Raw genomic sequence first — 131,877 nt, forward strand, 5'->3', positions numbered from 1 at the left:
CCTACTGGTCATGTGGACTCCAGCCTTATCTCTTCTATTGGGTATTTACAGTTAGCCTGTAGTCCCAGCTCCTTGGGAGGCTGAGGTAGGAGGATCACTTGAACTCGGGAGGCAGAGCTTGCAGTGAGTCAAGATCGTGCCACTGCACTCCAGCCTGGGTGACAGAGCGAGACTCTGTCTCAAAAAAAAAAAAAAAAAGTCTTAGGAAAAAAAGACTTTCCTCTAGGCCAGGCATGGTGGTTCACACCTGTAATCCCAGCACTTCGGGAGGCCAAGGTAGGTGGATCATCTGAGGGCAGGAGTTCAAGACCAGCCTGGCCAACATGGTGAAACCTCATTTCTACTAAAAGTACAAAAATTAACTGGGTGTGATGGCATGTGTCTGTCGTCCCAGCTACTTAGGAGACTGAGGCAGGAGGATCACTTGAACCTGGGAGGCGGAGGTTACCGTGATCCAAGATCACGCCACTGCGCTCCAGTCTGGGCAACAGAGTAAGACTCTGTCTCAAAAAAACAAAACAAAACAAAAGTTTTAGGAAAAAAAGACTTTCCTTTAGGATTTGTATTCCAGCAATTAGTACCATCCCTGGCAATATGAGGCAAGTGGCAGGCAGACCACAGATGACTTTCCAGTTTTGCTATTTGGTGGCTGTGTGACACTAAAAAGCCTCCTTAACCTCTCTTAGCCTCAGCTCCTTCTCTGTAAAGGCAGAATTCTTGCCCTGCCTCTCAGGTATTTGTGAGAATTCGGAGGGTAATGCACATCAGAGAAGGGGATGGTTTGTGGTAAATACTGTTTTCCTTCCCAGACCCATATTAAAGGCTCAGAGAATAGTCGTTGGGTGGAGGGGAAACACATCAGGAAAACACCTTTCAAAACCACTGGGTACGGCCCTTTCTCTGCTCAGCGTTAGTTCTTTCCTCTTCAATAAGTGGCACCATGGCCAGGCACAACAGCTCACGCCTGTTATCCCAGCACTTTGGGAGGCCAAGGCAGGGGGATCACTTGAGCCCAGGAGTTTGAGACCAGCCTGGACAATATGGTGAGACCCAATCTCTACAAAAAAATAAAACTTAGCTGAGCATGGTGGCACATGCCTGTAGTCCCAGCTATAGGAGAGGCTGAGGCAGGAGGATCACTTGAGCCCAGGAAGCAGTGAGCTGTGATCGTGCCATTGCACTCCAGCCTGGGTGACAGATTGAGACCCTGACTCAAAAATAAATACATAAATAAATAAATAAAGCCAGGCACAGTGCTCATACCTCCAATTCCAGCACTTTGGGAGGCCGAGGCGGGCAGATCACTTGAGGTCAGGAGTTTGAGATCAGCCTGGCCAACAGGGCCAGACCCTGTCTCTACTAAAAATACAACAGTTAGCCTGGCATGGTGGCTCATGCCTGTAATCCCAGTTACTCAGAGGCTGAGGCAGGAGAATTGCTTGAATCCAAGAGGCGGAGGTTACAGTGAGCCAAGATTGTGCCACTGCACTCCAGCCTGGGCAATAGAGTGAGACTCTGCCTCATAAATAAATAAATCGGCAGCAGACAGCAGGGAACTGATTCATTCTGGAGAGAGCCCTGAGGCTCGTGTCCTGCCCAGCACCTTGTAGAGACCTCAGCTTCCTACCCTGAACTCACCTCTTGCTGTCCCCAAACTTACAGAAAAGGACGTTGCCTCTTTGCCAGATGCAACCAGCTGGCTGTCCTCCAGCGCCCTCCAGCGTGTTCTTGGGGAGTCCGCTTCCGTGGGCCCACTCGTCCACTGTCAAAAGCCCTTGGCCGGGAGGGCTTGGTGGCTCACGCCTGTAATCCCAGCACTTTGGGAGGCTGAGGTGGGCAGATCACAAGGTTAGGAGTTTGGGACCAGCTTGGCCAATATGGTGAAACCCCGTGTCTACTAAAAATACAAAAATTGGCTGGGCATGGTGGTGGGTGCCTGTAGTCCAAGCTACTTGGGAGGCTGAGGCAGGAGAATCGCTTGAACCCGGGAGGTAGAGGTTGCAGTGAGCCAAGATCACATCACTGTACTCCAGCCTGGGAGACAGAGGGAGACTCCGTGTAAAAAAAAAAAAAAAAAAAAAAGCCCTTGTCCAGAAGCCCCTGCAAAGCAAAAGTCTGAGACTCCATCTGCCTTGGTCCTTGGGAGAAGGTGAAATCAGACAAACTGGTTACACCTGAGGCACCTCATTATGCCTCAGTTTTCTCCTCTGTAAAAAGAATTCTTTTTTTGTTTGTTTGTTTGTTTGTTTTAAGACGGAGTTTCGCTCTAGTTGCCCAGGCTGGATGGAGTGCAATGGCACGATCTCAGCTTACTGCAACCTCTGCCTCCCAGATTCAAGTGATTCTCCTGCCTCGGCCTCCCTAGTAGCTGGGATTACAGGCACCCGTCACCATGCCCAGCTAATTTTTTGTATTTTTAGTAGAGACAGGGTTATGCTATGTTGGCCAGGCTGGTCTAGAATTCCTGACCTCAAGCAATCCACCCGCCTCAGCCTCCCAAAGTGCTGGGATTACACACGTGAGCCACCTCGCCCAGCTTAAAACGGACTTTTAAATACTATTCACTTTATAGGGTTGTGATGAGGCTCTCCTGAGAGGTTTGAGGATGTATGAGGCATATTTGGTACAGTGCCTTGCGTATAGTAATTGTTCTGTAAGTGCTCACTATTCTGGTTGTTAGCTGTCATTTAAAATCTCTCCAGCCCTAAATAATCCTCACTGAGCAGTTCAGAAGTTGCCAGGGCTCAAGCTCAAGTCTGATTTGCTAGGGCTACTGGGTAACAGACACAATCCTTCATGCAGTTTCTTTTTTTTTCTTTCTTCCTTTCTTTTTCTTGGGTGTTTGTTTGTTTGTTTGTTTGTTTTTGCTTTTGCTTTTTTGAGACGCAGTCTCCCACTGTTGCCCAGGCTGAAGTATAGTGGCACGATCTTGGCTCACTGCAACCTCTGCCTCCCGGATTCAAGTGATTCTCATGCCTCAGCCTCCTGATTAGCCAGGGTTACAGGCCCACACCACCACGCACGGCTAATTTTTGTATTTTTAGTAGAAATGGGGTTTTGCCATGTAGACCAGGCTGGTCTTGAATTCCCGACCTCAAGTGATACACCCACCTTGGCCTCCAAAAGTGCTGGGATTACAGGCATGAGCCACCGTGCCCGGCCCCTTCATGCAGTTTCTCTCACTCCTTTCAGAATCGAGGAGTCTGCTATTCCATCGACATCTAACCCACTCCTCTAAACCAGCCTGCACTCCCAGCTGGAGAACTACAATCCAATCAGGGATTAAATCTAAATTCCTCCCATCTGATCACTGGGATCCCTACCCATCCAACTCTCCCCCTCCTCCAGAAATGTTACCAATCCCCTAAAGCCTCCAATCACCTGTTGAACCACCAGCCAAGTGCTTACTAATCCCCGTCTCCCAAGCTCAGACACTCCCTGTAATTGATGGACACGCAGCACTGGGAGCTTTCACATTAAGCTCTTACTTTGAAACTTTGAATAAGAAAAAGAGCTGAAAAAAGCAGATCTCCCAATCTTGGTGAAATTGTAGGTAAAACTCCAAGTAGAATACCCCAAATAAATTGCATAAGTAATGATAATATCTCATAATATGTTTATTATATGCATATATATTAGATATATTTGGAATATATAGGTATTATGTATTCTAAACTTCTATCATCTATCTATCTATCTCCATCTGTCTATCTGTAGTCACCCCAAAGGCTAAAAGAAAGTTTTCCACACTCAAGAGTGAAATGGGGCTGGGTTCAGTGGCTCATGCCTGTAATCCCAACACTTTGGGAGGCTGAGGCAGAAGGATTGCTTGAGGCCAGAAGTTCAAGACCAAGACCAGCCTAGACAACATAAGGAGACCCTGTTTCTGCAAAAAATATAAAAATTAGCCAGCTATGGTGGTGCACACCTGTGGTCCCAGCTACTTGGGGGGCTGAGGTGGGAGGATTGCTGAGGACAAGAGGTGGAGGCTGTAGTAAACCATGATTGCTCCACTGCACTCCAGCCTGGGTAACAAACTGAGATCCTGTCTTAAAAAAAAAAAAAAAAAAAAAAGAGAGAGTGAAACGGAACAAATTATACATCCTTTGCATGACAAGAAAGAGCTAGGAGAATAACATTGTGCAGGGGCCTGGTTTCTCTGGAGGAGCTGTTGAAATCTGCTCTGTGATCAGAAAGGGACATGATTGCAGGTGGAGGCTGGAAAAAGGCTCTTTGAGCAACTGTTTAGATTTTGGGTTAAACCATTTTGCACAACTTGAAAAATAGTATGCTCTAAAAAAAACTGTTTATCCAACATCTATCTATCTATCTATCTATCTATCTATCTATCTATCTATCTATCTATCTATCTATCTGAAATGAGTTGCCCCCTTAAACTCCTGCTTTGTAAACTAACACTGACTGAGAGCTTACTTGGTGAGCTGGGTATTCAAATCACCTTTAAAGCACCTCTAGGAGTTAGATACTAGTTTCATCCTCATTGTGCTGAGTTGGAAAGTGAGGCACAGAGCAGTTAAGCAACTTGCTGGAGGTCACACAGCTATTAGGTGTCAGAGCTGGATTGAAATTCACATCTGATTCCAGAGCCAGCGCTATTTACCACTAAGCTCTACTGCCTCCCTGTGGCGGCTTTCCAGGCAGGAGGGAGTCTTCAGCAGCTTTCACAAATACTGTACCTCCCTCGCCCACAACACACGGAACTCAGTCTCCCCCTGTTGCTTTTCATAGCAAATCCTATGCCCTGTGTTCATACGTTTGACATGCATAAAATCTTGACCCACCATGAGAAAAAAAAATTTTGTTGATGTGTGTGTTTATTTTAACCAATAACTTCCACTTTCTGTCTTTCTAAACCATTAGAAGGAAAAACATTTGTTCTCACCCTTCCTATGTTTTTGTTTGTTTGTTTGTTGAGACGGAGTTTCGCTCTTGTTGCCCAGGCTGGAGTGCAACGGCACAATCTTGGCTCACTGCAACCTCTGCCTCCCGGGTTCAAGCGATTCTCCTGCCTCAGCCTCCCAAGTAGCTGAGATTACAGGCATGCGCCACCGCGCCCAGCTAATTTTATATTTTTAGTAGAGAGGAGTTTTTCCATGTTGGTCAGGCTGGTCTCGAACTCCTGACCTTCGGGTGATCTGCCCACCTCAGCCTCCCAAAGTGCTGGGATTACAGGCCTGAGCCACCACACCTGGCCCTCACCCTTCCTATGTAAAACCAAAAGCATTCACTCACTGTCCGTCCACAGCACAGGTTGGAAGCCACTTAGGAGCCCTGGGGGTTGAATCTAGTGAAGAGAATCTGACAATGCTTGGTGCACTTTGGGGTGAATTCATTTTGACACCTCGCTCTGAAGTTTTAGAAATACCATTGTTCTTCATATTGGTGTTTTAGATAGAGGAGGCACGTTAGTTTTCTTTTTCTTTTTTCTTTTTTTTTTTTTTTTTTTTTGAGACAGTCTCACTGTATCACCCAGGCTGGAGTCCAGAGGTGCCATCTCAGCTCACTGCAGCCTTGACCTCCCTGGTTCAAGTAATCCTCCCACCTTAGCCTCCCAAGTAACTGGGACTACGGGTGCACACCACCACGCCTGGCTAATTTTTGTAGAGATGGGGTTTTGTCATGTTGCCCAGGCTGGTCTTGAACACCTAGACTCAAGCAATCCTCCTGCTTTGGCCTCCCAAAGAGCTGGGATTATAGGAATGAGCCACTGCACCTGGCCAAAATGTTCCATGTCTTTATCTGGATGGTGGTTACCTGGGTGTCCATGCAGGTAAAAATGCACTGAGTGGCCGGGCACAGTGGCTCACTCCTATAATCCCAGCACTTTGGGAGGCTGAGGCAGGAGGGCCACTTGAGTCCAGGAGTTTGAGACCAGCGTGAGTAATATGACCAAACCCCATCTCTACTGAAAATACAAAAATTAGCTGGGCATTGTGACTTGGGCCTGTAATCCCAGATACTCAGGAGGCTGAGGCACGAGAATCACTTGAAGCCGGGAGGCGGAGGTTGCAGTGAGCCAAGATTGCACCACTGAACTCCAGCCTGGATGTCAGAGTGAGACCCTGTCTACAAACCAAAAAGCATTGAGTGGCACACTCCATATTAGAGCACTTCACACTCATTACTGAATACAAATTGCACCTTAAGGTCAGGTGCAGTGGCTCACGCCTGTAATCTCAACACTTTGGGAAACCGAGGCAGGCAGATCACCTGAGGTCAGGAGTTCGAGACCAGCCTGGCCAACATGGCAAAATCGCGTCTCTACTAAAAATGCAAAAATTAGCCAGGCATGGTGGCAGGCACCTGTACTCCCAACTACTTGGGAGGCTGAGGCAGGAGAATCCCTTGAACCTGGGAGGTGGAGGTTGCAGTGTGCTGATACTGTGCCACTGCACTCCAACGTGCTTTTTGAGAGAGCGAGACTCGTCTCAAAAAAAAAATTAAATAAGTTGTATTAATTAAATAAAATAAAGACAATAAAAAGGGAGGAATCTAGGAGAATAAGTTATTTCAAGGGCAAACAAGTTTCATAACACACACACACACACACACACACACACACACACACCCTGTGGTTGTTGTGAGGACTGGTGTGGGACGACAGAGGAAGAGAAGGCAGGGAGACCAGAGCTGAAGGTTATTGCATGTTGTCCATGTTTTAATCTCTTAGGCAGGAAAGGGCAAAGACATGCCCTTTTCATTGTCACCAGCTTTACTTTTACCTTTTAAAAGTAAATTGTTGGCTGGGGGCAGTGGCTCACGCCTGCCCAGCACTTTGGAAGGCTGAGGCAGGTGGATCACCTGAGGTCAGGAGTTCAAGACCAGCCTGGCCAACATGGTGAAACCCCATCTCTACTAAAAATACAAAAATCAGCCAGGCCTGGTGGCACACACCTGTCAGCTACTCAGGAGGCTGAGGCACAAGAGAATCACTTGAACCCGGGAGGCAGAGGTTGCAATGAGCTGAGATTGCACCACTGCATGCCAGAGCCTGGGCAACAGAGCGAGACTTTGTCTCAACAACAACAAAAAAGTAAATGGGATCAGAGTGCAGTGACTCACACCTGTAATCCCAACACTTTGGGAGGCCGAGACTGGAGAATTGCTTGAGAAGTCTTCCTGGCTGAAGTGAAAGTTTCCCAGGCTTTCTCACGAGAGAATGTCTTTTAAGTTTACAAAAGGAAAGGCTAAAATTAAATTCCCTGGTATCTTTCTATCTTGCTGAAGCCTGGGGTCTCCCTGGCAGCTGGGCCTGGAGGAGGCAGGAAGTAAATAGCTGTTCTCTGAATGGGCTCTTCCGAGAAACGGGAATGCCTCACTGTATTCACTGCAAGAAACATAGGACCTCAAAGCTCTGGGGCCCAACCGGGAACTACACAAGTGGTTTCTTTTCCAGAAAGCCCACTCATAAGACGCAGAGGCGTCTAATTACCCAAGAACATATGGCACAGTGAGAGTCGAGTCTTCACCACCCAGAAGCTCAGGACAATGTCATCACTCACAGAGGCATCGATCAGGACAATGTCATCACTCAAACAGAGGCATCGATGGGAGGGCTGAGCTCAGGAACCCACGAGAGGCTCAGGGTGCTGCCATGAGCTTAGATCCTAGACTTGAGTGGGCTAAAAGGTCACCAGGCTAAGATTTAGGGCTAACACAGAGGAGACAAGCCAATGCTGAGTCACTTTGAAGCTTGAAATCAGGGTTTTTAACCCCCACGCTATTGACATTTTAGACCAGAAAATTACTTATTGTGGGGGTTGTTCTGTGCATTATGGGGTATTCAGCAGCATCCCTGATCGCTATCCACTAGATAACCATAGCATCCCCCTCCCCTCGAGGTGACAACCAAAAATATCTCCAGGCCAGGCACAGTGACTCACGCCTGTAATCCCAGCACTTTGAGAGGCCGAGGTGGGTGGATCACCTGAGGTCAGGAGTTCAAGACCAGCCTGGCCAACATGGCGAAACCCCATCTCTACTAAAATTACAAAAATTAGCCAGACGTGGTGGCAGGCGCCTGTAATCCCAGCTACTCGGGAGGCTGAGGCAGGAGAATCACTTGAACCCATGAGGTGGAGGTTGCAGTGAGCTGAGACCATGCCATTGCACTCTAGCCTGGGCAACAAGAGCGAATCTCCATCTCAGAAAAAAAAAAAAAAAAGTCCCCAGATTTTTGTGAAATGTCATCTTGGGGGGCAGTATCTCCCTGGATTGAGAACCACTGCTTTAGATAAAAGCAAAGTCTTACGCCGGGTGCAGTGGCTCACGCCTGTAATCCCAGCACTTTGGGAGGCCGAGGTGGGTGGATCATTTGAGGTCAGGAGTTCGAGACCAGCCAGACCAACATGGTGAAACCCTGACTCCACTAAAAATACAAAATTAGCTGGGTGTGGTGGCACGCGACTGTAATCCCAGCGACTTGGGAGGCTGAGGCAGGAGAATCACTTGAACCTGGGAGGCGGAGGTTGCAGTGAGCCTAGATCGCGCCATTGTACCCAGCCTGGGCAACAAAAGTGAATCTCCATCTCAAAAAAAAAAAAAAGAAGAAGCAAAATCTTAGACTTGTCCATTTTGGGGCCATTGCCTGAAATCTTGGACAAAAGCCTAAATGACCCAGTTAAAATACCAGTATCTGAGCCCCACTGTTAGGCTGAAGCAAACCGAGGAGGCAATTAATTACGTGTTGCCTAACTTGCTTCTCCCTTGTAGTTTCAATTGCATTAGGCAGCCAGCTTCCCTTCCTCTCCACGGTTTGAATTGTTGCTGTGCCGGGCAAAAACTGCGGCTGGTCCACCCCAGAGCTGGCCTCATTTCAATAACAGCCGGGAGGACTGGCATGGGGCTTTCCAAGCTTAATTAGCTCATGTTTGTAAAGTTCCTTAGGAAGCTCAGGCCAGTATGCTATGGGAAGTCCAAGTTACTAGGATTCTCGCCACACTTAAAAAAAGAACATTCCCGCATAAAAAGGCTGGTAGAGCCAGAAAAGAGCGCCTCAGAGTATGTGTGTGAATAGCGAAGGGTCCTTGTGAACCACATTTGAGACCGTAAAGAAAGAGAGTAATGCATTCCAACTTTCAGGCCCTCCTCCTATTCTCTAGAGCAGGAAATTATGTAAAGTATTTCCTGAACAGCTGAAGTATGTTAGAAACCTGCTAGCATCCTCCACAGTATCTCCAGGAAATGGACACCGAAGAATTTCTTTGCAGCAAGAAACTATTTGAGCTCTACTGGCTGTTTCTACCTGAATGAGTTGGATACTCTCAGCCTGGGAGTGGAGAATACAATCTTCTTAGATCATGTTTATGTCAAACTCAGCATCCTACAGCAAGAACACACATGGGAAAATAATTCCCCTTGTGTATGCACATATATATGAAGAATTTTCTTCGTGTGTGTGTGTGTGTGTATATAGTATATATGCACATATACACATATATTAGTATACATCAAGAGAGACGGAGACAGAATGAAGAACTTTCTTTGTTAGGTAATTTAGCAATGTCAGTAATAGCTTGCTAGTTAGTTATTCCCACTCAGTCTTCGGGTGGGGCAAGAATGAAGTCAGCCTCTTCTGTTTTAGGCAGAATTCTAGAACATGCAACAAAAGGAAACTGCTTGGCCCCATCCCACCTCTAGAGATTTGTCCTCTCCAAGGCCTGCCTATAAATCTCCCAGGGTGGGGATCCAGGAGCATGGTGCCCCGGCAAGCCAAGCTTGAACCTCCCAAGCAAATCAGCGTCGGAATGTTGGTGGGGTCACAGGATCAAGAGCCATCTGGGAGCCAGCTGTGACTTGGGCTGATTCCCATGGTTTCCTATGAGAAGGGCGAGTGTGATCACTACAGCAGAAATACCAAAGAAAAATGGCAATTGTTACCTCCCGAGCAAAGAACAAGGCCTAGAGCAGAGCCGGTTCCTACAGAGAATGACAGATCGGAACATGCTGGCGAAGGCCAGGCAAGTTCTGTGCTTCCTAACCAGTTAGAAGCCCTTCCTCCCGCGGCGGCCGAGCTGGGATCCAGAGCTTGGGAAGTGTGGGACCTGCCTCTCTGAGACCTGGCTGTCAGCAGGAGGATGAGGAGCCAAACACGTCCCATTGTTACCACCCACCCTCTGGGGCTTGCAGGGAAACTGCACTCCTGGCCGAACGAGAAATATAAACCCTTGCCATCTTCTCTTTCCAGGGACAAAGGCACCACAGATTTTTAGTGTTTCATCGTGCTTTTGGAACGAATGTCAACCAAATGCCATCTTTTAGGGACAGCAGCTAAAACGCCTGTTCAACTGGAGTTCGTCAAATGTCCGTTACATTCAGTGATCTGAGGTCTTAAATTACTTAGGCTCAGGGAGTGATATTAGAAAAAAAAAAAGTGGCTGGGTGCAGTGGCTCATGCCTATAATCGCAGCACTTTGGGAGGCTGCGGTGGGCAGATCACAAGGTCAGGAGTTCGAGGCCAGCCTGGCCAACATGGTGAAACCCTGTCTCTAAAAATACAAAAATTACCTGGACACGGTGGTGCATGCCTGTAATCTCAGCTACTCAGGAGGCTGAGGCAGGAGAATCACTTGAACCCAGGAGGTGGAGGTTCCAATGAGCTGAGATCATGCCATTGCACTCCAGCCTGGGCAACAAGAGCAAGACTCTGCCAAAAAAAAAAAAAAAAAAAAAAGAGAGAGAATAAGCACATTTACAAATGTGTAGAAAATAGGCCGGGCACGGTGACTCACATCTGTAATCCCAGCACTTTGGGAGGCCGAGGTAGGTGGATCACCTGAGGTCAGGAGTTTGAGACCAGCCTGGCCAACATGGTGAAACTCCGTCTCCTACTAAAAATACAAAAATTAGCCGGGCGCGGTGGCTCAAGCCTGTAATCCCAGCACTTTGGGAGGTCGAGACGGGCGGATCACGAGACTAGCCTGGCTAACACGGTGAAACCCCGTCTCTACTAAAAAATACAAAAAAAAATTAGCCGGGCGTGGTGGCGGGCGCCTGTAGTCCCAGCTACTCGGGAGGCTGAGGCAGGGGAATGGCTGGAACCCGGGAGGCGGAGCTTGCAGTGAGCCGAGATCCGGCCACTGCACTCCAGCCTGGGCGACAGAGCGAGACTCCGTCTCAAAAAAAAAAAAAAAAAAAAAAAAAATACAAAAATTAGCTGGGCATGGTGGCAGGCACCTGTGATCCCAGCTACTCGGGAGGCTGAGGTGGGAGAATTGCTTGAACCTGGGAGACAGAGGTTGCAGTGAGCCAATATTTCGCCACTGCACTCCAGTCTGGGCAACAGAGTGAGACTTCGTCTCAAAAGAAGCCAAAAAGGAGAGAGGAGAGGAGAGGGCAGGGGAGGGGAGGGGAGGGGAGGGGAGGAAAGAAAAGAGAAGAAAAGAAGAGAAAAGAAAAAAGAAAAGAAAAGAAAGAAAAGGAACTACACCTGAAGCTTGTAATATTTTGAAGGTAGCTCTACCTTTGAGAACCTAATTTTCCCCAGGCTATGATTCCCTTTCTTTGAAAATTACCCACATGTATTTAACAGTAAACTTTGCATACAGTTTCAGATGTTCAGGAGCCCCATAACCTACCTTGGATCTCAGGTTACACAGGTTAAGAATTTTTATTCAGGCCGGGCGCAGTGGCTCATGCCTGTAATCCCAGCACTTTGGGAGGCCGAGGTGGGCGGATCACGAGATCGGGAGATCGAGGCCATCCTGGCTAACACGGTGAAACCCCGTCTCAACTAAAAATGCAAAAAAATTAGCTGGGCGTGTTGGCAGGCGCCTGTAGTCCCAGCTACTCGGGAGGCTGAGGCAGGAGAATGGCGTGAACCCGGGAGGCGGAGCTTGCAGTGAGCCGAGATCACGCCACGGCACTCCAGCCTGGGCTACAGAGCAAGAGTCCATCTCAAAAAAAAAAAAAAAAAAAAAAAAAAAAAAGAATTCTTATTCATGCCAAAATATACAATCCAATGGTAGAATTTTAGGTTATTATTTTAATTATTTTAGGTTATTATTTTAATCTTTGTGGTATTCTGTTTTTCAAATTTTCTAAAATTAGTAGTATTTCTGTAACTAGGAAAATACATTTTAAAGAGTTACCCAGAAGAAAAGAAAGAAAAAAGGAAGAAAGAGAAAGGAAGGAAGGAAGGAGAGAGGGAGGGAGGGGGAAGAGAGAGAGAGAGAAAAAAAAAAGAGTGAGAGAGAGAAAGAGGGAAGGAAGGAAGGAAGGAAGGAAAGGAAAGTGAAAGAAAAGAAAAGAAAGAAAGAAGGAAGGAAGGAAGGAAGGAAGGAAGGAAGGAAGGAAGGAAGGAAGGAAGGAAAAGACAGAAAGGAAGGAAAATGAATTAGCTTTATGTTTCCTAAGTTAATCTTTGCTGAGTGGCTGAGACGTTGGTTGAAAGGATGGGCAAGAACAGAGTAGGGTGACAGTCATTGGTCACCTCCAACTTTTGTCTAAGCCAAAGGGTTGAAAAAGACCATCTTGGCTGGGCTCGGTGGCTCACGCCTGTAATCCCAGCACTTTGGGAGGCCCAGGTGGGTGGATCACCTGAGGTCAGGAGTTCAAGACCAGCCTGACCAACATGGAGAAACCTGGTCTCTACTAAAAATACAAAATTATCCAGGTGTGGTGGTACACGCCTGTAATCCCAGCTACTCGGGAGGTTGAGGCAGGAGAATCTCCTGAACCTGGGAGGTGGAGGTTGCAATGAGCTGAGATCATGCCATTGCACTCCAGCCTGGGCAACAAGAGTGAAACTCCGTCTCAAAAAAATAAAAAAAAAGAAAGAAAAAGACCATCTCATTTCTACATGTTTTTCTGCATTTCTCCTGTATTTCAATAGTTTTGCTTTTAAAATATATATTTTTTTGCAGCCACAATCAGGAGATGCCTTCCAGATGTCATACCTTGACCTTTAATTTTAATTTTGAATTGATTCAAAGTTTTCTTATTCATCCAGTCTTTCCTCATATTCCCTTGTTTTTATGGATAAGCTTCCAATATTTCTACCTAAACTTGTTCAAGTTCTAAACATGAGTTTCTTAATAGTAGAATATATGGCTTTGTGGTTGCTGTCTCAACAGTCAAGTGTTTGATCATTTGAGAAACTTCATTAACACTAGTATTAGGGGCCTATCAGGTATTGATACTGACAAGCTTCCATCACCAAGTTGGACTTGGGTGGTTCAGTCCTGTTTTCATGGACAATGAGAAGTTAGGTGAGGAGGTGCTCCAATTATTCTGTCCAATAGAATTAAGAGAAAGGGAACCAGTGGGCACAGGAAGACAGCTGGACCTCTCACTGGGATACTGCAAAGGCTAACAGCCAGTCTAGGAACTTAGTCACAGTGGGCCCTCCTTGAACCAGTTCCACTGTTCAGAGAGCTATGCCAAGCCCCTAAAAGACCTGAAGGCTGACAAAACATCTGACTTTTGGGTAGAATCCTATCATTAAGTTTATAAACAATCCAGTATGGTGATCTCATGTTGATTTGTATCTGATTGATAAGGGGGAAAAAAGGGAAGAGTATAATAAACTTAGCCTAGAAGGTAAAATAAATCAAAACAAGGGTTGGTCTGTGTAAGAACAAACAGAAATCTTTGGTGTTAAAAGGTTGGAGGCAGCCGGGTGCAGTGGCTCATGCCTGTAAATCCCAGAACTTTGGGAAGCTGAGGCAGGAGGATAGCTTGAGGCCAGGAATTTGAGACCAGCCTGGTCAACATAGCGAGACTTTGCTTCTTCAGTTATTATGGCTATTCCCAACAACAAAAAATTTGGAATAGCTGTAATACTTATCTGGGATATTCCTATTATATAGGAATTAGTGTCTATACTTTTCTTATGCCAGGCACTTAGCTGTCCCACCAAAAGGTCTTTCACTGACATAATAAAGAGGCAAGATTTGAATTCAGACAGATCTGGCTCTTAAATACTAGTCCATTTCACTGCACCATGCTACCTCCCACAACTAGGATGGGAAAAGACATTTACAATTGTGAAAAGCCTGGAATGCACGAACTGATCAGTTTAAGAGGGTTCGATGCATACACCTCCTACACAATGTTATGAAACTGTCCCAAATATTTAGGAGGAACTGAGCGTTTACAGACACTAGAATTAGCTTTCAAACTAGGCCAACAACATGTTGTTTAACATACAAGTGCTCAAAATTAAATTGTACTTCTGCCCTCAGAAAACCCTAGTTGATAGCTTGGGTGTTTCTTATCATCTTTATTAGCTGGGGTTATGAAACTTAAATGGGTGATGTTGCTGAAACACTTTTCTCTAACACTTTCCCATGGGGAGTTAGAGGGAGGCTGCATGATTTGGCCAGGTTTTGTTCATCACAAATTAGGTCAACAGCCCAATCCCAAAAGAAAGCACCATTAATGAAATGACATGTTTCAAGGGCTTTCCAAAATCAGTCCACCGGGTTTTGGCAAGCTCCAGCAAGGGTGGAGAGGGGTAAGGGGCAGCCAGGCCTTAATGGCCTTCTGAACTTGGGTCCTGTATCTGACAAGGTTTCCAATGGCTCATATGAACAAAACTGACTTTGCTGTTACTGCTGTTATGCAATTAAAGAGGCCAAATGCTGAAATAAAAATCTTACTTAACAAGGAGGATTTACAATAACAAAAAATTATCCTGAGCTTTTTCTTCAGTGATGATGTAGCCACAGAAAGATTGAGGATGAGAGAAAAAAAAAATCAACATTAGGAAACACAATGTTGCTTTCCTTTATTGCCAAAATGCAATATAGCAATGAAAGAATCAATACTTCGTGAAATGTTTCACACTGATGTCCAATCTTTTAATGTTACCCTTTTATTTCAACAAGCAAAATAAGTGTTAGCAGTTTTTACTTTGATAACTGCCAAATGATATCAGGAATATTACCTTTCCTCTCTTGCTTACAACAAAAACAAATACAAAAATGAAAGTTATAGGTAAAGACATATATAATTTATCAAAGGTTTTTTTTTTTTTTTTTTTTTTTGAGATGGAATCTTGCTCTTGTCATCCAGACTGGAGTGCAGTGGTGCAATCTTGGCTCACTGCAACATCCACCTCCTGCCCCCACGCCCAGTTAATTTTTTGTATTTTTAGTAGAGACAGGGTTTTGCCATGTTGGGCAGGCTGGTCTTGAACTCCTGACCTCAGATGATCTGCCTGCCTCAGCCTCCCAAAGTGCTGGGATTAAAAGCGTGAGCCACCATGCCCAGCCTATCAAAGTCTTTTTTTTTTTCTTTTTTTTCCTTTTTTTTGTTTAATTTATTGAAGACCACCTCCCTACAATTTCCAGAGAGAAAATACAAAACAAGAAACAGACTTGATTTCAAATACATAACCAGGTGCTGGAGTTTAAAGCATTGCTGATAACATTGTTACAGAAGAATGACAGCTTACTCCAGGGCACTTCAGTATTCCTGAGGAGTAAACATGATTTCTCCTGTCCTCCCACTGGGATGTTCTCAAGTGAAGTCACTGCTCCTGCTTGTTGACATATTTTCCATGTAGAAGATATGGAGCCTGGAAATCATGCTGACAGTTGGAGTAAGCCATTCCTAATCCCGTGCCAGAACTGAAGGCTAATGGCCACATTCTTCTTTTAAAGAAGGTAAGTGAGAAAACAATTCCTAATCCAAAATCAGTACCTATCTTCACCACCGCATCTGCCAGGCACCAGTCCCACTTCCTGCCAACCACCCATGCCTCCAGCTTTCCTCTCCACCGGCCCCGCGCTCTGTAACACTATCAAAGTCTTAAATGACGTTTCAAACTGCTAGATGGCCGGGCACGGTGGCTCACACCTGTAATCCCAGCACTTTGGGAGGCCAAGCCGGGTGGATCACTTGAGGTCAGGAGTTTGAGACCAGCCTGGCCAACATGGCAAAACCCCATCTCTAATAAAAATACAAAAGTTAGCCTGGTGTGGTGGCAGGAACTTGTAATCCTGGCTACTTGGGAGGCTGAGGCAGGAGAATCGCTTAACCTGGGAGATGGAGGTTGCTGTGAGCCAAGATCACGCCACTGCACTCCAGCCTGGGCGACAAGAGTGAAACTCTGTCTTGAAAAGAAAGAAAGAAAGAAAGAAAGAAACCCCATCTCTACTAAAAATTCAAAAATTGGTGGGCGCGGTGGCTCACACCTCTAATCCCAGCACTTTGGGAGGCTGAGGACAGCGGATCACGAGATCAAGAGATCAAGACCATCCTGGCTAACATGGTGAAACCCTATCTCTACTAAAAATACAAAATATTAGCTGGGCATGGTGGCGAGTGCCTGTAGTCCCAGCTACTCGGGAGGCTGAGGCAGGAGAATGGCGTGAACCCGGGAGGTGGAGATTACAGTGAGCCAAGATCGCGCCACTGCACTCCAGCGTGGGAGACAGAGCGAGACTCCGTCTCAAAAGAAAAAAAAAAATTACTCAAGTGTGGTAGTGGGAGCCTGTAGTCCCAGCTACTCTGGAGGCTGAGGCAGGAGAATCGCTTGAGCCCGGGAGGCTGAGGTTGCGGTGAGCCAAGATCACGCCACTGAACTCCATCCAGCCTGGGCAACAAGAGCGAGACTCCATCTCAAAGAAAAAAAAAAAAGAAAAAAAGAAAAAATAAAGAGATTTCAAACTACTAGGAAACTAAAAATGTTGGTACATTAATAAATCACTGGCAATTTAGACATTAACACTACAAGAGGGAGAAGTTGGTGGCTACATAATGTTTTTATCGTGACTTTTACAAATCAAGCTGGTTATAAAGTCATTCTGTCATTCTCAAAGATATTAAGTTACCCACATATAAATTAAATACAAATCTCCCAATGCCTCTATGGATCTAACGACTCCAAGGAAACTAGCATGTTAAGCATTTTATCTAAAATATGAAAAAAAACTTTTTTGGAAACCAGCTATCTCCTGCTCATTACCTCACTATTGAGTCATGCCTCCTTTAACAAATCCAGACCTTACACTTTCTATCCTGTCTTTTACACCAGTCCCTCTGAAGCCATTAAAACTCTCCCATGTTAAAGCAAAAATCTAGGATGTCCAGGTTTACTTCCCCATCACCTTTTCTCAAGCTGAAGACTTTTGGATTCAGTATCCAAGAAGGGACTCGGGGAGAGGAAGAGAGGAGCAAGTAAGTAGGAAAGGAAGGGCCGTCTGTACTGTTAATGTCTCTTCCCCCTTCCCTTTATGGCAGCCTTTGTACAGGAAAAGCTGAGAAAGTAATCCACGGTTCCAAACAAAATGCTCTATGCTTATGAGGACCATGTGTAACACAGGGGTTTAGTGCTCCATTTTATTTTTGTTGTTTTTTTGTGTGTTTTTGTTTTGTTTTTGAGACAGGGTCTCATTCTGTCTCCCAGGTTGGAGTGAAATGGCACGATCTCAGCTCACTGCAACCTCCGCCACCCAGGTTCAAGCGATTCTTCTGCCTCGGCCTTCCAAGTAGATTACAGGCACCCACCACCGCATCCCACTAATTTTTGTTTTGTGTTTTTTTTTTTTTTTTTTAAGTAGAGACAGGGTTTCACCATGTTGGCCAGGCTGGTCTCAAACTCCTGACCTCTAGTGATCTGCCTGCCTCAACCTCCCAAAGTGCATCATAGTCGTGAGCCACCGCACCCGGCCTAGTGTCCCATTTTAGCAACTTGGCTGTAGGAGGTGCTTCAAATAAGTATTAGCCAGTGCTCTATACCTAAACAAGGTAAGGATTAAACATCATTCCATGGAAGGATTTTAAAACACAACTGTTACCTGCAAAAGGCAAAATATATTTATATGCATGTTGATGAACTAGGGGAAGAAAATCCTTGTGTTTGTAGCCAAGAAGGTAAATGGAGACTTGTTGCAGTATATTACTACTGACTTGGAAAGATGTCTTGGCTGAGCATAGGGGCTCACGCCTGTAATGCCAGCACTTTGGGAGGCCAAGGCAGTGGATCATGAGGCCAAGAGATCGAGACCATCCTGGCCAACATGGTGAAGCCCCGTCTCTACTAAAAATACAAAAATAAGCTGGGTGTGGTGGCACACACCTATAATCCCAGCTATTCGGGAGGCTGAGGCAGGAGAATTGCTTGAACCCAGGAGGTGGAGGTTGCAGTGAGCATTTCACTTTTCCTAAGACTTATGTGGTACTACTGTAGGTAACACTTTGCGGTTTCCACTCAGAATCCATTGCCTGTTCCAGTGACAGCACATTCCTTAAGAGTGGTGGCTATCAGCTGGATGTGGTGGCTCACACCTATAATTCCAGCACTTTGGGAGGCCGAGGTGGGTGATCATGAGGTCAGGAGTTCAAGAGCAGCCTGGCCAAGACGGTGAAACCCCATCTCTACTAAAAACACAAAAATGAGCCGGGCATGGTGGTGGGTGCTCGTAATCCCAGCTACTCAGGAGGCTGAGGAAGAGAATCGCTTAAACCTGGGAGGCAAAGGTTGCAATGAGCCAAGATCGTGCCACTGCACTCCAGCCTGGGCGACAGAGCAAGACTCCATCTCAAAAAGAATAGTGTCTATCAACCTATACTGTACAGGAGCCCTTGGGAATTGCATTTTTTAAAAAGACCCAAGGTGGACCCTCACAGCCCTCATCAACTAAACAGAACTGGGTACTTTCCCAGGTGAGGCCCGTGTGCAGCCATGATTGACCTTGGAATCCCATTCAGCCTTGAAGTTTGGGAGGAATGAATTCTGCTTGTAGCTCCAGGAGAGATTTATGATTAAATTTAAGGTGTTTAGCCCATCTCCCTGGCCAAGGAGACTTAAGGAGACACTGGCTGAGGGTTTCTGGAAAATGTTACTCATTCTTCTGTAAAAACTGCAGCCAGGACTACTCTGGTTCATCACACCAGTTTGGATGGGTTACCTTTCACCAGCGACATTGAAGGCTCCAAATTAGAAAGCCACACACAGGCATGGTGAAGTAAAGAAAAGGGTGGACTTTAATGTTTATTTACAGGATGCTGCAAGATATGAAATTCCACATAGAAATAAGAAACCTAGTCAGAGGACAAGCTTCATACAGTATGTACAGTTGGAACTGTTCAAGTATAGTTTCAGTGTAAAAAGTGCTACAATAACAAACCACAATTTAAAAAGAGTTCTTAGTAGAGAAACAATAAGACAAAATACCAAACGCGGTACACAACAAATGTATGCCTCAGCTACGTGATCTAAAAGGTAAAGGTCCCAGGAGCCCCATCCTGAACTTGGAAGGTGTAGCCTTCAGAGGTAGTTTCCGGCACAACGTTTTGATCTTCCTCTTCCTGGAAATATACTAAAAAATAAATATAAAAAGAATATAATTATTCCAAGCAGCAGCCTATCTAGAAGTCTGTATTCAATCTCTAGGTCTTGATCTGCATATTATACCTTTAATCCTGTATGATATTCTAGTATTTGACATAGGGGAGGGAGGGTCTCTGAAACTTTGCCAATTCATGAGTGCCTGGGGAGTTGCGGGGACCGGGGATAAGGAATGCTACTACAGTGACAGAAACAGGCCGAGATTTTTTTCTTCCCCAACTGTCACTTTTCAATAGGAAAAGACTGTATTAGGCCCAGAGCATGGCGGTGGGTTTGGCCTACTTCTCTATCACCTTCTACAATGACACCCACTAACTTACCCTCCAGATAGTCTAAGATGCCCAAGGCTGTCCACTTGAAACTAATCTGGTGACTTTTAAAATCTCACCTCAATGCCAAGACCAAGGTTCGAGGGCTTATTGAGATCATCTGCAATGCAGCAGGGTACGAGAACATTCCCATCCGGCACCATGAAGACAACTTCCTGAGGCAGTTGGCTCAGAAGGTCCCCCACAAGCTGAATAACCCTAAGTTCAATGATCCACACATCAAGGCCAACCTGCTCCTGCAGGCTCGCCTGTCCCACATGCAGCTGAGTGCTGAGTTGCAGTCAGATACGGAGGAAATCCTTAGTAAGGCAATCCGGCTTATCCAGGCCTGCGTGGATGTCCTCTCCTGCAATGGGTGGCTCAGCTCTGCTGTGGCAGCTATGCAACTGGCCCAGAGGGTCACTCAAGCCATGTGGTCCCAGGACTCATACCTGAAGCAGCTGCCACACTTCACCTCTGAGCATATCAAACGTTGCACAGACAAGGGAGTGGAGAGTGTTTTCGACATCCTGGAGACGGAGGATGAAGAATGGAACGCATTGCTTCAGCTGACTGACAACCAGATTACAGATGTGGCTCGCTTTTGTAACCGCTACCCTAATATCGAACTATCTTATGAGGTGGTAGATAAGGACAGCATCCGCAGTGGCAGGCCAGTGGTGGTGCTGGTGCAGCTGCAGCGAGAGGAGGAAGTCACAGGCCCTGTCACTGTGCCTCTCTTCCCGCAGAAACGTGAAGAGGGCTGGTGGGTGGTGACTGGAGATGCCACGTCCAGTAGCCTCATCTCCATCAAGAGGCTGACGCTGCAGCAGAAGGCCAAGGTGAAGTTGGACTTTGTGGCCCCAGCCACTGGTGCCCACAACTACACTCTGTATTTCATGAGTGACACTTACATGGGATGTGACCAGGAGTACAAATTCAGTGTGGATGTGACAGAAGCCGAGACGGACAGTGATTCAGACTGAGTCCTGAGGCATTTACTCTTGGGTAAAGGAGAGTTGAGCCTGAATTAGGAATGTGTACATTGTAGGGATCCTGGTGGTTATGGGGACCAGGTCTGTGGGCCCGACGTCTGGCCAGCCAGGGCTAGAGCTGTCCCCGCCCACCTCCACTTCCTTTTCCCTTGTTCACACTCTGGATCCAGTGACAGCAGGGGTCATGGGTCAAGCATAAATCATATATAGCATTTTCAGGCATGTTACTGGTAGTTCCTTTTGAGTCTGACATTCTAATAAAAATAATTTGTAGAAACCAAAAAATAAAAAATAAAAAGATTTTATTACTATCAAGCCAAACATCAGAGGGGCAAATAAATACATTACATCCTATGTACACTGATAATTTTACTATATTTAACAAAGATATGAGGCTCATTTTTAAAATTATGAGTGAAAAAAAGGGCTTGACTTTAGATGTTTCCAAGTTATTATTAATATTACCATCCATTACTCACCTCTACAGAAAAATACTTCTCAATTAAGCTTAACGAAGCCTTATACACAGACTCATTTTCATGGTTTTGCAGAGCTTCAATTTTGTCTAAGCCGCCGCATTCTTCAATCATTATACTAAGTTTCTCAGTTTCACCTAGTTTCTCAGCAGCCTAAAAAAAAAATTCCAAGTTTACTGGTGTATACTCTGAATGTTTTAATGAAGAAAACATTGAAAATTTTGAATATTGATATGTCAGGCAGAAATAAGCACCTTAACAGTTCCTTCATCAAGCATGTCATAGTTTTATGTCCATTTTATATTTTGTTGAAACTCAATGTGATTGGATCTATACCTGCTTTTAGCACTACTTCAACTGGAGCCAAAGATCTTACAATCAATAGCTCTCAACCTTTTCTATGTATCAAAATCACATGGGCAACTTTTAAAACACACTACATTCCAGTTCAACTGGTCTGCTATGGGAAGAGGGGCTTATTGTTCTGTAAAAAATCCTTTATCATCACAAGGTGTAGTCAAGATGTCTAAGGGCAAAGATGGCGTATGGAGTGCTAAACTAAATGTCTGACCAGAATGTGTGTTGGTATTAAGGATTTATTGGGCATATGGAATGGTATGTAGGTTAGTTTTTCTTTAAATTTTCAACTTTTAAGAGACACATAAATATCTATAGATGAAATAGCAGATTTACTTGAAAATAACTTAGGGGATTAGATGAGGGGAAGAGGAAATACTGGCCACATATTGACAAATTATTTATACGCAGTGACAGATATGCCAGCATCCATTATTGTAGGCTCAATTTTTTTTTTTTTTTTTTTTTCCGGAGACAGAGTTTCACTCTTGTTGCCCAGGTTGGAGTGCAATGGCACAATCTTGGCTCACTGCAACTTCCGCCTCCCAGGTTCAAGCGATTCTCCTGCCTCAGCTCCTGAGCAGCTGGAATTACAGGTGCCCGCCACCACATCTGGTTCAGTTTTTGTATTTTTAGTAGAGACGGGGTCTCACTATGTTGGCCAGGCTGGTCCTGAACTCCTGACCTCATGATCCACCTGCCTCGGCCTCCCAAAGTGCTGGGATTACAGGCATGAGCCAGCATGCCCAGCCTATAGGCTCAACTTCTATATATAAAAATCTCTAGAATCCAAAGTTGATGAGAAGGGCTTACCTACCACCAATCACTATGACAAAGTGCCATATGCTGGTATGCTTGGATCAATTAGGGGTGGAACCAGAAGAAAAATATAATTAAGTCATTCAGAATTTTTTTTTTTTTTTGAGACAGTTTCACTCTTTCGCCCAGACTGGGGTGAAGTGACGCAATCTTGGCTCACTGCAACCTCCGCCCCCCGCCCAGGGTTTAAGCAATTCTCCTGCCTCAGCCTCCCGAGTAGCTGGAATTATAGGCACCCGCCACCACGCCTGGCTAATTTTTGTATCTTTAGTAGAGACAGGGTTTCGCCATGTTGACCAGGCTGGTCTCGAACTCCTGACCTCAGGTGATCCACCCTCCTCGGCCTCCCAAAGTGCTGGGATTACAGGCATGAGCCACTGCACCAAGTCATTCAAATTTAATTTCACCAAAATTCAGTAGAAAATTGGGACATTAAATCAACCAAGTGAACAGGTGTGATGAGTTCACATAAGCACCCGACTTTGATTCAGGTCCCATCATCCACTTGTCATCTCTTTTATATCTTTGATAATGCCTGCCACATTTTTAATCAAAGGTGTGGCCCACCTAAACAGGTTTTCTGAATCTTTGGCTTACTAGTGAGTAAACTTACAACAGCTGCCCTCCCCCAGGTCTAAATAGTAAACTGATTATTATCAAGTTCAAATTCAAACAAAGCCACCTTGATAGGACTTACCTGAAAGATATTTGAAATGGCATCCAGGATAACAGAATAATCTTGGTATCTTTTGCAGTTAAGAGGTTCATCAACGGTTCTATTATGCCACAGTGAACGAGGTACACAATCTGCTCAACTGTTCTACCACTAGTATAGTTGGTCATGGCCCATATAGCCTCCTTTTGTGTCTTAAAATCTGCCTATTCAACATAAGGAAATGGTTTGATTTCAGAACAGTTGCACAAATAAGATTCCAAGAGTACTTTTTCACAAAAACAGTGACTGAAAGGACCAAGGTTCTATCCAACCTTAAGTGAAAGGGGTTCCTGGATATTTTTCAGCAAAGGACTCCAAGTAGAACCCAAGATTCTTGCACGTGAAGAAGCTTATCAAGCACAGTTTTCTATAAATACTAAAAAATGACTTGATTAAATCCTAAGACTTCATTACCTTAGAGAGAACACTGACAAGGAATGGGACTAATCCATGATTCACAACTTGCTGTATCTGGTCCTGACGGCCAGCTGTGATGTTTGACATTGTCCATGTAGCTTCCTTCTGAATGTTAGTTTTGGGGTTGGTGAGCAGGCTGGGAAAGACAGCGAGTGCTCCTGCATCAGTCACAACCTGAGTCTGTTCATCTGTACCAGTGACAATATTCCCTATGGCTCTTAAGGTAGGAGTCTGAAAAGGAAAAATTGTTGATGCTGGTTACCTTATTTTTTTCTCAGCACTTCAGAAATTCTGTACCCAGGCTGGAGTGCAATGGCATAATCTCGGCTTACTGCAGCCTCCGCCTCCCGGGTTCAAGCAATTCTCCTGCCTTGGGATTAAAGTGCATGCCACCACGTCCAGTTAATTTCTTTGTATTTTTAGTAGAGATGGGGTTTCACCATGTTGGCCAGGCTGGTCTCGAACTCCTGACCTCAGCTGATCCACCCGCCTCGGTCTCCCAAAGTGCTGGGATTATACGGGATTATACAGGCGTGAGCCACCGCGCCCAGCCTTGACCATGCTTCTTATAATTACGTCCTAATCTACAAGTAAATAACTTACCACAATTGGCAATTCAGAAGCTCCTAGAAGCTTCACAAGTTGGGGCACAATTCCTGTTTTCATGACCATGTCAATTCGTTCATTCGGACCGTCAGTAAGGTAGGAAATAGCCCAGCAGGTATCTGCTAATACTTCTGGATCATCATGATGCAGGAGCCGAACTAAGGTAGGAAGAATCTGCTCAACAGCATCTATCGGGGCTGCAGGATTCTTGTTGCGGCAAAGATTTGAAAGTGTCCAGGTAAGATTACGTAAGGAGCCACGCTAGGGGAAAAAAATAGGCAATGAGAGGTTCTGTCTTTTGAGAAGATGGGGGAAATTAGAATGAAGAAGTGAGTAACTTTATTCATGTTAGTAACTTACTGCTAAAGATGACATATCAGGAACCGCAAGCAGAGCCAACAGTGGGTCAACTGCACCATACTTAATAACCAAGTCTCGGAACACTGAGCCGTCACCTGAAAAAAAAGGCAAGATTAATTTTATTATTTTGTCCAACACCATCAACGTTCAGTGACTGATGCACCAGCAAAAACTCCCAAGCGTACTTAGATGCCCCTCTGCTGCCTTTGTAAAGACGACACTTTCATTCCTAATAACGACTTGAAAGCAAGCTCAAAACTTGACAGTCATTATTGCTTATAATAAGGCCTTTCTTCCAACTCATTACGCTCAGATACATTCAGTCAAAAGAACTTCAAGTCCAAGTACCTGCAATGTTTCCTAGAGCCCAGACGGCTTGTTCACTGATGTGAGCATGGGGAGATGCCAACAGAGAGATGAACGCTGGGATGGCACCTCCATCTACCACAGCCTTGGTCTGTTCTGATGTCCCAGAAGCAATGTTAGTGAGTGCCCAAGCAGACTCAAACTGAATGGGACTACAATCAGAATCAGTTCTGCCCAAGAAGGACACAAATTTTGGAATCAAACCAGCCCGGATTATGTTGTCTATGGAGGGTTGCTTTCCTCTAGAAAGTAGTTTCCTAAAGGGGAACAAAAAGAAAAAAGTTGAAAGTTATTAACAAAAGGAGCTTGTCTAAAAACCAATTTAAAATGTAATTCAAGAGTTTAGAACTTCAGACAACCTTTTAAGTAAATCACTAAATGCTGAGACATTCTGGAACCTGAGAGAAGCTGAACAGATTACTCGTACGGTACTATGTATGTGGTATAATTAACTATCATTTTTCCAAAAATTAATGTTGATTACCCTCCTCTGCAGCCCTGCAGAAATCTTCTACAGATCTTGTCACTTTTTAAAAAAACTTTTGACATTCTGACAGGGTTATACTCTCATTAGTAATTGAATTTGTTCTCCCTGATAGTTGTGGTTAAGCACTTTTTGTTTTTTTGAGGCAGGATCTCACTCCACCCAGGCTAGAGTGCAGTGCCACGATCACAGCTCACTGCAGCCTCGACCTCCTGGGCTCAAGTGATCCTCCCACCTCAGCCTCCTTAGTAGCTGGGCTACAAGTGTGTACCACCACACCTGGGTAATTTTTTTTCATTTTTCATAGAGACGGGGTCTCACCAGGTTGCCCAGGCTGGTCTCAAACTCCTGGGCTCAAGTAACCCACCCTTTGGCCTCCCAAAGTGCTGGGATTATAGGCAGGAGTCACCGCGCCCAGCCTAGAACTTTTTAATCATTTACCATTGAAATTTGTTCTGTCAAGCTATAGAAATTATTAATCCTTTCTATTATATCATAACTGTGTATGACAGAAGGCAAAGGTCAAATTATACTTATCTCCTAAATGGATCTATCATTCTAAATGGATGTCTCAATCCCACTTACTATTTATTTCTTCCTTTCCCTGCCAGTGACTTGAAACATTACTTTGATAAAAACTTTATGGGTGGGTGCAATGGCACACACCTGTAATCCCAGCACTTCAGGAGGCTGAGGTGAGAGGATTGCTTGAACCCAGGCATTTGGGACCAGCCTGGGCAAAACAGCAAAGCTCCCCTCTCAAAAAAATTAATAAATAAGAAACTATTTGGCTTATGGCTGGCTAACCTAATCTTTCCTTACACTATCTGTCTGTCTATTCCTGCCTACCCCCAAAAAAATCTAAAAACACTAATTTATTAGGTTACCCATGCTATCGCAGACAGACTTACCTGGCAGTTTGAGTAGCTTGGAGTTGATTTTCCACATTGTTGCTATTTACGCCTTTGACAATGTCATCAACAGACCAATTTACAGTGCCCTAGAAGAAAAATGAAATTTTGCACCTTATCATTAAGATTAAATACAAACAATAAAATCCACACTTACCACTGTGAAGGCAAGTGTAAACATTGTTGGTCTTATAGCCAGCTACTAAAAATTTAGCCCTACATTTAATTTTGCCTGTTAAATATTCATTATTTTATATGTAGAACAGTTTCCAAACTCAGTGTCAGGACTCACTAGAGTCTCAAGTTATGGAATATACAAGTGTTTTGTTGCTAAAAAAGGCAGCTTTGAACAATTTTAAAAATGAACTAGAAGGCCAGGCACGGTGGCTCACATGAACCTATAATCCTAGCACTTTGGGAGTCTCAGGAGGGAGGATGGGTTGAGCTCAGGAGTTCGAGACCAGCCTGAGCAACATAATGAGACCTCCCCACCCTACAAAAAATTAAAAAAAAAAAATATCCAGGCACGGTAGTGTGCGCCTGTCACCATGCAAGACCTTGTCTCAAAAAAAAAAAAAAAAAAAAAAAAAAAATCAGAGCAGACTGAAGATTATTCCTACATTAATCTCAATCACTTGCATTCAGATATACTTTGAGAGAGAAAGACACGAAGTTATAAGCAACATTCTGAGGATTTTCATATCTAATTTTATAATCTATGTATGCCCACGGTTGAGTGTTGTTGCAAATATAAATGTGTTATGTGTGTCCAGGCTCAGTGGCTCACGCCTGTAATCCCAGCACTTTGGGAGGCCGAGGCGGTAGATCACCTGAGGTCAGGCGTTCGAGACCAGACTGGGAAACATGGTGAATCCCCATCTCTACTACAAATGCAAAAATTAGCCAGGCGTGGTGGCGGGCCCCTGTAATCCCAGCTTCTCAGGAGAAGGTGGCAGGAGAATCGCTTGAATCCAGGAGGCGGAGGCTGCAGTGAGCTGAGATCACGTCACTGCACTCCAGCCTGGGCAGCAGAGCAAGACCCATCCCCTGCACCCTATAAAAAAAATGTTTTATGTTGTGAATCACAGTAGAAAGGAGGTTTGAGAACCAGTGCTACCCATAATTTAAAAAGACAGTACCCCTGTCTCTCCAGGAGCTTGATGCCTCACAGAGGAAATGTGACAAGCAAACAGCGTAAAACAAGTGGTAAACAGATGGGCTACACAGCATTTACTCCCCATTTTGGGTGCAGAACCAGGGCGCTAGAGAATCCTGGGAAAGGAGTGTCTTTCCTGCTAGGCTAAGGAGTGCTATAAGGAGGAGATGAGCTTTGAGCATTACTCACCTCTATTAGTGTTAGTATCCTAGAAATAGAACATAGGTAGTATTCAATTAAAAAAAAAAAAAGATAAATGTGGAGTGCTGAAGGGCTAAAGGAAGCATAATGTGGCTGTGCGCAGTGGTTCATGCCTGTAATCCCAGCATTTTGGGAGGCCGAGGCGGGCAGATCACCTGAGGTCAGGAGCTTGACACCAGCCTGGCCAACATGGCGAAACCCCGTCTCTACTAAAAAAAAAAAGAAAATTAGTTGGGCATGGTGGTGCGTGCCTATAATCCCAGCTAATCGGGAGGTTGAGGCACGAGTATTACTTGAATCCAGGAGGCAGCGGTTACAGTGAGCCAAGATGGCACCATTGCGCTCCAGCCTCAATGACAGAGTGAGGCTTTGTCTCAAAAAAAAGAAAAAAAAAAAAAAAAAAGGAAGCATATTGAGCATATTGTGAGAAAAAGAAGTAGGAAAGTGCCCAGTTATCTTTGAAAGATGAAAGATAAATTTGAAAATCTAAGATAGGTCTACTTTGTGGAAGGCCTTCATGGAGTATGGATGATGATGATGATATTATTATTATTATTATTATTATTATTATTATTATTATTTAGACAGAGTTTTGCGCTTGTTGCCCAGGCTGGAGTGCAGTGGTGCAATCTTGGCTCACTGCAACCTCCGCCTCCCAGGTTCAAGCGATTCTCCTGTCTCAGCTTCCCAAGTAGCTGAGATTACAGGCGCCCACCACCAAGCCCAGCTAATTTTTTTGTATCTTTAGTAGAGACAGGGTTTCACCATGTTGGCCAGGCTGGTCTCGAACTCCTGACCTCAGATGATCCACCCACCTTGGCCTCCCAAAATGCTGGGATTACAGGTGTGAGCCACCGTGCCTGGCCAGAGTATGGATTTTTATTTTTAGAGACAGGGCACAGAAAGAAGGAAATGATAAATTAGGAGGCTACTGTAAATATTTCAGGAGGAAAGTCCTGAACAAAGCTGGTGACAAATAAAAAAAAAAAAAAAAAAAATAGAGACTAACAAAAATAGCAGAAATAAACCAGAAATGGGCTGGACGTGGTGGCTCACACCTGTAATTTCAGCACTTCAGGAGGCCCAGGTGGGCGGATAACAAGGTCAGGAGTTCGAGACCAGCCTGGCCAACATGGTGAAACCCTGTCTCTACTAAAAATACAAAAATTAGCCAAGTGTGGTGGTGCATGCCTGTAATCCCAGCTACTTGGGAGGCTGAGGCAGGAGAGTTGCTTGAAACTAGGAGGTGGAGGCTACAGTGAGCCGAGATTGTGCCACTGCACTCCAGCCTGGGCAACAGAGCAAGACTCTATGTAGGAAAAAGAAAAAAGAAATAAACCGGAAACTGGTTGGCTCTGGACACACTGGTCAGGTCAAGATACCCAGCTAGCAGCTAGAAATGCAGGGAAGTCTGAAGGAAGGTCAGAGCTAAAGGAAGATCCTAAATCAGCTTCAGTGGATTATGGAAGGCAGGAAAGAAGACAATTACTAATTGCAAACAGAGAAAAAGATCTTCACAGATAGTTAAAACCATAAGACTAGAAATGTTAAGTTTACTTGAATTTCTAAGAAAAGTTCCTACTGATTTCCTGGATTTCATGTAACTCATACACTAAAATACATGTTTTACCTGGTTGTTGCGGTTTTCCTGCAGCGGAGAAGTAGCATCATCAGGAAATGAGCTTACGTTTCTCCTCTTCAGCATCTGGTCATCCTTCTTAGCTTTCCTCAGCTCCACATTGACCTCTATTGTGTGACGCCTCATTTCCTTGAGAAAAGATAACATGCTGTTTCACCTATCACATCAGTTTTTGTTGCTAAGTGAGGGTATTTTTAAAAAGATCCCTAAGTTTTCACCCCTTTCCAAATGTCCTCCCATTTAAACACCACCACAGGAAAGCAACAGAAGGTACTCACTGTACTGTCTTTTCCCTTGTTCTTGAATCTGTGAAGACGGGCAGCTGGTGTATTAGCATTCTCGTTGGTGAACATGGTTATGAGACAAAGGGAGAAAGCTAAAAGATGGGCGAGGAGAAAAATATTTCCTTTATCGTTTTCCTTTGTCAATAATAGTACCAAATAAGAATTGAATTATCAAGCATCTACTGAATCCACACCTGTATACTAGAGGGGGGATCATCATGCTTTCAGCACTATGAAATAGCTTTACCCAAAGGGGAACTGTCCCCCTTCCCTCTGAAGCGCTGAGACTTCCTGGAGAGGGCTGTCCATCAGAAATAGAATGCAAGCTATATAAATAGAAATTTCCTAGTAGTCATTTTTTGTTTTGTTTTGTTTTGAGACAGAGTCTCACTCTATCTCCCAGGCTGGAGTGCAGTGGCATGATCTCGGCTCACTGCAACCTCTGCCTCCCAGGTTCAAGTGATTCTCCTGCCTCAGCCTCCCAAGTAGCTGGGACTATAGGCGTGTGCCACCATATCCGGCTAAGTTTTGTATTTTTAGTAGAGATGGGAGTTCGCCATGTTGGCCAGGTGGGTCTCAAACTCCTGACCTCAGGTGATCCACCCACCTCGGCCTCCCAAAGTGCTGGGATTATAGGTATGAGCCACCACACCCAGCCAAAAAAAATTCAAAATTAAAAAAAAAACAATAAATCATAATGAACTAAGACAAAAATACCTTCTTGGCATCTAATGAGATGATCAAAAGGTTTCCTTTCTTTGACTTTTTGCTTTTTGAGACAGTGTCTTGCTCTGTTGCCCAGACTGGAGTGCAGTGGTGCGATCTCAGCTCATTGCAACCTCTGCCTCCCAGGTTCAAGCGATTCTCCTGTCTCAGCATCCTAGTAGCTGGGACTACAGGCATGCACCACTGTGCCCCACTAATTTTTGTATTTTTAGTAGAAATGGGGTTTCACCATGTTGGCCAAGCTGGTCTTAAACTCCTGGGCTCAAGTGATCCACTCACCTTGGCCACCCAAAGTGCTGGGATTACAGGCATGAGCCACCAGCTCCAGCCTTTCTTTGACTTCTTAAAATAGTAGGGTATTAGTAATCTCCTGGAGATTGGTGTCTAAGGTGAAGCCAATTTAGCATGGTTTCTTATTCTTTAAATTTACTCCTGAATATATCTGCATACCAATGTTTTGAGATTTCTTATAGACATGCCTATTTGCTATTAATTATTATAATAAATATTAATAAAGGAGACAGGGCCATAATTTTCTATTTGTCTATTTCTATTTATCAAGTTTTCTAACAGCTTCACACTAAGAGAAACAATAATCTGTAAAATTTCCTCCTTTTTCTATTCTGGTAGAAAAATTTAGAAAGAACTATCTGGTTCCTGAAACTTAAGAAAAACCTTATGAACTCATCTGGTCCTGCCATCACCTTAATGACAGGTGCAGTGATAAACAACCAGAAATCCTTCTCCTGCCTGAGTGTGGCTTCTGCCCTACTAAGGACTGAGATCACTGTGGCGTCCTTCCCAACCCTTCCCCCACCCAAAGGGAGCTCGGTGGGCCCCTTTCTGTAGCGGTGGGGATGGAAGGTGGGGCACGATCAGGTGGGGACTTCTATTCCACCATCTTGGTCCACGCCTTCTAGGTGGACCCCTTTCTTTGTGGATGTAGGAAACCTGAATACTATATTAGTGGACCCTGTGAAGGCTTTAAAATTCCAAGTTCTAGTAAAAGAGAATCAGAAACATTGGTTAGTATACCTCTCTTTTTTATTCTTGATATTGGTTATTTGTGCTGTATTATTTTTCCCCCCTTGATAATCTTATCAGAGGCTTGTAAAACATAATGGGATCTAAGGTATGTTTCTTTTCTATTTCATCACGTTTTCTCATCTTTAATATTTTCTTTCTTTAGGTTGGTTCCTTGAGATGTACCCCTAGCTAATTAATTTGCAGTTTTTCTTTTCTAACATAAGCCTTAACGGCTAGCAACTTCTCCTAGGAAGTCTAATTGCATCTCACAAATTTCAATATATGTAGTACTTTCATGAACATCCAGATCAAAATGTTTTCTGGTTCTCATTATGATTTACATTTGAGCACTTATTTATTTAGAAGTATATTTCTTACATTTCAAGCATATAGCCCTTGCATTTCTTTAAAATTTTACAAATGTCTATATCCCTAAACAATACTGTAACATTGTATCATCACACACACTTTTAAACTCTACACACATGTATGTAGTATATACATTTTTCGTTATGTGTTTTTAGTGATGGAACTGTTTTCTCTTTTTAAAAATTTTTATTTTATTTTAGATTCAAGGAGTCTATGTGCACTGGGGAGAACTGGGTTTCTAGTTACTCATTACCCGTATAGTAAACACTGTACGCAATAGGTAATTTTTCAACCCTTGTACCTCTCCCACCCTCTCCAAATGTTTTCATTCTATTGTAAACTTTTGAGATTCAATCTCGACACTTGTTGCTCTAGTGTGTTTTTCACTGCTACATAATAGTCCATTATGAAATAACACAATTTAAACGTGCCTGATTATGAGTACTTAGGAATTATTTCCAAATTTCACCATTATGAAATAATATTATAAGGAACACTCTGCTACAATGTCTTCTCATGTACACAGGGTAAAAGTTTCTCTACAGTATCAGGAAGGAGTCAAATTGCATTTTTAACTTTGTTTTTGTCAAACCATCCTCTAAAATGTTATAGCAACCATTGCACTAATTGCTCTGTTATCAGAAATGTATCATGACTATAATCCCAACACTTTGGTAGGCTGAGGCAGGCAGGTCGCTCGAGCCTAGAGTTCGAGAACAGCCTGGGCAACATAATGAGACCCTGTGTCTACAAAGAATACAAAAATTAGCTAGGCATAGTGGAATGCATTTGTAGTCTCAACTATTTGGGAGGCTGAGGTAAGAGGACAACCTTAGCCCAGGGAGGTCAGGGCTGCAGTGAGCTGTGATGGTACCACTGCACTCCAGCCTGGGTGACAGACAAAAAATTAGCCGGACATAGTGGTGGGCACCTATAATCCTAGCTACTTCGGAGGCTGAGGCAGGAGAATCATTTGAACTCAAGAGGTGGAGGTTGCAGTGAGCTGAGATTGTGCCACTGCACACCAGCCCGGGCAACAGTGCAAGACACTGTCTAAAAAAAAAAAAAAAAAAAAAAAAAGAACTAATAATATTCATTCATGTTTTACAACTTATCTAAGAAGAAAATGAGGCCAAAAGTAAAGTCTTTAATATGGCCTCTTAAATACATTAGCTTTCATTATTAATATGCTAATATTTCAAAAGGGAGTCCAATATTCCTCATTTACAAGGCTCAGAATTCACTTACCTGGTATGTCCTAAAGATTTCTGCCATATTGGTAGCATCACAACTGGTTTAACGGCACACTCTAAAATGGCTAAAACCAATGCAAATTCTCTGGGTTTGCTACACATCTGAACTGCCTTGATCCAATTTGCCTTATATTTCAGAAGAAATGAAAGAAATTATTTCACTACATTGACCTTAAATTAAAAGCACAGTAGTTGTAACTTTGGCCTCCATCTGATTCCAGGGATAAAGACTCTGACTCCTAATCCTCCAAATAGTGGTGTTGGTTCAGTAAGTTAGAAGTACACTTACACCTCTAACGTCCTGTCTGCTGACCACATTGACTTCATTCAACTCATTGGTAATGACGTTTTCAAGTGCACATCTACAACAATCATTTTATAAACATTTAGTATATCTACAGCAATAAATTAACCTCAGTTTCCTTTACCTATGTGATGCCCAATTGGGATGAAGAAAGGATGAAGGGATGTTGTTTTCTAATTGGGTGATAGTCAGTCTCAGAGTAGATATAGTAAGAACTTTGAACCCATGGACAGAACCGTTCCATTTGAACTCTCCTGCTGGAGTCAGACAGAATTTATGTGCAAGATGCCTTTTCTTATCATGATCTTCTCTGTGCTGGTGCTCATTCAAAGCAAATGAATTGGTGGAGTATTGATTGTGGTAGACGCGATACTTCCCTTCTTGACCCAATTTAAGATAATTGTTGATATTTCCTTTCGTGACCACTTCCTTTTTGATGCTCAACCGTGAAATTTCTCCTTGAGAGTTAACTACCAGTACCTGACCAAAAACATAAAAAGACTGCATTGTTTATGTCAATCAAAGATGTAAATTTCATCTGATCAACTGTCTTTCAATAACTAAAATTAATCACTCAAAGTAAGTTAAGATAAATAGAACTTTTGAAGTCTAAAAGCTAAGTAGAAGTCTATAAGCTAAGTTAAAAGCTAAAGCTAATTGTTTACAATTAAACAACCAAGATATGCCTGCAGAAAGAAAACTAACACATATTAAGTACCTATTACATGTTAGATACTATTATTCACTGCTTTCATGTATTAATACTTCAAATATACACATGAAACCATACATATAAATTACTCACCTACCATTTTCTCAAGTTTTTCAAGTTTATACTTAAGGGAAAAAGAAGGGGATCGGATGTACTCTCCCCGCAAAAACATATTCCTAAAAACACCCTTTCAGGTCCTCTTATCATTCCAGGTATAGTGTAAGACCCCATGGATACCTCAAAATAGTATTTTCAAACAGTTGGTCCCAACTCTTTAGTGACTACAAAATAAATACTGGATCTTATTCAGCTTTTTAAAAAATAAAATGTAATGCAGTTAGGCAGTGGCTCATGCCTGTAATCCCAGCACTTGGGGAGGCCGAGGCAGGCAGATCATGAGGTCAGTAGATTGAGACCACTCTGGCCAACACGATAAGACCTCATCTCAACTAAAAATACAAAAAAATTAGCTGGGCATGGTGGCGTGTGACTGTAGTCCCAGCTACTTGGGAGGCTGAGGCAGGAGAATTGCTTGAATGAGGGAGGCGGAGGTTGTAGTGAATCGAGATCGTACCACTGCACTCCAGCCTGGGCAACAGAGCCAGACTCCGTCTCAAAAAAAAAAAAAAAATGTAATGCAGTAGGCTAACACAGAAAATATCAGAATGCTTCCCACATAATAAGGTAAAACAGTATTTCAGAAAGCTTTCGAATATGTGTACTGGGCTGCTATGAAAAAATGTGTATGTGACTGAGGGTCAGAGTCAAAAAGAAGTATGAAAGGCACTGCTTTTAAGCAATTGCTGTGATGTTAAGAACATCATTTATTCTTGCATATCTACCCTGCAAATAATTCTCGAATGTCGGAGACACAGTTGGGGCCATGTCCTGTCACCATGGCTAGCTGAAGGACAGAGATACCGAGTCCTAGCTCTGATCCCATTGTTCATGATCAGAGCTGGGATGCCATGCTGTCCTATCCACAGTACTCTGCTATCAGTGGATAAGCCTCATCCTTTAGCTGCAGGTTCACCTGAAGTGATCATAGCTAGAACTGAGCAGTGAATCACCTACAGTTATTTAATAAACCATAAAACCCAAAATAGCCTACTCATATGTGTAAAGAAGGCTTTAATTCTTTAGAATTATATGTAGAATAAAACTGATCATGTAGTAAGAAAGTGTATTAGCCATTTAGAGCATTTTTATGCCTTGACTAAAATTTGGGTTTGCAACTATACTTATAAAGCCTAATGCTTTTAATCTTGTTACCTACTACAGCTTTGGAAATAGAGAAAATACAATTCAAAAATAGGTCTACAAATTTCTACAAATTTCCAGCCCCTATTTATCACATGTTCTCCAGGACAGAAACTGGGTCTCCCTTTACCCATCCCGGCCTGGCCCAGAGCTGCACATCCAGGGCCAGGATCAGGGGACCCAGGGGTGACCCCACAGGGTCCTGGGCCTCAAGCCTCAGTAGGCTTTGGGGAGCCGTGCCTAGTTCAGCCCTCTGAGATTCTGATGGAAGTGGTTTGGACCGGGGCCTGGGGAAGGTGTTTAATTTTAAAGCTCCTTGGGTGATTTGACTGCAGCCCAGGTGAGGTGTCAAGGCTCAGTGTAATCTTTTTTTTTTTTGGTATGAAGTCTCACTCTGTCACCCAGGCTAGAGTGCAGTGGCTCAGTCTCAGCTCACTGCAATCTCCACCTCCAAGGCTCAAGTGATTCTCCTGCCTCAGCCGCCTGAGTAGCTGTGATTACAGGTGCCTGCCACCATACCCAGCTAATTTTTGTATTTTTAGTAGAGACGGGGTTTCATTGTGTTGGCCAGGCTGGTCTCAGACTCCCAACCTCAAGTGATCTGCCCGCCTTGGCCTCCCAAAATGCTGGGACTACAGGCATGAGCAGCCCGGCTGGCTCAGTGTAATCTTACTGCAAGGATGTCGGGGGAGATTCCAAACGTAATGGTTTTAGGTGAGACCTTTTTCTTGGGGCAGAAGCTTCCATTGATTCAAAGGGAAAAAGAGTGGAGCTGGAGTCCAGAGACTTGGGCTGTTGTCTAGGCTCTACTTCAGCTTCTCGCCGAGCAGCCGCTTGAATTTCTGGGCCTCAGTTTCTTCATCTGTAGAACAGAGCTGTCAACCCTACCCCGTCACAGGGCTGCTTCTGTGAACTGAGTGGGCCCTGGGTTTCCACACCCATGGGGATGGGGAAGAAGCAGGCCTGCACTTCTGCTTTTCTGATTTTGGGTTTCAATTGGGTGCCCTCGGCTCTGGACTCCGTCCCCAGCCTCTGGGTGACCTCATGCGGCTGCCTGCATGGCCTGCTCCTCCAGGGCGGGGTGGGAGCTGGGGTGGGGCCTCCTCAGGGCTCACACGGCCTGTGCTCTAAGTAATGTTGGCAGAGACCCAGCAGGGCCACTGGGGCCAGGAGGGATCAGAAATGGTCCACAAGGGGCCAAGCGTGTTGGCTCATACCTGTAATCCCGGCACTTTAGGAAGCTGAGGCAGGAGGATCACTTGAGGTCAGGAGTTTCAGACCAGTCTGGCCAACACAGTGAAACCCCGTCTCTAATAAAAATACAAAAATTAGCTGGGCGTGGTGGCATGCGCCTGTAGTCCCAGCTACTCGGGAGGCTGAGGCAGGAGAATCGCTTGAACCTGGGAGGCAGAGGTCACAGTGAGCCAAGATCGCACCACTGCACTCCAGCCTGGGCGACAGAGTGAGACTCCGTCCCCCATAAAAAAAAAAAAAAAAAAAGAAATGGTCCATAAAGGAACCTCCCAACCAGCGAAGGCTGTAGGGATTAGCCAGGTTAGGAAGGTAGGAAAATGAGACCAAGGAGTGGTCACCTTCTGCCCACTCCCTCAAACATATCTGTGTTTACACCCACTATTCCTTCCCCCTCCCCCGGGGGAAGACACAGGGGCCTGCTGTCCAAGCCAACCTCCCCAGCCCAGGCCTGAAGGACCCCATAGCTGCCTCCCACTTGCTTAGAAGTGGCCTCACCTCAAATCTCCAACCCTTCCCTTCTGACTACTTTTGTCCCTTTCTCATTTCAACAAACTAAAGGCCTCTCCATCTATTTATTTATTTATTTATTTATTTATTTATTTATTTAGACAGGGTCTTGCTCTGTCACCCAGGCTGGAGGGCAGTGGCATGATCATGGTTCACTACAGCTTTGACTTCTTGGACTCAAGCAATTCTTCTGCCTCACCTCCCAAGTAGCTGGCACTACAGGCCCACACCACCACGCCCAGCTAATTTTTTTTTTTTTTTTTTTTTTTCTGTAGAGACAGGGTACTTCTATGTTGGCCAGGCTGGTCTCGAACTCCTGGGCTCAAGAAATTCTCCCACTTCAGTCTCCCAAAGTGCTGGGATTACAGGCAAGAGCCACTGCACCCAGTTGGTCTCTCCATCTTAAAAAGAAAATGTTGGCCAGGTGCGGTGGCTCACTCCTGTAATCCCAACACTTTGGGAGGCTGAGGCAGGTGGATCGCTTGAGGTCAGGAGTTCGAGGCCAGCCTGGCCAACATGGTGAAACCCCGTCTCTACTAATTTTATATATATAATTTCTAATTGGATGATAGTCAGTCTCAAGACTGTGCTCTCAGCTACTTGGGAGCACGAGGTGGGAGGACTGCTTGAGCCCAGGAGGTTGAGGCTACAGTGAGCCGTGATTGCACCACTGCACTCCAGCCTGGGTGACAGAGCGAGACCCTGTCTCAAAAAAGAAAAGAAGAAAAAGTTGTTCATTATTTCTCACCTGGAAACAGACTTGCCCTTCCAGCTCCCCTGCCCCTGACATGTTACGGATGAAGTAGTTCATCTCCCTTTCAGACACAGCTCTGGAGCTGGGATTCTGGGAATAAGGCCACTTAAACATGCCGTTTCCCTTCTGCTCCCAACTGCGACCTGCTACTGCCTGAGTCAAGCAGAGGCTGGGGCAGTGGGTGGGTGGGACCTGGCTGGCACAGGTGAAAGGCTGTGTCTGAGGTGGAGGCTCCCAGGGGAACCCTGGGGCGGGCTGGCCCATCATGGGACCCCGGGGAGGAGGCAGTATGGCTCTTGTATCCTTGTGCCCAGGAGCTGAGGGGGCCAAACAGGTGGGCCAGGTAGTCTCTACCCATAAGGCCAGGGCACCAAGGAGACAGGGAGAATTTCTGCTGGTGTTTTGACATCATGGATGTCCCATGCCCACAGGCTCCCTGGCAGAGACCACCATCCCTTCTCCACTCTAGGGCTACCCCTCCAAGTGGGGTACTCCTGCTTGGAGGGGTGTACCCCAAGTACACCTCGAGTGTACACCTCGAGTGGGGTACTCGAGTATATTTTATAAACTCGACCCCGGCTCTGGTGAGCAAAGACATATAAACTCACTCTGACAGCTCAGCAGGGGGAACAGACAGTACCACCAAACCAGCTGCCGTCACCAGACCCCAGCACAGCCGGGACCCAGGACGCACTAAACCAGCCACCGCCACCAGACCCCAGCACAGCCGGGACCCAGGACGCCCCAAAGATGCCATCACGGATGATGGGGAAAGACAAACTTGTCAGTGAAAGGCCACAGGACAACTGGCTGCCCATCAAGAGATAAACAAATAAATAAATAAGGGAGGGTCCACATCTCACTCTGTCCATCCACAATAACCCTCAAAGGATTAAAGATTTAAATTTTTTTTAAATGAAGTCAAAAATAATCGAAAAAGAAAACAAAATCCAATATGCTGTATATATATATATATAAACCTATATATTTTATATATATGTCTCTTTATATATATAAAAGACTTCAATATGCTGTATGTACATATTAAAGTATATATTATATATAATATGCTGTGTGTGCATATATATAAAAGACTTCAATATGTTGTATGCGTGTGTATATATACATATATATATAAAGACTTTGTAACAAAGACTCAAAATATAAAAGCCATAAAATAAACAAGTGATACATTTGACTACATAAATGTGTTTTAAGAAAACTTGCGTGACAAAATAATGTTATTAGCAGAGTCAAAAGACAAGCTCAGGGTGGTTGAGGGAATTACGACTCATGTAATAATAGACAAAGGGCAGTTTCCCTAGTATAGAAAAAGCAACTAGAACTCAATAAGAAAAAACCTAACAACCCAATACGCAAACAGGCAAAGGATATAAACGGATCATTCACAGAAAGAAAAAAAAAAGTGGGGGAGACAAACAGCCCTTAAATATACGAAAAGATACTCTTACTGGAAAGAAAAATGCAAATTTAAAGTACCTTAAGTTAATACATATTATGGTCAGATTGGCAGAAAACAAAAGGTTGGCAACAGTCAGTTGGCAAGGCTGTGGGGAAGAAGCACCCTCATCTGTGTTGGCGAGGGCAAATTGGTATATGCCTCATGGGATATACCCATCACATATCCATTATTTACCTTTTGACCCCACAATCCCACTGTTGGAATTTTTCTTTTTTTTTTTTTTTTTTTTTTTTTTTTTTTTTTTTTTTGAGACGGAGTCTCGCTCTGTCGCCCAGGCTGGAGTGCAGTGGCCGGATCTCAGCTCACTGCAAGCTCCGCCTCCCGGGTTCACGCCATTCTCCTGTCTCAGCCTCCTGAGTAGCTGGGACTACAGGCGCCCGCCACCTCGCCCGGCTAGTTTTTTTTTTTGTATTTTTTTAGTAGAGACGGGGTTTCACCGTGTTAGCCAGGATGGTCTCGATCTCCTGACCTAGTGATCCGCCCGTCTCGGCCTCCCAAAGTGCTGGGATTACAGGCTTGAGCCACCGCGCCTTTCTAACATCTACCTGTACATATATAAAAGAGTATATAAAAGAGTATTCATTATGGCATTGTTGTAATAGCAAAAAATAGGAAACATTCCACGTGCCAGTCAACAGGAGACTGGTAAAATGGATAATTTGTAGTTGTAGGGAAAAAAGCATCGCCTCTCTAGGCACAATCTCTAAGATACATTGTCAAAGGAATAAACAAAACAAAAAGGAACCAAGGTTTTTTTTTTAAATCTTGTTTTACACACAGGACAGTGTGTACAAGGTACCACATTTGCTTAAGAGAGAGAGAGAAGATTAAGTAATCAGATAGGTAGTTATACTCGTTTGTACTCAGAAACTCTGGAAGAATGAAGAAAGAATGAATGAAAGGGGTGGCTTTTGAGTTGATGGAGAACAGAGCAGGGAAACAGGGTACATGTGAGATTTTTACTATAGACTTTAAAATATTGCTTTGATTTTTTAAAAAAAATCTGTAAATATGTTACCTAGTAAAATAAATTCAAGGCTATTGGTAAAATAGAGGGGCTGGAGAATGCAATTACAACGTGAACACAAACTCTTAAGGAGACTCGAATCAAGCAGAGTTTTTAAAAAGGACTGATTTTTAGAACTTAAAATATGTACTTGTATTAGTTGAAGGGGAATAAATTCACTCTTGAGATTCAAATTTGCAGCCTGGAAGGTCAAAAGGAAGTATCAAACCTCTGAGCAAAAGTGCACCAAGACTGAAATAAAAAGGCCAAAGATAAACTGCGAGGGACCCAGTCAGGAGCACTCACATGCAAAGGAAAGAAAAGTTAAAGAAACAATAATCAAGCAACAGGCCAGGTGCAGTGGCTCACGCCTGTAATCCCAGAACTTTGGGAGGCTGAGGCAGGCGGATCGCTTGAGCCCAGAAATTTAAGATCAACCTGGGCAACATGGTGAAACTTTGTCTCTCCAAAAAGTACAAAAAAAGCTAGCTGGGCGTGGTGGTGTGCGCCTGGACTCCCAGCTTCTCAGGAGGCTGAGGTGGGAGGATCACTTGAACCCAGGAGGCGGAGGCTGCAGTGAGCTGTGATTGTGCCACAGCACTCCAGCCTGGGTAGCAGAATAAGACCCTGTCTCAATAAACAAACAAACAATAATCAAATCAAGCAACAAATAGATGTTCCTAAGCGGAAAAAGGACCAGAGTCTACAGAGTGACAGGTTCTGTGAGCTGTGAGGGTGCTGGGAAAAGAATCCCCATCGAGGCATGTGCTAAAGAACATGTGTTTGATTAGGAACCCCAGAGAAGGGACAGCTGCCAATAATGAAATGGAAAGTGTAACAGGGGAGGAAAAAGGAAATCAATAACCAGATCAGAGGGAAAAAACTGCAAGGTAAACCAATAAATGTAAAATGAGCCAAAGGTAATCAAATCAAGTACAGGAGATCAATTGTTAAATGAAAAGTGAACAGATAGAATTCTCCCACTAAAAAACAAAGAGTCAGCTTGGGTTTAAAAACACAGCGATAGGCTGGGCGCAGTGGCTCACACCTGTAATCCCAGTACTTTGGGAGGGTGAGGCAGGTGGATCGCTTGAGGTCAGGAGTTTGAAACCAGCCTGACCAATGTGGTGAAACCCTGTCTCTACTAAAAATACAAAAATTAGTTGGGCGTGGTGTTGTGTGCCTGTAATCCCAGTTAATCAGGAGGTTGAGGCAGGAGAATCACTTGAACCTGGGAGGCGGAGGTTGCAGTGAGCCAAGATCGCACCACTGCACACCAGCCTGAGTGACAGAGCAAGTCTCTGTCTCAACAAACAAACAAAAAAACATGAAAATAACAAAAATACAGTGGTGACAGGCAACATGAAGAAACCCCATCTCTACAAAAAATACCAAAAAAAAGAATTAGCTGGGCATGGTGGCATGCGGGCCTGTGGTCCCAGGTTCTCGGGGTCCTGAGGCAGGAGAATTGCCTGAGCCAGGGAGGTTGAGGCTGCAGGGAGCCATGATCACACCACTGCACTCCAGCTGGGGCAACAGAGGCAGACCCTGTCTCAAACAAAACAAAACAGTGATGTGACTTATACAAGAAATTAGTAGTTTCAAAAAATGATAATGGTAGAAAATAAAAGAATGCTAAGCAAGTGCAAAAAAAAAGTAAAATAAGGAGTGGTCATATTAACAACAGAAGGGCGAAATTTAAGGCTAAGCACTGTAATAGGATAAAGAAGGACACTGCATAATGATAGAAAAGCACAATATGTACCAACAGAACACTCGAAATCTGCATGCTCCTGACAGCACCGTAGTTAAATATAAAAAGCAAAAACTAGGAAAAGCACCAGAAGAGCTTTATAGAGAAAATTTGAGTGGAAGGTTTAACAAAACACATCTCTATCAGAATTAGAGTAAAAGACCCCTGCCCCCAAGCAAAGGATACGAAGGAAATGAAAGTTTGAATAATATAATCAATAAACTTGATTTGATGCAGATAGTACCTTATATCCCTTAAATAGAAAATATGCATTTTTCCAGCCAGGCGTGGTGGCTCACACCTGTAATCCCAGCACTTTGGGAGGCTGAGGCGGGTGGATCACTTGAGGTCAGGAGTTCCAGACCAGCCTGGCCAACGTGTCAAAATCCCCTCTGTACTAAAAATACAAAAATTAGCTGGGCGTGGTGGCGCACACCTGTAATCCCAGCTACTCCGGAGGCTGAGGCAGGAGAATCGTTTGAACCCAGAAGGTGGAAGTTGCGGTGAGCCGAGACTGCACCACTGCACTCCAGCCTGGGTGACAGAGCGAGACTCCATCTCAAAAAAATAAATAAATAAATAAAAATAAAAATAAGAAAATATACATTTTTCTTATATGTCTCTGAAAAACTTAGAAAAATCATTTACTTGGTCACAAAGAAATTCATAATAAATTTTAAAAGTGGAGATTTTACACATCTGGAGAAAATGAATGCTTTCCTAGTAAAATATAAAATGGCCAAAATTAACTAGAAGGTGAGTAGAAACTTAAATAAACTAATCACCACTGATGAGAAAAAAAATCTGCCACTGAAAAAGGCACCAGGTCCAGAGGGTTTCATGACAGGGAACAGTAGAAGCCTTTTGAATTCATCTTTGCCAACACCTTCCTCCTCCAGGAAGCACTCCTGGATTTCACTCTTGCCAACAAGATTCTGGGAGGATGGCTCCTTCAACATATCCTGCACAGCTCTTTGCAGATGCATCATGTCATGTCATATCATATCATATCTTATCATATCTGCCATACCATAAGTGCCATGCCATACTATATCATAATTGGATCTGCTGTTCAATTTCTCCTGAACAGTAAGCTACCTGAGGGCAGGAACCATCCTTTATTTTTCATTGCTCCCTAGTGCCCAGTACAGCAGCTGACATTCACTGACTAGGTGAATATGGTAATTGAAAAAGCAGAAGGCACAATCATCATTACGCTGTGATGTCTCTATGGGAACTGCCCAAGACACACACATAAGAAGGCAGAAAAAATGGAAAGAAACCAACATGCTAACAGTCATTCAATTGAGATGTCCTCCTATTATTCAAATATTTGTAATGGAGTTAAGCTATTTTTATAGGGAGGGAATAGTAATTTACACATTTAACTCAGCCAACAAGGAGAAAGGAAGGCGGAGGTTGGGAGGATTCTACAGGCAGGCCCTTCTGCTACCTCTGCTTCCTCTCTCTGGCCCAGCCCCTAGACAGACACGGAGGCCTGGACAGGGGCCCCTGTCCCACGCCCTTCATGCCTCACAGGGGACCCCCAGCTAGAAGAAGGCGAGGAGGCAGGGTGGGCACCCATAGGAGCCTCAGCTGGGTCCTGTGGGCCTCATCTAGCCCAGGCAACAGCTCTGGAAGTTCCCTCAACACCAGAATCCTTCTGCAATCTGGAAACAGAGCTTCCCAAATTTTAGCAAGAGCACCTGTGTCCCAGTGCCCCAGAGCCCCAGAGCCCTAGTCCTGGCAGCCCTGTTTCCCCCTCAATATGAACTGACAGCCGCTGACCTCTCACTCCCCGGCACAGATCCAGTTCCGAATCTCCCTAACATTCAGGCATGGAGCCCTGGCCACATTCCTGGTCATCAGCTACCCCCTGGTCATGATCATGGACCTTCCCATTCCCCAGGGCCTGGTACTGACCACCCATCCAGGCTGGCATTCAGCATGATGCCCACTCCTCCCTGTACTGGACACAGTCAGCTCTAAGAAGGGCAGAGAAAATAGGTCTCTGGAGCTAAGCTATGAGGAGGCAAAGGCCTAAGAATGATATAATGGACTTTGGGGATTTGGGGGTGCGGGAAGGGTGGGAGGGGGGTGAGGGAGAAAAGACTACACATTGGGTACGGTGCACACCACTTGGGTGACAGGTACACCAAAATCTCAGAAATCGCCACTAAAGAACTTATTCATGTAACCAAACACCACCTGCTCCCCACAACTATTAAAATAAACATTAAAAAAAATAGGTCTAGAGTGAGATCAACTGCTGAGGCCTGGGAAGGAAGTGAGGGGGCAGGTGGGGCCCATCTCAAGCCCTTGGGGCTGAAGGGAGCCAGGGACTAAGAGGTGAGAATCAGGCGCAGGCTTCAGGGAGACCCCAGAGACTATGTGGCCTACAGGGGAGTTGGGGGTGGCAGGGAGATCTCTGGGGGGACAGTATTGTGGGGTGAGGGTGGGAGGGGGACCCAAGAACCTGCTGTCTCCTACGTCAGGTCCTAGGCAGGCAGAGGGGCTCTGGGACAGCCCGGGGCTGCAGGTGAGCCACTGGGAGGGAACTGGGTCAGGTGCAAAGAAACCGGCAGAGCCACCCCAGGGCGGCTGTCCCAGCTGGGGGTTGGGGGTGGGGGTTGTTGGAGGAGGGAGTACAGGCAAGGGGCTAGCTGGAGTCCCCTCAACTTGGGTCAGCTTCCTGCTGTTACCAAAGCCCCTTGCCAAAGGCCCCCTGGCTGGCCCTGAGTGGGGACAGGTAGGTCTGTCCCAAGGCCAGTTCCTTTCTCTCAATCACAGCGGCCTCGGGCTGCCCTCAGAGTTTGTCCTGCCCTCAGAGGAAGCGGGTGCTGGCCCTGGATCCAGACAGGAGGGGCCCCCAGGTGAGAAAGTGAGGGGAGAGAGTGGGGAAACTGCTGTGGCCACCCTCTAGTCCCCTAGGGACAAGGGCTCACTCACAGTTCCCATTGGAGGAGGAGGAGGACTGAGGGCCCCGGGCTCCTTCCAGTGGGCGCTGCCTGTGTCAGGTGCAGCGCCTCCAGGGCTGCTTGTATGAGAAGGTGCAGCAGCCTGGCTGGAACCTCCCTCCCAGCGGCCAGTGCTCCAGCAGCAGTGGCAAGCTCCAGGCCAGCCCCACCAGCCTGAGCCTTCTCACCTCTGGGCGGCGATGGTGACCGCAGCCAGGGGGAAGAGTCTCAGAGGCCCCTTTTTGCACCGCCTTTGGCCTGGCTTCCCAGGGCTCCCTGAGTGGCCTCTTTGGGGGAGCGGAGGAGTCATCCCTGCTTACTTCCCCCTGTTTCCCTCTCTCCCCTCTCAGAAGGGTTTGCTTCTGCCCTCTCCTGGGCAGCAAGAGAACAGGAGACGTCCCTTTCCTGGGACATCATCAACTCTCCCACCACAGGGCTGGGCACACAGGTTGCTCAGAAGAAGGAGCGCTTGCTTGCCTTTGGCTTGTACTGTTTTTGCCAAGGGGAATAGGGTGGCCAACCCTAAATGCCACCTGACTGAAACTGAACCTGGTGGCCAGGGTGGGGCTAGGGGTCAAGGGACCTGGAACTGTCCCAGACACAGTCACTTCCTGGCTGTGTGAGCTTCGTCCTGTCACTAAACCTCTCCGAACCTCTGTTTGTACTCAGGGCAAATGGAGGTGTCCATGCCTGCCTTCCAAGCTGCTGGGAGCTTAACCCTGGGTACAAGCCTTTGAGCAAGAGCCCACACAGGACTGTTAACCCCTTTGGGACTGCATCTTACCACACTTTGTCCCCAGTGTCCAGCACAGTGACCAGCCCACACCAAGTGCTCAATATGTGCAACTAGAGTGCATGGGGAGTGACAAGACTGTAAAACACCATCCATGGCAGGAGCTCCTCTGTTCTGGGGGTTCCTGGCCCTGCCCAGTAGCCTGCCCTAAGCCCCAAACTGCTGCCTAATAGACGGCGGTCCCCACACACTCCCCAGTGCCCCCATGCCATGCCATCCCCACATCCTGCCCCTCTGTTCTGCACCCACTTTCTTTTTTTTTCTTTTTTTTTTTTTTTGAGGCGGAGTCTCGCTCTGTGGCCCAGGCTGGAGTGCAGTGGCCGGATCTCAGCCAGGCGCGGTGGCTCAAGCCTGTAATCCCAGCACTTTGGGAGGCCGAGACGGGCGGATCACGAGGTCAGGAGATCGAGACCTTCCTGGCTAACACGGTGAAACCCACTTTCTTCTGAGATCCCTTCTCAGCAACGACCTCCTCCTCATCTTCAGCCTCCGCATCTCCTGCCCACCCACCTGAACCTGGGGACCACGTTTCCATCCATGACCTACACCCGCTCTGGCTACACTGTGTCTCTCTCCTCCTGCCCGTTGTCCACACGCTCAATTCGCACCCTCACTTCACTCCTGACCACTGCCCTCTGCCTTCAGCACCCCCCGACCAGCTGAGCTTCTAGTGGCCACTTCAGGTAAGTGGTATAAGGCCTTTCTCTCACGTGACCTTCCTGTGCGTCCTTCTTCTGGCCACTTCTTGTCCTCTGAGCCAGCACTCTCACGCTTCTCTTCCCTTTGTCTGGCACCTAAATCCAGGTGGGCCCCAGCTTTTCTTCACCCTACTCCTCCCCAAGTTGCCCCCCACCCCAACCTCAGTAAGCAGCACCACTGTCTGCCCACGAGTGCCAGCCGGGAATCTAGAACTCAACCGGATTTCCCTCCCACCTCCCTCGGCCCCCAGGCCCTGCCCATCCACCTCCCAAACCTCTGTTACCATCACATGACCACGAGACCACTAAGAGCTTCGGCCGTGCTTGAAGCCCTGGCCACAGGGATATTTTTCTCAATCCCACTCCTGTCTCTGCTAAAAGCCTCACAGCAGCTGCAGGATAACGTGCACATTCCTGGCAAGCGCCCATGAGGCCCTGCCCGGGTGGGCACCCACTCCCAACCCTAAGCTCCACTCCTGAGCCCCAGCCCCATGTCTTCTCTTGCTGGCCTCCTATCCAAGAGGGCGACTCCCCCAGGAACGTGGCTGTGCCTCAGTCCTCTCCAGATCCAAAGGTTCACCAGGGTTTGGCAGGTATTCAGCTAGTTCACGCCTGATGAACCAGTGAATGGGCCTGGAGGATCATGGTGGCAAATGCCGCCTGGGACAACTAAGGGCAGGGGTGGGGTTCCCTTGGGGGGCAGGACTAACTCCCTACCCTGGACTTTGTTGGGGGTGGAGCACCAGGGAGACCCACAGCTGCCTCTTGAATAAAGCTCCGTGCAGGGAACGTGGTATTATTGCACCCATCGCACAGGGGAGGAAACAGGACCGGAGATGCAAAGTGACTTGTGGAGGTCACACAGTGAATTAGGGCCACGAGTGGGGCCAAGGAGCAGCCTGTCTCTGGCCAATGTCCTAGATGCCCCCCTGGGTAAGTCCCCTGCCCCCATCACCTGTGCCCCTCCCCCAGATGCCACTGCAACTAGGAACCTGCTAGGAGCTGGAAGAAGGATGGGCAGAGGGGCCACCTGGCAGGGGCCCTGGCAGCCGGGGTGACCTGTCTTCTCAGGAGATGTCAGGACCTGGGCAGTCTCCCTCCTCTTTGGTCCTGGGGCCTGGGGTGGTGGCCCTTGGGCAGACCCACAGAGCCCTGGCTCATAGGTAAGGGACTGCCACACCTCTGCCCTTTTCAACACACACTGTGTGCACTCTGTCTGAGCCAGACCCTGGGCCAGATGCGAGGTTCAAAGAGCAAGGCCATTTCCCCACCTCCAGGGGCTCCACTCAGACGGGCAGGCACCCTCCCACCGTCACCAGCACAGAGAATGTGGAGAGGCCGAGAAGTGCGCCACCGGGAGCCTGCGAAGGAAACTGAGGGACGCTGGGGGAGAAGAGGGCTGGCATCCAGCCACCCATCCCAGAGAAACTGCCTGGCCGGCTGGCAGCGGCACGAAACAGGAACCAGCCGCGGTCCTCAGCCCCGCCCGCCGGGTGCCGTTCTCCATCCTGGCCGCAAGGCGGCGGGCTGCCGCTGCAGGAGCCGGAGAGAAGGCGGCGCAGACCCAGGGAAGCCAAACGAGGACGACCTAGAGAGTCTGGGTGGACCCTCTGTTACTGCCAAGCGCCTCGAAGTCTTACCTCGTTTAAGGCTCACAACCCTAATCCTTAGGTATTGTGCTTACACCAGAGGACGCTGGGCCTGGGGGAGCGTCCTCGTGTGTAAGTTAAGTGGCTGTCCGCAGCTGGCAGGTGACCCAGCAGAGTCCAATTCTCCTTTCCCCAGCCTCAAAATCTCAGCTCTGCATTGTAACGAGACGGGCGGAGGGAAGACCCAGCAGCGGGACTACGTGTCTCCTTCGTCTGGGCATCCCGGACTCAGTCCTGGCACATGGTAGGCATCAATGTTCATGGTAATGACATCAGGCACAGCGAAAGAAATTAGGGGCTCCCAAGGTTCAGAGGTCATCTGTCCACCCCCTCCCTTTGGGCTGAAGAACAAACCCAGACCCTGAGTGAGGAAGGGAACTGCCTCTAGATCATCACACGGCCGGTGGCAGATGGCAGAACGGTTCTGAGCAAACTTTTTTCCCCTCGGGCTGCCCCTCCCTGAAAAGTTCCTAAAGTTCAAAATGTCAGGGTCGCCCAGAGTGTTCTGGGGATGTAAGAGTGTTTATAAAACGTGCTCTATTTTCGATTTCCCAGATTAACACAACTACATTCTGAAGAGGGAAAAAAAACCTTACTTAACCGGACGTCTTTCTGAAAGAAACCCATCAGGAGTTCTTTTAAAAATAAAAAATAAAAAGGAACTGAAATTCTGGAAGCACCCTCAAAGGGAAGCAGACGCCAGACTTTCACATCCACCCTCTCATCTGACCCCAGGCTCCTGGGAGACGGGCAAGGCGGTTGAGCTGGCGGCAGGCCCGCAATCCCCCGTTCCATGCCCAGATGCACTTCGGAATACAGAACAGCTGGGACTTGGAAAGATATCGTGAGGCACCCACCTGCTGTGGGTTACATTACCTCCCATCAGGGCTTGGGGCAGCCGCCGGCTATCGCGCTCATTTGCATTTCTGCAGCAAAATATGAATATTCACACAAGCGCGATAAATAAAGACCATCAACAGCCTCACATCAGTTCAAGCGCAATTTTGCCACCAATTGGATTACGGAAAACCTTTTGGGCTTCCAGGGAGCTCTGGAGCCTGGGAACTGCAGATGAGGCACTGGGAGCCTGCACTGTTTCGCGGCTGGGGAGAGGGAGCTCATCCGAAGTCTTCGGACAAAGGTGGGCGTAGTGCCCGATGCTGAGCGGAGCGGGTCTCCTCGCGCCCAGGCTCCCTGCGGGCGCGGTCCCCAGTGAGCCTCCCCGCCTCCGCGCCCGGGGTCGTACCTGCTTGGTGCTCTCCTCCCGCGGCGGGCCGCGCACCTCCTAGATGGCCTCGTAGACGTTCTCTGAGTCGCTGCGCGCCAGGGGCAGCAGGCACACCCAGGACACCGCCACGCTGCAGGCCTTGAAGCTGCCGCTGCTTCCGAGGTGGCCGGCGGGAGGCGAGACGGCGGCGCGCGCCAGGTTGTCCAGGGACTGCGCGGGCCTCAGGTACAGGCAGGCGGGCAGGCCAGGCTCCAGGCTGCTGCGCTGGGTCGCGGCGCCGCGCTGCGCAGGGCCGCACAGGGAGCTGGCGCCGCCTCGGGGCTCCGCCGGGGGGCCATTGGGGCCCGCTGCCGCCGCCGCCCTCACGAACCGGTTGTCATAGGAGAACGGCTCGGGGGCCGCGGGGCCGGTTGGGGACCTGGCGGCGCGGCCGTGGCAGGGTTGTCCAGCGCAGGCAGCTCGCGCACGTACTGCGCGGGCAGGTAGAAGGGGCGGCCGCCGGGCTCGCGCCGCAGGTGCCACCGGTGCTCGGTGCTGCGCCGCAGCGGCCGGTAGAGCTCATTGGGCGGGATGGCCACGCGGCGCCCATTGTTGCCGGTGTACTCGAAGGCGTACTCCACCAGCACGTACACGTCTCCCTTCACATCCGCCGCCATCGCGGCCGCGGCGTTTTCCTGCAGGCAACAAGGAGGAGGGCCGCGGAAGTCAAGACAACCGAGCCCGGAATAGCCCCGCACGCAGGGACAGACATGGGTTCGAGTCCCGATGCTGCACTTGCCGTTCGCCTTCGGGCCTCAGTTTTCCCATTTCTAAAATGGGGACTTGCATAAAATCACATCTCAGGCTTCCATTCTTACACTCAGTGCTGGAATTAGGACAACCCCTTCATTCCGTGGGGCTGATTCTAAGATTTGAGCCTCGCTTCGGTCCTGCGGTGGGGAGATTGTGGGTAGTCTTGATCCAAATCGACTGCGAGGGAAACCTTGGCTTTAAAACGAGGGGTGATTGCCTGCTCTAAGGTCGACACCACGCTTGCTTAGTAGTTGACTGAGCCTTAGTTTTCCCGTCAGTCAAGTAGGAAAAGCAGCCCATTTCCTGCCGTTCCCCGGGCCCTGTCCCACCTGGACGCCTCCCGCCCGCAGAGAATCCGCAGAGGGTCTCGTTGCACCGCCTCCCTCTGCGAGCCTGCGCCCCGGCCCCGGGGTCGGGGTTGGGATGCGGGCTCTGCAGGCGCCCCGGTGAACAGCTCTACCTGGGGGCTGTCCCTGCCCCGCTTAGTCCGAGGGCCTTGGTGTGGGGACCTCCGCTGTCAAGGCGGGGGAACCGGTTCTCTCGGTTTCTCTCTCCTTCCGCAGCTGCTTCAGCGCAGACGTGACCCCTAGCCGGGCCCGGCCCGCCCCGCCCCGGCCCGCCCCGGCCCGCCCCGCCCCGGCCCGCCCCGCCCCGCCCCGCCCCCTGCTCTCCGGCTCTCACGCCGCCCCGGAGAAAGGCTGCCCACCTGCCCTGGGACCCCTACAGTGCCCCCACGAGAGTGGCCCCTGGAGAATGCACTCTGAGACAGTGACTATCCGTGCGGAGTCCCAGAGCAGGGGCCCCCAGAGCTCTCCGGAGTGGTCACAAGCCCCACTCCCGCCCCGACTCCAGTGTGTCAGGGATGGGGGAGAGCCTAACTAAATCTGCCTGCGCCCCTCCACCAAAGCCACGAGTCGGTGGTCTTCTCCGGAAGTGCATGGCCCCTCCAGACTCCCACACTGACCACACCTCCTCCTGCCCCCTAAGGTGACCCGGACCAGGGGCCAGGAGACCGTCGCTGGCCGAGGCTGAGGGACCGAAGAAGCAGAGTCCAACCGAGGCCCCCGTAGGGCTCCTTCGCCACTTTCTCAAGCGTTTCTTGACGAGGAAAGGGTGTACACTGAGTTACTACGCACACTGGGCCCCGGAGGCGGGGTCATCGAGCTGCCCTGAGCCAACAAACCCCAAGGTGGACGCTGCCCCCGGCGCCCCTTCTCCCTGGACCCCGTAGCGCACTCACGTCGGCTGGGCTGGTCTCAGGGAGCCCAAGGGCCCGGTGGGCGGAGCCGGCAGGTTAGGCCCCTACCATCGCCCTGGGCCGGGCTTCCAGGGGCCAGGCCGGAGAGGCTGCGCGGAATCGGAGCTGGCAATGGCAGCAAATAGGGACAGGGACGCTCAGGAGTGCTGTCACCGATACCCAAAGCAGCTGTGTCTGGGCGGGGCGAGGAGGAGCCTGAATGCCTCTGCTGGGAACCTTGCGGGGCATTGGGACGAGGCCCGGAGCAGAAGGCCGGGGCCGGGAGCCAGAAAGGCTGCGTCTGAAGGGGCGCTGGATGGTCGCTAGCGGAGCCCAAGAAGGGTGGGGCTGCCCCTGCCCCATCTTCCCCCTTCCCTTCTCCCCCGGGGATTTGCTGTCCCGGAGTCCCTGTGTCCCTCCCGCGCGCGGCTCCGGGAATGCCGGGTTGGGGCTGGTTGTCTCGTGCGGGCGTTCCTGCTCGCGGGGAGGTTATTCGCACCCTGAATCACTCACTTCGAGTCCTTCCAACCGGATTGCAGACCCGCCGCTCCGGGTCCACCTCCCCCACCGGGGCCTTTCCAGCCCGGCCGGGCCTGGAAAAACTCCGAGCGGGATTCCCAGCGCAGGGACGCCCAACGGAGCACAGTGTCTCGGGCTGGATAAGACGTGGACCCGGCTACAGCTCCTTCGCCAACCTGGGGGAACACAGAGAAGGGGAGGGATTGGTGGGGGCCGGGAGGATCCCTGGAGCACAAGATCGCACCCGTCCCCAGGAGGTCCCCTGCGTCCACCGCCGAGGTGACACAAGCTGCAGCGGCGTCAACGCCTGGGTCGGCACTGGGGGCCTGGGCCTGCTCCCCTCCTGCCTCCAGATGGAGGGCAGCATTCGCCTACCTTCTCCTCCCCGTGGGATGAGGCCTGCGCAGCTCCCGCCCCAGCACCGAGACAAGAGGAGCAGGGCGAGGAGCTCTTTGGTGCGGACCCGCCACCTGCCGCACACTTTCCTCCCCATCCTGCCCCTTGCCCCACCCCCACCCCACCTCCCACCTCAATCCCCGCTCGGCGGCCCACTGCCTGCCCGGGCACTTTGGGGTGTCCGCTCGCTGGCCTCGCCTCCACTTGTCCCAGCGGGTGCGCGTGGGCTCGGTGTCCAGCGCTCGCTACTCCACCGCGCGGTTCCCGCGCTGCCCGGTTTCCTATTCAGCAATATAACTAGGAAGGCACCGGTGGAGAGCGCCTGGCAGAACTTCCTCCCGGACTGGGTCTGGGCTGCAGTTGCGAGAGACAATCCCCGGCGTCCTGGCTTCCTGACCCCTCTGGGCCAGGCCAGCGCCTGAAGAGCGAAGACGCCACCCCCTCCTCTGCACTTCCCGGGATCCTGGGCCACACCTAGCTGTCTCCAGGGAGGAAGAGGACGCGGGGCTCAGATGGTGGGACTGAGGATGGCAGGAGCCTCCCCCTCGCAGCTTCTCCTGGCCAGGTTACCTTCCCACCATCCCCAACTGCCTCTTGATCCTTGCGGGGAAGGAGGGCCACCCTCCAATCTGTCCACAGGGTAAGCTCAGAACAACCTCCTAGAGGCCAGGAGTCCAGCCCCAGGACCCTCTGCCTTGGGGGTCTTCTGTTTGGGAATTACCTGCCTCTCTGGACAAGCTGCCTCGCCCTGATCTGAGCCTGCGCTCACTCCAGACATCACAAGCCCCAGTCCCAGCAGACCCCTTGCCCTCAGGGGCCCCAAAGAACAGTTGTGCCTGTGGACCTGGCTGTGTGTGCCAGGAGCTGGCTGATTCAGGCCAGTGTTCTGGGAGGAAGAGGGGCCCGAACCCCAGGCCATGGCCCCTCTTGACACCACCTCCTGGGGGTCCAGGGTTGGGTGGGAAGCTGAATCTGGCCACGCTCATTCTGGAACTCCCTTACCTCTGTATCTTTGCCCCTGCTAGGCATTGCCACCCATGAGTCCCCACTTCCTCTGAGAATCTCAGTGTGTCTGAGGCTTGGTGGCACCTTGGGACCCTCCAGGGTAGGCACACAGCAGAACTCGGCATCTGTCTTTGGTGCCCGACATGCTTAGAAAATAGTGACTGAAGGAATCTTCTCCCTCCCTACCTTTTAGGTGCCTCCCCACCTGCAGCACAGCCAGGCAGCGGTGATGGTCTTTGGTGGGGTCAGGCTGGTATGATGCCCCACTCTGCTGCTTGGCGGCTGGTAGGCCTTGGGAGCTCTGCCTCATCTCTGCAGCTCAGCTTTCTTTCCTATCAATAGTAACACTCACTTCGCCGGATTATTGCGAGGATTAAATGAGGTCCACTAAGCAGAGCTTACCACATGCCCAGCGCACACAATATACGAGCTATTTTTTTTTCTGTTTTTGAGATGGAATCTGGCTCTGTCACCTAGGCTGGAGTGCAGTGGCACGATCTCGGCTCACTGGAACCTCCGTCTCTGGGTTTAAGTGATTCTCCTGCCTCAGCTTCCTGAGTAGCTGGAATTACAGGCCCCTGCCATCATGCCCGGCTAATTTTGGTATTTTTGTAGAGACGGGGTTTCACCATGTTGGCCAGGCTGGTCTTGAACTCCTGACCTCAAATGATCTGACTGCCTTGGCCTCCCAAAATGCTGGGATTACAGGCATGAGCCACCGTGCCCACCTATATCAGCTATTATGACACTTATATTATGTGATGAGCTCTTGGGGGTTGGATTGAAATCTGCAAACCACCCCTCCTTCAGGCAGAAGAGAAGGGGAAGTCCCAGCTACTCATGAGGCTGAGGCAAGAGAATTGCTTGAACCCGGGAGGTGGAGGTTGCAGTGAGTTGAGATCACGGTACTGCACGCCAGCCTGGGCAACAGAGTAACTCCATCTCAAAACAAACAAACAAAAAAGTTGGGGAGAAGGGGAAACAAGTGCCCTCAGAAGCGCTTTGTTGAGGATGGAGAAGGGCTGAGCCCACCTGCAGGGCAGAACCAGGTCACATGCCATGGCCCTCCACTGGGCCTCCCTCCCCCAGTTTCTCTTATCTTCTCTGGGCCTACCATCTACTGTCCTTGGGGGAAGCTGCGGCACCTAGATGGGCAGAGGATGCCAACTTGTAATCTGAAAGGGGCCTTCAAGGACAGGAAATCTCAGATCTGAATGTTGTCTATTTCTATCTCATTTTACCGCAATCTGATTTCCCTGAGAATTAGTCTGTTTCTGAGGGCGCCTTCGAGAAGAATCCTCACAGGCCCAAGCCCTCCCCAGGCCAGGCTCCTGCCCACTCAGGGATGGGGCAATGAGGGCTCTGACGAGGCCAGGCTTGTGGGGGAGAGTTAATGTGGGCCATGGCAGGTGCATAACCCAGCTCCTGGCTTAGGAGGCATTGGCATCTGGGCATGGGTGTGCGCCATGACCCGGAAAAGCTGTGTGCAGCCTCCAATTGCCTGCCACTGCCGCCTCTGTTGTGGTGCACAGGCAGCCAGCTCCAAGGCTGGGTGGGTGACTCATCAGCCGATCGCCCCCAGGAAGGGGTGAGGGTGGGCTCATCTCTGACAGTGACAGGCAGATCTCCACCTGAGGCCTCAGACTCCAAGCTGAGCGCAGGTAAGACAGCTAGGACTGAGGGCCTGCTGGGTCCAGGAGAGGTGGAGGATGGCGACAGAGAGACCAGCAAACCCACATTTCCCCCAAAGCCTGGAGGGTCTGAACTTCACTTCAAAAACAATTCCAGGCTCCCACCCCAGCCCCAAGGCCCCTTCAAAGGCAGTCCTGCTCTGGGGAAGTTCTTCAGTCTCCATGTCCTAGCTGGGCAAGTTCAGTGATGCTGTGGGAATTCATGGCTTTGTGAGGCTGCGGCTGCATCCACAGGGCAGCTCCCCTGCACGCCCCGCACAGCTTAGGGCAAAGGACCGGGTCACTTCTCCACAGTGCAGGGCTGGGCTGCCTGCCCTCTCTGGGGTCCTGCCTGTCTGTGCCCTGGCAGGGGTCAGTCAGGCAGAGAGTGTGACCCCGGGCACCCACCGAGGTGGGCCTGGAGCATCTGCAGCAGCGCCCCTGTCTATAGAGGAGTGAGGATCGGGGGTGGGCAAGATGGTGACCCTCCCTAAACCGAGGAGGGCTCAAAGTGCTGACAGTGCTGGTTTCCAGTCATTTCTCCTTCTCCGAATGGGGCCAAGGCCCCGGGCTAGAGAAGAGCTAGGGGCTCTGATGCTGAGAAAGGGGTGGGCTCAGCAGGCAAGATGCACTGGAGTGGGGAGTAAAGACAGAGAGAAACTGGGGTCACCAGGACTGGCCTTCCCCTGCTGAGGGGCGGTTTGGCACGGGCAGTGAAGGCCAAGGAAAGGCACCAGGTGGGCCCTGTCCCAGCAGTGGCCTGCCCGCCAGCCACCCACTGCCTCTAGGCCAGGCCTGAATGACTCCCGTGCATCCGCTGGGGGTGAGAATGTCCGGATTTCATGGGTGACTCACATAGGGTCAAGAATAAAAAAATACTTTCTGTTGAAATATGAATGGAAAAACCCACCTTATAAAACAAGACCTTTTAATCAGGAATGTGGAATTGAAAATGCTCCCCAAGCCTCCTTTCCACAGTGTTTGGGCAGCCCTAATGGAGGTGCCGGGACGCTGGTGAGCCAGGGCCGGTGAGTGAAAGGCCCTGTCTGCCCGGAGACAGGGAGCATCTGGCGGTGGCCATGCCTCCTGCAGCAGAGGGGTGGTGAGGGGGCCAGGGGACATCAGAGGGACTCCTGGGCTTTCTCTGGGAGGCCAGTGCTCTGGTCACATTTGAGGGTCTTCCTGACAAGGGGACACAGCTGTGACACGGTAAGTATCCTGGGCTGATGGCAAACCCAGCTGGGATGGCTGAGCCGCACTCACCCCCGGCCTTCAGAACGGGGTCAGCAGATGGGCATCAGGTGAAAACGTTCTGTTCCTGGTACTTGCGCCGGCGGGCACAGTGGGGGCAGCCCTTCTTCACCACAGCCTGGCAGCTCTGGTGGAAGATGGTCTTGCACTCGGCACACCTGGGGAGAGAGCAGCACGCCTGCTGGTGCCAGCTGGGCTGGAGGTTGCCTTGTGGCCACGCTGGCCAGCACTTTTGACCAGAACCCACGATACGTCTGTGACATACTGTGTAACCCACGCACGCATGCCGTGCCTCTCTGTTCTGGAACAGGAGATTCTCGAAAGAGTGCTTACTGATATGTCACACAATGCACACTGATTTTCTCTGTACTATTGCAGTTTTTAATAAATGCTGCTTGAAATTCATTAAGGATTTATCATATTTAAAAACATTTACTTACTTACTTATTTTTAAGACAGAGCCTCACTCTGTTGCCCAGGCTGGAGTGCAGTGGCACGATCTCGGCTCACTGCAACATTTGCCTCCCGGATTCAAGCAATTATCCTGCCTCAGCCTCCCAAGTAGCTGGGATAACAGGTGCCCACCACCACACCCAGCTTACTTTTGTGGTTTTAGTGGAGATGGCACTTCACCATGTTGGCCAGGCTGGTCTCGAACTCTTGACCTCAAGTGACCCACCCGCCTTGGCCTCCCAAAGTGCTGGGATTACAGGTATGAGCCACCGCGCCCGGCCAAGACTGTATAATTTTAAGAACTCACCCCCAGGCCCATTCAGGGCTGAATCCAGGCCAGTGAACACCGACAGAAAAAGAACTAATGTTCCCAGTTCAGTTTTCCACTCCCATGTGGGTTGAGGAAGGTCTGGATGAATTTCTCCACTGAGAGGTTGCTGATAATGAGCAATAACTGGGAACAAGAGTGATCATTTCAGCAACAGAGGCAGTGGCAGTGGCAGGTACCACCCACCAAGTGCCCACTTTGTGCCTGGTCTCATGCCAACAGTGCAGAGCGGTAACTCATACAACCCTCCTCAACCCAGGCATACACTGAGGCGCCAGGAGGCTCCACGCAGAGAGCCGGCAGCCACCTCTTCTTTAGGAAGACAGATGGTTCCATAAAGGCAGAGGAGTCCTGGGAGAGCTTGTCTTGCCCCCTGAGCTGGACCGGAGCTGCCCATGACTGCCCAGGGCATGGGCTGCCCCGAACAGCAGCACCAGCCCTTGGCACGGCACAAAGCGGATGTTCAATACGTTCCTGCCCATAGAGCGAGGCCTGCTGCCCTGCGTGCTTGGGCCAGGCTGTGGGTGTGGGGAGAAGGGTGGGGCTGGGAGACAGCTGGCTGGGTGTCTCGCATACCTGACTGTGGTGTCAAACTCAAAGGGGAAGATGATGTCGTGCTGCTGGCAGATCTGGCAGATGAAGCTGCGCTGGGTGCACAGGTCGCAGTGGTAGACGTGCTGGGAGGCAAATTTGATCAGGGTCTTGAGGAATCCTTTATGCACCCCGTTTGCCATCTGCGGAGGGCTGGTAAACTGAGGCCCCAGGCCTTTCAAGCAGCTGCACTGAGGCACCATGGCACCCTGCCTGGAGAACTTCTACCCCCAGTTTCCACGTGGGCAAGAAAAGCAAACCTCCCTGAGTCAGGCTGAGCAGTGCCAGTGTCCAGCCCGTCCCTGAGTCAGGCTGAGCAGTGCCAGCGTCCAGCCCGTGGGCACTGAGGTCACTCAGGGCTAATGGGACTCACAGATGAGACCCGACTCCACTGTACCCGCCCCCTGGAGAAAGGAGTATTCCAAACTCTCTTCCTGTGATCCTGGGGTTGCTGGAGTGCTTGCTTATTCCAGGGTGCTGCGGGTATCCGTCCCTGCCCAGGAAGCCGGGGCAGCAGTGCAACCCACCCTGAGCTGCAGAAAAGCTGCAGACTGCTGTCTTCAGTAAACTACAGACACCCCCCCTCCCATCTTCCCTGCTGACTTCTCCGGGAATGAGGCCTCTCTGGAGGTCTGGGCGGGGGAAGCATGACACTCACCTGCTGGAGGTCAGCAACACTGAACCTATGCGGAGACTCCAGGAGATAATCCCTGTGGTTGAGCCTTCAAACAAAACACAAGCGATTCTTTAGAGAGGTTTCCAAGACCCGGGCCAACCTGTGTTGTTTGTTTTCATTCCCCTGGCGCTGCTCACCAGGCAGACACCTGCCACCTGGGCGGGGCGGGGGCTAGGAGCGCAATTCAGCTTGCCTGGGCTTGGGACCTAGTCCTCAAGGTAACTAACTAGCTGGTTGGATCTTGGGCACATTACTTAACCTCTCTGAACCTTGGGTTTCCCTGTCTGGGAAATGGAGTTGCTGGATTGAGTAACTTATTTAAAGCATTTGACTTGGTGCCAAGCTCCCAGTAAACACGTAATTAATCAGGAGGAGGAGGATGGGTGCTGACACCTGGGACCAGGAACTGGGCTAAGAGCTTCATACGCATTCATTCATTTGATCCTCACAATAATCCTGTGAGGCTGGTACTATCACAATTCCAATTTTGAGAAGAGGAAACAGAGAGGTTAAATCACTTGCCTGAGGTCACACAGCTAGTAGGTGGGACAGCTGAAGATTGAACACAGGGGCCTGGCTCCTGAGCCTGCACCCTTGTCCACCTGCTAAATACCTAGAGATGCAGGCTGTTGTCATTATTGCCACCATCACATACCAGGGACACTGCTGGGGACAGCAATGCACAGGATATGGCCTCTGCATTCCTGTGGCCCCTGGTTTGGCCGAGGGACAGACATTCAAGTGTCTGGTTTCAGTGCTACACGAGAGCAATTGAGACATGTCCTAAGTACAGCAGATCCCATTTCAGAGGTGGCAGGGGCAGCAGAGGACAAGGGCTCAGCCACCAATGTGGCTCTAGTTTCCACCACACCAACGGCAGGGATCCAGCGGGCCCCATCCTGATGGAAACACCTGTAGAAAGTCCCCTGGTACAAAACCTGCCTGGCCTGGCTGTGTGTGTTTGGGTGGGTACTGGCGGTGGGAGGTTACTCCAAGTCAGAGGATGCTTGGGAACCTGCCCCAGGATGCCCCAGACATCTGGGGACAGGATGGTGCCAGCCCTGGGTCTGGGCCTCCCAGGTGCAAGCTGTGGAGCATCTGGATGGGGACTTGGCCTTGTCCCAGCTGGTGGCCTCAGCTGTGGTCCAGGAGAGCCCAATCTGGGGTAGAGACGGTGAGTCCCATCAAGCAGCCACAAAGGCCAAGATGCCAACTGGCCCCTTGGTTTACCATGCTGGTGTCCCCACTAAACTTCCTGCACTCTAGGAAGGGAAGCTGCCATTTGTTACCAAGAAAACATGGGACACAGCGGGTTGGGGGGACACAGGTTGGCCCTGAGCTGGCAGGAGTGTGGGCTGATCTGGATGGAGAATTAGCTTTGCCATCTGTCCTCTGACCACAGTCGTGGAAGCCCTGGGAGCCCCTGTGTCCTGGGCCTGTCACCCTCTCAGCAAGGACTTGCGACTGGTTTCTCTGCAGTGCTCAGTCAAGGCCAGAGGGGAGAGAGCACGGACCCAGGGGCGAGAAGTCACTTCCCCTCCTGGCCTCCAGGAGAGAAACTCTGGTGCACCGGGGCACAGTCAGGCCTACTTGGGGCCTCAGTTTCTCCACCCACACAATGAGAACCCTCTTTGTCCTCTGGTGTGAGGCTGGCTACCTGAGAAAGAGACCAGAGGAATCTGGAGAGAGGAAGATGAGGGGAGAGGTCGAATCTTAGCTCCTGGAACCGATGAAGTGACAGGGAAAGAAAGGGCCAGGCAAGGGCTGGAAGATCAGGGGCGCATGGATGGGGGACCTGGGTCCCACCTGTCTCCTGAGCCCCGACTCCTCCTCTGCCCACCACTCCCTGGCTGTCGGGAGGGACACTGAGGTCTGGTGGGTGGACAGGGTGTGGGGCATTTCTGTGATGGCTTCCTCTCAAGGGCTGGAGAGGACACTCTTAGGGGCTTCTCTGGCCCTTGGACACATGTCCGAGGTCTGCCGGAGAGAACCCGGCCAGGCAGCTGCCACTAGTGCCGGACAGCTCCTCCCTGACTTCCTGTCCCACATCCAAGACCTGCCCATGCCTCAGCCCTCTCCTCCTCTCAATCTCCCCTCTGGCTGACTCAGTCCAGGCCCAGCTCCCTGGGTTAATTACACCAGCCGCCACCCAGGGCTCTCCCCTTCACCTACTGCACTCCACTGGGGCCAGAATGGTCTTTTTGTTTGTTTTTGTTTTTGAGACAGAATCTTGCTCTGTCTCCCAGCCTGGAGTGTAGTGGTGTGATCTTGGCTCCCTGCAACCTCTGCCTCCTGGGTTCAAGCGATTCTCCTGCCTCAGCCTCCCTAGTAGCTGGCATTACAGGCGCCAGCCACCACACCCTGCTAATTTTTGTATTTTTAGTAGAGATGGGGTTTCGCCACATTGGCCAGGCTGGCCTCACACTCCTGACCTCAGGTGATCCGCCCACCTTGGCCTCTCAAAGTGCTGGGATTACAGGCATGAACCACTGCACCTGGTCTTTTCAGAGTGGCCTTTTCTAAGCCGCTGATCAGAAGTGACAGCCCCGTGCTCACAACCCTTCAATGGTTCCCCACAGGTGGCAGATCAAATCCAAAGTCGTCGAGGGCCCTCTGAGTTCTGGGCCCTGCACCCGAAGCCCAGCTGCCCAGAGCCCCTTAGGGCCTCAGTGAGCTGTGCTCCTGCCCGCCTGCTGCTACTGGTCCCTTAGCCAGGAAAGCCAGGTTCTCCCCTGCCCTTTCTGCTCTTCCCTCATTTTTCTAAGCCCCAGTTCAATAGACACACGATGTCACTTGTGTTGTGGCAACACGTGAGGTGCAGAAGCAGGTGGTGGTGGGCTCTGAGAAGGGCTGATTGAACGGTCTGCTGTATTCCCTTTCATAAATTTTCCTCCCTTGGAAGATTGACCTTTGTAAAGAAGAAAAACATTTTAGAAGAAAAAAGGAAAAGAACTCTGCATGCCCTCAGCTCAGATGCCATCTCCTCTGGGAGCTCCTCTGGCCCCTGCCAAGGCTGGATCAGGTGCCCTCAGGGCACACACGATGCTGACCCAGCGCCATCTGTGGCCCAGACTCTGGGTCCCTCACGCAGCCCTCACCACTACTCAGGAGGCCACAGGAATGGAGGAATCACTGGCCCATTTTATAAATGGGAAAGCTGGACCCAGAGAAGTGAAGCAACTTTCCTGACGCACAGTGGCTGAGGGGCTCCCATACTGTTTCCCCTGCCCCACGCTGTTTCCATGGGACTTCCACAGGCACGGCCCTTCCCGCAGCAGGCTAAGCGCATAGCAGGAGTACAGCGCTGCTGCCCAGGGACGGAGCAGGAGGGCCAGGGATAGAGCGACAGGGCTGCCCCTGGTGCCCGCAGACAGGTCAGCAAAGCCAATGAACAAACTCTCTCAGCAGGGCGGAGACGGGTGAATGGGGCTGGGGCCCACAACCCACCCCACAGGCACCTGGTCTACACAGGTCTGCAGGCCTGTGCAGGTACTTGGCTCCTTGACCAAGGAGGGTGATGAGGCCCTACCCGACCCCAGAGATTTCAGCACCTGGTTAGGTGGGCAGGAGGACAGTCTCTCTGGACTCTCAGAGGTAGGGAGAGTCAGCGCTTGCCAAGAGGTGGAGACCCAGTCACCCGCGGATGCTTGGGATGGGCAGAGCCTCCAGGGGTGAAGCCTTCTAGGGTCTAGGGTCCCACATGGTGGTCTCCGGAGGGCTTTCTGTTCTTTCAGGCCCTGCAGAGGAGACCAAGGCTCAGCTGGCAGCTGTGGGGCCAGATTCTCCTCTTTGCCTAGGGGACAGCCCCCTGCAGCACCCCTTGAGAGCCCCTGGGGACCTGCTCGGGGCACACCCTGGTCCTGAGGAGGCCCGGCGCTGGGAGCACTGCAGCCAGGATGGAAGAGGCAGTCTTCAGACAGGCGCTCTCTAGGCCGGCCCTGTGGCGAGGGAAGGCCAGACGGAGGAACCTGGAGGGGCTTGTGAGCTGGTCCCTGCCCCCAGAAACCCAGAAGAGGCGGACTCGAAGCCCATGCTGGGCACTAGGCACCAGCAGGCATCCGCTGAGGTCTGCCCTCCTGAGGGTGCCGGGAGAGCACAGCCCTGGGAAGACTGCGGCCTGGGCTGTGACCTGAGGACTAAGAAGCATTTATGACAGGCACGGAGAGGCCTGAGTCCCTGTTGAAGCCCGGCATCACATCCCATTCCTGAGCACCAAAGGCCGGAGGCCCTGGGTAAGAGAAGCTTCTGGGGCCGGGCGTGGTGGCTCAAGCCTGTAATCCCAGCACTTTGGGAGGCCGAGACGGGCGGATCACGAGGTCAGGAGATCGAGACCATCCTGGCTAACACGGTGAAACCCCGTCTCTACTACAAAATACAAAAAAACCAGCCGGGCGAGGTGGCGGGCGCCTGTAGTCCCAGCTACTCAGGAGGCTGAGGCAGGAGAATGGCGTGAACCCGGGAGGCGGAGCTTGCAGTGAGCTGAGATCCGGCCACTGCACTCCAACCTGGGCGACAGAGCGAGACTCCGTCTCAAAAAAAAAAAAAAAAAAAAAAAGAGAAGCTTCTGGAAGGGCATCCTGAGGGCCTCGCCCCGATCGTGTCCTCTTTGGAGAATTTCAGGCGGGAGGCTGCCATGGGCCAGACGACGAGCTGGACAGGGAAGAGGCAGGAACATCTGGCCCTTGCCTGCCTCTCGCCACACTCCCCGCTTTCCTCCACACTGTCGCCAAAGTTCTCCCTGGGCTTTCCACCGGTGCCTTCGCTCATGGCCTGTGTGTACTGTTCCTTCTGTCTGGAATGCTCTTTCCCCCTTTGCTTCCCCTTTCTAATTCTTCATTTTTCAGGTCTCACCTTAGAAGTCACTTCTTCCAGGAAGTCCTTCCTGCTTTGTCCTCCTCTGATCTGGGCTGGATGTCAAGCCTCTGTGCCTCCAGGACGTCCCGCCTGCCTCTCACCCTCAGCCCCGGATGGAGTTCTGGCTTTCCCACCTGTCTCCCTCTCACCCTCACCCCTGGATGGAGTTCTGGCTTTCCCACCTGTCTCCCTCTCACCCTCAGCCCCGGATGGAGTTCTGGCTTTCCCACCTGTCTCCCTCTCACCCTCAGCCCCGGATGGAGTTCTGGCTTTCCCACCTGTCTCCCCTCTCACCCTCACCCCCGGATGGAGTTCTGGCTTTTCCACCTGTCTTCCCTGCCAGTTCAGAGGCTTCTGGAGGGTCAGCCCTGGTTCTGGCCTGCTTAGTGCTGCAGCCCACACGCCTTGCCAGGTGTGCAGAGCTTAGTATGTTCTCAGTCCATGTTTTTGAATGAGCACATGGATACATGAACAAAACCCCAACAAAATCATCCACAAAAAATGTGATCATTTCCCAGGCCCAATGGGAAGATCTCTGCCCAGGTTTCCTCCAGGTGGACACCTTGCCCTGGGCACTGCCCGTGTGTGTGTGCGTGTGCACGAGTGCCTGTATGTGTGTGCATTTGTGCGCATGTGCATGTGTGTGCATGTCTGTGCATTTGTGTGTACATTTATGTGTGTGGGTGTGTGTACATGTGTGTCTGTGTGTACATGTGCGTGTGTGTGTGTTCGTGTGCATGCACGTAGAGGCTGCTCACCTCTTGCAGAGCTCCTTCAGGGCGCCGCTCCGGCACAGGCCCAGGTAATCCCCCAGGAGCTTCAGCTGCTCCCAACTCCTCCTGATGAGGTGCATCCGCTCCACATGCTCATACAGAGACGCGTTCACCATCTGCAGGTTGATGAGGGGCTGGGCCCAGATCTGCGTCAGAAACTTCAGGTCCTGTCTGCAGATCTGGAGGTAGCACCAGGCATTGGGGGTGGGAAGGAATGGCTGCTCAGTGAGCACTGCCCGGTCAGGTGCCACATGACCCGCTCACTTACCTGAGGGGCTATCTTCATTTTACAGATGGGGAAACTGAGGCTCAGGGAGATGAAGGGATTTGGCTAGGGTCACCCAACTTGTACAGTCAAGCTCTGAACCCAGTTTATCTGACTCCCTAACCCACTCTCCCTCTAATGGCGAGGGTCGCTGCCCCCTCTCCAACCATGCTGAGATGAGGGAGGGACTGCTCTGGCTAATGCCCCCTCCCTCTGGGCCTCACAGATCAGGGTCTCTGGGTTGAGGAACCCTCGGGGCTCCTTCCCCCAGAGTTGTTTCCTGGCCACGCCAGTGACCCCATCCTATTCCTAAAGCCAGAGTGCCACAGCAGACACATCTGGGCTGAGGGCTGCCTGTGACCTTCCTCTCTCTCCCACAGAGGCAGCCTTCCAAGTTTCCCACCCCCGAGTACACAGTGGAGCTGAGGGGGGCCACTCTCTCGGGCCCCCAAAGACAAATCCAGTAGGAAGAATGTGCTGGAAGTGAGTGGCGGGGGTGGGGAGAAGGAGGGAAGGGGCTTAGTGATGCCTGCCGGCCCTCTGACGACTATTGACCTGGAAATGACCTGGCGGGGTTTGACCCTTAATTCTCTATGAGCCAACACTGAGTGCAGCTTTTGGCTGTATTAATAGAGGTAGGAATCCAGAGCCAGAGAGGTGATACTGGTGCAGTTGTTGGCAGTGCTCTGGGACCCTTACTGTAAGCAAGCCCCAAGAAGGAGGACCTGGGAAGAAATGGGGCTACCATTCTCAGGGCTCAAGGCCAACGCTGGGCCCCCGAGGGGATCTATCCTGTGCTTCTAGCATCACAGATTCTGCAGTTCCCTCTCCAGGAGTTGAGTTAATAATAATCCTTGCCCTGGAGGATGGTGAGGAGTAGGGCCTCTGGGAGAAGAAATTCTCATGCCTAGAATGGCAGCCCTCGTCCCAGCCTGAGAGAGACAGGAGGCTCCGTGTCCTTGGCTGCTTACTGTGACAGGCCTGGTTGGGAAACCTCTTTCTCCCCAGATCCCCTTCCCGGCCCCGAGCCAGAGCCCCATTTCCGACTGGACCGCATCCCCAGTGAATAAACCGGGGCAGTGGGCAAGACTACCAGGTTACCCCCGCAGGAAGGGTACGCCCAATGCCACACCCTTCACTGTCCACATGTTGTCTTGTTTTTAAACTACTCTTACCCTGACCTCAGTCCCTAGAAGGTTTGAGGCAGATCACAACAGAAACACACGTGGTGAACTGGCAAATTCACTGAAAAGCCAGGATCATGAAAAGCAAGTTAGAGACGGGACTCAAGACGGAGAGGAATTAGGGGGCAGATGCTGTACAGGTGCTAAGGTGGTGGTTGCTGAAGAAAATTTAGCTCTGACTTTCCTGCTAGGTAAGGTGAAAAGAGAAGGGCTATCAGGTGCATGTCTCTTTGTTGTTGAAAAATTAATAAAACCCACCCAGATGTTGAGGGAATCAAAGCTTTTTCCTAACCCTTCGCTCTTAAATTTCTTGTGTGTAGCTCCATGAACATGGGATCTAGAAGGACAGGGCAGGTACCCTGCAAAACAGCTCCAGGGAGGTTTAATGGGGCTGCTCCAGGTAGCATTACTATGATGAAGGCCAGCAGCATGACCTCCTGTCTGAGCTCAGAAAAAGCAGTTCTGCAAGGAACCTGACTGTATAGTTTCTTGACTATTCACCAAGCTCCATTCAGTTCTAGAGCCATTCAGTTCTACAAAGCAAAGTTGGAAAACTGGTTTTGTAGCAGGACGAGCGGCAGACAAAACTCCTCAGACACCGGATTAAAGAAGGAAGAGGTTTTTTTTATTCAGCCGGGAGCGTCGGCAGACTCACGTCTTAAGAGCCGAGCTCCCGAAAAAAGAAATTCCTAGCCCTTTTAAGGGCTTACAACTCTAAGGGGTCCACGTGAAAAGGTCATAAGTCAAGTAAGCATGAGGACCTTAACTGGGGGCTACATACATCAACTAACAGAACAAAAAGTTTTACAGTGCTTTCTCATACAATGTCTGGAATTTACAGATAACACTAGTAGTTTTGGTCAGGGGTTAATATCATTATTATTTTAACCACCAGAGCCAGGTCGTGGCGCCAAGTTCGTCTAGCTATTTATCTTACTTTTGTTTCTTTCCAACTTTTGGCTTTCCCCCTTCTCTCCTGTCTTATAAACTAGGGAAAAGGGGAGGTGGAGGAGAAGCTGGGAAGGACAGCAGAAGTGGTGGTCTCACGCCATAGTTTCCTCTCGTGAGCTACTCTGATGAGTAGGTCTGGAGTTCTGTGGGGTTTTGTTTTTGTTTTTATTTTTTGTTTTTGTTTTTAGAGACAAGGGGGTTTGGGTTTTCTTTCTACCCAGCAGGCACGGCTCAGTGGCAGACACCAACCACTGGCATCTGCGTTGTATTTCATAATTCGCAGGGTACTTGCAGAACCTTTCCTCATTTAAGCTTTGTAATAACCCCACAAAATAGCTGGTAGTAGCTGAATTTTACAGACACTGAAATGGAAGCTTGAAGAAATTAGGTGAAGGTCAGGGTAAGGCAACTAGTGAGCAGCAGAGCCCGCCCTCTGGTCCCAAGGTCCAGGGACCCTTCTGCCTGCCCCTGGGGGAGACAGGGCACGTGTTCAGGACTTGAGTCAGGGCCTTTGCTTTTTGCCCAGGACACACCCACTGGCTGTTCCCACGGGCCCCCGCTGTGGAGACACCTCTACACTGTAAGAACTATCCAACCATGGGGGACTGAAGCCAGCCTTGCCCCACAGTCCTGAGGCATCAGACACTGTGCAGACTGCCCTGCCCCCTGCCGGCTTCCTGTCCACTCCCTATGGCCAGCCCTGACCCCAGCCCCTGTCCCCCAGCCACTTCGTTGCTCGCCATAGCCCCTACTCTGCTGCTTCCATTCTGGGGCCCGAGTGGAGGGGTGGATGGAGAGGAGGCTGGCATTGCTGAGCCAGCAGCAGGGACACTAGACACAGGCAGCAAGGGGTAATGGAGCAGAACGCAGGCTCTGGAACCAGCCAACATGGCGAAACCCTATCTCTACTGGAAACACAATAATCAGCTGGGTGTGGTGGTGCACGTCTGTAATCCCAGCTCCTGGGGAAGCCGAGGTACTTGAGCCCAAGAGTCAGAGGTTGCGGCAAGCTGAGATCATACTACTGTACTCCAGCCTGGATGACAGAACAAGACTCTGTCTCAAAAAAAAAAAAAAAAAAAAAAAAAAAAAAGGCCGGGCGCGGTGGCTCAAGCCTGTAATCCCAGCACTTTGGGAGGCCGAGACGGGTGGATCACGAGGTCAGGAGATCGAGACCATCCTGGCTAACACAGTGAAACCCCGTCTCTACTAAAAAATACAAAAAACTAGCGGGGCGAGGTGGCGGGTGCCTGTAGTCCCAGCTACTCGGGAGGCTGAGGCAAGAGAATGGCCTGAACCCGGGAGGCGGAGCTTGCAGTGAGCCGAGATCCGGCCACTGCACTCCAACCTGGGTGACAGACCGAGACTCCGTCTCAAAAAAAAAAAAAAAAAGGAAACACTGGAGGACATTAAACAAACAGCAGATCCTCCAGCCTGGCCAACATAAAAATACAAAAATCAGCTGGGTGTGGCAGGTGCCTGTAATCCCAGCTACTCGGGTGGATGAGATAAGAGAATCACTTGAACCTGGGAGGCGGAGCTTGCAGTGAGCCGCGATGACAAAGGGAGACTCGATCTCAAAACAAACAAACAAAAAACAAAACAAATAGCAGATCTGAACAAGCCCTGCAGAGCTGTTACATAAACCAACTACTGAGGGTAAAGACCTTTGGGAGGACCATTTAAAACACCTGGGGCTTCATGGGGTTGGATTAGATCTGAGCTACAGGTGGAATCAAGAGCTCTCTATAATCATCACTTGCATAGAGTAGTTTTCAGGAAAATATTTTCCTATTTGACAGGCGAAACAGTATTTTTGTCCTCTGTAGGCAGTTTTGAGACAATATAGTACTTTTCTGGAAATGCTTCCCTGAATGAGCACAATTATGATGACATTCTGCAATGAGGTTTCATAGTACTTGTGGGAACACCTTGCCCCTTTAGCAATGGAAAACAGGACTTCAGAGCTGCCTTCTGAAAGGCCTGGTCCCTGCAGATGGGACTCACCTGGGACTCTCCTGGTCACCTACCCATCTGCCTCTGGTGTACCACCCAGAAGCTCTTATGCTCCTGTGCGGGGGCTGCCTGGGGGCATTAGACCAAGCATGTGTGCCTTCCCCAGGAAGCAGGCAAACCAAGGAACCAGGCAAACCCAGATCTGAATGCAGCCATGCCACTTCATCACTATGTGACCAGATAGATTTCCTAACCTCTCTGAGCATCCATTTCTTCAGCTGTAAAATAATGATAGTTCTTACAGTGTGTTGTTGTAAAGATCAATTAGTAGGGGGAGTTCTGAGTGGTGGAAATATGAGTGGTGGTTATTCTTGTCTTTGTGCCTACCTTTAAAAAAAATTAACAGATCCTTCCTACCACAGCAGCTCCCAAGTTACTAGGAGCTGACTCTGGCCACACCACTCACTCTCTACCCATCTCCCCAGGCTGCTTCTGGCAGATCGGCTTCTTCTTTGTACGACCCGAGCTCTGTGCCTTCTCTGGCCTCTATTACTGTGACATTTGCCACCAAGACGATGCCTCAGTGATTCTGGACAGGGTCATCCACAACTGGGACCTCACCAAGCGCCCGGTAAGTCTCGAGCCAAGCCTGTCACAGCCACTCAGGGCTGCTGAGCGACAGAGGGGTGTTCACTCCTCTTTGCTGCTGCTGTTCGTCTGTTTAGAGGAGTTTGGCTCCTCTAAACAAGGGAAGCCGGGGTCACTGGTTCAGGCACTGTGATGTAGGGGAGCTAACCAAGAGAAAAGCTTGGTGCTTGTCCACAGCCCTGGGCAGAGCTCCGTCGGTGGCTGTCTTGGTCCCCAGGAAGGAGTCTGAGGATGGTTTCCTGCAGCTACAAACATAACTGCTTAAGGCACCAACAGATAAATGATAGATAGATAGATAGATAGATAGATAGATAGATAGATAGATAGATAGAAAGAAAGAAAGAAAGATAGATAGATAGGCAGGTGGATGGTGGATGAGTGGATGGGCAGGTGGATGGGTAGATTGGTGGATGGGTGGATAGGTAGGTGGATGGGAACCTGGCTAGGTAGATGGGTAAATGGGTAGGTGGATGAGTGGATGGGTTGGTGGGTAGGTGGATGGGTAGATGGGTGGGTGAATGGGTAGATGGCTAGATGGGTAGATGGGTAGTTGGATGGGTAGATGGGTGGGCGGTGTGTAGATGGGTGGGTGGATGGGTGAATAGTTAGGTGGATGGGTAGATGGGCTGGCCAGAGAGTCGGCTATACCTTGGAGCAGTCATCCTTAAAGACTATCAAGTAGATGTATCCGTCAATTAATGACAAGGAACCAAGAAGACAGTAAATGACAAAGCTAATGTAGTAGCAAAGCTGACACAAGGTGACATGGAGCTCAAAGAAGGAACAGACTTTTAATAATATGTCTAAAGCAATAGTTTCATAAATGCAATTGTTAGCTCAGAGGAAGTAATAATGACCCACACGGTGAATGGTCCATGGTAGAACTGCATTCTTTCTAGCTTTCTATGATTCTATAGCAAGCTGCAGAAAGAGAAAAAAGAACGTGCACTGTGGTAGACTATAAAAAATTGCTTCAACAAAATTTCCAACCAAAATTGGTCTTCCAGACCTTTCTCCATCCCTTTATCCTGAATGGGCTTCTATAAAATCCTCAACAAATAGAATATACAGAGAATGACAGTGTATGATTTCTGAGGATAAGTCCTGAAAGTTAATACAGCTCACTGTCTCTATTGAAGCTTGTTGAGGAATTCAGTACCAGGGATAAGGAAGCCAATGCCATGTAGAAAGTCAGCATGTGAGTCTTCCAACAGACAGCATCAGCTAACATCTAAGCCAATGGCTGGCATCAACTTCCAGATTTGTGAGGAAGCACTCTTTAGACAATTCTAGCAACCAGTCTTTGCAATACCCCCCAATGACAATGATCAGGGCAAAATCAAAATAAAATTGCTGCTTTATGAAAATAAATGTTGTCATTGTTTTAAGCCACTTAATTGAGGGTTAGTGTATTACACAGAAATAGATGACCAGTAAAAACTTTGAGTACTGAAGATGTAAGAGCACTAAGGATTAAAAGTGCTGAAAGAACTGGAAGTGAACAGCAGAGGAGGAAAAGTTAAGAAGGAAATGAGAGCTCCTCAGAATGTCAAAAACAGAGATTTGCATTTCGGCTGAGGATAAGAAGAACATAGATCAAAGGTGTAGAGAACAAAATATGCTTGAAATATAGACTCAACTCCCAGAGTTTCAGCTACTGATAAAAGTCAGATTTTTTCAGAAGTCAAGCGATCAAGACTATCCTGGCCAACATGGTGAAACCCTGTCTCTACTAAAAATACAAATTAGCTGGGCGTGGTGGTGGTGCCTGTAGTCCCAGCTACTCGGGAGGCTGAGGCAGGAAAATCGCTTTACCCTGGGAGGCGGAGGCTGCAGTGAGCCAAGATTGTGCCACTGCACTCCAGCCTGGCGACAGAGTGAGACTCCATCTCAAAAAAAAGAAAAAAAGAAAGAAAGAAAGTCAGATTTTTTCAGACAGAAGTGTTTTAGCAGCATTCAAAATAAATTTACTGAGAAAATCACAGTGTCTCTTTTGGGAAAAGTGACCATCTCCTAGTCCAACTGTCTACCTAAAAGCAGAGTCTGAAATATATATAGCATGTAATTGTTACTGTATTTCTTTTCTCATAGTTAAAATCATTGAATGCCAACTTTGGTACAAAAACATTGTGCAGAGTTCAAAACACTAAAAATATACAAGTAGTTCTTAGTGTTTGGTTATAAAAACAAACTACATTAGATGAGATAAAAGAGCTACTGCTTTTCATTTATTCAATAATAGTTATATTGAATCTTACTGCTATTGATCTTTACATATACGCAGTGGAACAATGAGTTTATTAATAATATTTCAAAATTTTAAAATAAACTAAAAATTCAAAATTATAGAGCTAAATTTACACATAATACTATACTAACAAAATTCTGTGTGGTCAAGGATATTTATTTGAACATAATTTTATATTTAGTTAACGATAATAGCCAGATAATTGCTTTTCTATGAAGACATGCTGAAAAGGATGAGAAGGCACTATTTTAAAATGAACAGCTGAGATTTAATCAGAACACCATTGATCAATAACTGTTTTAAAATCACTGAAATAAAAATCATCTGACATATGTTGTTTACCTTAAGTATATACTAATTTTATAAGTTTTTGTACACACACACACACACACACACACACACACACACACACACACACACACACAAAAGCACTTTTCCCAGCTTTCTCTTCATGGAGTAATTTAATTTATTCCATTTTAAAAATCTTAGACTCAGAAAATAATAAATAATTAAGGAATATAATAGAACTGATTACATGATTTCAGTAAGCTAAAAATGATGTTTGCTCTGTATTTCTCACTATATCAATGATATTCTTCATTATACAAGTATAACACTTCCTAAGAGCAATTAGTTAAGTAAAACTTTGTCAGGGAGAAGATATGAGGATTATTTTCTTGTTTAAAAAAACTAACTTGCCAACAAACAGGCATGATTGAAGGAGAAAAGCTTCAGTTGTTTACGACCCTGCTCCTGAAGTGAAATTTGGATCCTAAACACCAAATGGTGGGTTCATCTGCCGTGATGCATGACATCTGTTTCATCAAACAGAATAAACTCTGTTAAAGATGTTCCTTAAAAGGTCTAATTTCAAGTATACCCTGCCATCAGAGTTGATCTACCATAGGTAGACTAACAAATACCAACCAAATAAAATCTAATGCATAAAGGACAGAAAAACAAGTTACATGTTTCCCCAAATTTACAAAATTGATTGCTCATTAAGATGTTCATGGCTAGGTGCAGTGGCTCACACCTGTAATCCCAGCACTTAGGGAGGCCGAGGCGGGCAGATCACAAGGTCCAGAGATGGAGACCAACCTGGCCAACATGGTGAAACCCCGTCTTACTAAAAATACAAATTAGCTGGGCATGGTACCACACCTACCACACCTGTAGTCCCAGCTACTCAGGAGGCTGAGGCAGGAGAACTGCTTGAACCCAGGAGGTAGAAGTTGCAGTGGGCTGAGTCTGTGCCTTTGCACTCCAGCCTGGTGACAGAGCAAGACTCCGTCTAAAAAATCATAATAAAAAAAAAAAAGATGTTTATATGTCCATCTTAATTTAATTCACTATCTCAGATTATTTTTAAATTTGCTTTTAAGCTTGATGGAAAATTCCTCTGATCTGTGGTATAATTTGAGTTCAAAATGGATTAATCATTTCCAAATTTTTATCTTGAATCAGGAAACATTCATTTATTACAAGCCATTTCTAAAATTGCTTTTAAACCTATACAATAGGAATTTGATTGGGTTACTAAGGTAAGTCTGGACATGATAAAGTAGGTTGTAAAAATTTGAAATTTTTAATCACACGAATCAAATCAACATTCTAGGAAATCAAGTATGATATCTATTGAAAGGGTGATGACATTTTAATAATTACGGTATTGTGCTTTTATAGCCGGTTTCTGAAATTGTACTATCACTGATTATCACAGACAAGATACAATAATAATGTTACCCGCAGAGAAAAGATAAAATGCCTTGTAAATTCAACTTTCTAGATTTTCAATGTTCGAGTTTTTGTACTAAACAAAGTTGAAGTCATATGTTCAAAACGTTCCTGTATTTAAAAAACAAGCTTCTGGCATTTCCCCATGAAACACATTTCTAAGTACCAAGATGGAGTAATTAGAGAGATGTTTCTGCATGGAATTCTATAAATTGTCACACCTGTTTAGTTGAACAAAGAATGAAAATATGCAGACTCGAACATAATTCAAGGAATTATTAAAAGACTTACACTTTACCAGCAGAAATTACTTAATATGGGAAAAGCATCAGTCATTTTTCAGGGAGTCATCAAGTGACTTTTAAATCATTAAAAATGACAAATTAGAAATGCAAAATTATCACTACATAAGCAGTATTACTGCGATGTATAGAACATCTGTCACCAGTGATAGCTATTCAACATTCTTCAAGGGGGGCCAATTGATGCATTCAATATTACAAGGCTAAAAGCAGTGATTACATTTTTTTTCACTTTTAAAACAAAGAAAGCAATCATATAATTTTCAGTTAGTATAAAAACTGAATGTACTCTGAGTCAAAAATAAGCAGGTATCATTTTCCATATGGCCATTTGTAGCAAATCATACATTTCATTTTTAAGAAACGGTATATTTTTCAAAGTTTTTTCTGTGTGTTAATAAAACACCTCCGTGAAATCACAGAAAGCTGTGATTCTTTTCTTTCTGTACATGGCAATAAGAGTGTACAATACTCGGCCAGACGCGGTGGCTCATGCCTGTAATCCCAGCACTTTGGGAGGCCGAGGCAGGAGGATCACAAGGTCAGGAGTTCAAGACCATCCTGGCTAACACGGTGAAACCCCATCTCTACTAAACATACAAAAAAGTAGCCGGGCGTGGTGGCGGGCGCCTGCAGTCCCAGCTACTCTGGAGGCTGAAGCAGGAGACTTGCTTGAACCCAGGAGGTGGAGGCTGCAGTGAGCCAAGATAGTGCCGTTGCACTCCAGCCTGGGCAACAGAGTGAGACTCTGTCTCAAAAAAAAAAAAAAAAAAGAGTGTACAATACTCAAATATAACTCTGCGATTTCAGACTAAAAAAATTGTGCCATACCTATTTTCAAATATGTCTGTCAGCAGAGAATAATACTTTGAACTTATTTTAAGATTAAGAACATCCCCACATCTCGTACTCTCCTCATTATCAAACATTTATTCCATACCTTCTATGTGCTGTAAAGTAGGGCTGTAAATCTGAATTGATCACAGGCTTTGCTGTCAGGAACTTTGCAAATCAGTAGGAGGAGTAAAGGAAGTGGATTTTTGCAGAAGTGAAGGAAAAGAAGAGAGACTTTATTCTAGAGAAGATACAATATATGAGTGACAGCAGAGAAAATATGAACGTATATGGCCTGTTCATAATACAATCACTAAGACTAGTTGATTACAGCAAATGATTGGTTAAGAAAATATTGAAAAATGCTTATAAAAGTAGACATCAATTACATAAACACCTGAATGCCATAAAAAGGATATTGGATTTGACTGTATTCACAAAATGGTGGAAAAAAAATTAAATGAGAAGTTGTTATGCCAAACAATAGCAAAAGTAGCCAAAGCTAAAATTGATTAAATCTTACCAAGTATTTTACATGAATTGGTTCATTTAGTCTTAAGAAAAACACATGAAAAATGCTACTCAATTCTCTTTCCCCTTAAGTTCACCCTCTTGACAGTGCTCCATTTACTGGTTTCCTCATTTATATTAGTGAATTTCATTTTTAAACAATTACCAAATTATAGTGAAGTCAGGACCACTTTACAAGAAATTGATCTTTACGCCTAATTATACATAACTGATTTTAGCTAAATGTCCCAAATTCCTGTTTCTACTTGAAATGGCCCTGTTTAGAATCACTGAAGAGTTGCTTGTTTCACTGAAAACCCAGAAAAGTTCGGAAAATTAAAAAGAAACAGAGAGAGAGAGAAAGCCACATTGACATTTGCTATTCTGTGTTGGCGTAGCTTTTATTCAGATGAACTCTGTTACTGAAAACTACAAAAGTTCTGTATAAAAACACACCGAAATCTGCACAAAGCCCTTTCAGAACGAACAAAACCAGGCAGAAACAGAATGCGTGAGTAAACTCAAAAACTTATCCAAAGAAATTACCTAATCTGAAGAATGGTGAGAGGACCACAAATGGTTGAACTAAAATGAACAGAGCCTCAGTGACCACTAGGAGAATTCTGAGTCTACCATGCGTGTAACTGTAGAAGGAAAGGAAAGAGATATTTTGGCAAATAACTCCTTGGCAAATATCAAAAGAGGCTGAATTACAATTCTGGTAGAATTTTTAAAATAAATTGACAAGTGAATTCTAAGATTTATATGTATACGCAAAGGATCTAGAATAGTCAGAACAATTTTGATAAAGACTAAGAAACAAGAGGATTTGTTTTATAGAACCTCAAGTTTTAATATAAATATACACTAATCAAGAGACACTAGTATTGGCTAAGGAAAGAAAAACAGATCAATAGCATATAATAGACATTACAGAACTAGACATACACACATATATGTTTAATTTATGTTTGATAAGACGCCAAACAAATCTATGGGTAAAAGAAAGAGTTGCCACATGGTGCTGAACTGTATTTCCATATATTAAAAAAATAAACCAACCTTCCATTAAAGGCAAAAATTAACTGAGTGGATTATAAACCTAAACAGAGGGCTAAAACTGTAATGTCTTCTACAAGAACACATTGGAGAAATTATTTGTGACTTTGGAACATGCAAATGGTTCCTAAAGAAGGCATAACACCTACAAAATGTGTTTTAAAATGATAAATTGATTTTATTAACATTGAAACCTTTTGCTTATCAAAATACATGAAAAAATAAATAAAAAGGTGGCCAGGCACGGTGGCTCAAGCCTGTGATCCCAGCACTTTGGGAGGCCGAGGCGGGCGGATCATGAGGTCTGGAGATCAAGACCATCCTGGCCAACATGGTGAAACCCTGTACCTACTAAAAATACAAAAAAAAAAAAAATTAGCTGGGCAGGGTGGCACATGCCCATAGTCCCAGCTACTCGGGAGGCTGAGGCAGGAGAATTGCTTGAACCCACATGACTTGATTGCTCTAAGTTGCCAGAGGTATCGGGTAGCTGGTCATTGGTTTTTTTTTTTTTTTTTTTTTTTTGGTTTTTGTTTGTTATTCTTTCTTTTTTTTTTCTTTTGGAGTTACACTACATGTATAGTATTGCTCACGTTAGCAGTTTTCTGTAAAGAGGGCAAGTGTTGGGATAATAGGTGGACTTTTTGCTCACCTATTTTACCACAATCTCACCCTGCAGGTGATGGTCAATGCTTGCTGCTCCATCTTTATTCATCGTTAATGTCAATTTATGACAACTCGGGGGGAAAACCATAACAAGCCTAGTTTGGTTACAGGTACACACAAGCTTGAATATTTCTCTGCACTGAAATGAAAGTGGCATAGTTCATCACCACCTGCTACAATCTGTAGAGCATCTTATCAGCCATAGAAATAGGACAATCTATAAAACTTTGGGGAGGGTGGGGGAGGAAATGACAAAGTGTCTGTCAAAAACAGACATACCTAAACAAGGTGGATGTAGCAAATCTCTGTCACTGCTTGAGAAGAACTTTGAGCTTGTGGCAGTTTTGCAGACTTAACATGACTTCAACACTTTACAACATATTTTTTACTATGAATGTTCAATACAATTTAATATTTATAACTGATTTCTGAGGGATCTGCTCCATGTCTGTTCTGTTATCTGCATGAAAACAAAGTATATGCCAATTTCAATATGTCAATAATCAAGGTTTAAATGTTTGGAAGAAAATACAAACAAGATTGCTGATTTGTTCTGTATTCGTGACATTCTGGTACTTCTAGATTTGCAATAAATTTACGGTTTTTTTTAAAGAGCCTGATTTTCTTCTAAGATTTTTTTATTGACTCTCACAGCATTCAGTGTTTGATGCAATTAAAATTATAAAAACTCACCAAAGATTCACTCCAAATAAATAATTTTTTAACATTTATCTTCTGTAAAACCTTTTAACTCTACTACAGACACATAAAGTTTCCCAAGAAGTATCTACTGAACTTTTAATGTTTATTTATTTGTTTATTTATTTATTTATTTATTTAGAGACAGAGTTTCGCTCTTGTTGCCCAGGCTGGAGTGCAATGGCACAATCTTAGCTCACTGCAACCTCTGCCTCCCAGGTTCAAGTGATTCTCCTGCCTCAGCCTCCCGAGTAGCTGGGATTACAGGTGTCCACCCCTATGCCCAGCTAATTTTGTGTATTTTTAGTAGAGATGGGGGTTTCACCATGTTGGCCAGGCTGGCCTCAAACTCCTGACCTCAGGTGATCCACCTGCCTAGGCCTCTCAAAGTGCTGGGATTATAGGTGTGAGCCATCGTGTGTGGCCTGAACTTTTTATGTCTTCTTTTTTTTTTTTGGTCATTGAAAGCAGGACAATTTTATTTTAGATTGAGTCTTTCATACAAATTATTTTAAAGCACCTTAGAAAAAGACTAAATAATTCAAGGGAAGTATTAAGTAATGAATAACAGGAGAGGGAAACAAAAATTAAACAATATAATCAAATGAAGAAGCACGTTTTCATCTAAGAATTGAAATAAGAATGAAAGCAGCGATGGAATTTAATTATTTTTTTTTTATTTTTTTATTTTATTTTATTTTTTTATTTTTTGAGACGGAGTCTCGCTCTGTCGCCCAGGCCGGAGTGCAGTGGCCAGATCTCAGCTGCGCCCGGCCAGAATTTAATTATTAATGAAAAATATATGAATGAAATGATATCATGGTAGCCAGAGTAAGCCTATCAAGAATCATAAAGGCAAATAAAGATTACACTCAGTTACAGAATCGTTCTAAGAACTGTTGTAACCTGTAAGTAAACAGCACGGACTCTACATGCCAGGGGTTGGCAAACTTTTTCTGTAAAGGTCCAGATAGTAAATATTTAAAGCTTTGCAGGCCACAAGGCCTCTGTCTAGTCAACTCTGCCATTGACAGTCAAGAGCAGCCCCAGACAATATATAAATCAATGAATGTGGCAATGTTTCAATGGAATTTTATTTATGGATACTGAAATGTGAATTTCACAAGATTTTCATACAGAAAATATGTATTTCTTTCAATCACATAAAAACATTAAAAACACACACACACTATTAGCTCTCAGGCTGAAAAAAAATAAGCAGTGGACTGGATTTGGCCTGTGGACCACAGTTTCTAGCCCCTTCACCACACATCTGTAACACTGGCACAGGTCAGTACCGCCAGAAGCAAAACTCTGAAAACTAACAGTCCTGACCCATGGGAAAGGATTCATTGTGGTCAAAGTAATTATTAGATCATAACTGCCCCAAAATGGGAAAGATCAAACAGCTAACACTTTTTTTTTTTTCTTCTGAGACAGAGTCTTGCTCTATCGTCCAGACTGGAGTGTGGTGGCATGATCTTGGCTCACTGCAACCTCCACCTCCCGAGTTCAAGCAATTCTCCTGCCTCAGCCTCCCAAGGAGCTGGGATTACAGGCGTGCACCACCACACCCAGCTAATTTTTATATTTTTAGTGGAGATAGGATTTTGCCATGTTGGCCAGGCTAGTCTCGAATTCCTGACCTCAAGTGATCTGCCCACCACGGTCTCCCAAAGTGCTGGAATTACAGGCGTGAGCCGCCGCGTCTGACATTATAGCTAACACATTTGTTAATTATGTTTTCTTTTTTTTCCTTTTTTTTTTTTTCTGAGATGGAGTTTCACTCTTGTTGCCCAGGCTGGAGTGCAATGGCGCAATCTCAGCTCACTGCAACCTCCAGTTCCCAGGTTCAAGTGATTCTCCTTCCTCAGCCTCCCGAGTAGGTGGGATTACAGGCATGTGCCACCATGCCCAGCTAATTTTTGTATTTTTAGTAGAGACGGGGTTTCGCCATCTTGGCCAGGCTGGTCTCAAACTCCTGACCTCAGGTGATCCACCCTCCTTGGCCTCCCAAAGTGCTGGGATTACAGGCGTGAGCCACCACAACAGGCTGCTAATTATGCTTTCATTTTCCTGATTAAAAAGATTCTGCTTTAAGCTTGTTGACTTCAAGAGGTTTCAGTATAAACCTTATATAGACTTTCTCTCCCCAAAACTAAAATTATTCGAGTTATAAAAATGAATTGGGCCAGGCACGGTGGCTCCAGGCCTGTAATCCCAGCTCTTTGGGAGGCCAAGGCAGCAGATCACCTGAGGTCGGGAGTTTGACACCAGCCTGACCAACATGGGAAAACCCCACCTCTACTAAAAACAGAAAATTACGCGGGTATGGTGGCGCATGCCTATAATCCTAGCTACTCGGGAGGCTGAGGCAGGAGAATCACTTGAACTTGGGAGACGGAGGTTGCGGTGAGCCGAAATCGCGCCATTGCACTCTAGCCTGGGCAACAAGAGCGAAGCGAAACTCCATCTAAAAAAACAAAAAAAGAGTTAAGATCTTGTACTCTTTTAAGACCTATGTATCTGTAACTAATACAAAATGTGTCCAAACCTTTTAACAAAGTTGTACATTTTATACTCCAATAACATGTAATGTAGTTTTTGAGCATTTGCCCTTCCCTTAGCTTAATACCTGGTGATAAAATAGAAAATGGATTTTATGTTAGCATTCTTGTGGCGCAGATGAAAATCCCCAAGTGGTATTTATTACATTTAGATTTCCATACTCTAATTCAACTATTGTAAATCAGAAATCATCATGATCCCTCAGCTGGGCATGGTGGCTCACGCCTGTAATCCCAGCACTTTGAGAGGCTGAGGCAGGTGGATCACTTGAGGTCAGGAGTTCTAGACCAGCCTAGCCAACATGGTGAAATCCCATCTCTACTAAAAATACAAAAATTAGCCGGACATGTTGGTGCATGCCTGTAATCCCAGCTACTCGGGAGGCTGAGGCAGAAGAATCACTCAAACCTGGGAGGTGGAGGTTGCAGTGAGTCGAGATTGCGCCACTGCACCTAAGCCTGGGCGATAGAGCAAGACTCTATTTCAAATAACACAAATTCAAAAATAAATAAAAAAGAAATAATGATCCTTATTTTCACAAGTTTGCAAATATGGGGCTCACGAATAGGGAACTAGAGTTGAGAAGCCATTGCCTTTAAATCTTTAAATGGTGGCCAGGTGTGGTGGCTCATCCCTGTAAAGCCGGCACTTTAGGAAGCCAAGGTGAGTGAATTGCTTGAGCCCAGGAGTTCAAGACCAGCCTGGGCCACATGGCAAAGCCAAAATAAGGCAGGTATGGTGGCTCATGCCTGTAGTCCCAGCTACTCGAGAGGCTGAGCTGGGAAGATCACGTGAACCCAGGAGGCAGAGGCTGCAATGAGTCCAGATGGCACCACTGCACACAGCCTTGGCAAAGAGTGAGACCCTGTCTCAAAAAAGAAAAATTTTAATGTTTATGCACATTACTTAAAATGACCTATTTAAGGAATTCAGACATGTTACACGCAAAAATGATCACTGTTATAAGTACACATTGCATTGAGAAAAGAGAAGCTGCCCTTGTTTTCAGATTTGTGTTTACATTGCATGTGTCCTATGCGAGGGTGACCAGAGCCCAGAGCTGGGCCAGCCCCCGTTGCATAAGTAAGGAAACTGGGTCCCCCTAGTGTTCAGTTCTCATAATGACTCTCGAAAGGTGCAGAACAAGAAAAGTGGCAAGAGAACTTAGAACTTCACTTTCCATGTAACAACTCACACCCAAATCAAAACTATTTCAATGACTATCCGCTTCCTTCAGGGAAAATTAGACAGGAAACCTGATGCCCAGAACATTTCCCCAAATATTATTGAGAAAATACATATTGTGGCCATGTATTTGTGTCGTTTATACGCCTTTCCAGCAACTCAAGAACAAGCACACTCACTTCCCTAACAACTTATACGCCCTAGAATTCAACCAAAACTTTAAACACCTTCTCTGCACCGGCACCTCCCATTCTTAGCCCCAAGTTTGCCCCTGAGCTCCTGATTTACATCTGCCCGCACAGCAGGGCATGCATATAAACTAGGCATCTTCAACTTAAAATGTCCTCAGCAGAACTCTGGATCCTCCTCCTCAAACCCACTCCTCCACACATCCAGTCGGCTCTCCTTTCTAAATATATCCAGGAGCTGACTGCTTCTGCCAACTGCACCAGGACCCTTGATCCAAGCCAATATCATCTTAGCTGGATTATCACAGTAGTCTTCTAGCTGGCCTGCCTGCTTCCACTCTTGCAACACGCCACCCCCACCTTAATTTTCCATACAGCAGCCGGAGTAATCCTCTTACAGCACAAGTCTGACATAAATCCTTAGCCGTGGGCCCTGCGTGAACTGCCTCATGGTATTCCTTTTCCCTCTGCTCCTGTTATACTAGCCTCACTGGCTCTTTTTTTTTTTTTAGACAGAATCTCGAACCGTCGCCCAGGCTGGAGTACAGTGGCGCAATCTCAGCTCACTGCAACCTCTGCTTCCCAAGTTCAAGCGATTCTCCTGCCTCAGCCTCCCGAGTTGCTGGGACTACAAGCACATGCCACCACGCCCAGCTAATTTTTTGTATTTTTAGTAGAGACGGGGTTTCACTATGTTAGCCAGGATGGTCTCTATCTCCTGACCTCATGATCTGCCTGCCTCGGCCTCCCAAAGTGCTGGGATTACAGGCGACAGCCACCACCCCCGGCTACCCCCTCCTTTTTTTTTGAGATGGAGTTTCACTCTTGTTGCCCAGGCTGGAGCACAAAGGTACGATCTTGGCTCACTGCAACCTCCGTCTCCAGGTTCAAGTGATTCTCCTGCCTCAGCCTCCTGAGTATAGTGCCCACCACCAGGCCTGGTTTTTCTTTTTCTTTTTTCTTTTTTTTGTATTTTTAGTAGAGACGGGGTTTTGCCATGTTAGCCAGGATGGTCTCAATCTCCTGACCTTGTGATCCGCCCCCCTCAGTTTCCCAAAGTGCTGGGATTACAGGTGTGAGCCACCAGGCCCGGCCTCTCTTATTGTTTCTGGAATTGTTCTTATCGTTGCAAGCTTCAGGCCTTAGCATTTGTGGTTCCCTTTGCTTGGTACTCCCTGAGCTGTATACACAATGTGACCCTTCAATTTGATCATTTCCAAATGCCACCTCCCTAAGGAGGCATTCCTGTCTATCGTATTCAGAATGGTACTTGTTTCTATCTGTTTACTTTGACATTAGGTTATAACAGCATCTACTTTGGGGGGCTAAGGTGGGTAGATTGCTTGAGCCCAGGAGTTTGAGACCAGCCTGGTCAACATAAAACCCTTCTCTACAAAAAATACAAAAATTAGCCAGGCGGGGTGGCACGTGCCTGTACTCCCAGCTACTTGGGAAGCTGAGGCAGGAGGATCTCTTGAGCCCAGAAGGTAGAGGATATAGTGAACCAAGATCAAACCACTGCACTCCAGCCTGGGTGACAGAGCAAAACTCTGTCTCAAAAAAAATTAAAAATAAAAATAAAATAAAGCATCTGTTTACTCCTTGATTCTCTGTCTCATCCACTAGTGTATTAGGGTAGGAGTTCTTTGTTCACTGCTATATTCCCAAGGCTTTGAGCACCCAGTAGGTGGTGCTCCATGAATACTGATGAATGAAAAAATACATGAATGAGTGAATGAGTTATACTTTTTTTCCCTTTAGTCACACAAGAGAAAAAAAGATATCTATTGACAGTTACAGCTCAAGAGAGTCTGTGCTGCTATGAAACAGCTGGAGAACCACAGGACACTGAAAGCATCATGCTCAGAACCCACCGGTTCAGCGTCCGAGGCTGGATGGGTCTCAGACTGCCCAGCAGTAGTTTACTATACAGGTGGGTCAGCTGTAAAGAAGAAAAAACTGATCCATGAGCAGACACTAAAGAAAACAGTGGGATGAAATCAATACTGGGTTAAGTGTGGAGGTCTATGAGTTTGAACATATTGTCCCAATAGATTTTAACTAAGCTATTTTCCAGTAGACATTTTTTTTTCATAATGCTTTCTTTTAATGCCTCGACAAGTCGCAAGAGCTTTACTAAATATTGCAACTCTTGGCCAGGCATGGTGGCTCATGTCAGTAATCCCAGCACTTTGGGAGGCCAAGGCAGGCAGCTTGCTTGAGCTCAGGAGTTCCAGACCAGCCTGGGCAATATGGAAAAAACCCCATCTCTTTAAAAAAAAAAAAAAAAAATACACCGGGCATGGTGGTGCACACCTGTAATTCCAGCTACTTGGGAGGCTGAGGTGGGAGGATCACTTGATCCCAGGAGGTCGAGGCTCCAGTGAGCCATGATCATGCCACTGCACTCCAGCCTGGGCAACAAAGCAAGACCTTATTTCAAAAATAAGTAAATATTGCACGTCTCTTTTTTTGGCACTAAGGCAGAAGTACATAGACTGATTTCTCCAACTTTGAGCGATCCCAGATGGCTCTACTTGAACAGAAAAGAAACTGAAAGTTCAATCGTGTATAACCCCTTGTAAACAATCTGGGGGGAAAATGGTTAGGTTCTGGCTGGTGATAGTTTACTTCAATGAGGTCATGTAGCACAGTGAAAACAATAAACGACTCAACATTAGGGAGACTTGGGATCTGATCCCATTTTTGCCATTGGTTAAACAACAAGCAAGTTTACTCGGCTGCTGCAGGCTTGCGTCCTCATGCATGAAATGGACTAAACAATCTCCACATTATTAATGCTTTACGACTCCACTTTCCAAAAATGGAAATGCATTTGAAGACAATACCAGGCCCTTGAAAATGAAGGGGGGAGGGTAACAAACAAGCTGCAACAGAGAATAGTATCAAGCTTTTAAAGAAACAAATTAACACCGAACAGAGGCCCTTATAGTGTCTACACCCTTTCAGCTTGAATGTCAGCACTGGCTGTACCGACAGAAGACTTGCATGACCTTTTCCTGAAATAAGCCTTCCTCTCCTAGCAACTCAGTATCATGGGCACATTTTTCCAGGTACACTAGAGTTGGGTGCTGGTCTAGAGCTGCACTGTCCAATACAGTAGCCACAAGCCACATGGGGCTGTTGGGCACTGGGAAATACGGCCAGTTGGAAGTAAGATGTACTGCAAGTGTAACATACACACGGGAATTTGAAGACGGTACAAAAAAAAAAAAAAAGAGAGGATATAAAATATTCAGCATTGATATTGCTATTGATTGAAATAATATTTTGGATGCGCTGGATTAAACAGAATATACTATTAAAATTAACTCCACTCGCTTCTTTATGCATTTGCTAATACGACTACTAGAAAAATTCAGCATACATATGTGGCTTGTATTATATTTCTATTGGACGGTGCTACTCTAGATATCAGAATCTAGAAAGTAACTGAGATTCAAACTCTTCAATGAAGCACTTTTTAAACACTCTACTGGGGAGTTGATTCCACTCACTGCTCTGCTGCCGTGGCGGTCCTGACTTTCCAAGGCCATGCCCAGAGCGCGGCACACGTGGCTCTCCCCCAGGCAGGCCTGCACGGCGGGCGGCAGTGGAGGAGGTTACCCTGGGTCGCTGACGCCAAAGGAGGCCAAGCGACCCACCCCACACTTCTGAGCCCCGCCGGGGGAAGTCCCCGGGCGCGGAAACAGGTGGTGCGTCGGCGGTTCGCAGCTGCTGGGCCCGCGCGCCCGTACCCGCCTGGGCGCAGCCGGGGACAGCGACGCGCTTCCTGCCCGAGAAGGGCCCGAGCGCAGGGCCGGCTATAGCGGTCCCGCAGCTGCCTGCTTCGATTTTAGCACTCCCGCTCCCAAGAGGGAGCAACGCGGTCCTCTGTCTCTTGTAGGGCTTGAAATGTAAATTATTCTTATCAGGGGAATGTGTGTTTCAAAAAGCAAGCTAAACAAGAACGGACGGGTAATCCTCGCCAAATTCTTCCATTTAACCCTCACCATTAAAAGTCTGAGATCTGAAAAATCTCTTGACTGGAGAGATACTCACTCCACAGGTGACCAGGATCACGATCTATGACATAAATGAATCAAATTAACTGATTTCTAAGTATTTAAACAGTAGATAATTATTAATCCTCTTTTTGGTTCAATACTTTGTTCATTCAGCATTTGCAGAACAAAATCTGCTTGGATTTATTTAGTGGAAATTATCTTTTAAAACAACAAACATTTAACCATAGTACATAAAATGTAGTTGCAGTAGGCAAATTATATTTTTAAGCTGAACCCTAAGAAATTGTCCAAAAATATATACAAGTTATACACAGCACTTTTGATTGCTGAATAAATGCATCACATAAAATTTTTAGCAAGAGTGAACGATTTTTTAGATGATTTTTCTCCTGATCTCATAGTGCGGAGTATTCACAAATGGACCTTATATCTTCTCCAGAAAACCGTCATCCCCAGTTTATTCACCTAGGCACATCTTAGTTCAAAAGAGTTTGTGATGAAGGCTGATCTACAGGACTAAAACCGTGCTTACCTTGTAGGAAAATAAAATGTAATTGAATAGATAATTTTTAAAGTACATTATTCAAGGAGGAAATAAGCCCTGTAACAGAATCCATAAAACACCATGTTCCATCAGTCTCTTTTTGCTAATAGAATGACCAAGTATTCTCTCCAATTAATTTTAATAGCAAACCACCATTTTCTAAAACGACTTAAATGGGTTCAATCAAGTAGGAGAATGAATCTAAGGGAAACCACTGACTCGGGGTATAAAATGTGCCTTACATCATATTGCTTACATCAAACAATGAAAGAATTTAGGTTTCAAATTACAAAAAAAAAAAAAAATTACCTTTAAGTCTTACCCTCAAGGTAAGATAGGAAAGTGGGAAATGCTGTCTGCTCACTGGCATTCCATAAAATATTCACTGTAATTTCTAGATTTCCAAAATACATCTATGCAGCAGAAGTGGTTTGTCAAGTCTGAGGTTTTCCACCTCCACCCCCGTAGCAATGGGGCTGATGTTCACACTCTGCAGGTCCTCATCAGCATTCACGGCACCCCGACAGATAACCCCATGAAACTCTCTCCCTGACTCAAGTAAACACTTCACAACGTAAGAAGGTGAGAAGGACATTATTACTGAAATAAACCTGAAACCTGCTCTAAATCTATAGAAAAAGTGCAACACTCACAAATACCATTACCCCTATTTGTAAGATCCCTATGTTATAGCTGAGACCTGCAACAGAACTCCCACCACCAAATTGTTGTGGTAGTGTAAGGACCATTGTTATTTTCACTTGCAAATATTCCTGAGAGGTCATATTTTAAGCTACTAAAAACTGATATAGGAATAAGGTGACACCCAGCAAGAGAAAAAAACGAAGTAATGCACTCCAGAGAGTAAGGAAGGCTCATGGAAGAGGAGGGTTGTGGTGAAGATCAGAGCCCACGGACGTCCAAAAATGTGACTTGGCTGGGCCTAACAGAGGGGAGCAGCTCTTCTAAAAACAAAATCACCCCCTGGAAATTATGTTGGTTGGTTCCTTGGGATATCTACTGTTCTTTTTCAAGTTATTTACTTGCTCGTTACTGCCAGTCCCAGCTTTGTTGGGAGACATAAGCATATTTGGGGAATGGAAATAAAGTGCCTGCTGCCACAGACCAGGCCAGCAAGATGAGAAGATAAAGAGTTTCTAGAGTTTTTATTATTCAAAATGAGTTTCATTTCAATTCAGGTACCTGAAAGAAGGTTCTAGTCTGTTACTCTGACACAGCACAAGATCAGTAGTTTATTCTGATGAAGTATTCCACCCAAATGAAAGCATAACATGCAAGTAGTCATTTATTTCAATCACTCCTAATTGAAGGTCCTTATTTTTGGAGAACAGCCAGGCATTTTATTATCCACTCTTTCCATTCCTTAAAGGCTTCCACGGGTTTCGGTAAATTCCCATTACCCTCTCGACTGTGTTCTGGAGTTGCTCCAGGTGTGCCAGAAGATTCGTCATCAATCCACCTCACCAGTGCCTGGAAAAACAGGAAAGATGCGCATTTCAACAAACCACAGCAAAACACTATCAGGCAAGAGAAGAGCATTGGCTTCTATATCATAGAGTGACATCTTACCCCACCAAGATGCTGCATTTGATAATGATGGTGTGAATATGAAATAATGCTTATGATATACTGAGTGAAATGGTGCATACCAAATATACACATACCAAAAATACGCACTGAAAAATGATGAAAAAGAAACACACTCATTCTTACACTTTTTTTCTAGCATGATAGGATATTATTTTTTCTCAATTTGCTGAATATTCCACAAGGCATTATATTCATTTGATATGTACGTATATACATAAGTGTACACTAACAGGCATGGGTAGACATATGTTGGTGAAAACACATGTGTAGACATTTCTGCATAGTCACTTGAATGCACAGTCACACCCATGAGTAGCCACATGAATGTATATTGATGTTTGTGGGCATGTGTGGGGACACATATACACATACTGAGATTAGGTACTTTCCTTCCTCCTTTTTAAAGAAAATCATTTTTTCCTCCTAATGAACATCATACCTCTGTCCTATATTTGGAAAGATAAATCCTGTCCACACACTTATAGGGTTTAAAAAATGAACTTTGCCAGACATATCAATATTTATTCTGTTTTGCAAAGTCAAACTCTCTTGCCCTAAATGAAGTAGAAACAGGGAAACTTCTTCCGCTATTTCTCATAGAACTGTAAGCATAAATCACTCAAAGGCAAGCTAAAGTTTTTAAGAAGGGCATTTCTTCGCATGTTTTTAAACCACAGCTTCCTGCTTATCTTTACACTAATTTCCTCTGATAAATTATAACTCTAGAGAAGGATATAATAGAAATGTCAGTTTGCTACTCAGATAACCACTTACCCCTCTTTACACTGTCCACCCCTCAACTTACTTTGTATCTTTCTACAATGCTGAAGCCAACAGCACACTGCAACTTGCGCAAACAGATAGGGCAAAGGTTTAGAGGGCGCCGGTCAGCTTCTTCCAAGTGGCTGGAGCCTTGCATTAGGCATGCCAGCCACTGGCAGTGTCGCAGTCCAAATATGTGTCCAATCTCATGGGTTAAAGTCTGCAAGACAATCATGTTGAGGCTTTATAAGACCACCATCACATTAAGCTACACGTCTCTTCTTTTTCTTGCTTCTCCAAGAAACATAGGAATCAACTCCCTTAGTATTATCACCGAAACTTCACCCCGTCCAGACCTTCAAAGACTTAATAATCCCTCATCTCCCCAAATGTCTTACTGCCTTTCTGCTATAGACTTCCTCAACCTCAACACCGCTGACATGTTGGACCGACAATACCAGGTTGTGGGAGGCTGTCCTGTGCCCTGCACAATACTTTGCAGCATCCCTGGCTCTACCCACTAGATGCCAACAGAACTCCCTCCCTGATCGTGAAAATCAAAAATGTCTCCAGACATTGCTAATATTCCCTGGATGGCAAAATCACCCCTGGTTGAGAACCCTTAATCTAGACTAGGGTACTCGTTGTAATTCAGATTCTGGGGCCCTTCCCCTAGAGATGCTGATTTCAGTAGGTCTGGGAGAAAGGGGGCTTGATGTGCATGCTAATGAGAACATCAGGTGGCAATGACACAGGGGACCCATGGAACACACTTAGAGAATGTAGTTCTAAGAGGCGTAGCTCTCAAACTCCAACAAACAGTTGGGGAGATTAGGAACTGCCAGGATAACTATAGTTGAGGATAGCCTGGAGCCCAGGGCAGGAAGGCCCATGCTCCCAGAGAAGCCAGAGCAGAGGTCCTCCAAAGGCCTGGGGAAGGCAGCTTTGCCCAATGACCACAGTAGCTTGAACAAGTAGGTTACCCATTCACACCAGAATTCAGGAATTACACTAATAGAGAACACATGAGTACAGCCAAGGCTGCGTGTAACTAGTACAAAAAACTGGCACTGATACCGTAAATTTCAATATGAAGGTATCCATTTACCTTGTTTTATTGATCATTTCAGTCAAGCACTATGCACCAAAATTATACAAACGATACAAAGTAATTTATAATATTACCTTAAAGACTGACAATATACAATTTATGCAACTAAGATTCTCTTTTAAAAAACCGTCCTGTCGGATTTTTTTAGTAACTTACCTTACAGGATCGAAGTAGTAAAACACTAGTTATTTCTGGAATATAACAGTTGTCGAAAATTGAATAGTCACTTGAAGATGTTTTTTTGAGCTTCTTCACTTTGCCTTCATGGCGCATGCTATAAAAATCACTGCCATACCTGGCAAAGCTGAACATCCCCACACCTACAAAAAGAGGACAAGCAGCAACAGAATGAGAGTAAGGTCCCTGAGGAAAGATCAAAGAAAGAAGAGCCTGCTGGCCCATCTGGCCAGTGAGTACACCTCTGTGTCACTGTGTCCCCATCATCTGATACACTTATGGTTTGCCACCAAAAAGGAAGATTTTGGTCCCAGATTTCCCTATCAAAATCTTTTGCGGCTATCCACTTTGCCTTGTCCTGTAAAACTTAATGGACTTGAGGTCAAATACTTGAGAAAGTGAAGTTTCAGAGAGTCTTTTCCTACAAAAGAAGTCTTTTTCTGAAAGTAGTAAGTACTCCAAATCAAGTACTCAAAAAGGAATCATAAAAAATAATCACATGGGTCAGGCTTGGTGGCTGACGCTTGTAATCCCAGGACTTTGGGAGGCTGAGGCAGGTGGATCACCTCAGGTCAGGAGTTCAAGACCAGCCTAACATGGTGGTGAAACCCTGTCTCTACAAAAATACAAAAATTAGCCGGGCATGATGGTAGGTGCCTATAATCCCAGCTACTCAGGAGGCTGAGGCGGGAAAATGGCTTGAACCCAGGAGGCGGAGTTGCAGTGAGCTGAGATCACACCATTGCACTCTGGCCTGGCAACACAGCAAGACTCTGTCTCAAAAAAAAAAAAAAAAAAAAGAAAAAAGAAAATCACATGAACAATAGGCAGTCATTTCACTCTTTAAGGACACACTAAACAGATCTGTTACACGTGTGTCTGGAGGGGTTGCTGGCCTTCCCTCACGCAGCACTGACTGAAGACAACTGCCCTGATGTCTTCAAGACCATGCTTTAAACCATGGCTTTAGACAGAATAACCCCTTCCCCTGCCCCACCCCCACCCCCTTTTTAAAGAACAGCCCAATTCTATTATGTCTCTAGTGTCTGGTGACCAGAATAAATACCCTTGTAACTGACTTCCTGTGTTACATTTAGAGTTATATCAACCATCTCTGCAAGCACAGAGAACACGGTTTGCTACATAACTCACTCTACAGGGTACTGCTTCATAATTCGACTTGTTTACATGATCACTTTTATTTATGTCTCTCGTTCAGTTTTTATTTTAAAGTAATAAATTTTGAAAGAAAATAAACCCATAGTAGGTTTGTTCAATCTAATTTGATTCAAAAACAACTTCCTCACCTCCCTTTACCCAGAAAATGTGGACTGATATTCGAAAATCAGGGTAAACAGCATTCTGGAAGTTAAGAAAACACTAAATCTATTCATGTATCACAAGTAACCCCCTCTGGCCAATCAAGTGTGAGCATATTTCACTACAGTAATACTTTCAGCAAGGACACTTCTTTCTTCCAATAATCCTACAAACAGAAGATTATTTTCTTTCATAGTCAGTGCTTCTCAATTTAAAAATATGAAACTTTGTAAACTTGGAGAAAACAAGACCACTGTGTTAAGATATTGTCACTGTCTAATCCTGCTACTTTCCTATGTCAATCTTTCATGTCATGTAATATTTAAGAAACTTACAAAAAAAGAATTAAAGTAAAACAGTTTGGAGAAATGTTTCCTGACCTCCTCAAATATGTAAGATAAATTAGCTAGCAATATCTAGATAAATGAAAATATGGTTTTAAAATTATTTTTTTAGCTGGGTGTGGTGACTCATACCTTTAATCAAAGCACTTTGGGAGGCTGAGGCAGGAGGACTGCTTGAGCCCAGGAGTTTGAGATGAGCTTGGGCAACACAGGGAGAACCTACCTTGACAAAAAAATAAAATACAATAGCTGGGTGTGGTGGTCCTGTGGTCCCAGCTACTCGGGAGTCTGAGGCAGGAGGATCCCTTCAGCCCAGGAGGTTGAGGTTGCAGTGAGCCATGATCACACCACTGCACTCCAGCCTGGGTGACAGAGGGAGCCCCTGTCTCAAAAGAAAAATAAAAGGTAGATAAAATTATTTTTCAATATTTCCATCTCTATCAGGTTAGTAATAAAAGAGAACACTTATGATAAAAAGCTACCTCACACCACTAAAGTCAGTAACAGAGTAGTGACCCACGTCTCCAAGAGTGCATGTTGGTAGGGTCATGGCAGGCTACAAGAATCTCACATAAATGGAGAATAAAGAATAAAAGAATAGGTGGGAAGAGGCTCTATAACCTTACAGCCCCCACCTCTAGTAGAAACATTTGTCCCAAAAAGGTTACGACCTCACACAAATCCTAAGGCTCATGTAACATCCAGACAGACCATAAACTCTCAGGACAGTCCCTGTACTTACTCCCCATCCCCAGAACACTAATGAACCGCTCCCCTTGGGGGGCCTTTTCCCTTTCAAGTCTGTCTTGGATTCTTGGGGATGAAGTTAGAGAGGTAAGAGCAAAAATGAAGGGGAGGAGAGAAGTAGAGAGATGACAAAAAAAAAAAAAAAAAAAAGACCTGTTTCCAGAACCTTTCCCATCCCTAATATTACCATGCAGAGTTCCTAATGAGTCAAGGTTTATTATGTATCTCAAATCAAAGATGGAAGTTTTGACTTTTTAAATTAAAAAACAAAAAACAATGTCGTAGGATGAGAAAGAAGCATACACTTAGTCTATGGCTATTCTATCTATGCAAGATGACTATGAAAAGAATTGAAAAACAATTAGCAAGATTTTCACATCCATTAATGATAGTTCAAACTGTAATTGCTTTAATTCACCTTGCTACTAAATTACTGACATTTACTAGCTGTTACGCCGAATGCCTATATATGTGCCAGGCCTATATATGCATTTTTTTTTGAGACAGGGTCTCACTTTATTGCCCAGGCTGGAATACAGTGGGGTGATCACAGCTCACTGCAGTTTCAACCTCCTGGGCTCAAGTAATCCTCTCACCTCAGCCTCCTGAGTAGCTAAGACTACAGGTATGTGCCACCATGCCCAGCTAATTTAATTTTTTTGTAGACATGTGGTCTATGTTGTCCAGGTTTATACACACTTTTTATGTATAGGCACTTTTATGTAAATTATCTCCAAATCACTCCATGATGTGAGTATTGTTACCTTTAAGGTCATGTATGTAGTGAGTGGCCACCCCGAACCTAGATTATCAGAATCTACCAACAGCACGCTTCCCATTATGGCATAATGTCTCAACTGAAAATACTATACAGTTTTAAATATCAATATGGTTCTTGGTTGGAATTTTTTCCCTTCTTTTAACATCTTCAAATATTCTCAAGTTGAAGAAGCTTCTAACAATGCCAAAAAAAGGAATACCATCTGTCAGAGGCCTGTCCAGAGACAAAATTCCACGAGTCTCTTGGGTAAAGATCAATCATTGTTATTTCCACAACACAGAAGGCATTTTCAGGTTTCTTCTTTTTCAATCAGGATGTCCCCTATTTAAAAAGAAATACATAAATGTATGAGTGTATGTTATATACATATGCTTCCTTTACTCGGTTTAAATTGCAAAGTTGTGTAATTCACCTGCATGAATTTGTAGGTTTTGTGTGTTCTCATTGACTCTAAAGGAACACCTTGTTGCAGAAACAGGAACTGGTTCTAGGAGTTTTACTCTCAAGCCATAGAAATATGCTTTACAGTAGCCCATGAGCCATTTAATATATTCTTCACTGATAATTCTGGTGTTTCCTAGAGAGCCTATAATATGGAAGAACATTTAAAAACAGACTTTAAGATGATTATTCAGTGTTTACCCAGTCTATGAGTAAGAGGATTCAAATTAGAAACAAAACCAACTAAATTTTCAATACACCTTTATCATTCATTGGTGTTGCTATGAATTAAAAAGAAACAAAATGTTCTAGGTCAGTTTGGCTACAAAACTTGTACCATTGCAATGAATATCAAAAATGATCCTACAACAGCCCATCTGAATCAGACCAATAGCCCGGACTATTCCTGACAACAGCGCCATCGCAAAACCGAACCAAAACCAGCACATTACCAGTATTTACCAATGGCCTGTATATAAATGCTGCGTTTGTCTGGAGAGGGTGTCTTTCTGTAAGGATCACTGAAGAACTGTTCAAAGACTTGGGGGGCCTCAGGGTGGGAGGTGATCCAATCTGGAGAATGCAAGGTAATCGGCCCAAAGAGATCACTGGCTGGCTGGAAGGCTTCATTCATTAAACGCTGTTCCCCAGCATCTAATTTCTCATACTGTGACACAAGCACTGGGTTCTTTGAGATGAGAGCTGTTTTTAGTGTCTGTTCGGAGTGCCGTACTATTTGCATCTAACAAAAAAACATAAGTAGTCAAATATAAAAATACACATCCATATTGGGCATTTTACCTATCCTCCATATACAGCTCTGATTTATCCCTAGAATGAAATGACTGATTGCTAATGCTTTAGAGTGGTCACACTTAGAGTGGTTTCCTCACGTCCAATCAATTTCTTGGAGATCTAAGAAATTAAAAAGAAAATCATGAAATCCATTCCTCCATCTCATATGGAACCCGCTCCCATTACAAAAACGAGTGGTGGCCAGGCGTGGTGGCTCATGCCTGTAATTTCAGCACTTTGGGATAGAAGGACTGCTTGAGGCCAACAGTTTGAGAACAGCTTGGGCAACATGGTGAGACCCTGTCTCTACAAAAAATTTAAAAATTCCCTGGGCATAGTGGTGCACACCTGTGGTCCTAGCTACCAGGGAGGCTGAGGTTGCAGTGAGCCATGATCGTGCCACTGCACTCCAGCCTGGGCAAGAGTCCAAAACAAACAAAAAAAACCTCATGGTGACCATAAGAGCAGGACCTCACACCCAATTTCCTTCGTTCAGGGAATAATAGTATTAGCCTGGCACGGTGGCTCATGCTTATAATCCCAGCACTTTGGGAGGCCAACGCAGAAGGATTACTTGAGCCTAGGAGTTTGAGATCAGCCTGGGCATCATGGCAAAATCCCATATTTACAAAAAAATTAGCTGGGCATGGTGGTGTGCACTTGTAGTCCCAACTACTTGGAAGGCTAAGGTGGGAGGATCACCTGCACCCAGGAGGTCGAGGCTGCAGTGGGCCGTGATCATGCCACTGCACTCCAGCCTGGGCAACAGAGACTTTGTCTCAAAAAATAATATTATGAATTGACTCATTAGTGCCACATGAAAAATACTCATCGTTTCTAATGTGACTCAAAGATCTTCAACATCAAATAAAAACGAAACTAATGTAAGCCCTATCATTTCTGCAATTTAACTGCAGGCTGAGAAGCTACAGCTTAGCCACTGAAGTTTACGGCCTCAAAGTCATGTCACATTAGGGAAGACATCAGATGACTAATCAAAAGCCAGACTCACAATGACAGGTTTCTTCCATTCACATCGTGTTCCTATGTAGAGCTTTCATCCTTCCTCTTGAATGGGTCAGATGTTCCGCCACGAGGCTTTTTGAATTAGACAAGGAAAAAACTGAACATCTGTCCGGATCACCTCTGTCATATTTTCTAATTATCTAGATTTGGCCAGTTTAATGATAGACAGCTGATGGGAAAACTTAAGCTAATGTCTGTTCTGATTGAACCTCTGAATTCTGGGGTTGAAGAGGCTGGTTGAAATTCCAGATCAAATGTCTCTGTACTCAAAGCTCTGATATGAGCATAGGCTCATCCTCACTCCCACACAACTGGGCGGAAATCTGACTTCTACAGGACAAAATACAAAACAAGATGCACCTTCCTGTAGTCTACCTACCTTGATTAAGAAGGAAGGCTCCCACGGAAGCTTTTATCTTACGAGGACGGACATGTCTGGGCCTGGCCGGAAGTAAGTTGTGGAGTGTGCCTTCATCTTAATATTAAAAAGGCAGTGTGAAAGGTCAGGAGGCCTCCTCTTGCCTCCCAAGCCTAATCTAGGGAAGCTGCGGGAGAAGATAGGCAGGGGGCGCATAATATGGTCACTGCAGTGGGCTGGAGGCCTGGGATGCTTTGGTCCCAAAACCAGAACATCCCGGGCAAACCGGGAGGAGTTGGCCACCCTGACTGGTGGCCTATAGCAACTCGCACTGTGGGCTCTGGTCTGTGCAGGCACAACCCAGTCTCCGGCTGGGGGTGGAGTAGGGGTTCCCCGGGTACTCTCGCTTCGCCTCTTCTTCCCCCAGGAGCCTCTGGAAAGGCCTCCCTGGCTCCCCAGAGGCACTCCGCCCCCGCAGTCCCCGCGGCTTCCGCCACGTCCGCCCCTCCTACATCCTCATCCCTCTCCACCGACCGCGACTGGCCCCCGCCTCTACGACCCGGCTGCCCCGCCTAGGGTTCCCCGCCCAGCTCTGACAGCACCCGCGAACCGTCCTGACTCAACAGTCCTCGACACCACCCACCCGCGACTGCTCTCACGCGCGTGCGCACCACGTCTCTTCGCACTACGCCGCGCCACGCCCACTGGCGCCACGCCCCTTCGCGCCACCCGCCGCGCTGCTCCGACGCTCACGCCCTGTGAGCCCCGCCCCACTCGCGACCCGCTCGCGCCACGCCCCTGAGCGCGAGGCCGCCTGGGCAGGCGCAGAGCTGGATTTCGGCGGCTGCGGCCGGCCTCTTCCAGAGTTGCAAGGGGGCTATAACCCCCAGCCGTCCGCCCCGTCAGTCGCCAGTTCCCTGCGTGCCCTCGCGGGGGCTCCGCGGCCTGGTTTTCGAGAGCCACAGACGCGCTCGCGTCTTCGGGGTTGCCTGTGTGGGACTGCTTGGCAGGCCGCGGGTTTGAGAGGCGTCCAGGCGTGACGAATGCAACCAGCGTGGCCCCAAATGAGTCGGCGGCCGCCACAGGTTGATGTAGAGCCGCGGCGCTCCCCGGGACCGTCACCCGCAGGACTTTCCCTTCTTTATTTGTTGGGGGCGGTGGAGGCTGGAACCCAGACGCTCAAGTGTGGGGCGCGTCCTCGTGGCGTCCCTGGCGAAAACCCGAATGCCAGGAGGGGCAGTGAGGTCGGAAAGGCACCGCGGGGCCTGCATTAAGGCTGTGCTAGCTCTGTGGCATCGGGTGAGACGTTCAGTCTCTCTGGGCCTCGCCATTCTCTTTTTCTTTTTCTTTTCTTTTTTGTTTTGTTTTGTTTTTGAGACGGAGGCTCTCTCTGTTGCCCAGGCTGGAGTGCAGTCGTGCGATCTCAGCTCACTGCAACCTTTGCCTCCTGGGTTCAAGCGATTCTCCTGCCTCAGCCTCTCCAGTAGGTGGGACTAGAGGTGCCCACTATCACCTCCGGCTAATTTTTGTATTTTTAGTAGAGATGGGGTTTCACCATGTTGGCCAGGCTGGTCTCGAACTCCTGACCTCAGGTGATCCGCCGGCCTTGCCCTCCCAAAGTGCTGGGATTACAGGCGTGGGCCACCGCGCCCAGCCTAGGGCCTCGCCATTGTCATCTGTAAGATGAGAGGACCCCCTTCCATCTTGGGAATGTGGGAGCTCAAAGCACGTGGTCCCAGGACACTCCCCTATACAGCCCCTGATGCATCCCAGCGCCCATCAGGCCTTAGGACACGGCGGATTGCCAGACTTGGTAATGCCACTGAGTGATCCCAGTTACAAATCGCCACCTCACCAGCGTCCCCTCTCCCTTTGAAGTTGGCCTTTAAACAGGCCTCTACTCCCACACCCACCTTCCTATCCGACTCAGTTCCTTCTTTACCAGTTTATGCCATGATCCGTTGGTCCTAGCAGCTTCCTAAAAGCAGCCCTGGGGAAGCCCAATTCCATTACAAACCTGTTTCCCCAAACCTCCCACTGGTTCACTTCCAAGACCTCACCTTAAGGGACACCCAGCTTCCTTCCCTGGACACTTACTTCCCTCCCACACTTCCCTCAAAAATACTAAGCCCTTGTTTTTATTTTCCAGCTGTTGTCCTATCGCTACAAAAGTAACCTCTTATTTATTTAGAGACGCAGTTTCACTCTTGTTGCCCATGCTGGAGTGCAATGGCCCGATCGCAATCTCGGCTGGCCGCAACCTCTGCCCCCTGGGTTTAAGCGATTCTCCTGCCTCAGCCTCCCTAGTAGCAGGGACTACAGGCGCCCACTACCACGCCTGGCTAATTTTTTGTATTTTTAGTAGAGACGGGGTTCCACCATGTTAGCCAGGATGGTCTCGATCTCCTGACCTCGTGATCCACCTGCCTCGGCCTCCCAAAGTGTTGGGATTACAGGCGTGAGCCACCGTGCCCAGCCTTTTTTTTTTTTTTTTTTTTTTTTTTTAAATAAAGACAGGTTTTCACCCTGTTGCCCAGGCTGATCTGGGACTCCTGAGCTCAGGTGATACACCTGCCTCGGTCTCCCACAGTGCTGGAATTGCAGGTGGGAGCCACCACGCCCGGTCTCAGTTCTTTTCAAGTCAAGCCATTTTACCATCTTCTGGATTTTCCTCATCCTCATTCTCCTTCCCAGTCTCCGGGAAAGACAAGCACATTTTCTTGATGACTTCAGCACTTCTAACCCCTTGTTGGCTCTCCTTACAGGACATTAACTCTGTGTGTTTGAACCTTTCAACTTCGAGGATTTCCTCAGCCCTTCCTTATTTGTTCACCCTTCTGGATCATGAAATCTCCAAATTTGTCTTTTGAACCCAGTGCCCATATCCACCCTCACCTGAACCCATTCTTTAATAAAATGGATTCGCACCATGACTGTTCTCAAAGTTTGAAACCGAGAATACTGATGCGCCACTCCTGCTTCAATGCTTGAGAAGTCGTGGGCTTTCTTCCAAGTGCCTTTTGACTGGGCGCCTATCTCCCGACAGCCTGAGGTGGTGTAGTGCTTGAATCCTAAAACCCTCACTTACTAGCGTGGGACCTGTGCCAGTTACTTGACCTCTTTTTCATCTCTTCACTAGTTTGTAAAACGGAGACAATTATAGCACATCTTTTTTCATTATTATTATTATTGACACGAAGTCTCGCTCTGTCACCCACGCTAGAGTGCAGTGGTGAGATCTTGGCTCACTACAACCTCTGCCTCCTGGGTTCAAGCGATTCTCGTGCCTCAGTCTTCCGAGTAGCTGGGATTACAGGCACGCACCACCACGCCCGGCTAATTTTTGTATTTTTAGTGGAGATGGGGTTTCACCATGCTGGCCAGCCTGGTCTTGAACTCCTGACCTCAGGTGATCCACCTACCTTGGCCTCCCAAAGTGCAGGGGTTACAGGTGTGAGCCATCGTGCCCCACCTACAGCACATCTTAGCAGAATTTTAGGGATAAAATGAGTCCCTTTGGATATTGTGCCTGTTTTTGACTGAACGGCTGGCTGTCTTCTGACATCCTGAGTGGCTTCTTTAGCTTAGTTGTCACCTCTTCTATAGCCTCATCCCGCCTCATGACAAGACTTCTCGTCTGCCTGTTCATTGCCTTGTGTGTACATAATAATACTGCAGTCGTCCTTGTCACAGTGATTGTAACCTATTTCTTACATGTCACCCTTACTCAACTGCGAGATGCTGGAGGGTAAAGACTCTCATACGAGGTGTCTGAAGCATAAAAGGGATTCACTAGATTTTCATTCAGTGTTTTTTTTTTAGATGGAGTCTCACTCTGTCACCCAGGCTGGAGAGCAGTGGCGTATCTCAGCTCACTGCAAGCTCCGCCTCCTGGGTTCATGCCATTTTGCTGCCTCAGCCTCCCGAGTATCTGGGACTACAGGCATCCGCCACAACGCCTGGCTAATTTTTTGTGTGTGTTTTTTTTGTTTGTTTTTTTGTTTTTTTTTTGAGACGGAGTCTCGCTCTGTCGCCCAGGCTGGAGTGCAGTGGCCGGATCTCAGCTCACTGCAAGCTCCGCCTCCCGGGTTCACGCCATTCTCCTGCCTCAGCCTCCCGAGTAGCTGGGACTACAGGCGCCCGCCACCTCGCCCGACTAGTGTGTGTTTTTAGTAGAGGCGGGGTTTCACCATGTTAGCCAGGATGATCTCGATCTCCTGACAGTTTTTTGGTATTCATTAAAAAGAACTTCATTTTGCATTTAAACTGTTTAAATTTCTGAATCATGAACTTTGTACTTGCTCAAAAATTTTAGGATAGCATATTTCTGCATAGTCTAATATTTATTTTTTTAAAAAAACTGAGCAGGCATAGTGGCTCATGCCTATGATCCCAGCACTTTGGGAGGCTAAGACAGGAGGATCACTTGAGCCTAGGAGTTCCAGACCAGCCTGGTCAACATAGGGAGACCCCATCTCTAAAAAAAAAAAACCCCAAAAAAACCTGGTGTAGTGACACATGCCTGTAGCCTCAGCTACTTGGGAGGCTGAGGTGAGAGGATGGATTGAGCCTGGGAGGTCAAGGCTGCAGTGAGCCGTGATTCACAGCACTTCAGCCTGGGCAACAGAGTGAGACCCTGTTCAAAAAAGTAAACAAATAAACACCTTAGTGCTTGGGGGAGTTAGGTTTTGTTGTGTATTTTTTCATTAGAAGAAAAAGACACTCTCCCTTACTAAGATATTTTTGCCTGTTAACTAATATGCAGTTGCAGAATGCACCATAGACTGCCTACATTTCAAAGAGCACTACAAGTTCTGATATTTAGAAATGAGCGAATATGCCAGTGGTCCAAAGTTGGAAAAGAAAGTTGGTAACAACATTAGAAGGTGGCAGAAAGCAGGAAAGAAATGTAACATATATGGCAGATGAAGGGTTTTAAAATAACTTTTATGTATCAACACGGAAAAGATAAACACCATGACATAAAAATGAGCAAAATATATGAACCATATAATCCGAATAGTCCATTAACATTCATGTGTTCAATAAAGTTGAATGAACTCAAATGAAAACCACTCTAATAATTTTATCTTACCTGCTAATTTGGCCAAACTGTTTATTTTGAAATAATTTCAAGCTAACAGAAAAGTGGCAAAAATAGTATAAAGAATCCCTACCTTCAGGGCCGGGCGCGGTGGCTCACGCCTATAATCCCAGCACTATGGGAGGCCGAGGCGGGCGGATCCTGAGGTCAGGAGATCCAGACCATCTTCGCTAACACAGCGAAACCCCATCTCTACTAAAAATATAAAAAATTAGCCGGGCGAGGTGGCGGGCGCCTGTAGTCCCAGCTACTCGGGAGGCTGAGGCAGGAGAATGGCGGGAACCCGGGAGGCGGAGCTTGCAGTGAGCCGAGATCTCGCCACCACCTGGGCGACAGAGTGAGACTCCATCTCAAAAAAAAAAAAAAAAAAAAAAAGAATCCCTATCTTCTTTTCACTCAGATTCCGCAGTACTTAACATTTTACCTCATTTCTTTATCATTCTCATTCTTTCTGTGTCTTTATCTCTGTCTCTCTCTATATGCAAATGTACATTGTTTCCCTGAACTATTTGACAGTAAATTGCAGGCCAGGCCCGGTGGCTCACGCCTGTAATCCCAGCACTCTGGGAGGCCGTGGTGGGTTGATCACTTGAAGTCAGGAGTTCGAGACCAGCCTGGTCAACATGCTGAAACCTGTCTCTACTAAAATTTAGTGGGATGTGGCGTTGCATGCCTGTAATCCCAGCTACTTGGGAGGCTGAGGCAGGAGAATCGCTTGAACCCAGGAGGTGGAGATTGCAGTGAGCTGAGATCATGTCACTGCACTCCAGCCTGGGCAGCAGAGCAAGACTGTGTCTCCAAAAAAAAGTAAATTACAGACATGATGCCCTGCACTCCTAAATACCTCAGAGTATATTCCCAAAAATCAAGCACATTTTCTTAAGTAGTCACAGTACAATTAAACATGAGTCCATACTGACATTTCCAATTCCAGTCCAGCCTGACTCCACAGAGTTCATTCATTCTAGCCTTCCATTTTTCCATATGTATGATGTCCTTCATCAGTAGAGAGAAACCTGGCTCCTGTTATTCACAATTTATTTATTTATTTGCTCTGTACTAGAATATGTACTAAAAATAATTTCAGAATTCCTAATCCATAGCACTGCAGGAAAACAATTTTACCAATTAGTATGTGTTTAAAGTTCTTTACAGCCAGAGGATATATATTAAAATACTGTGTTCAAGTTACCTACATGAGTTACTTCTTCCCCCTCCCAATTCTGCCCTTCAGTGTAGTATTGTTATTAACATGAAATATAGTTCGGTTCATTTATTTTTGTTTGCATTCCATTTTACAAATTTGCCCCCAACTTTGATCTTTTTTTGATTGTGTGATACATTAACACGGTTACTAAAAAGTTGTATTTGATGATAATGTTCAATGATGGTAGACTGTCCTTGTGGAACTGTGTATAAGCAGGTCGAATCTTTCTGGTGAACAACCTGACATGGAATATTAATAGCTTTTAAAATGTTCATACCTATTGACCCAATAAGAGATCTCACAGACTTAAGGTTAAGGACAGTCACCAAAATATTATTTATAATTATAAAAATTAGAAACAATCAAAATATCCAGCTATTGGAGACTGGAAAATCACAAATTATTAATCAAAGACCATAAATTACATGTACATTCATATGTTATAATACTAAGCATCTATTTAAAATCATTTCTCAGCTGGGCACAGTGGCTCATGCTTGTAATCCCAGCACTTTGGGAGGCTGAGGCAGGCTGATCACCTGAGGTCAGGAGTTTGAGACCAGCCTGGCCAACATGGCGAAACCCAGTCTCTACTAAAAATACAACAATTAGCCAGGCATGGTGGCGCATGCTTGTAGTTCCAGCTACTCAGGAGGCTGAGGCAGGAGAATCACTTAAACCCAGAAGACGGAGGTTGCAGTGAGCCGTGGTCACACCACTGTACTCCAGCCTGGGTGACAGAGCGAGACTGTCTCAAAAAAAAAAAAAAAAAAAAAAAAATCGTTTCTCAAAGACGATAGTGACCTAGAGAAATGCTAAGGGAAAATAAAGTGTGACACAGAAATGTTTACACGTTGTAATTTTTTTTTTGGAGACAGGACCTCACTCTGTCACTCAGGCTGGAGTACAGTAGTGTGATTACGGCTCACTGCAGCCTGGACCTCTCAGGATCAGGTAATTCTCCCACCTCAGCCTCCCAAGTAGCTGGGATTACAGGTATGCACCATCACACCTGGCTAATGTTTTATATTTTTTGTAGAGAGGGATTTCACCATGTTGCCCAGGCTTGTTTTGGTGTTGAACTTCTGGGCTCAAGCCATCTGCATGCCTCCATCTTCCAAAGTGCTGGAATTACAGGCATGAGCCACTTTGCCTGGCCTATACATTGTAAACCTTATTTTTGTTTTAAAAAGATGTGCTTGGCCGGGCGTGGTGGTTCATGACTATAACCCCAGAACTTTGGGAAGCTGAGGCGGGCAGATCATCTGAGGTCAGGGGTTCGAGACCTGCCTGGCCAACAAGGCAAAACCCCATCTCTACTGAAAAATACAAAAATTAGCTGGACATGGTAGCACATGCCTGTAATCCTAGCTACTCAGGAGGCTGAGGCATGAGAATCACTTGAACCTGGGAGGCGGAGGTTGCAGTGAGCCAAGATTGCGCCACTGCACTCACTTTGTGTCCAAAAAAAAAAAAAAAAAAAAAAAGTGCTGATAAGTAATAATCTGTGAATAATGAGATATTTGGTGGTTTTGATTTCTCTTTCTCTCTCCCACTTTACTTATTAATTTGCCTTTTCCAAACTTTCTATAATAAGTATTATTAATTTTAGTCAGAAAACAATTTAACAAGTTAGTAGTGTATTAATATTTAGGCATTCCTAAATATACAAATGACCCTTGGGCGTAACAGCTTCTACATGCTTTCTAGGTGGTTCCCTGCCTCTGTCTTTCTGCCTAGGCTTTCAACTGCTCCTCAATCTATTTTTTCCGTGGTCTCTGAATTTTACTTACACCAACACACCACTAACTAGAGATTCATTTAGATTAACAACCAAGCCATCCTTTGTCTTCCTAATTTGTTGACTTTATTTTAAAATTACTATATGGACCGGGTGCAGTGGCTCATGCCTATAATCTCAGCACTTTGGGAAGCCAAGGCAGGCGTTCGAGATCACTTACGTCAGGAGTTTGAGACCAGCCTGGCATATGTGGCGAACCCCCGTCTCTGCTAAAAAAACAAAATGAAACAAACAAAAAAACAGAAAATTAGCCAAGTGTGCCAAGTGTGGTGGCACACACCTGTAGTCCCACACTTGGGAGGCTGAGGCAGGAGAATCACTCGAACCTGGGAGGCAGAGGTTGCAGTGACCCAAGATCACACCACTGCACTTTCATGAAGCCTGGATTATAGAGCAACACTCAGTCTCAAAAAATAAACAAATAATAAAATTACTATATGTATGAAAATATTCCAAGTACACATTTTTAAAAGCTAAGAAGTGCTAAAAGCATTGTAATGAAAAGTAATAGTCCCCGCCCCATAGGCCAACTTCCTAGAGGCTACTGTTCTCAACTCCTTGGCTGTTTTTTCTGGTATTTATCTCAGTGTTTCTCAACAATGTGTTTATAGTGAGATTTCTTGATCTTTTAATTTTAGGTAGCATCTGTTAATTTATTGCCATGAGAGATGAGGACTTAACTTTCATACATCATACTTTCCACCTCTCATTCCTCTTGTGATTATATCACACATTTTGGTTGAATCTGGTGGTCAGTGTGTACATTATGATGATTATGCAAACATTGTGCACTCCAGAGCCAAGTAGTGTACTATGACCATGCTTTCTTTCTTGTAGAACCTCTTTATTTTTGCCTGGAGTTAATCATCACTTGATTTCTATTATTTATTTTCTTTAAAAAAACTATATAATATGCATGTGCCTCATTTTTTATGTTCTCTGATTCTTTGTTTTTTAATGCTTCTCTACATGGCCCATGCACACTGGTTACATTTTTTTTCTGGGTACTTTCACCTCCCCATTCCTATCTGTACTGGTCGTCCATGGGCCTACTGCATAGTTGTTCCTAGGGCTGCAACTACACTTTGCTCTGTTGGATCCCCTGTTTCTTAAATTATTAAATTCTGTGTCTTCCTCTTTCCTGGCTTATTTCTTTGGTTTCAGTAGCACATCCCCAGAACCTTCTGGAATAAAAGTACATAAATACTTTGAGATCTTTGACATCTGAAAATGTTTTTATTCTGCCCTCATACTTGACTGAGAATTTATTGAGTTGGTGTGGAATTCTAGACTGCAAATCATTTCCCCTCAGAATTACAAATAGTTTGCTCCAGTTTCTTCTGACTTCCAGTGTTGCTACTGAGATGTTCAATGCCATTTTAATTCCTAGTCCTTTGTATGTTATCTGTTATTTTTAGGAAGATTTTAGGATCTCTTTTTTATCCTTAGAGTTCTGAAGGGTTATAAAGATGTGCCTTAGCCTGAGCCTTTTTTCCCATTCATTTTGTGGCTCACTTAGCAGGCCCTTCGATACTGAGACTCTTATGCTTTCATTCTGAGAAATTTCCTGGTATTTTTAAAATAATTTCCTACCCTCCATTCTTGCTGGATGTTGGACTTTCAGAATAGATCCTCAAATGTTCTTATCTCTCACATTTTTCCATCTTTTTGTACTATGTTCTGAAGTTATTATCAAGTATTTTCTTTTTCTTTTTCTTTCTTTCTTTTTTTATTTTTTTGAGACAGAGTTTTGCTCTGTCGCCCAGACTGGAGTGCAGTGATGTGATATCAGCTCACTGCAACCTCCACCTCCTGGGTTCAACCAATTCTCTGCCTCAGCCTCCCTAGTCGCTGGGATTACAGACCCCCACCACCACGCCTGGCTAATTTTTTTTTTTTTTTTTTTTGTATTTTTAGTAGAGACGGGGTTTCACCATCTTGGCCAGGCTGATCTTGAACTCCTGACCTCGTGATCCACCCGTCTTGGCCTCCCAAAGTGCTGGGATTACAGGTGTGAGCCATGGCACCCAGACTTTATCAATTATTTTCTATCTTTTCTTTTGAATACTTACTTTAAACTATTCTGCTTTTTCATAGCCAAAATCCCTTTCTTATTATGATTATTTTATTTTGCACCCTGCTATGGTTTGAATGTCTGTGTCTCCCCAAAATTTATATATTGAGACCTAACCCCCAAAGTGATAGTATTTGTAGATGGGAACCTTTGGGAGGTGATCAGGTCATGAGAATGGAACCCTTATGCATAGTACTAGTGCCTTTATAAAAAAGACACGGGCCGGGCGCAGTGGCTCAAGCCTGTAATCCTAGCACTTTGGGAGGCCGAGACGGGCGGATCACGAGGTCAGGAGATCGAGATCATCCTGGCTAACACGGTGAAACCCTGTCTCTACTAAAAAATACAAAAAACTAGCCGGGCGAGGTGGCAGGTGCCTGTAGTCCCAGCTACTCGGGAGGCTGAGGCAGGAGAATGGCATGAACCCGGGAGGCAGAGCTTGCAGTGAGCCGAGATCGCACCACTGCACTCCAGCCTGGGCGACAGAGCGAGACTCTGTCTGGAAAAAAAAAAAAAAAGAGAGAGAGAGAGACCCTAGGGAGAGACCCTAGGGAGCCAGTTCACCCCTTCTGCCACGTGAAGCCCCTGCAAGAAGACACTATCTCTGAACCAGAAAGCAGGCCCTCTCCAGACACCAAATCAGTGCCTTGATCTTTGATTCCAGTCCCTAGAACCATGAGAAATAAATTTCTGTTGTTTATAAACCACCCAGTGTATCGTATTTTGTTATAGCATCCCAAACAGTCTAAAATACATCCTCTCATGGATAAAATGTCTCATGGATAAAATGTCTTTTCTTATTTCTCTATAGATAGTAACTATGCCACTTTTAAAGATTTGTTCTGTTGTTTCCTCTCTTTTGGTCTCTTTGTTTCATGTTAGGACTTTCCATAAACATCTGGTAATCTTTGGCTATCTGTTAAGATTTCATTATGAGGTACAGAGAACTGGTAGAGGGTTCTGTGTGCATGAAGGTGGCTTATTCTCAGAGGCGATCTGGCACAGAACCAGCTTATTCACTGAGGGGAGTCTCCCCAGTGTCTGAATCTGAAAGTTTCTTCTCTGTGACCATCCCGGTTTTTTCCAGAGTAGGATCGTTTCCTGACTGACTGCCAGTGTTCTGGAAGCAGGTGCAGTAAAGAGCCTGAGAGTCCCACTAATGTGTGCGTGAAAATGAATCCTTAGTCACCTTGTTCATCCCTGACCCATACTGCCCGACAAGGACTCTCAGGTCCCACAACTAATTCTTTTTAACACGAGAAGGTATTAAGAGGGTTAAGAGGTTCTCCATGATTCACCTACTAGTGTGAATTCATATCTGTTCCTTTTGCTTTCCCCCCTGGCCCTTAGCTGATATCAACTTCCCTGAGGAAATGGAAGTCTGATTGGTCAGGAAGCAGGAATAAATGGGTAATGTGGGGTCCCAGACCCCCCTCAGCAGGCAAGCAGCCCAGAGGTGGGTAAAGTACATTAGGAGAGGGTGCTGCAATCCCGGGACTAGGGCGCTGGACCTGGACACCAAAAGGGAGTTGAGAACGTAGAAAAGAAAACTTATGCTCAAATTGTGCTCAGAGCCAGGGCCGTATGCAAAGCAGCAGCAGGTGACCTGATTTCTCCCTCCTGCACTGCAGAGAACCTGCCCTCAAAGACCCAGAGCTCAGCTTCAGTAGAAGTTGAACAGCACTGTGCAAGCGACCCTGAGAACCCAGTCACCCTGAGAAAAATGGTTTCTAGGGGAAAACACATTCTTTGGTCCACACAACCAACTTACAAATGATCTTTTGGACCACGTCCTGCCTGCAAACTGAGGCTCGATTCACCTTTAATGGGCCAGCTCTGGCGGTGCCAAGGGAGAGAGGCCATTAGCAGAAATGAAAAAAGCAAGAAATCTTTTAGTCCATTAGACTAAAAGAAGATTTTTCATGCTTTATTATTTATGATTTGCGACTTCAGTTACTGTTTCCTGGAACAAATGTTATGATTCAGCTTCTATTTACTGAAGCAAATAGATGCTTATCAGTTGTCATGCTACAAATCACAAAGCAGTCAGTAAGGCCTTTGGGGCTGTGGCCTCTTTTGCAATTCTTTGATGTCTTGTTAGGCAACTTATTTTCTGTGCCTCAGAGTTTCCAAAAGCTACCACAATCTGATGTGTGTGTGTGTGTGTGTACATATGTGCATGTATATCTATATGTACTTTTTTTCTCTCTCTCTCTCTATATATATGGCATATAAATACAGTAAATTCAAAGAATCGAGCAAAAGCAGATTTTGGTTTTTACTTTAAGAATATCATTTCACTTCCTGAAAAATTAGGAATTAGGAGTTTCAAGGATACCATGTAGCATTTAGACTTGAGTGGGAGCTAAGAAAGTTCAAATGAGGGGAGGAAGAAAGTTCCTGGTCAGGCCCGGTATAGTGACTCAAGCCTGTAATCCCCGCACTTTAGGAGGCTGAGGTGGGAGGATTGTTTGAGCTCAGGAGTTTGAGATCAGCCTGGGCAACCTAGCAAGATTCTGATCTCTATTTAAAAAAAAATAAAATAAAGAAAAGAAAACCTGGGTCAGTGGCATCAGTGAACCCTGGAGGATGCTGTGATCCTCTTGGTGGTGTCCCCAGCCTCTGCTTCAGGATGACAGCATGGTCTCCTGCGCTGTAGCTCGGTCTGAAATTTTCAGTTTTTCTTTCGAGTTCCCCTTTTTCAGTCTTCAAGGGGGATGGAGGAGGTGGCCTGAATAAGATGTAAATGAAAGAGGAAGTGTCTCAGCACCAACCAAACATAAAACAGCGACCCGCTTCACTTGTGACCTCTACGGAAATACTGAAGACGTCCTCTGTGTCCTTTTAGACTTTCTGGGGGAGGGGATAGCTGCTGCCCAGAAGCAAGCAGCTTCCTTTTGGCCAGGTCAGTGCAAGGAACCAACAAAGACAGGGACCTGTGGCCAGAAGAAGCACAGCCACAGCGGGTATCTGATTGGACTGAGCTGGGAAAGGCCTTCTTGCCCTTAAGGACCCCTCAAGGCTTCTTTCCCACAAGCTGGAAACAGCTTGGCTCACTGCTGCGCTAAATGCAGGTGCCAGCCGAGGGGGTTACCCTAGGACCATGAGCCATTAACAGATTGTCTCCAATTCACTTCTCCAAGGCAGTCAGCAGCTCCCCACTGAACACCTGTGGGTTCCTGCTGGTGCTAACTTAGGCACAGGGCTAGCAGGTCCCTCCCCTGTAGCAGATGATGAGAGCAAGTGTGGTGCAGGAGGAACTGGAAAGAGAGTGTCGTCAGAGGTGACACTTGCGTGGATTACAACCATATATTCTTGTGCAATGTAAAAATGCCAATTTGCATCAGCATAACGAAGGACACACTTAGAATAGAAAAGCTGAGGAGGACAGAGGAATAGGAAGAAAAACAAAATCATGTCTGGTCCTTTTGCCCAGAAATGACCCAAATGAAACTTGGCTGAACTTTTAGACTTTTTCGTGGTGCACATTTTTCAACGTAATTTGACAATGTGGGACCTCTGGAATTGTACATTCTAATTTTTCAGTCCATTTATTTCTTATTCCAGAAAGATTCCATATATAAAGATGGCTCATCACAGTGTTGTTTTTAATTCTGAAAAGCTGAAAAATGGATTCTCGCCACTAGTGTTTATAAATAAATTCAATAAATTTATGCTCTCACAATAAAATATTATGTGGTCATTAAAAAGAACAATCTCATGCTATGCGTATTATCATGGGAGGATGTCCACAAGATCTTGCTGAAATTTTTTTAAAAGTCCCAAAACTGTGTATATGTAATTTGAGACTATTGATGTAAAAATATGGGTGTGTATGTGTGTAAAAAAAGATGTTTGGGCCAGGCACGGTGGCTCACGCCTGTAATCCCAGCACTTTGGGGGAGCGAGGTGGGGAGATCACTTGAGGTCAGGAGTTCAAGACTAGCCTGGCCAAGATGGTGAAACCCCGTCTCTACTAAAATATATATATATATATATTAAAAAATAGCTGGATGTGCTCGTGTGTGCCTGTAATCCCAGCTATTCCAGAGGCTGAGGCAGGAGAATTGTTTGAGCCAGGGAGGCGGAGGTTGCAGTGGGTGACAGAGCGAGTCTCCATCTCAAAAAAAAAGGATGTTTGCCAAAATGTTAATAATGGTTGTCTTCAGAAGGAGGGATTTTTGTGCTGTTTACTTTCTTCTTGATATTTTTTTTTTTTTTTTTTTGAGACGGAGTCTCGCTCTGTCGCCCAGGCTGGAGTGCAGTGGCCGGATCTCAGCTCACTGCAAGCTCCGCCTCCCGGGTTCACGCCATTCTCCTGCCTCAGCCTCCCGAGTAGCTGGGACTACAGGCGCCCGCCACCTCGCCTGGCTAGTTTTTTGTATTTTTTAGTAGAGATGGGGTTTCACCGTGTTAGCCAGGATGGTCTCGATCTCCTGACCTCGTGATCCACCCGTCTCGGCCTCCCAAAGTGCTGGGATTACAGGCTTGAGCCACCGTGCCCGGCCTCTTCTTGATATTTTTTAACAATTTTTTTTTTTTTTGCAATGAGCATTTACTAGTTTTATATTTTTTAAACTATTTACCTGGAAAAAATTATGCAAAGCTAACTTACCATATAAAATACATTTATTTTGTAGTGAGTGAAAATAAGGGTTACAAAATATGTACATAGTATAATATGTTCATATTTTATAGTTTTATATATAAATTTACATATTTTAGTTTAAGTGTATACAAATACAAAAATACATTCGCACATTTGAACATATATAATATGCATATAAATTTTACGTGTATATATAAAAAGTTTTAAAATTTATATATTTTTATTTTTTAAGATTACTCTTTTTTTCTTTTCTTTTCTTTTCTCTTTTTTTTTTTTTGAGACAATCTCACACTATTGCCAGGCTGGAGTGCAGTGGCACGATCTCAGCTCACTGAAACCTCCGCCTCCCAGCTTCAAGCGATTCTCCTGCCTCAGCCTCCCAAGTAGCTGGGATTACAGGTGCCCGCCACCGTGCCCAGCTAATTTTTTGTATATTTAGTAGAGACGGGGTTTCACTATGTTGGCCAACCTGGTCTCAAACTCCTGACCTCGTGATCTGCCCACCTCGACCTCCCAAAGTGTTGGGATTACAGGTGTGAGCCACTGCGCCCGGCCAAGATTATTCTTATATTTTGAATAATAATTGTATTTCCATTCTGGGGAAAAGAGTGATATTTTGGAAACCAGGTGCAGTGGCTCATGCCTATAATCCCAGCACTTTAGGAGGCCGAGGCAGATGGATCACCTAATGTCAGGAGTTCAAGACCACCCTGGCCAACATAGCAAAACCCTGTCTCTACTAAAAATATAAAATTCAGCCGGGCATGGTGGCGGGCGCACCTAGAATCCCAGCTACTCGGGAGCCTGAGGTAGGAGAATCGCTTGAGCCTGGGAGGTGGAGGTTGCAGTGAGCCAAGATTGTGCCACTACACTCCAGCCCGGTGGACCGAGAGAGACCCTATCTCCAAAAAAATAAAAAATAAAAAAAGTAAGATTTTGGGCTAAGTCTTGGAGGGGTAGGGACGGCCAGTCCAGGGCAGCCCAGGCTGAGGGCATAGCACATATCAAAGACACAAAGCCACAGCAGAGGAGGGCCGCGTGTGGCACACACTGCTCCTGGCACCTGATAGCACCAGTGTTCTGTCCTCCTGGAAACTCTCCTCTTGCTTTCCTGGGTCACTGTTCTCTCCGGGCTGCCCAGTCAGCCAAGCAGGCACCTAGAGGGGCCCTGAGGGATTGCGGCTGTCCCGGGTAGGGGCTCTGTGAGGGGGAAGCCGACCTACTTTCCAGTGTTCCTGAGGCTCAGGCCCATGTGCCACAGTGAGAGTGTGTGAACTCCACGGTCCGTGGCCTTGGGTTCAACTGAGGCACCACCAGCTCCTGGGTGGCCCCGGCCAAGGCACTTTACCTCCCTGGGACTCAGTGTGTTTATCCAGGGGTATGGACAGTAAGAACCTCTGGCCCCCAGGGTTAATGAGAGAATTAAAGCAGACATGGGAACAGCTCCTTTCAACTAACTGGTTATGACCAGAAGGTGCCCAATAACCAGGCATGGCAAAAGCCCAAAGGCAAAAACACAAAGCCCTGACATTTAACAGGTTCTTTTTGTGCTAAGAAACTAGCGCTGGAGACAAGTACTTGTGATATATCCTCGTGGTTGGACATGTTGGTCACAAGTTCTAATTATGGAAATGCCCGCTGACAAAAGGGCCTGTTGATGTGAGTCACTATGGGTGGTTTAACTCTCTAGGCCTGGGCTGCTCCTAGGAATGATTTGCAGATACCTCTATCTATCTACCTAGCTATCTTTTTTTCTTTTTTTCTTTTTTTAAGATTGGAGTTTTGCTCTGTTGCCCAGGCTGGAGTGCAATGGCACAATCTCGGCTCACCGCAACCTCCTTCTCCCGGGTCCAAGTGATTCTCCTGCCTCAGCCTCTGGAGTAGCTGGGATTACAGGCACCCGCCACCACGCCCGGCTAATTTTTGTATTTTTCTAGAGACAGGGTTTCACCATGTTGTTGGCCAGGCTGCTCTGCTAGCTATCTTTTTTTTTTTTTTTTTTTTTTTTTAGACCGGGTCTCACTCTGTCACCCAGGGTGAAGTACAGTGGCACAATCAGGGCTCACTTTAGCCTTGACCTCCTGGGCTCAAGCAATCCTTCTGCCTCAGCCCTCCGAGTAGCTAAGACTATAGGTGTGTGCCACCATGCCCAGCTCATTTTTTTATTGTTGTTTTGAATTGTAATATCGATGTCTCACTGTATTACCCAGGCTGGTCTTGAGTTCCTGAGCTCAAGCCAATCCTCCCACTTCGGCCTCCCAAAGTGCTGGGATTAAAGGCATGAGCCACTGCACCCGGCCCATAAGATACATATGTTTTTATTAAAATAATGCAGTGATTTGTTTCATTTTGGTTTTGGTTTTTTTTTTTTTTTTTTTAGAGACAAGGTCACGTTCTGTTGCCCAGGTTGTGCACTCACAGCTCACTGCAGCCTTGACCTCCCGGGCTCAGGCAATCCTTTCACCCCAGCCTCCCACGTAGCTGAGACTACAGGCATGTGCCACCACACCTGTTTAATCTTAACTTTTTTAGAGTTGGAGTCTTGCTATGTTGCCCAGGCTGGTTGCGAGCTCCTGGACTCCAGTGATCCACCCGTCTTAGCCTCCCAAAGTGCGTCACCACACCCAGCTAATTTTGTAGAGATGGGGTTTCTCCATGTTGGTCAGGCTGGTCTCGAACTCCTGACCTCAGGTGATGTGCTGCCTCGGCCTCCCAAAGTGCTGGGATTACAGGTGTGAGCCACTGAGCCTGGTTGCTACCTGTTCTTATTGTGAATTTATACCCTGAAGAAATGGAATCTGCCATTTGCTGTAGTAGCAATCCAGAAAAACAAAGCGTGCTTGTTGGTATAAAACACGACTAACTGATATTGAGTGTCAACTGGGGGTGACTCATCACAGCAAGAATTGATCAGCTTAACCAGGTGTGGTGGCGTGCAGCTGTGGTCCCAGCTACTCAGGAGGCTGAGGTGGGAGGATCGCCTGGGCCCAGGAGATTGAGGCTGCCATAAGCCAAGATCATGCCACTGCACTCCAGCCTGGGCAACTGCACTCCAACCTGGGCAACAGAGCAAGACCCTGTCTCAAAAAAAAAAGAATCAAAGAGTGGATCAGTCTCATATCGTCCAAGCTCACGGAGAGAATGTTGTAGAAAAATCCCAGTGACTTTGAATTGAATCGTCACCCTTAGTGGGTTGGGGACATAGGTTCATAGATCAGCACCTTCACTCCCGGAAGGCACAGGAAGACAATTTCTTTTCTTTTTTTTTTTTTTTTTGAGACAGACTTTCACTTTTGTCACCCAGGCTGGAGTGCAGTGGTGCGGTCTCGGCTGACCGCAACCTCCCCCTCCCGGGTTCCAGTGCTTCCCAAACAGCTAGGACTACAAGTGCCCACCACCATGCCCAGTTAATTTTTGTATTTTTAGTAGAGACGGGGTTTCTCCATGTTGGCCAAGCTGGTTTCCAAATCCTGACCTCAGATGATCCAACCGCCTTAGCCTCCCAAAGTGCTGGGATTACAGGCGTGAGCCACCACGCCCGGCTGGGAAGCCAATTTATAACAAGTTTTCTTGGTAAGCATGGGTAATTAGTTGATGACCCTAATGGCTCCTACCCCTCTAAGTTTGGTGCATCCTCTTTCTCTCTCACAGTCATGTGAGGATACAACACGAAATTGGCCATCTAAGGACCAGGAAGAGAGCTCTCCCCAGAACCCAACCATGCTCGCGCTTGACTTTGGACTTCCTAGCCTCTGCTGTGAGTGATAAATGCTTGTTGTATAATCTGCGCAGCCTCTGGTACTCTGTGACAGCAGCCCAAGCTGACTAAGACACTTGGCAAGTGCATCTCCACAGTAAGATCTGAGCCGTCTCAGCCTGGAAGTTGGTGCTTCCAGATGGCGTTGAGGAAAATGACCAAAGTTTGCCTCTCTCTTTTTTTTTTTTTTTTGAGACAGAGTCTTGCTGTGGCTGGAGTGCAGTGGTGCGATCTCAGCTCTCTGCAACATCTGCCCCCTGGGTTCAAGCAATTTCTCGTGCCTCAGCCTCCCGAGTAGCTGGGATTACAGGCATGCACCACCACACCCAGCTAATTTTTGTGTTTTTGGTAGTGATGGGGTTTCGCCATGTTGGCCAGGCTGGTTTCAAACTCCTGACTTCAAGCGATCCACCCATGGGGCCTCCCAAAGTGCTGGGATTATAGGCATGAACCACCATACCTGGCCCAAAGTTTTTCTCTTTGACCTTTCATTTTCTATTACTGATCGATCTCCTCACACTTTTTTTTTTTTTTTTTCAGATAGGGTCTTGTTCTGTCACTCAGGCTCAAGTGCAGCGGCATGATCATAGCTTATTGTAGCCTCAAACTCCCAGACTCAAGCAATCCTCCTCCTTTAGCCTCCTGAGTAGCTGGGACTACAGACGCAGCCCACCACACCCAGATAGTTTTTATTTTTTTGTAGAGATGGGGTCTCATTATGTTGCCCAGGCTGCTCTCATACTCCCGGGCTCAAGTGATCCTCCAACCTTGGCCTTTCAAAGCACTGGGATTATAGGCGTGAGACATCACACCCGGCCCTAACCCCCTTTCTGATTGGCGTGTTCTTGACGTAACTTACAAGAGGTTAGAAGTGTTTTTGTAAATATACCTTTTTTTTTACAAACTTCAGTTGTAACCAACTATTGCTAAAGAACCCATTCTGATCTCTTAAGGTAACTTTACATTTCTTTACATTAGAAGTTTATATTTGTTCTAATCCATATGCATTGGTTTTGCAGTTTTACAGTTTTCTAATTGCCAAAACAATGCAGGATTCTTAGTCACATCGGAATTTCAGGTGAACAATGAGTAATTTTTTAGTATAAGCATGTCCCATAAATTTCATGGGATATACTTAACATTAAAAGTTATTTGTTGTTCATTTGAAATTCTAGTTAACTAAGCACCCTGTATTTTCATTTGTAAAACCTGGCCACCCTCTCTCCAAGGGAAATCCTAGTTCCCTATTTCCAAATTGGTGGAGGTGGTGGTGACCTCATGATAACTCATATAACCTATCCACAGTTTCAAGAAGGAAAGAAATGTAATTCTGTATGCTAAAAAGACACATACCACACAAATAACAAATCTGTCCCCATGCAAGGCACAGTGGTGGATGACTCACGGAGAGTGATATCTGGTCAAACACAAGCCCTCGGGTGTGGCGGCTCAGGCTTGTTAACCCAGCACTTTGGGAGGCTGGGGAGGTGGATCACATGATCAACCTGGACAACATTGGAGAAACCCCTCTCTACTAAAAAAATAGAAGAAAATTAGCTGGGCGTGGTGGCACATTCCTCAGGGCGGGAGGCTGAGGTGGGAGGATCACTTGAGCCCAGGAGCCAGGAGGTCCAGGCTGCAGTGAGTCATGGTCACGCCACTGCACTTCAGACCGGACAACAAAGTGAGACTCAGTCTCAAAAAAAAAAAAATTAATTAATTAAAATTAAAATTAAAATAATAAATAATAAAAATGTAAAAAAATACATATATGTCTTGCTAATACAGATGCATTCAGATAAATTTACCTGAAAATCAATTTCTGAAAAGTAAATTTATTTCCCTAGTTTTCAACCAAAATGAGCACACTAGGCTTTCAGCCCCAATCTGCCAATTTATCATTTGGTCCTTAGCAAGTGTATAAACTAAAAACTTCACTGAGACTCAGCTTTCTCCTCGATCAAATGTAGCCCAAATGGCTACCTTTCCTTCCAGCCAACGCCAGGGGAAGTGCTTGGTGAGGAAGGGGTAAGCAGCATGACAGGCCCTCCAAGATGGCCCCCTGGCATCTGTGATCTCCCTGTTTCCTTCTCAATAAAATGAATGCAGATCAAGCAACTCCTAGGAGTGAGCATTCTGAAAGGGGCTGTGGGATAGAACACATCCCTGCATCCCCTGAAGAGTTAGACTCCAGCTGGAAAGACAGGACATATGTAGTCATCGGTTACAGTGGTAGCCCCCAGTGAAATGCACCTCCTGGTATTCATGCCCTCTATCTATTACTTCACTGGATCTGGGCTGCCTGAAACAACAAAATGTGACAGAGGTGACACTGTGCCAGCTGTGCCAAGGGGCACACGTGGAGGGGCTCACTTCAGGGTGCTGGATGAAGAACAGGGCAGGAGGCTGGGCGTGGTGGCTCATGCCTATAATCCCAGCACTTTGAGAGGCTGAGGCGGGTGGATCACCTGGGATCAGGAGTTGGAGATCAGCCTGGCCAACATGGTGAAACCCCCATCTCTACTAAAAATACAAAAATTAGCCAGGCATGATGGTGGGCGCCTGTAATCCCAGCTACTTGGGAGGCTGAGGCAGGAGAACCGCTTGAACCCAGGAGGTGGAGGTTGCAGTGAGCTGAGATCGCACCACTGCACTCCAGCCTGGACGACAAGATTGAGACTCCATCCCAAAAAACAAAACAAAACAAAATAATAAGACAGGGACAGATGCTGGGCTTTGAAGACTGTGCAAGCTCTAGGGCTATGCCTTAGGAAACCTTAGTGGATTCCACATTTGTAGTCCTGGGAACCCTGAGCCACCATGCAACCAGCTTACTTTCCTGTTGGAAAGGCCACGTGGAGAGTGAGAGGCCCCTGAGACTGTATGGAGGAGAACGAGGAGCTCAGCCAGACATGTGCCCATGTTCAAGCTGACCCAGCCACCCTCCGGACTCTAGAGCTACACCGGCCGGGACCCCTTTACATGGGATTGGTGAAGCCACATCTTCAACTTATTCTTGGGTGTGCAAGATGCGAGTTAACATGGATCATTCTTGGGTATGCAAAAGATCAGGAATGTTTAAGCAAAGCAACCCATGTCTAGGTGAAGGCGATGTTTCCCCTAGACAGGGAATAGCACCCAGTATGCCCTGTTTAAATTCCAGACCCACAGATTTGTGGGCAAGTAGCATTTTGGTTGTTTTTAGTCTGTTACGTAGCAATAGGTAGTAAAATCTCAAATTGTCAGGAAAAGGCAAATGTCCCTCAAAATGTTAGGAATCTGTGCCTTCCAACTAGCCAGGTTTCTCCAGGTCGAAAGCAAGGACATGTCCAGTTCTAACACAGGCAGGAACACTTCCTGTTGGGGAGTGAGCCGGAATTTCCTGGGAGGACCCCAGGTTTCTGGATCCTGGGTGGGTATGGGGACAGGCACCCAGGCTGAAGGGCTCGCCTGTGTCTGTTCAGCCACGGCTGTGCTTCCCCAGAGAGGAAACATCATGGGAAGCTGCGTTTGAGGTGGGGGTGTCAGTGCCATGGAATCAGGGCTACCTCTACTGCACAGAGCACCGTGATGTCCCCTACCTTCCAGGCAATAGCAAAAACCAGAAGAGTCAGGCGGTAGCGAAAAGGGAGAGTGGAGCGGAGGGAGAGAGGGATAGAGGCCAAAAAACACCCCATGAGGCAGCAAGGGCAGCTGCCAAGGCTTCAGTTAACCCGAGACAGAAGCAGGACTCGCCACCTGGCCACAGAGGCTGGAGGGCTGCAGAAGGGCGCACATGCAGAGGGGCTGACTTCAGGGCGTTGGATGGAGTACAGGGCAGGGACAGATGCTGGGCACTGAAGACAGCACAAGCTCTGATGGGGCCGAGAGGGGCCAGGATACTACACACACAGGGCCAGCAGGCCAGCACACGCGGAAGCAGCAGTGCAGGCGGCCCGCTGCGGATGTAGGCTGCTTGGGGCAGTGGTAGGTCAGTGTAGCGGGCAAGAAGAGCAGGTGGAAATGTGAATGCCAGGCCAAGGCAGCATATGGGCCAGGCTGATTGAAGGCTGGGCCTATGCCTGGTTCATCTTGGGCTCTCCGGCCCCTAGCACATAATAATAGGTGCTCAATAAATGCTTGCAAACAGATGGACTTTGCCTCTAGGTCACTGGGAAACACTGACGCTACCTCCACAGGGGTGACCCAAATGAAAGCAGTGAAAGGAATGCTGGAGTGGCCAGAGAGGCTGGCTGGAGAAGGCCCATGAGGCTTCCGCAGCCTCCCGAGGAGGGGAGGCGAGGGCAGAGCTGAGGAAGGGACAGAAGGATGCGGAGAGCCTCGTCCCCAGGAAGCATTTTGCCAATGGGCAGTCAGGGTAGGAGTGGATCCCAGGGGCCTGGGCTGTGGTCCAGCCTCGCCATGAAATCACCATGTGACCCCAGCAAGTCACCCCCATTCTCTAGGGCTCAGCTCCATCTCTGTGCGTCTGAGAAGTCAGATGAGAAGTTTCCCTTTCAGTCAGACTGTGATGCTGAGATTTGGTGACTGATGTAAAGTGTGGGTGGGGTGGCGTCAGGAAAGGGAAGGAGCATTAAGGGTCAAAGATAGTTCTGGGGAAGATGGTAGAGAAAATGATGTGGCTGTGGGCAGAAATAGGAAGTCTCAGGATAGGGAGCTGAGCTTGGGCAGGAAAGATGACGCGTGGGTGCCTAGGGGAGGCTGGGGAGCTTGGAGGAGACGAGGGCCCAACTCCACAGCAAACGGACAGTGGAGGCAAAAAGGACAGCCAACTGGAACATGCCCCCCGCAGCTGGGTGTGATAGGCTGAAATGTCTCCCTCCCCAAAATATATCCACACCCTGATCCCCAGAACCTGTGAATACAAGGGTCTTTGCAGATGTGATTAAGTGAGGGTCTTGACATGGAAGGAGATTATCCTGGACTACATGGGTGGACCCTAAATACAGTTCTTTTATTTTCATTTTGTAGAGACGGGGTCTTACCATGTTGCCCAGCATGATCTTGAATTCCTGGCCCCAAGTGATCCTCCCGCCTCAGCCTCCCAAGGCACTGGGATTACAGGTGTGAGCCACTGCATCTGGCCAATGCAGGTGTCTCTGTAAGAGGGAGACAGAGGGACATTAGACACACCGAGGAGAAGGCCGTGTGAAGATGGAGCAGAGAGAGATTTGAACATGCTGGCCTTGAAGACTGGAGTGATGCAGCCACGAGCCAAGGAATGCTGCTGGCCACCAGAAGCTGGAAGAGACCAGAAACGGATTCTCCCCTGAAGCCCGCAGCCAGTGCACAGCTGAACAGTATGGAGTTTAGACTTCTGGCCTCCAGAACTGTGAGAGAGTAATTTCTGTTGTGTAAGCTACCGAGGGTTTGTGGTAATGCCAGCAGTCATTGGAAGTGCATACACTGGCCATCCCACAAATCCCGGGCTCTGAACTCACAGCCAGGTCCCTACCTGGGCTCCAGGTTAAGTGCTTTGCATGTGTTGCCTCTTACTCCTCCAATGAGCCAGAGGGGAGGACCCATTAGTATCCCCACTTCCCAGAGGAGGAAAACGAGGTGTCGAGAAGTCAGATCATCTTCCCAAGGTAATGGAGCGGGTCTGTGACAGAGGCTGATTCTCACTGAGACGGGTGTGACGCCAGGGGGAACACTTCACCATTCTGCCACTCTGTCCCCCAGCTATGAACATAGATTCCTAAAAACGTTATGTACACAAGGATTCGAGTTCTGGTAAAGGAATTAGGGCCTCCCTCTCTCGGTACCCGAAGTCATAAAAGTTATTACGTATAACAACAGCATTTCAAAATCCCAACTCAGCCACGCGGTGATGGCAGGTTAGTTTGCGCTCCTCCCTCCTAACCCTGCTGTGCCACAGGACAGCACACTGGGACCCTAAGAAGTGGCGGCTTGCTCCAAGTCTTAAGGCTGGTCCCCTGATGTTAGAGCCAGAATCAGTAGCCAGTTCAGAATCTCCCCAACCAGCACACAGAGTACATTTTCGGAGTAAATCAGGCAGCTGAAATGTGGAAAGAAATGGGGGCTTGGTCACATGATCCTTGCTATTGAAGACAGTCCCAAGACCACAGTTCAGAATTCAACTATAAAATCAAATGTACTTTCCAAACACATGCATGATGCCTGCCCCCTACCAGAGGTGGAAGGTGGTCAGGCAAGCCAGACTGGGTGCCACCTAGGTCGCTGGAGATCAGGGGAGGACACTTGACCAGAACAGGTCCATTGCCTGACGGGTGGCCCATGAGGACTCCCTCCAATGGGGCAAAGTATTGAATCCACCAGACTGGCTCCCTGCAGTGGGCTGGACAATTTGTAGAGGACCGGACAGCAGAGAGAGAGACACAGGGGTGAAGGGGCAGGAGAAAACACCCTGTCGCCAGAGCAGCCTCGCATCCTGGCAGCTTTCCCTCCTCACTCTTCATCCTGAAGGAAGCCTCCCTGGGTTCTCCATTCTAACCACGGAAGAGTCGGCCTCTCACGTAGCTCTTAAGGCACAAAACAGAGTCAAATGTACACAGTAGGCATGTTTTCTCCCAGTCCTTTTGCTTGGCATCTTTGCAATCAGATTCCTGCATTTTTGATTCCTTTGTGAAGTGATACACTTACGAATGTCTTACTGGATTAATTTTGCTGCCTGTCACTCTAGCAAATCCACTTCGGGCCAGTTGGATTTGCCAGGGTTTGTTCTCCTTACGGGTCCAGGAGGGCTCCCGGGCGAGCCAGCTTCAGGCGGAGACCACAGCACGTCCCCTTTTTCATACTCCAAAAGCCAAAAGAAGATGGGGTTGGGGCAAGGCAATCTGGGACCGCATTTTCTTTCTATTAATCTTGCCTGAATTACGTGTTGAAAAATTAATGTTAAGGCCGGGCGCAGTGGCTCATGCTGTAATCCCAGCACTTTGGGAGGCCAAGGTGGGCAGACCACTTGAGGCCAGGAGTTCGACCAGCCTGGCCAACATGGCGAACTTTCATCTCTACTAAAAAAATACAAAAATGAGCTGGGCATGGTGGCGGGCACCTGTAATCCCAGCTAGTTGGAGGCTGCGGCTAGGACCCGGGAGGCGGAGATTGCAGTGAGCCGAGGTCACACCAGTGCATTCCAGCGTGGGCAACAGAATGAGACTCTGTCTCAAAAAAAAAAAAAAAAAAAAAAAAAAAGAGACAAAAGTAAAGAATGTTAAAACCCTTGCCCATTGAGGAATGTTTAATATCTGCCTGAACACAATGCTAACTTTAAAAAATAGCTATTGCTCTTTGGCTTGAGTCACAGAGGGAAAAAGAAAAAAATTTAAAATTAAACAGCTATTGTGTGTTTTCCTGTAGTAAAAATAGAGGAGAGCTGAATTCTGTTGGGCATGGAGTTAATAATAATTTACACCTGTGGTGCTCAGCCAACCACACGGTTGGGGTGCTGGCGAATTTTACCTACAGATCCTATTAATATAAGGTGAACTTCTCCATTTCCACCCTCCCACTTCAACCACCATCAACTCGACTCCTCTCTCAGGGGACTTTTAGCTCCACTATCACCGCAGGGTGGCAAAGGTGATGCCACAGCCCGAGAATTTCACACACTGGTTTCCAGATTTTTGGGTTTGTGTGTGTGTGTGTGTGTGTGTGTGTGTGTGTGTGTGTTTTGTTTGTTTGACCGAGACAGAGTGTCACCCTTCACCCAGGTTGGAGTGCACTGGCTCCATCCTGGCTCACTGCAACCTCTGCCTCCCGAGTTCAAGTGATTTTCCTGCCTTAGCCTCCTGAGGAGCCAGGATTACAGGTGCACGCCACCATGCCCAGCTAATTTTTCTATTTTTGTTTGTTTGTTTTCGTTTTGTTTTGTTTTGTTTTCAGTAGAAACGGGGTTTCACCATATTAGCCAGGCTGGTCTTGAACTCCCGACATCAGGTGATCCATCCACCTCGGCCTCCCAAAGTGTCAGGCATAAGCCACCACACCCAGCCTGGTTTCCAGTTTCTTGGGGGGGGGGGGGGAAATTGCCAAAGCAAAACCCAAATGAAATGAAGAGGATGATAGAGAAAGAGGAAAGAAGGAAGGCAAAGCAAAGGGAGTGAAAAAGAAGTAGATAAAAATAGCCGCCCCTCAGCCTGGGCGACATAGGAAGACCCCAACTCTAAGTAAATTTTTAAAAATTCACCAGATGTTGTCGCACGCACCTGTCGCCCTAACTCCTCGGGAGGCTGAGACTGGAAGATCACTTGAGCCCAGGAGGCTGCAGTGAGCTATGATTGCACCACTGTACACCAGCAATTCCTATCCCATGCCTGGCACTATAGTGGTTTCTGCATTTGATGTTTAACAACAAACTGAAACTGCCTCATAGGTGTTACAGGTAAGGCAAGCAACACCCAGTGAGGCTGGATTTGCCTAAGGCCACACAGCTTAGTAAACACAGAAGCCTGGATCTGAATCCAAGTCCCTCTTAGGCTAAAGCCCATGCTCTTGTTTACTGGTCACAGAAGCACCCTACTCTCATTCCTTAAAGAATCTCACAAAATAAAAGAAAAAAGCAGCACAGCAATTCTCTAGAAAATCCATTAGCAGGCGCGGTGGCTCAAGCCTGTAATCCCAGCACTTTGGGAGGCTGAGGCTGGTGGATCACCTGAGGTCAGCAGTTTGAGACCAGCCTGGCCAACATGGCAAAACCCCATCTCTACTGAAAATAGAGAAATTACCAGCCTGGCCAACATGGTCCACCCTGGCCAACATAGTGAAACTTTATCTCTATTAAAAATACAAAAATTAGCTGGGCGTAGTGGCACACGCCTGTAATCCCAGCTACTTGGGAGGCCAAGGCAGGAGAATCACTTGAACCCGGGAGGTGGAAGTTGCAGTGAGCAGAGATTGCGCCACTGCACTCCAGCCTGGGCCACAGAGTGAGACTCCGTCTCAAAACAAACAAACAAACAAAAAATTTAGCTGGGCATGGTGTGGGCACTTGTAATCCCAGCTACTCGGGAGGCCGATTCAGGAGAATTACTTGAACTCGAGAGGCAGAGGTTGCAGTGAGCTGAGATCATGCCACTGCACTCCAGCCTGGGCAACAAGAGTGAAACTCCATCTCAAAAAAAAAAAAAAAGAAAAGAAAAGAAAAAAAAAAGAAAAGAAAATCCATTAGTCAGAGTTGAAAGCTTGAGTGAAAAAATGTAGTGAGTTACGTCCTATGCTGGAATCAGCAGTTTGGATCTCTTGTATTGTTGAGCAAAAAGGCCATTAAAGAAATGGAGCACAGTAAGGCTGGCAAGAAAGCGCTGCCCTGCGGGGCTTCATTATAATGAGGCCACAAGGGGCTTCTGGCTGAGATGAAAGATCTTGATGGTCATGGATCCAGCATAACTCAGTCCTTCACGCCTTCTGGTGTGGCCCCTACTCAAGCCCAGGCTTTGAAACGGACTATGTTTACAACCTTTCCCCAATGAGGGCATGATCTCTTTATTGTTTCTCACTTTTTATGATGAAAAGTTTCAAGCATACACAAAATTTGAAAGAAGAGAATCATGAACACCTAAGAATAGAATAATGGACAATTAATATCTTGCCACTTGCTTTATTTCTCTGTCTCTGTCTCTCTCTCTTCCTCGACTTCCTCCTTGGCTTCCTTGATACCCCTCCCTCTGAGAGCACCCGCCTCTCTGCTGCTCCTACTCGGACAGTTCTCTGTCCTTCTCTTGAAGTCAAGGTTTCCTGCTAGCCCACTTTTCTCCTGATTCTAGGCAGTCAGTCCTCTAGGACAGGGGTCCCCAACCTCTGGACCACAGACCAGTATTGGTCCATGGTTTGTTAGGAACTGGGCCACACAGCAGGAGGTGAGCAGTGGGTGAATGAGGGAAGTTTCCTCTGAATTTACAGCCACTCTCCATTGCTTGCATTACCATGAGCTCCACCTCCTGTCAGATCAGAGGTGCCATTAGATTCTCATAGGAGTGCAAATCCTACTGTGAACTGTGCATTCGAGGGATCTAGATTGAGCGCTCCTTATTAGAATCTAATGCTCGATGATCTGTCACTCCCAGCAACCCCAGATCGGACCATCTAGTTGCAGGAAAACAAGCTCACTGCTCCCACTGATTCTACATTATGGTGAGTTGTATAATTATTTCATTATATATTACAATGTAATAATAATAGAAATAAAGTGCACAATAAATGTAACATGCTTTAATCATCCCAAATCCACTATCCCACCTGGTCCGTGGAAAAATTGTCTTCCACAAAACCGGTCCCTGGTGCCAAAAAGATTGGGGACCACTGCCCTAGAACAAGCTCCCTACAACCCATGGCTTCAGCCACTGTGCGTGCAGCTTACATTCTGTGCTTTTGTTTATCAGACCTCTCCACTGAGCTTGAGACCTGTAGATCCAGCTGCCGTTAGATACCCCAAAAGGACCTCAGACGCAGCATGTCCCTCAGAGCCTACCTGGCCCACCCAAGTCTGTTTCTCCCCCTAGATTTTCCATTTCAGGAATGGCTCCATCCAGTTGCTCCACCAGAAACCTGGGGAGCCTGCTAGGTTTCACCCTCTTCCCTCCACCTGCTGCTTCCAGGTGCTCCGTCCAGTTTTCTGCCTGAAGTATCCTTTTCATTCACCTCCTTCTAATTCCATTGCTAATGTATAAGCTCAGGTATCTTGCTTTTCCTGTACATCAGCAGCCCTCACTTTAGTTCTTGCCTCCGGCCAGTTGTCACCCTCACAGGGATTACTGTAATACCACTGAGGTCATGTCATTCTGCTTCTTGTTTTTCTTTTTTTTTTTTTTTTTTTTTTTTGACATGGAATCTCACTCTGTCACCCAGTCTGGAGTGCAGTGGGACAAACTTAGCTCACTGCAACCACCTCCCGAGTTCAAACGATTCTCCTGCCTCAGCTTCCTGAGTAGTTAGGATTACAGGAGTGTGTCACGCCCGGCTAATTTTTTTTTTTTTTGACAGAGTCTTGCTCTGTCGCCCAGGCTGGAGTTCAGTGGTGTGATCTCGGCTCACTGCCACCTCCGCCTCCCAAGTTCAAGTGATTCTCTTCACCTCAGCCTCCTGAGTAGCTGGGATTATAGGCATGCCCTACCATGCTTGGCTGCTTTTCGTATTTTTAGTAGAGATGGGGTTTCACTGTGTTGGCCAGGCTGGTCTCGAACTTGTGACCTGAAGTGATCTGCCCGCCTTGGTCTCTCAAAGTGCTGGGATTACAGGCGTGAGCCACTGCACCCGGCCTCATTCTGCTTGTTGTAATGCTTACTGGTTTTTCATGCCCATGGGATAAAAGCCAAGGGTGTTAATGCGGCACGTGAGGACCTCCATGACATGTTCCCTGCTCATTTCCTTAGCTTTACCTCTTGCTACTCATCTGCCACCTTTCTGTCTTCCAATTGGCTGGGGTTCTTGCTGCCACCCACTTGTAAGCCCCACATGCCTCAGTGCCTTTGCACGTGTGGTACCCTCTGTCTAGGACTCCCTTCCATGCCTCTGTCTGACTCATCTTTTATCATAGTCTTTCTTATTTTTGTTTCCCTTACTAAACAGTGAACCTTTGAGGGGTGGGGATCGGGGAATTGTTTCTCCTCCTTACCCTCATCACTTTCCAGAAGGCTATTCAATGAAAAGTGCTTGATCAAAGCTAGATAATGAAAGAACTCCCAGCTTTCTTACTGACACAATGTTCCACCATCTGGCATGCAGCCTTTCCTGCATCTTAAGTCTAGGTAAAGTTAAGACATCTTTAAAGCCCGAGCCCAAACACCTTCTCTTCCACAAAAGTATCCCTGCCAGCCTGGGCAACACAGTGAGACCCTGACTCTACAGTAAATAAATAGTTGGGCACGGTGGCACGCACCTGTGGTCCTAGCTACTTGGGAGGCTGAGGCAGGAAGATCACTTGAGCCCAGGAGGTCAAGGCTGCAGTGAACTGTGATCCTGCTTCTGCACTCCACCCTGGGTGACAGAGCGAGACTCTGTCTCAAAAAAGGAAAGGAAAAAAAAAAAAAAAAAGACTGGGCACAGTGGCTCGCGTCTGTAATCCTAGCACTTTGTGGGGCCGAGATGGGTGGATATCCTGAGGTCAGGAGTTTGAGATCAGCCTGGCCAACATGGTGAAAACCCGTCTCTACTAAAAAGACAAAAAGGCCGGGCGCGGTGGCTCAAGCCTGTAATCCCAGCACTTTGGGAGGCCGAGGCGGGTGGATCACGAGGTCAGGAGATCGAGACTATCCTGGCTAACATGGTGAAACCCCGTCTCTACTAAAAATACAAAAAACTAGCCAGGCGTGGTGGCGGGCGCCTGTAGTCTCAGCTACTTGGGAGGCTGAGGCGGGAGAATGGCGTGAACCCGGGAGGCGGAGCTTGCAGTGAGCTGAGATCACGCCACTGCACTCCAGCCTGGGAGACACAGCGAGACTCCGTCTCAAAAAAAAAAAAAAAAAAAAAAGACAAAAAATTAGCCGGGTGTGGTGGCGGGCACCTGTAGTCCCAGCTACTCGGGAGGCTGAGGCAGGAGAATTGTTTGAACCCAGGAGGTGGAGGTTGCGGTGAGCCGAGATCGCGCCACTGCACTCCAGCCTGGGTGACAGAGTGAAACTCCATCTCAAAAACAAAAAAGAGAGAGAAAAAAAGTGTCCCTGATTCCACCTAGATGAAAGGAATTGCCTTTCTCTGAAGGCTTGGAGCATTTTATCTAGTCCCCTCGAATTATCTTGGCTTAAGTATTTATGCACCTATATTTTCTCCCCTGCTGGACTGTAAGCATCTTAAATTCAACTCCATCTGTGGATCATTTTCTTATCACCCAAAGTGTCCAGCCCATGGGTGATGTGGTAGATATTTAACAAATTCAGTCAAATTCTACAAACATTTTTTGAGCACTTATATATACCCATCAAGTTACTAGACTGAGGATTCAGAGGTAAATGAGACCAATACAGTGATCTCTGACTTCAGGGAGCTTACAGTGTAATCTAGAAGTCAGACTAGAAGACAAATAGTTACACATGTGATGACTGAAATCCGTGCAGTAGGTGAACTCTTGTAAAGCAAGCAAGGAGAGGCATGCTCTTTGCAGGTCAAATGCAGGGCTGATCTTTTGCCTCTAAATGTTTATTTTTTCTTCATATAAAAGTAACCAATCCTCTTGGTAGAAAATTTAGAAAACAGAAAAGTGTAAAGAGGACAAAATACTTTGTGATTCCTATCACTCAGAAAAGCTAACATTTTACCATATTTACTTTTAGTCTCTTTGCTAACTTTGTGGAGTGACTGAAGTCTCAAATTCTTTGAACAGTCTTATTGAGATATAATTCATATACTATAAAATAGTATAATTCATATACTATAAAACTGGAGAACCAGTCTCCATACTGGTAGGTAATCTTCACAGTCAGATTCTCATCACAGTGTGATTCAGATTTGAATTAGGTGAGTCCGATGGGCACTCAAAGAGCTTAACAGGAGCATCTGTGTAGCAATACTGAGTTCACAGCACAGTGGAGTGGAGGAGCTAAGCATCTGTGAACAATAATAGCTTCAAAATAACGTAGAGAGGTCAGGCGAGGTGGCTCATGCCTACAATGCCAGGACTTCGGGAGGCTGAGGTGGGCAGATTATAAGCTCAGGAGTTAGAGAAGCAGCCTGGGCAATATAGTGAGACCTCATCTCTACAAAAAAAAAAAAAAATTAGCCAGGTGTGGTGGTGCATACCTGTGGCCCCAGCTACTTCAGAGGCTGAGGTGGGAGGATCAGTCAAACCTGGGAGGTCAAGGTGGAAGTGAGCTATGATTGTGCCACTGCACTCCAGCCTGGGTGGCAGAGTGAGACCCTATCTCAATAAATAATAGTAATAATAATAATAATATTAATGTAGAATGATTTAAGTGCCCTGAAAAAGCAATAACATGGGATAAGTACTCAGAGAAAGAACTGCTTCTAGCCCAGGATGTATAGCAATTGGGAAAGCCTCCTTTGAACTAGTCTTGAAGGATGAGTAGGGTTTGCCACGTGGCAAACAGAACAAGAGAGGTGTCGGGCAAAGGAGCCATCTAGTTTAGCTGGAGTGGAGGAAGCTGGAAGGGAAGGCCGGTTAGAAAAAGGTTGATGCAGCTGGGCACAGTGGCGCACACCTGTAATCTCAGCACTTTGGGAGGCCGAGGCGGGCGGATCACAAGGTCAGGAATTTGAGACCAGCCTGACCAACATGGTGAAACCCTGTCTTTACTAAAAATACAAAAATTAGCCAGGCATGGTGGCGCGTGCCTGTAATCCCAGCTACTGGGGAGGCTGAGGTGACAGAATCGCCTGAACCCAGGAGGCGGAGATTGCAGTGAGCCAAGACTGAGCCACTGCACTCCAGCCTAATGACAGAGTAAGACTCTGTCTCAAAAAAAAAAAAAAGAAAAAGAAAGAAAAAGGTTGATGCTGGGTCCTGAATGATGTGGATGCCATGCAGGGAGTTTGAACACTCTTCTGTCTCATGCACTACAGAAAGGAATAATGTCCGGTATTCCCGTGTTGGATTAACACTTCTTATTTCCCTTAAGTTGGGCATCCGGCTCTTCATCTAGAATGTATTTCCTTTTTATATTGATGTGTGGCATCTTCCCCCAGACTATAACCTACTACAAATGCAAGGATTGCCTGCAGAAAATTAGCCTTCATCTGTAATTTCATTAATAGAGCCAATCTGTGGGTGCTGTGAGGTTCATTTTTTCTTTCTTTCTTTCAAGATGGAGTCTTGCTCCATCGCCCAGGCTGGAGTGCAGTGGCGATCTCGGCTCACTGCAGCCTCCACCTCCCAGGCTCAAGCGATTCTCCTGCCTCAGCTTCCTGAGTAGCTGGGACTACAGGCACATGACACCACACCTAGCTAATTTTTGTATTTTTAGTAGAAATGGTGTTTCACCATGTTGGCCAGGCTCGTCTCAAACCGTTGACTTCAGGTGATCCACCCGCCACGGCCTTCCAAAGTGCTGGGATTACAGGTGTGAGCTACCAGCGCCCAGGGAGGTTGATTTTTTCAGAATAAAATTTCAACTAAGTCTGATGGTAAAATCAGCTAGTTAATCCCACAAAACTTACAAGAACTGGGGATTTTCCACGTAGAGTAACAGGAAAGTAAAACGAAACAGCAACTTTTTCTCCCCTCAAGGTCAGCAGTGCTTGGCCTTCAGTTCATCTTATGTTCCTTCTCCCTTTCACGAGTTGGCAGGGGCAGAAAATCAAGCGTGTCTAAAGCTGCAGTGTAGGTCATTACGGAAGAATCATCAACTTGATAGCTTCTGTTTTCCTACCACGAACATTCATGGGGAAAAGAGAAATCAACATACTCCTCCACTCAGTATAAATGTTAATTCTGGACACAACTTCCCTCAGTATTCTTGTGGCAAACAGAGAAGCTGAACACAGCCTCCTTGAATGGCTAATTTGTATCACATACTTGTTTGAGCCTTTTGTTTTCTTGGTGTACTTCAAAGAAAAAGGAACACTGTGAAACATTCTTGCACAGCATTTGCATGGATACCCCTTACTCCAACCACAATACCGTATTTCAGAGGCCCCACTAATTTCTGAGGAAAAATTACAGCGTGTACTTTTATTTAATTTATTTATTTATTTAGAGCTGGAGTCTTGCTCTGTTGCCCAGGCTGGAGTGCAGTGGCACAATCTTGGCTCAATGCAACCTCCCCATCCCGGGTTAAAGTGATTCTCCTGCTTCAGCCTCCCGAGTTGCTGGGACTATAGGCGTGTGCCACACCCAGCTAATTTTTGTAGTTTTAGTAGAGATGGGGTTTCACTGTTAGCCAGGATGGTCTCGAATTCCTGACATCAGGTTACCGCCTAGGCCTCCCAAAGTGCTGGGATTACAGGCGTGAGCCACCGCTCCTGGCCTTTATTTTTAATTTTTTTTGAGATGGAGTTTTGCTTTGTCGCCTAGGCTGGAGTGCAGTAGCACGATCTTGGCTCATTGAAACCTCTGCTTCCCAGATACAAGCAATTCTCCTGCCTCAGCCTCCCAAGTAGCTGGCATTACAGGCACCCGCCACAGGTCCGGCTAATTTTTGTATTTTTAGTAGAGACATTGTTTTACCATGTTGGGTAGGCTGGTCTCAAACTCCTGACCTCAAGCGATCTGCCCACCTTAGCCTCCCGAAGTGCTGGGATTACAGGCGTGAACCACCACGCCTGGCCTATAGCGTGTATTTTAAAACACTGCCCTAGGCCATCTGTTTTTTGAGAATTTGCCAAATTTCCCAAGTCACCAAAACAGACCTCTGGTTTAACCTGTAAACCTTTAGTTTCCTACGTTCTCAGGACCGAAAAGTCTCCCTTTTCTTTTCTAACAACCCACTCTGTGGGCAATGAAACAGGTCATTTTGGGAGAGCATCCTGTACTGACACGACATCCCACGGTGCCAGTTAACCGGGATTGTGCCCACTTTGCTACACGAGTTTGTATTCTTCCTTTTTACACAGATAAATATCCCCTTGTTCCAACAATAGCATAAAAAAGGGTGTTTTTGTTTTTTAAATGACCTCTTGGTTTGTTTGGGGATTCAAATGCTCAAGTGAGTCTAGTTTCAATTTTTAAAGATCTTAAATCTCTCCCAGAAAGACTTCAATGACCTGTTTCCAAAGTCACAGATTTTTAGATATTAATAGTTAGACTCAAAGTCCAAATTTTCTATTCCAGTTTCTCGAGATCAACATAAATTTCATGTTAGAGGTGGGAACCTGGAAAATAATTTTTATTTGCCGGAGAGGTTGGAGCCAGAGCAGCCAGGAGTACAGTCATTAATTTCCTCACACCTGCTTTGCAACACCAAGAGAAAGCCCTTCATTCTGTTTAGGGGAAGAAAAGTACAAGCACAGCTTTCTCTATCTGTCTATTTACTTAGAGACAAGGTCTGGATCTATCACCCGGGCTGGAGTGCAGTGGCCCGATGTTGGGTCACTGCAACCTCCACGGCCTCCCGAGTAGCTGGGGGACTACAAGCTGATGCCACCATGCCCACCTAATTTTTGTAAAGACAGGATTTCACCATGTTGCCCAGGCTGGTCTCAAACTCGTGAGCTCAAGTGATCCACCAGCCTTGGCCTCCCAAAGTGCTGGGATTACAGGTGTGAGCCACCGAGCCCAGCCATAGCTTTCAATACATGCCAGTTGAGAAAAGGTGTAAACATGCCAAAAGTGATTTGACAACTGCTAACTTAGCAGAAAGTGTAGAGGGAAAAGATGAGTAGCAACCACAGAAGGTGCACTTGATATGATTTGATGAGAATACTTTTATCTCTGTGGCTCCCAAACCCACAACCCAGTCTTTTTTTTTTTTTTTTTTTTTATACAGAGTCTTGCTCTGTCGCCCAGGCTGGAGTGCAGTGGCCGGATCTCAGCTCACTGCAAGCTCCGCCTCCTGGGTTTACGCCATTCTCCTGCCTCAGCCTCCCGAGTAGCTGGGACTACAGGCGCCCGCCACCGCGCCCAGCTAGTTTTTTGTATTTTTTAGTAGAGACGGGGTTTCACCATATTAGTCAGGATGGTCTCGATCTCCTGACTTTGTGATCCGCCCGTCTCGGCCTCCCAAAGTGCCTGGATTACAGGCTTGAGCCACCACACCTGGCCCAACCCAGTCTAATCAAGTGAAAAACGCCAAATTTCAACAGAGGGAGATTCTACAAAACACCTGACCAGTACTCTTAAAAACTGCCAAAGTCCTCACGCCTGTCATCTCAGCAATTTGGGAGACCGAGGCAGGCAAATCGCTTGAGCTCAGGAGTTCGAGACCAGCCTGGGCAACACAGCGAAACTCTGTCTTTACTAAAAACACAAAAAGTAGCTGGGTGTGGTGGCGTGCACCTGTAATCCCAGCTACTTGGGTGGCTGAGGCAAGAGAATCACTTGAACCTGGGAGGCAGAGGCGGCAGTGAGCTGAGATCGGGTCACTGCACTCCAGCCTGGGTGACAGAGGAGTGAGACCCTGTATCAAAAAGAAAAAACAAAAATAAAAAACACCTGCCAAAGTAATCAAAAACAGAAAGTCTGAGAAACAGGAGTCTGTTAATTACCAAGAAGAGCTGAAGGAGACATGACAAGTAAATGTAACGTCGTGTGCTGGATGGATCCTGGAACACAAGTAAGACATTAGGGGAAAACTAAGGAAATAAGAACAAAGTATGGGCTTCAGTTAATAACGTTATCAGTATTGGTTCATTAATTATGACAAATGTAGCAAAGTAATGCAAGACGGTAACTACGGGAACTATTATAAGGGGTGTGGAGTATAGGGGAACTCTGCACTGTCTTCAAATTGTTCTGTAAATCATAATCTAATGTAAAGTTTATTTTTTTAAAAAAAGATGAGTGGTCAATGTTGGTTTGTCTCCAAACGTTAATTACAACAGACGTAACAGAATTATTAATACTGTCGCAGCTGGATGAACTGAGCTCAGGTACACCCTAATACAGTTTCAGCGGCCATAAGAGCAGAGAAAACAAGTGGTTTCTCTTCCCCTATTCCCTTGTCAAAATATATTAAGTGGCTGAGAACTTCCTTGGAAGAAGTCCACATCTCCATTTCTAGTAAG

The 131,877-nt window shown here is 46.8% G+C and overlaps 3 protein-coding genes, 2 long non-coding RNA genes and 4 pseudogenes across 12 annotated transcripts; 4 read left to right on the plus strand and 5 right to left on the minus strand.

The window, feature by feature from the left end:
• Positions 1-15,244: 15,244 nt before the first annotated feature.
• On the minus strand, positions 15,245-18,894 carry LOC100429218 (MICOS complex subunit MIC10 pseudogene; annotated as a pseudogene). Its single transcript, XR_003723546.2, has 2 exons — positions 18,862-18,894; positions 15,245-15,763 (listed from the first exon to the last, which is right to left on the minus strand). The product of XR_003723546.2 is annotated as an MICOS complex subunit MIC10 pseudogene (transcript).
• A 37-nt stretch (positions 18,895-18,931) lies between these two features.
• On the minus strand, positions 18,932-49,432 carry LOC718406 (importin subunit alpha-1-like). The gene is given in 14 exon segments (XM_015120121.3): positions 18,932-19,278; positions 21,101-21,250; positions 22,971-23,005; positions 23,008-23,152; positions 23,403-23,636; positions 24,009-24,272; positions 24,372-24,466; positions 24,720-24,994; positions 26,133-26,221; positions 29,120-29,257; positions 29,407-29,504; positions 33,215-33,570; positions 47,908-48,150; positions 49,163-49,432. Coding segments are annotated over 11 exon segments (1,593 nt in total). The 5' UTR covers positions 29,482-29,504; positions 33,215-33,570; positions 47,908-48,150; positions 49,163-49,432; the 3' UTR covers positions 18,932-19,185.
• On the plus strand, positions 19,704-20,612 carry LOC144335210 (U5 small nuclear ribonucleoprotein 200 kDa helicase pseudogene; annotated as a pseudogene).
• Positions 48,865-56,419, plus strand: LOC144335885 (uncharacterized). Its single transcript, XM_077972526.1, has 2 exons — positions 48,865-49,369; positions 50,924-56,419. The coding sequence occupies exon 2, from the start codon at positions 51,611-51,613 to the stop codon at positions 52,508-52,510; it is 900 nt and encodes a 299-aa protein (XP_077828652.1). The 5' UTR covers positions 48,865-49,369; positions 50,924-51,610; the 3' UTR covers positions 52,511-56,419.
• LOC114673171 (rho GTPase-activating protein 27 pseudogene) lies at positions 49,035-49,800 on the minus strand (annotated as a pseudogene).
• On the minus strand, positions 55,678-84,471 carry LOC718451 (putative pleckstrin homology domain-containing family M member 1P). 6 transcript variants are annotated; one of them, XR_013407089.1, is made up of 6 exons: positions 84,208-84,471; positions 63,675-63,868; positions 58,045-58,108; positions 57,372-57,472; positions 56,775-56,921; positions 55,678-56,172 (listed from the first exon to the last, which is right to left on the minus strand). XR_013407089.1 is itself a non-coding variant. In XM_077972529.1 (5 exons), exons 1-5 carry the CDS (start codon positions 84,244-84,246, stop codon positions 56,061-56,063), a joined length of 510 nt encoding a protein of 169 aa, XP_077828655.1. In that variant the 5' UTR covers positions 84,247-84,471; the 3' UTR covers positions 55,678-56,060. The 6 variants fall into 6 exon arrangements, 4 of the variants coding, with proteins under 4 accessions (XP_077828655.1, XP_077828653.1, XP_014975610.2 ...); XR_013407088.1 differs by having other exon boundaries at positions 57,372-57,547; XM_077972529.1 differs by lacking the exon at positions 56,775-56,921.
• LOC144335889 (uncharacterized) lies at positions 79,778-84,445 on the plus strand. Its single transcript, XR_013407093.1, has 2 exons — positions 79,778-81,231; positions 83,177-84,445. It is a non-coding gene; the product is annotated as an uncharacterized LOC144335889 (long non-coding RNA).
• Positions 84,472-86,410: 1,939 nt separating the features above from the next.
• Positions 86,411-95,423, minus strand: LOC718462 (archaemetzincin-2-like; annotated as a pseudogene). The gene is made up of 7 exons (XR_013407084.1): positions 94,756-95,423; positions 94,363-94,448; positions 93,018-93,297; positions 92,314-92,435; positions 88,902-89,065; positions 87,678-87,854; positions 86,411-86,752 (listed from the first exon to the last, which is right to left on the minus strand). The product of XR_013407084.1 is annotated as an archaemetzincin-2-like (transcript).
• Positions 95,424-113,183: 17,760 nt separating this feature from the next.
• LOC144335890 (uncharacterized) lies at positions 113,184-120,156 on the plus strand. The gene is made up of 2 exons (XR_013407094.1): positions 113,184-113,286; positions 118,258-120,156. It is a non-coding gene; the product is annotated as an uncharacterized LOC144335890 (long non-coding RNA).
• Positions 120,157-131,877: the final 11,721 nt, after the last annotated feature.

Source organism: Macaca mulatta, chromosome 16 (genome assembly GCF_049350105.2).
Source record: "Macaca mulatta isolate MMU2019108-1 chromosome 16, T2T-MMU8v2.0, whole genome shotgun sequence".
NCBI classification, from domain to species: Eukaryota; Metazoa; Chordata; class Mammalia; order Primates; family Cercopithecidae; genus Macaca; species Macaca mulatta.

What these genes read in the sequence shown, in the direction of transcription:
- LOC144335885 (XM_077972526.1), top strand. Translation starts at nt 51,611, where the DNA reads ATGCCGGGTTGGGGCTGGTTGTCTCGTGCGGGCGTTCCTGCTCGCGGG.
- LOC718451 (XM_015120124.3), bottom strand. Translation starts at nt 84,246, where the DNA reads ATGGCCTTGGAAAGTCAGGACCGCCACGGCAGCAGAGCA. An exon ending in CTGAAGGAGCTCTGCAAGAG is followed by an intron (nt 58,109 to 63,674) that starts GTGAGCAGCCTC and finishes TTTTGTTTGAAG; the next exon opens with GCTCAACCACAGGGATTATC. An exon ending in GTGTTGCTGACCTCCAGCAG is followed by an intron (nt 57,548 to 58,044) that starts GTGAGTGTCATG and finishes CTGGGGCCTCAG; the next exon opens with TTTACCAGCCCTCCGCAGAT.